Source organism: Lichenostomus cassidix, chromosome 9, assembly GCF_008360975.1.
Source record: "Lichenostomus cassidix isolate B80296 chromosome 9, HeHo_3.0, whole genome shotgun sequence".
Classification (NCBI taxonomy): Eukaryota; Metazoa; Chordata; class Aves; order Passeriformes; family Meliphagidae; genus Lichenostomus; species Lichenostomus cassidix.
Window position 1 is genome coordinate 10,762,600 of NC_139490.1, and position 117,184 is coordinate 10,879,783.

A 117,184-nucleotide genomic window follows, 5' to 3' on the forward strand; every position below is an offset into this window, starting at 1 on the left:
GGTTGTAAAATCCAGCAGGAAGAAACAAGTTTGTCCAACCTGCCTGGCTGACGAGTGGGTTTTGCCTGGCTTCTGAGGGGTGTGGAGAAGCAAATACAATTCAGAACACTTCTGTGGACAGTTCAGAGGAAGAAAGTGCAGTTTTCGGAATAACACAGTCTGCAACGACAAGCTCCTGCAAATGTCTCAATATATTGGGGATGTTTTCTGTCAAGCCCTAGGCTTCCAGATCTCAGGATGTAAATGTAGCAGTGGTAAAAGATTTACTGTCATAAAGGATTTACTCTCATAATGTTGTAAAAGCAACTTTCACAGGTGTGTGAAAAGCAGATATTTGTCTCCCTATAGTCACTTCCCGTTCATATCATATTTACGTAGCAATCAAAATCCGTGGATAAGCTTGAGTTTTTCCCAGAGGGGAAAAAAATCAACCCAAAACTCTTCACAGAGGGTCTGTCCTGGAACAGCATAGGGGCTGGTGGGAATAAAGCCAATAGCAGAGCAGTGGTTCTGCCAGGATCCTGCCCTGTGCCATGGCAAGGGCTATTGCAGGCTATCCTGCCCTGTGTGCAGCCCGTGAGGATGGCGCTGGGCTGAGGGCAGGCCGGGCTGGCACATGGAATGGTCTCTTACTTCTCCCCTGGAGGATGCTCAGTGCTGTGCCCTCTTTAGCAAGGCTCAGGGACAACACAAACCATTTGCCTTCCATGCTTTTATCACTGGCTATTTTCCTAGGTTGCTGCCCAAGGTAAACTGGCATCTATACCAAATTAAACCACTGCCATTTCTTCCCTTTATTTTTTTTTTCCAACAGAGGAGTTCTAAAAAGGCCCTGCGCTCCGAGCGTAGAGTGCCTTGGGTCACCCTTTAGCTTTCTTAACCTGTAGCACAGCACATTTGACAACTGCTGCGATAACCCGCTCGCTCCCGCGCGGCTGTGTCATCTGTTGGCCACCAAGGCGCAGGAGCTGTGTGCCACACGCCCAACACACGCCAAGGCCCAGCGCAGCTCCCCGGCCGGCTCCGGTGCCTTAGCCCGCTGCCGAGCTGCCCAGGGCGCTGTGGCACCGGCGGCTCCCTCACGCCGGGGACAGCCCAGGCAAGAGCCGCTGCTCTGGGGCCGCGCGGGCGACAGCGCGCTGGAAAAGGCGGGTGAAGCCGGCGGAGGAGAGGTGCTGGTGCCGGCAGGCTGGAGGAGCCCGCAGCGCCCGCAGCAGCGCCGTGCGAGGCGCGAACGCCCCGCGGTGCCACCCCGCACCGGCAGCGCCTCCCGGCCCCGCGCCGCCGCCATGCTGGGGCTGCCCAAGATGGCGTCATCAGCCCGCGCCGCCCCTCCGTGTGGGGATGGCGGGGGAGCCGCGGGCCTCATGAGGGTCAGGGTGCTTCGCTCCCGGTGCCCGGGCTGCCGGCAGGGCGGGAGCTGCCCGCCTGGCCCCGGAGGGACTGAGGCAGCTGCGGAAGAGGCTGCGGTGGGTGGAGAGCTGGGATTCCCTGCGCAGGGGGTGCTGCCATGTCGCCCCGAGGCGCCTCGCGGTTCCTGTGTCGGGACAGCAGCAGAGAGAGGAGAGCTGGGTGTCTGAACAGCACAGCCAGGGGATAATTAGGGCATAGCAGCTCTTTTCTGAACTTTTGGGAACACACCTAAATGTATTGCACTGTATTAATTCCCATATTTTCTTTGTACCCATATTTTCTTTTGTAATTTCTGTGATGTTTTCTTGCTTAAATGACAGCGGTGAAGCTAATCCTTTAGATGAAAATAAAATAAAGAAAACCCGACAACACTTTTTTTCTGGCTTATTATGGTCATCTGGTTTATTATAAGGCCATTTTAATGTAAAAATTGCCTTAAAATTGTATTTGCATCATAGTGAACCGGCTGTCAGAAGGGATGGTACACAGCAGAAAAATAATACAACAAATAGCTTAATTCACGTTTTATATCAGATTTACTACAGTCACAGTATATGTTGCTTTGCATGCTGACACCTGCACGGGTGTCCAAACCCACCCCAAATCCTCTTGTCTTGCCATATTACTGTCACAGTGCTTCTTGTCCTTATTAAGAGTGGTTCAGTGGATCAGTGGCAAACGAGAGGCTCACTTAAAAACTCAGAATATTAACCTGTAGGCAGGTACACACAGGTATCTGGCACCTGCGTGAATCTCTGGTCATGTTTGTGAACCAAAGGTGTGAGCAATTAAACCTGATGAGACTGATTTGCAAAAATGGTTTTGAAAGGGAATTTATGCAGATACAGGTTCTGCCTGTTTCTCTGACCAGTCTTCCTCCTTGAACGCAGGAGTAAAAGGCACTTCCCAAATCCAGTCCCCTGCTGTTGAGACATTCTTAAACTTTTCAATCTCCCTCTTAAAACTAATTAGGTTATTTTCCTTATGTTATTCCCACTGTGAGGCTACACCATACTCTGAGCTCTGATGGCTGGACACGTTCTGGTTTCCAGGCTGAATGTATTCATAGCAGGTATAATCCCTTTTGTCCTTGTGCCAAACTCCTGCTCTAGTTTAGACACTTCATCTCCCTCTCTAGTGTTTAGCCTTGATGTCTTTGCAAAGTGCTGTCACACGTTGTCTTTCCTTTTGCTTTTCAGGTCGAAGAAGCCAGGTTCTTTTACAATCTTTCCTAACCTTAGGAACCCATTAGAAGAAATATTCCAACTGATATTGTCCTGGTTTTTAGATGGATGACCAAAGTTACTCAGGTTGTTGTGTAACACACCGTTGTTTTAGAGAAAAGCATGGGCACATCTTTTATATTCTGGTATATTTAAGGGTAGTCTTCACCTTTTCATCGTTCTCTCACACCACTTACTAATCTTGAAATCACTGTCAGCTGGCAGTGAATACACCTGTGGGCTTTTTTTCCTGTAAAATGAAGTTAAGTGGAACTGAGTTTTCGGTGCTGTCGGGCTCCAGCTCTCCTGTGTCGATGCTTTTTGGGGCTGTGAAGTTTCACAGGTATTTAAAATAAAGAAAAAAAGATGACTACAAGATGGAAACGCTGCAAAACACTTTTCTGGGTTTACCTGCAGTTTCTCACAGCAGGAGTGGTGATTCAGTGAATGGAGGATGTCCTTCCTGTGTGCAGTTCTTGTGGTAGGTTTGATTCTTTCTTTTGGCTTGACATGAAGGCACATGGTGTATGTAAGGTGTATGTGATTTTGTTCCTGTGTTTTCTGATGTGCACTGGATGAGATTTATCCTTGATAGAGCCTTAGAAGGAAATTTGGTAATACTACTTCTTAATTGTGTTCAGAAAAAATTTTTTTTGCCAGGAAAGTAAGTTTTATTTCAGCTGCTGTATGTAAAAGAATATTTTTTTAGTGATCTAGAAGCTTAATTAGAGTAATGGATACTAGCTGATGGAATTTATCTGAAAATTTTGAAGGTTTTCTACACAGATAGTGGCACTTTTATGTATAGAATATCCTTACAGATGAAGCATGTAAGGAACATGTTTGAATAACATCTGTGCCATGTGTTGTGTCCACAAGGGCTCACCCATCTGTTATCACCCCTGTTAACAGCAAATTTTGGGTCTCTCCTGTGGTTGTAGCTGTTGTTTCACAAGGGACAGAAGATCCCTGCTTTGAAGAGAAATCTGTTAGGTAAAGCACAGATGACTGCTCGTGAAGGTCTAGGAGTAGAAGGGACTTGCTCTTGGGATGCTGGTACTGCTTTTTACTCTTCAAAATTTTACTGTAATTCCCAATCTGAATTTTTTCATCGACATTTTCCATTTTGCCTTGTGTGCCATTTTATGTGTCATAAAAACCAGTCTACATTGTGTTTGTCTGGCTTTGTGTAATTGTTTTTATATTTTGCCAACCATCTGAGAAGCAGTCCTCTAGATTGCAGTTGATACACCCCGAGGTACAGGAATGAGGTTTCCTTGAAATGGAAAGGCAAATGGGAAAAGTGCAAGTTTTATGAGCACAGATTGTGTACAGAATTTACTACTAACAGAATGTCAAAGAGCGTGAGAGCATTGTGATAGATAAATAAATATTTTTTCTAATCCTGGAGTTTTCTCTTGAATACTTTCATCAATTCTACTGGGTGTATTGACCTTCTGTCAGAGGAGGACACTAATTGCACTGGTTTAGTATCCTGTGGACATGTTCTCTCAGAACTCATCCCAAGCTCTATTTATTGCCTGTTTCTTGCCCTTTTCCTTTGGCTGGAATCGTATAATAAAAAAATCCTGAGGTCCTGATCTCTGGGCTGGTATTTGGCAAGCTGATGGGTTCCCCTGAAAACTGCAGGTGGAAATTTGTTACTGTTGCTATCTGATTGGTGTACAGAAAGGAAATATGTTCTACTCCTGGGTCTGACTTTATACAGTTTTATAGCAGCACTTAAATGCCTGAAACTTCAGAACATCACCCATTTACGGTATAGACCCAAGTCAGTCTCTGGATTTGTTTCAGTTCCTCATCTATCAATCAGGAGGAGTGTGTCTGCTTAGATTTCACATTTCTCTAATAAAAAATGTCCTCATATAGCCCCTGGCCAAATGAGTCCCTTTGTTCTCAGCTGAGACCAATTGGCTCCAGAAGAGCAAATTAATAGTGAACTGATAATTTTTCATGATGTTTGGGGGTTAATTGGATGGGAGTTTTAATATAAACCATGATGTAGTTTTGAAACTGAAGCCTGTCCTCAGTCTGGCATCAGCAGCATGCTGCTGCTGTCGATGTTCTTCCATCCAGAGGTTCCCACTGTACTGAGATGCCATGCTGCAGCTAAGTAACCTTTACATCGTAGAAAGTGGTTCAGCAGTGCAAACAAATGCACTGAGGTAGTCCCAGGGTTAAATAGCAGATGGCAGAAACAGTTTTTCTTGTGTGTGCTCTGAGTGTGACCATCGTGGTTTGGGGGAAATTGTTGCGCCTTCAAGAGAAAGACCCGCATGCTGAAAAGCCATGTTTTTCTCCATGGTGTTTTCTATTGAAGTCAAACTATTTTGCAGGGAAACCTGCCAGAAAAGCTTAGCTCACAGGTTCAGTCCAAATTAGGATGAATTTTCACGGGACCAGATGCAGAGCTGAATGGGGCCTCGTGTCTGATCATCCACTGATGTGTGCATCTGCCTGCTTCTAACCTGGCCTGTGAGCTCCTCCTGTGAGAGTTGTGTTGCCAGTACCAATGTACTGGGCTTTACCTATTTAACAGTGCTTTTCCTCTTGGCTGTGGCTCAGGAGTTGGCAGTCTGGCTCCTCTCCATCTTGCTTTGGGTGTAGAACTGGGCACTTTCCATTCTTGGCTGGCAGTTGGGATGTTTGGCAGAGATCTCTGATCTGAGTAAATATGTGTGAGGGCATCTCTTCATTGCAGAGCTGTATGGCATTGCCTTCCCTAATCAATAATGAAAGAAAGATTCTAGGCCGTGTGTAAATGTGTTGGGGGTCAGAAGGTGAAGGATGGTGTTGTCATGAGCTGAGAAAGATGTCAGGGTTTTTGTGCATACTTCTCAAAGGCTGAGTTAAAGCAAGAAGTCACTGGGGAGATATCCTAGTAAAACAGCTCTGTCTGTATATACAGTTTCCAGCTCCTAGTCCATGCAGGTAGTGTTCGATGAACTGGTGATGAAAAGGAATGAGTTGGCTGGTAATTCATCTAAAAGATTGGCAGAGGATTTTACAGGCTTACACCAGAGCTGGCTGGAGACAATAATCTCTTTTCTTGAAGAATGCTGAGGTCCTGACGCCCAGCTCGTTGGAATGAAACCTGAATGCTTTTTAATTCTCTGTGAGAGATTTTTCTTTCCCCTCTTTGGTTTTTGTTTTTAGGAAGGAACAAAATGTTTCATTGTGATTTTGTCAATTATTTTGATATAATGGATTAAAAGAGTAAATGTCTTCCAAATCCCAAAGCCTTTTAAAAGAATTCCATTCAAAACACATCAGAGCTGTTTACTTCCCTGAATTTTTGCTGAAATTTAATTTTAACCAAAAGTTTACACACTTGTAGCAGTGATGTGCAGTGGATAATAACTGCAGACAGGAATTTTTTTGGTCTGGTTATATTTTATGCTATCCTGGAGGAGGAAGGGGTGGGGGGAAGTTTGTATCCATTTGGCAGCCTCATACTGTGCCAAAGCAATGTAAAAAGGCCTGAGAGTGAATAAAAAAGAAAAAGAGAAGTATTTGTTTTTTAACTGCTCCTGGATGAGGGAGCAGGATTCATCCATGCCTTACTGTAATTTTACAGTTCCACTGCAAACTGTAATAGTACAGCAGGGGAAGAAAGAAGAGTGCAACAGAGCAGGCTTCAGAGGGGAGACTTTCTCTTGGCTCAAGGTTCTAGTGTCCAAGTCTCCTGAAGTGACTGGAAGGATCAGAGACTTAAATAGCATCTACTGAGCTGCCCAGAAGCTCGTGAGAATTGTGTATCACCTTTCCTTTCTCTCTTTCTTGTCAGACAGAAGTGAGACCTCTTGCCACCCAAAGAAGCTGCAATGACTGGTCTGTCATCTGTGGTCAGCATTAAAGCTCCTGACATACACTGGGACATAATCAGCTCTGGTCAATGTTTGCTGACCTCCCCCTTAGAGCTAGAAAGGTGTATTGTTGTTTGAGAAATTGCAGCTTCATTTGAACTGAACTAATTTGATCTGGGATGTTGCTACTAGCTGTTGGATGTTGTTTTGCAATTCCAAAAATTTTTAAGAGAGATTTTTTTTGTTCAGGAACAGGGCTTAGATGTCTCTGTAATCTCCTGCACCCAGGAGATACAAATCTACAGGAAGAGTCTGGGCAAGCACCCTTGGTGCCTTGGGCACAAAGGAGTGTGGCCCCCTGGAACAAAATACTTCACTGGGAAACTGAAAGACCCTACAGTGCTCAATTCTGGGTTTGCTTCTGGCCTGCAAAGTGCCCTCCAATAACTTGTTTTTATCACTTTGTTTACCCTAAATGTATGATGAGGAAAATACTATGTTAGACGTTCTTACTGAGGAATAGCCCTATGTAATTGCTGGCAGTTTTATTTTCGGGAGTAACACCACAGACTTTATTCTTTCAAATATGTGGTTTGGTACCATAAAATTGGAGCTTTTTCAGCTTATTGCTGAAAATGTTTTGGTTTTCCTGCACTCCTGGACGCTGGGATGTTTTATACAAGGATGTCATAGGTGGACACTAGAGGGCTTGCTATCATCCCTCCCTCTGCTCCCACCCGGGCACAGCAAGAAGGTTCATCTGAGTAAATCAGGAAGCTTTCACTCAGGGCTAGATTTAAGTTTCGAGGATGCGTGAAACTGAGCAACGTGGGGGAAAGGAATTATTTTGTGCTGCATCTTCAAAGCTCTATCAGCTCCAGGAGGACTTAGTCCACAGCATCTGATAACCAGATAAAAGTTGCCAGTGGGAGCACTGCAAGCACAGGCTGTGTTTCAGTTCAGCCTCCAGGCAGGCAGAATGATCCCAGGAGCAGTTAACTACAAGAATTTCAGCATTTAGTTGTGGGTGATGTTCAGGTTGCCTGTGCAGCTTTGCAGTACACAGAGGTGTGAGGACCATAGGAGAAGCAGGTTCTGGATTTGTGTGTTGTGAATTGCTGTCTAGAAGCCCCTGGCACTTTCCACTGCCCATAGGGAATCAGGCTTAACACGGGGCAGTGTGCCAGTTGCCATGTGCTTTCCCAAATCTGGGACTATCTGATGTCTCACAGCACTTTGCCCGAGTTGAACACAGCTCTGTGTGAGTGTGCTCCCCTTGAGAGCTCGCAGTGTGTCCAGCCAGATTCATCCTGGCATCGCTGTTTCCTCTAGTGCTTTACCTACTATCTAGGCTGCAACTTAGCAGTGTTTGGTTAAAAAATAATTATATCACTGGGTTCCCCCTTCAGCATGTACTAAGAAACCTTCTACTGCAGCGCAGGAGAATAGGAGGCAGAATGGCTCTTATTCATTACTGTGCTGCCTGCAACCAGCCTTGCAGCAATGAGTTAAGCAACACCATCCCTGTAGACGGTCACTCACCAAACTTTTTTTTTTAGTTGACCTGCTAGGATTTCTCCCTATCCTCCCTCCCCTTCCTCTTCTCTCTCTCTCTTTCTTTCTCTTTATTCTTTTCCTCAGGTCTCTTGATTTCATGCTGGCTTTCTAAATTGAGGATAAAGTTAATTCAGCGCACAATGCCACAGCTGGAATGAAATATGGCCAGTCGCCCGTGTGGAAGGGGAGGGCTCCGTGCTGGCTGGGGGTGGCTTGTTGCATCTCCTAAGGCCACTACGGGCTGTCACTGATTTATTGATAGTGCTTCTAGCAATAAAGCAAGAAGTTAACTAATTATGAACATATGGTTCAGCTCACGCTTGACTCAGCAGCCACCTTGTTAGCCTGGAGCTGCCTAGGTGTTCAGAAGCAGGAGAAGAGGGAAGTTTTGGGTGGAAGGTGTGGTCCAAAGTCCCACTGACAAGCTGGAGGGAGACTTGATTGATCTTAGTCTAATCTTTTTGTTAGGAGGCAGCATGCTGCTGTCAGGAACAGCTTGGTAATAACAGATTTGTGGCCTCTAAGTCCTTGTGGTTTATAGCCAGCATGCGACACTCGGTCAGCTCCTTGCCTGCTCTGTACTTAATTGGTCTCGATGGTGGGGTCTGAAATGAAACGGTAGTTCAAGGTGCAACACATGCTGTACCTGAAAGTGCAGCCCGGGAGCTGCTGCACAGATGTCAGCTTTTTACCAGTGGGCTTAGCACTGGGGACCCGGAGGGTCTGCACAGAAAGGGACAAGGGGCGTCTGAGAGGACCCTGCCGATTTTCAGTGCTTAATGTGGAATTAATTAGAGGAAAACTTTAGAGAGAAAGAGTGTGACTGGTAGAGGAACAAGAAGGGAGGTGCAAAGAACTTGTTAGGAAGTTAATCAAGGTGGATTGCAATTTTGCCTGCATTGAGTGGTCAGCATGCACAGTCCGGACACAGGAGAGCCTTTAATGGGAATTGATACCAGCTAGAGGGGGGAGGAGGGTTTCTCTTTCTGTCCATCTGTTAGTCTTTCACAAGTGAATTGGTCTGTGCCACAGGATTCAGAACAGTGTAGTTAGAGACTGTTTTTTGTGGGCGTACATGGTTTGCAGGAAGAGTGAGCTTATTTATGTCCAAACTTTTAAAACAGTTTTAGGATTCTTAGACTTTACTTAACTGGAAATTAAGCTAAGTGTAGAAAGATGACAATTTTAATAATAGGCATCAAAAAGAATTCCAGGGATTAGTGATTTGACACAGCCAACAAACAGATTATTTTATGACTACCTAGACAAAGCAAAAGTGGGCAGAGAGGGCTATCTGTGTGCTGGGGTGCATTAGCAAGGCCACAATCAGCAGGCTGAGTGAGATGGTTGGTGACCTCTACTAGGCACTGCTGAAGCTGCATCTGAAGTACTGCATCTGGTTTTGGTCTCCGCAGTGCAAGAAAGTTGCTGTCAAACTAAGGAATCAAACAGGAGGGCCACTAAGCTGGTCAGGAGGCTGGAGCATGAGAGGGTAAGGGAGCTGGGCTTGCTTAGCTTGGAGAAGAGGGCTAAAGGAATCTGGTGACAGTCTGTCTTCTCTATGTATCACCACTGGCAGAAGAGACCACCTCAGACGTGCACAGTGAAAGGGCTCAAAGTATTCAAAAGCTGGAAGAAGTTATGTTTCGATTAGATATGAGAGGAAGGAAATAAAAAGACAACCCAGACATGATATGCTAGAGAGGTCATGAAATCACCATTTCTGGGGTTCTTCATAATTTGCCTGGGCCAAGTCCTGAGCAGTGTGATCTAAATTTGGAAAGGACTCTTAATTTTCCTATGGCCAGGCTGCAGCTGGAGCACAGCCCAGGGCCTGGGTCAGAGGCACATGGCTCACATTCTGCCATGTGCTGCTGTGCTGGCTGGTTCGTGGCTCTGGTGTCACACCACAATGTATATGGCAATTACTATCGTTGCTTCTATAATGAAGTGTATGTAATGAATTAGGGCAGTTAATTAGTGGGTAAAGTTGACCTGTACACAATGATTTGGATCATAATTCACCCAGATAGAGCAATAGCGTATTTTAGCAGAGCCAGTGCTTCGAGCTGTGATTAGCTAGTTTGGGCTGAAATGATTTTTGAGGCTGAATAAGTTCCTGTCCCTCATCTATTTCTTATCTCCTGTGAGAGGATGCTGCAGGTGAGTTGAGGACCAGAATGTGACCGGTCCCTAACAGACCTCATATTGCTGCTGAAGATGGTTTGAGTTCACCTGGTGTAACTGCACTGCTGCAGGTTGGAAGCACTGATGTCACTTGTACTACAGGTTCACGGTATTGAGATGTTCATCTCTCGTTAACAGTCATCTAGAAGAGGTCGAGGGATAAATTCTCAGGCAATTAAAACTGCTCTTACAGTATATTTCTGGCCAAAGCTCTTGCTGTGAGAACCTTCTCTGGCTGAAATAGTTTTCTGCTGGGTCCAAAACTAAATAGAACACTTGGTTACATTAAAGAAAAAGCACAAAAACTAAATGTTCAGCCTTAATTGTCAGTAGTTATTTGCATCACTCTAATAGTGTGAGAGGGAGAAGTCTGAAGGAATGGACACTTAATCCCAGCATAACACTTCATAAGCATGTCTGCATGGTGCAAAGCAGCTCTGGAGGAGAGGAGAACCAGGAATTGGTTCTTCCTGGTCTCTCTTGGGATCATCTCTGCTGTGTTTCTTACCCAGAGAAGCAGTGTAGTACAGTGGAGACCTTTTCAAGGTACTGTTGTCATTCCTCACTGCAAAAAACAGCCCCTGCTTTTGTTTGTTGCAAGTGCAGTTTATTTAAAAAAATGAGACTGTGGTTATGAAAAATTCAACTGAATTTGGCTCAGATTTGAAAGTGACTGGATCAGTTTGTGATTTTGTACCTAACTCAAAAATGGAGCTGAAGACAAAGTTTAGGATGTAGATAATAATCCCAAAAATACAGTAAATACACAGAAACATGTGAATTTGAAGTCTGATTTCAGACTTGCTACAAGGAAGATCTCCTAGCTGCCAAGTTAGGAGGAACTTCTCTGACTTAAGTTTGAAGTTGTTGTGCCGAGGCAGACCTGTAATTGAGTTGGGGCAGTTATTTTGTTTAGCTGGTGCCAAATGGAAATTGGGTAGCAGTGATCATATTTTCTGGGCACCTTTTATCTCTGGAGTTGGCCAAAGGAGAGGAAAAAAAAGTAAGCAGAACTCACAGTGCTAATGAATGAAACCAACACATACAGATCAAAGGCAGAGGCACTCTGCAGTGAGTCCCTGAAAATTGAAAACCTCTGTTCTCTGCAAGTAACATCGTGTTCCTGCTTGAGTGTGTGTGGGACTCTGAGCTTCTTTGCTACGTGTTGGTAAAATTACTTGTTCCCTGGTGCAGAAGTTGCAACACCTGTGGTTTTGTACTCAAAAGCTTATTTCTTTGTCAGACAGAGCTTTACATCACTCTGGATGAAGTCTTTAGGTGCATTCCCATTTAGAATTCAATGATATGTCTGCATCTGCTGATTTCCTTTGGCTTTCCCAGCTGAAGCTGGGATCCAAGTCACGATGCTCCCATTTCAGTACCAGTTGCTGCTCCCTTTCCCGCCCAATGCAGCTGTAGCCATTAGGATGACTTGCATCCTGCTGCACACAATATGCCCGATCTTTACCCTACAAAGGTATTGTTTAAAGGGCTCTGAAGATTTTGAACAAACTGGCCTGGCAGGGGGACTTTCAACTTCCCCTCCTTTATGGGCACAACAGGCTGTGTTTGTAAACAGAGCCTTAGAGGAGTAGTGGGAGCCACTGGAGGACTGTCAGCTGCTTAATTGGATGTCAGCTCCCTGCCGGGGAAGGGGCTAATGAGTCATCCTGCAGAAGGAGAATGGCCTGAGAGAAAGGCAAGGAATTGGACAGCAATAATCACATCGACAGAGGAGCCCAGAGCCCGCCTGTTGGGAGAAAGGCAGAGCAGCATTTGGGGACACAGGGCTTCCCTATTTTGGATTTTGTAAAATAGAGAATAAGAAAGTTCTGAATTTGTAAAGTTGAGATATTATTGCTGGTGCATGTGTTTAAACAAGTGCTCATATGCATAGGCAGTGGTCTAATATACAGTATAAGTACTTTCACTTTATAGGTTTTGGTGGCCTTTGTTTTTTGAAAAATACCTAAGGAAAGAAAGAAAAATTGTATGTTAATGAGGATTTTAATGCAGGAAATGTCAAGAAAGAATCATACAAGGAACACTTCAATCACTTCTTCAAATTAGGAAGTTGATTTTTTTGTTTTGAAAACATAAGATTACATCCTTTTTGCTGAAAACTGTCTTCTAAAACAATGATTTTTTTTCCATAAGACCCTATTATTCAAAAAAACTTCAGGTATTTTTTTTTAAATTACCATTTTGTACATAAGTGCACTTTATTTCAAAGAATATTTTGATTTGAAAATATTTATCAGTGTAGTTACATGAATAAATAGAGGGATTTTATTTATATCTCTTTCAAGAGAGGAAACATAAAAGAGAAAGATTGGATATTAAGTCCTAAAATAAGAGTGCATGTTCCCATATAAAAGTATTTTTGCCAAGGAGAAAGCTAATGAGAGAGAAATAGTTAGACACACAAATTAAGATAATATAAAGGTTAAAATAATTTTTAAAAAGATGGCTGTAAGAAATCCGGGTAAGTCATTAGGTCTCTCTGTATGCCCTAAAATGAACTGCACTTTCCATAAGCTGTGCCTGATGGATGTTTACCCAGTGAGCTCTTAAAAACAGAGAAGAATGGAAGATCCCCTGCCAACCAATTCCAGCATGCCACTGTTCTTACTGCAGAGATTTTCCTTGATACTGATTTTGTGGTAATTTATGTTCATTGCTTCATGTCCTGCACTCCTTAAGCATAAAATTAATTCACTTGACTCTTTCAACAGCATTTCCTATATTTAATACCTTTTAAAAATCTTCTTCAGAGGAAACACCACATTTTCTTCTTTCATGGTGTCCAGATCACTAATTGTTCTAGTGTCTATTTACTATTTATTATTTACTGAACAACCAGGAGAAGATGTGGGAGGAGGGAACGTTAAACTGGACCCTGCTGCAAAGTGAGTTTGTTACCCAGGAGAACTTTTTTAGGTTGGAGCTCCCTGCTCGTTGGAGTGTCAGGGGAATGGAGTCAGTGCTGGGTATAGCCAAGCCACAATTATCATCCTGAAGTTTGAACACATCTCAGTTGTGAGTGGCCCATCCTCATCCTGTCCTCTGTAGCACATAAGCAGTATGCTCCCTGTCCTAGTGCAGCTCATGGCAGTAGCACCAGGAAGACTTGTATGCCTCAGTGCCCCTCAGTCATTCAAAAATGGACATTCATGTGGCTGACAGCCAAAGCAGTAAAGGAGGAATTGGCTTCTCTCCCAATTTGTGCAATGTGCTGGTTTTTATCAGGGCTTCTCTGAGGTTCTCTTTATGGGTAAAAAAGCAAATGGACAAAGTGGTGTTTCCCTTGGTCTGCATTCACCTGTAGAGTCCAGACCTGGTCTGAAACAGTGGAGAAAATACTTCATTTAGTTTCTAAAGTTGCACAGTGGCCTGGAACTAGGGGACTTCATGGGTGAGGAAACTTGTTTTGAAGGCTGTTGGTCCCTTAGTAGCTGTGACATTCACAGGAACTCCTGTTTGCCCTGGACTCCCACTTGTGCCTTCTAACAGGGTGGTGGGAGGTAAAGGTTTCCAATGAGCCAGGATGTGCAAGAGAAAAAGAACTTGCAGAGAGCTGTAGGGACAGTGTGGCTCTGGTTACCCAAGGGAGGATGGTGTGCTGTGTCACCTCTTTCCACATGGACAGCATGGCATATTTACCTGGCTGCTGCTTGTGCTAGATCTGATCTGTGGAGCCAAATCAAAAGGCTGTCAGTCCTGCACCAAATTAAAACAGAATCATGAGAATTAACATGCTTTATAAATACAGGTTAAGCACACTGTAAGCACACTGTAATTACAGTCAGCTGCCTGGCTACTGCAATCCAGTAGCACTAGGCTTAGGAATTAAGTTGACTACACAATTAATAGGAGCTTATATTAAAGGCATTAGTAGAGTTACAAAAGCTTTGTAACGAGAGTGTGACCCAGCCTTGGACAGAGACAATGAGGGTTTGTGTGCTATAATTAGCACACACAAAACCTCCCTATTAACTTGGCAGTTTTTCATTTGCCTTCTAAAGAACTGAGCAGTGCAAAGAACCCTCAGCCCATCAGAGATGAGAGCTGTGCAGTCAGTATGGATGTGTTGGGGATCTCAGTGTTGTCTTTCTTTGGGCAGTATCAGCTGGTCAGCTCAAAAACCTGATGGAATAACTAATATACAAGATCAAACTCTGCCCCCACACTGCCTGAGTGCTAGGACCAGCTGCTACCAGCTCTCTGAAGAGATGAATATCCTTTTCTCTTCCTTGCTCACCTGAAACAAGTGGTTTTCAGTGCAGAGAAATACTTTGACTTCTTGCAGGGCCTGATGGTTAAGGGAGAGAAGCAAATGCAGGAGGGAAGGAAACTTTTCATACAGAAACTAAAGTATTAGAAGAAATCTCACTCTGAATTCGAGAACAATATGTCAGTGTTTGTGATCTGTGACAGCTGGAATTTTTGAGGTCACTCTGCAGGTCTAGGATAGAACTGGAAAAGGATTGTGGGAATTAAAGGTAAGAAGCTAGAGATGTGTCTGGAGGAACAGATTTATGTAGGATATCTGAACCTGAAGAAAGGGGGAGAGAAACAGAACTTGAGGACTAATGGAAAACCCTTTTGAGGCAAAGAATGTTCATTAGCAGTTTATTTGCTTTGAGTCCCACATGCATCTTAAAATTCAGATGACACTTAACACAGAGTTTTTTTGACAATTATTTGTGTGACCAAGCTGGAGTCTGATGGTTAAGGATGAGGAAAAAGATTAGTGTTCCCCCTCAGCCCATGTGTAGATGTGCTAATTAGCTGCAGAGGTACTCTGCTCATGAGACTTGCATCGCTAGTGCTGCTGATCTTTGGGCCAGGGCTGGCAATGTGTGCAGACCTGTGGCAGTGAAGGACAACCTTCTTTTCTACTCACTTTTCAATATTTTGCTACTTTCAGAAAAATGTTGTATTTCCAAATGGCTGCAAAGAATACCAGAGTCCTTGCATTAAAATAATTCCATATTGCTTGCTTTCTCTTCTTTTAACTATGCAGTCTGTGCTGGGGCTTTTTATAAAGCACACATTGCTGGTGGGCTTTGGCTTTCCTGTAGTGCACTAATATGTAATACAAATGACATCTGTCATGTTTGATTTGTTCTGGTGCTTAAGTTTGAGGAAGAATAGCTCTCACTTGTGAGGGGAAGTTTTGAGTTTCTCCCTCTGTGTTGAAGTGCCTTGCAATTTGTTATGGTCAGTAAAGAGGGCTGCTCTTTGCTGAGGCTAAAATAAAGTCATGCTTGTGCACTGATCACTAGTAGTAAATATAAAGGCAATGCTTCTAGAAGTTCCTGAGCTTGAAATTCATCACAACTAGAAAAGTATATGGCTGAAGCAATGCCCTTCTCTTGCATTCTGTCCTGGGCAACCTCTACTAGCCGCTGCAGAAGATACAGCAGCAACCTGTACAGGTTTTATAGCTAGATGGTCCATTGCTGCTGTTGAATCTACATATTCACAAAGATTATTTGATTATCTTTCACCCCTTCTCAAAATGAGGGTAGGTTATCCAGCTGTGTGGTGTCACATTGCTTAAATTGTCCAATGTATACCTCTTTTTATCCTAAAGTCACAACAGCTGGAGGGTTAAAATTATCTGGGGTTATGCCAGTGATGAGTTAAAAAAGATGGTTGAAAATAAAGCATTCCGGCCTAGACAATTGTTTGCTGTCTTATTGTCATCTTGAATGGTGAAAAAGCTTCAAGCATCAAAATTCTTACTGAGTGACATTTTTTAAATTAAGTTAAAAATTTAATTAGATTTCCAGCTTCTTTTGGTCTACCCTACAGACCTCCTTCATGTTGCCCTCGGCTGTGTCCTTCTGTGCCATCTGGTTCTTGGCTTTCTGTCGTGTTGTTCCCTGTCTGGTGTCACGGTTTGTACTGGGGGTGCAAAGGCTTTGTCCTGTGCTGTTCTTATGATCTGGGGCTTGCCTCATGATTTGTTTTCTCCCTTAAAAAATTTTTTTCATTGCCTGAACCTTGCAGTTTCTGCTAATTCTGTCTTTCGTTCTTTGGTGTTGACATAATTAATAATTTTATACAGCTCTGTGGCAGATGGTTTGCATGAAGCATAAGCAAATAAGTTATTCTTGTTTTGCTTAGAATTGTAGGGAAAGCAGTGTTTGTGTAGATATACTCTGATGTGCCTGCACTTTTTCTTTGAGCAGAGTTGAGGTTTTTAACATGCAGATATGGACACAGGAGTATACACCCAATCTGCTCTATCACACACTTGTGTGCACTCCTGTTGTGTGCCCTGAGTCCAGATAGATTTCATACACATGGCCTGACCGTCTGATTGTTGCTATTATGCTTCAGAGTATGTTTTCAAAAATAATTTCCTGCCACATTCCTGACTGTATTTGTAGGCTGAGTTTATCCTCTTCCCTGCTGCTCCATGATCTGCCCCTAGGTTACTAACAACCCCAACAGACAGCCTGGCTCATGCGACCTGCTGCTTAGGCACAGATTAACTCCCCACCAGCCATATGGGCTACCAACTTCACAAATTCCTCTCCTTTTGCTTTCTGCTCTCAGTAAAGTTAATGGACAGTTTGCTGATAAAGAAAACATAAAACAAAACCCCAAACCTGTGACATAATCACCTGGGTTTAACAACTGGCCCCTCCATCTGCCTCTATGCTGGGATTTGTGCATATAAAGCAGAATATGGTGCTGTGCACAATGCAGGTTCATACTGGTGGCTTTCCCTTATGGCAAAGGTACTTGCTTACAGTACAATGGAATTAGACATAGGCATTGTGCATATATTGCACACACATAACCATATACAACTGTTTATTCTTGAAAAGATCCCCATTGTTATGTTGGGCTTTAGTTTTTAGACTGGCAGACTGTGTGTCAAGGTGATTTCCACACTGACTTTACAAGATAAATATTTGTGGAGGAGAGCATGAAAGGCCAGAAACACAGAGATTTTATCAGAAAACCAAACTCTTCAGTGCCAAGTGCTGACTTTAGCGTGTCCTTTCTGGATATTACTTCCTGTCTGTGTCTTAGGTGTCAGGTGTCAGAATGCTTGGGAATTGCTGGGCTGAGTCTCAGAAGTGCTCAAGGCCAGCATTAGCAATTGTCAGTGGTGTGCTCTGCCCCAGCCCTGTGCCTGGACCTGTTGTGCCTATGGATCCTGTCCAGGCTGAATACTGACTGCTTCTGCTTGGGCTTCTTGCCACCTGGGACAGACAAGGACATCCAAAAGATGTGGTAGAATTAGTCTGCACTCTGGAAGACATGCTGCCTGTCTGATATGCAAGTGGAACTGCCTTAAGCCACCTCAGGCAATCACTAGTCATGAAATACCCTTCTGTCACGGAGGCATTTTTTAATTTAAGACTTGGGTTACAGGTGTGCTGCACCAGTCACTTGTGAATTACATTTTATATGAGTAGGTTGTACTATACCTTTATCTACAGTGTGTGTGTGTTTGTGTACAGGTTACCTGATCCCTATAAATATGTCAGATTATCATCTTTATTACTGTTGCTTGGCTATTTAGATTTTGCTAAAAGTTGGGTCCTCAATTTAACCCTGCAGTTAAGACTTACTTTGCATTTTAGATTTCAAGCATTAGGTTATACAGTCTTTATATTTCTTTGGTAAAGGACTAAGTGGTTGTGGAAAGAGGAGGACTCCAGGTAGCCCAATGAACAATATAATTGGTGAAACTGCTATAATTTACCACAGTTCCAACAGTGCTGGGTTTACAAATGTGTAGTTTCCTAAATGCTTCTGGAGTGGTTAACATCCTTTGAATGTTTTGGAAAATAAAAAAGTAACACTTCAAGAAGAATCAAATGAAAAATACAATATCATATAAACTTTAAAAACGAAATAGATTTTCTTCAATATTCTGTGACTTTTAAAGAGGAAATATGAATATTTTTAGTCTCTTTGACTTCTCCATGTGTATTGACCATAGAAATTCACAGATATCTTATTGGAGCTGATCCAGCACTTTACAGGCTTCCACTTTTCTTCATCCTGCCCCAAAATTAAAGGGTTTTGTAATGATTTTTGGGTTCTCCATATTTTTCAGTCTTTGGAAAGAAGGAAAAAAAATAGCCTCCTCAATTTAAAAAGGAAGGAAGCATGGCCTCTCCAGTGACAGAATGCAAATTGGGATAGAATGAGAGAAAAGAAAGACACTGAAGTATAGGTAGTTTTATTTTCCAAATTATTGAGCGGGTTTCATAAAAAGACTTCTAGTATTTGTTTTTAGAAAAAAATATGTTCTTTCCAAATATCCCAACTTATGATTGACTTTCTGCTTTCATACTGAACATCTGGAGAGGCAGGTACCATGTGTGAGAAATATTGAAAAAAATGTGGGAGTTCCGCATTAGATGGTATATTTGACTTGTCTGATGCTTTGGTTCCTGCCTCAAGCCGTAGTTGCTGCTACAGAAAGAAGTAACATAAAATTGAAGCCAGAATCCATGCTTTCAAACCAATGGCATTTATAAGTGATTTTTGACAAGTGCTGATTGTTCTGAAGGAGTATATGCAATTTTATATGCTGTGCTTTGTAAATGGAATTGCCTTTAAGTTATCTGTACAGTCAGAGGCAAGTCTTTCTCCTGGTTTTGTTTAAGTTGGTAACAGAGAAATGAGATCAAAAGGATGAGCTGGTTTCCATGTAGATTCACTGTATGATTCTACTGGAAGTATTACTTGAATAGAGTAGAGTTATCCCTTGTTACTGGGATGCAGGGGAGCTAAATATCTGGGAACATCCATCCTCACTTGTGTGACCACAATATGTCACTCTTTGCAGCTGGATGGATTTAACTGTGTGACTGACCAAATGATGCTTTGAGGCTTTTCTCCCTCTGAGCTTAATAGTGAAAATCCCTGACTTTCATCTCAAAACTAGACTAAAAATTTGTGGTATTATTTGAAATGGCTGGGACTGTCCTTTGACTTGCCTGTTTTGAGCCGAATGGATCTCACCCCCTTGGATCTGCATGGCTGTTCTGGCTGTCTGAGAACACAGGGCAGAGGCAGATCAGGAAACAGAAGCTACAAGGGTCTATCTTTAGTCTTTGAGATGTTTGGATTCTTATTGAATTCTAAGGTTTGAAACATCCCTTCAGCAATGAGGGAACTCCAAGGTGCCAACTTGTGGTATGGCTCTGGAGCTGGCCGAGGGCAGTAACTCCTCTGGTTATTCCCCAGCACAAGCAGTACATGAGGAGGTTGTTGCTGCTTGCAGGGCTGTGCATGGTTTATGTGCACCCTTAGCTGACAGGGTCAGAGGAGTAGACACCACGTACAGTTGTAAGGTCTTTGCCTCTCTGATAATACACATTCAGTTTGAATCCTCTGTCCCATCCTCGTGTAATGAAAATTTCTCAGCAGGATGGTGATTTGTGCTGTGGCCCCAGGTTCTTGGGAGGAGGGGCAAAGGGGGAGGAAGAGATTTCTATATCAGCAAATACCTTGGAGGTGGATGCAGGATATTTAGGGAGCACGTGCAAGCCGCCATGTGAGCAACAGGGAACCAAAGTCTTAATGAAAGCCTTTGACAGGAGGGTAGGGCTGGCTGCCGTGGTCTCTGGAGCTGAGCTCTGGTGCAGACACCAGCCAGGCCCTGCTGACATAATCCTCTTAGGGAAAGAAAGAGTGGAAACCGTTTCCACTTGCTCCATGTTCTGTTTGGATGCAATATCTGCTGGGTCCAAGTCTTCTACATCTCTCCCTATCCTCTGTCTCCGAGGCACAGCAGGACATCTCAGGAAGGGAGAAGCACTACAAGTTGTACCCTTCCTCAAATGGACCTGGATGGATTTGGGATGGAGATCAATAGGAATGACTCTGCTTCCCGTGAATCACTTGGAGCATGAGCTGGCATTCCCTACAGCCTGCCTTGCTGCCTCTGTACATCTATACTTTATTCCTCCTGTCTTTCTTCTCCAATGCTGGACTACACTGCTTTTCTCTTGATGTGGTTGCCTCCTTAAAGATCTTATGTTGAGCCACTCTGCTTTCCACAAGCTGTCCTCTCAAATTCTGATCATGGTTTCATCCCTCTTGAAACTAAACAGATGCTGAGATCAACATTCTAGGATACTTCATTTCTGGTAACAAAATTCCAAGTCCAACCACCCGTTTTTTAATGTAGGGAAGAAAGGTCTAATCTAGGTCTAAATTTTGCTAATAACAATCTGAAACAAGTCTTCTTCACTTTTTATTTAAGAAGGAATTACAAAATCAGATTTCCCACCAGATTTGGAGAGCCTGAGCAGTGCTTCTCTCTGGCCACTATCAAACAGGTCTGGAGTGATATTTGGTGCCTCAAAACTCTCTCAATGGAATGAGTAATACCCCAAACCCATGGGTAAGGGTTTGCCATCTTCAGTCTAAAAGGATAGGTCTCTGCATGTTCAGAGAAAGAATCAAACCTTCACACCCTCTTTTTGTTTCCATTCTTGATTTTTGCTTTTAATTTTTTAAAATGTTTTTGACACTTTATAACATTAAATTGAAGGCTTTATAGACTGATGAAAACCACAACATCTTTGTTGCACTGTCTTCTTGCCATTCTGGGAGAATGTGGTTTTTGGTCTTTGTACTGGCCAGGTCAGGTAGAGGAGCAGCATGTTAATTTCAATATTAAGCTGTCAGCAGTTTATACCAATATATTGTAAGGGAAAAGAGGTTTCTGAACATTATTAAGTCTTTAGTTTGGGATTAGGAGGTTTTAAGACAGATTTAATTAAACAGAGCCAGGACACCTTTATGAACCTGAAGTTGGGGTTAATTCTCTCCCCTAATGTGCTCCATTTCTTGATTACACAAAGATGAAACAAATTCCATGTCCTAACTGGGGAGCCTTGGATAGGAATATGAAGTTTCATCTCCAGACAGTTCAGTGGCCTGTCAGTGAGGCCATGATTAATAATCTCGTCAGGCAATTCAGTGCTGGAAAGAAATGAGCTGGAGCCATGTCTGACAGTGAGCCAGTGCCACAGAGATCTTTCTTTCATGGAGATCGTGGTCCTGGCTGAATGGATGTGATAAAAGAGGCCCTTCAGGGTTGCAGTGACATGGGGGAAGAGGAGAGTGGGATACAAAAGTTGTCAGGAGGTCATGATTAATGGAACCAGAGATAGCCAAATTTAAATAAGCACCTTTGTGCTTGGCATCTCTTGGACTGTGATGAGCCCCTTTTCAGTGAAGTGGTGCAATGGGTCAGATGTAATTGGAGCTTATCCCAACTGCCACCACCCCGGTAACCAAGTACAAACAAATTCATTGCAGAGCTGTCTTGAATTTCTGATGGGGTTTCACTAGATGCTTCCCACTTCTGCTGATTTCTGGCCCCCATGTCTCAGTGTTCAAGTGGCACAAGTTTTGCAGATGAGAACACTGTGACAGTCTGTGCTACACCTGCAGAGCTTTTAATCTTTAAACCTGTAGTTATACAGACATGGACCTTACATCTGTGAGTTTCTTGCTAGATGCATAATAAAAAAATTAGGCATGAGTGTATTTTGTTAGGAGAAATGAATGAATGAGATATGTGGGGATATTGCAATGAATTTTGTTCTGGAGAATCAAGTGTTTACAGAGCTTTAAACCCAAAGGGACCACTTTGCCTCTGACACCATGTAACTCTGTCAGTACTCTTAGTTCTCTCCACACTGAGGTTTTGTATGTGATTAAAACATCCTCTCCCAAAAGGCACCTGCCCTGATTTTGAAGTACTAGAGGATAGTGCCATTGTCTGGGAGACAGTTCCAGTGTTTAACTGTTGGTGTTATTTGAAGTCTTCCCTTTCTTTCCATTGTGAGTAGTAGCTTCCAACTGTTGAATGAAAGATCCTGTATGTACCTGGAACTGGAAACATGCTCACATGTTGGTCTCATTCTACTCTTTTGTTACACTCAACAGGCAAAAAAGATGGTTCTCAATCCAAAGACACCACAAGTGTTGGACAACACCAGGGAAAAGCTGGTTCCTCGTTTTGCAGTTTCATGACTCTATCTGAAATGCGGAGATATGAGCTGTTTTTAATTAAAAAAAAAGCTTTAAATCCTTAATTTTTTTTTTTGTGTGAACAGAAAATAGATGAACATGCAAACCAGGTTTCTGTATCCTTTGCAGTTGCTTTCTCATTTCTTATTCCAAGCGTCTCTATAAATTTGATGGGAGTTCCTGCTGTGGGCAATCACAGCTGAGCACTGAGTCAAGGATACAAATGAAGTCCAGATTTTTAAAATGTTATTTCAGAAGTCCTGTGCAGTTAATGCACTAAAAGCCTGAGTGATTTTTTTTTTTTTTTTTTTTTTTTTTCAGTCAGGCCACTTTATACACAAAGTATTCAGGGAAAATTTTAAGTCAGGGAGAGCAATCAGGATTTGGCTGTGGATAGTGTTCTGAATGCTTCTTGGTGCAGACTTGATTTTCACATTGGGTCTTTTTTTTGTTGTTTTGTACTGTTTCTGGAATACCAAACAACGAGCTTGTAGTACTGTTGGCATGCAAATCTGGACTCTGGCCCTCCAGACAGTTAAGGAAGGGCAATAATGCCACCTTATGTCCTGATTTGTCACTGCCGAGCCAAGTACTTGGTTCAAGTCAAACATGCTCTGAGCAAGGAGTGCTGTGGGCTGAGCTCCCCCTGCTCTCTGCAGTTATTTCCACTTGGCCAGAAAGAATCCAAGATGAATGTGAAATGCTTGGTGTTTTGGTAGAGAATTGACTCCAACTTCAGATGAGTTTGGGAGCATGAAAGTGTAAAAAGAAAAAACAAATAAAAAACCAAAAAACCACGACAATTTAGCCCCAAGTGCTAACATCAAAACCTGTGAATATAATGCTACAAGCTTTCAAACCTGTAAATATTTATATGAAACTCTTCCTGGGTTATTAATTTGCACTACTAATTTAAAAGATTTTTAAAATAAATGACACTAAATGTGGAACTTCATTAGAAATACACATTTACAAGCAGAAGGCTTCCTTTTGCTTTTGACTGTTGCATTGTTTTCTACAAAAATTTGAATTTTTTAGAAAATGTAATTATGTGAAACTTAGTAGGAATGTATTTTATAAAAAAAGTTCAGATAGTAGGAGCTAATTGAGCATCGATATGGCCAGATTCAAAATGAACATTTAATAATGTTCTCTGATTATTGGTTTGTAGTCCCAGTTATCTGGAGGGGGAAAAGTGTGATTTAAGAATTAAAGAACACACTGTTTTCACTCAGTTTCTAATTGAGAATGATGTGGAGGGCAATCTGCTGGAAGACCATTACCATTTTTCGCACAGAAAGGGGACATGGTCCTGCCAGGTGGGTGTTGCTGAAGTTATCGGAATGTACTGAAATGAGCAGAAGTTGAATATGATGTGCTCAGAAAACAGGTTGACAGATAAAACTCCTTTGGGCATAAGGCAAGACTATTCTTCCCAATAAAGACTTCCTCCCCTTTGGTAATTTGTTCTCCATGTCATTAATTTTCTGTTGCAAAGTTGTTATGCTGCTCCCAACACAGGCACACTCAGGGAGTAAACAGGTTTAAAAAATAATGCAATAAGGCAATAGAAGTACAAAGAACCTAATACTTAAGGGTGCCAGAAGGTCACAGCTACAATTTTGCATGTATGGAACTTGCAAAAAGTATGAATTTGATACAATTCTGTGAAACTTTTAGGAGCAGGCATGTGACCACACATGGTCATGGCAGAGGAAGGGTTGGTGACCTTCAGAAAGGAAAGGTGTTTCCTGTGAGGCAATGAGTTCAGTCTCACGAGGGGACAGGCGTGTGCTTGGTTACCTGCTGCACGTGTTGACACAAGGAAAATGCACCATATTGGTGTCTGTCAACTCTTTAATATTGCCACGGTATTTATTAAAAATAAATTGGCAAACTCATAGCTTTAGTGGTCAAGTGAGTGGTCTTGCATGGCTCAGCTGAATGCCTTGAACGATTCTCTGGAACTGAGAATTTATACAGGACTCTTGATTCAGCAGAACCTCAGAGCAGACAAAGCTGTGCTTTCAGTTATAGGTGCCTGCTCTGCTTTTTCCCCTTTCTCCATTTTCTGAGGGCTGCATGCCTGATATCCCACAGCCCATGGGGGAAATATGGTCCTTTTCTGCAGAAATGGGCACTCAGCGGGTATTTCATTTCTCTCAGCTGAAGGAAAAACAAACAAACAAAACAACCATAACCCAAGTTTTGATCTTCCTATTACTACAGCATGGATTTTTTTTTTCTTCAAACACAGGTCACATGGTAGGGGGTTGCTGTTGTCTAAGCAACTTCTTTGGGATGGAATCCTTTAGAAAGAAAGGAAAAAAGAATCCACTTACTCTCCTGCTTTTGTAATCTCATTCCAGGGTTTTGGCATCATCTCCCTGTGTATCTGTTGTGCAGTTTAGAGAACATTTTACTCTGACTTTGCTATCTTTATGCCTTTATGGGTTCCTTTGTAGGCAACGCCTCCTCCTTGGATCAAGTTCATTTCTTTTGCTTTCCTCCTGAACCCTTATCTTCTTGGTTAAATAGAGTGCTGAAATAGTTGGCAAACTTCGAGCATCTTTAATTATCATTAGCAAATTGTTGAGAACACAGCAGACAATTGACAGTCTGGTCTTCAGAGTGCCATTAAAAGAGATTAGAAAAGACTGTTTGTGTGCGTTGTACAAATTTGTTTGTTTTCCAGCCCTGAGAGTATAATGAAAATGTCCCAGCCAGACTTAGCTGTTGCCGTAGCACCAAAGCCTGGGACACAGGAGCAAGGCATCGTTGTTCTGGGTTACCCAGGACCTCTGGGTTACTGAACCTGGTCCTTCTGTGCAGAAGGCTTGCAGGGCAAAATGAAATCCCAGTGCAGACTGACTGCCCTGCATCTCCTCAACTTGCCAAGGAATGTCTCTCTGTGTGACACTTGCAAGTGGAATATGAAGCCACTTGTGTATAATGACATCACTTAATTATATAAATCAGTAATATACAGGGTGAATAGCTCAGGTGGACAAATGTATTATGTCTAGCAAGGATCAATAAAAAATGCTTTAATGAAGAAAAAACAGAAAACAGGAAAAATGATATGGTTTCAAACGTTCTCAAGGGAAGTTTGAGTTGGAGGTAATGAGTGATCAGCCTGTTCTCCTATGTCCAGGAGGTTGGGTCTGTTCAAGTGTTTATTCTGTCTAACATAAAAATGCATTCTCATTTTACATGTGCATGAACTCATCTAAACATTTGGTGTCAGTAATGCTTTATGCCTAAGGAGTTTCCCAGGATAAACTTCACCAGCACCAGAGTGCATAGAGAGAATGTGGTGAAACAAGGATCAGAAGGATGAGTCCCTGCTGCTGGCCATAGATCTCCTGGCCCAGTTTAAATTACTATAGAAAGCTTTCTTGGTTATGTGTGTCCAACAGGAGAGGTGCTAGAAGCAGCCTTCACACTTTGAAGAGATTCATCTGGCTTTTCCCTCTGTGTTACCAATGTGTTTCTCACAATGAATTTGTCACTTCATTTTTGCAATCACACATGAGTTTGAAATATTGAAGTGGAGCTTAACAAAATGTCTTAGATTTCTCACTTTGATCAAAATTCTGGGCGGTTGTATTTCAAATCAGTGATACTTTCTCTCAGGTTTCCTTGGAAATATGCAGACCTCTAGGAAACACTCACAAATGTGCCAACTTCAAGATTCTCAAGAAATCTGGTGGGTTTGATATGATTTCTCACACTGTTTTGCTGACAGATTCACAGTTGTCATGGTTGTGTGGATATCACTGTCCAAGCTCTGCATAGGTGCATACTGTAGTGTAAGGTGGAATTAGTGGGTGTCTGGAGAGGGTTTCCAGCTGTTGTGGCAGAATATGCTCTAGGATCTCTGATGCTGGGTTTTGCTCAGCTGAGCTGTTCAATATGCATTACCACAGCTCATCCTATGAGACAGCTTGGATATGCAGGAGAGATGGTTCTGATTTCCCCACCTGTGAAGAGTTGAAGACTGTTTTAAACAGGGAAGAGCTAAGAATTTTGCAGGCCCTGCAAACCACCGAGTGATCATGTACATCACTGCCTGGTTTTTCAAATAGTTCCTGAAAGATCTTCCATGTTAGAGACTGGTGTCTCCTTGCCAGAAATTGTTGTAGGGGCTATAGTTAAACTTGTGTTCAAGGGAAGACTGGAAAAGTTCAAAAAGGAGAAATCCAGCCTGGGTTACCAACCACTGAAAATGCCCTTCTGACCTTGGAAGTTCCTGGGCTGAAAATAGTTGGAGATTGGAGGAATTTAAGGGAGAAGTATCACACATCTGTGTGCTCTGTCTACTGTGACCATTGTTGAGGCTGGGCTGCTTATTTAGGGACTTGTTCATTCTGATCCAATGCAGAAAACATTGTTTTTGTATAGAACTTCTTTCTATCAACCTGATTTTCTCCTAACTTTATATTCCAATCTTACTGAGTACTGAACACTCAGATAATTTGGGTATGACTTGAGGTATTTCCATCCAGAGCTGAATGAACCCTTTGAAGCTGCAGACCATTGGGCATACAAGGGAATCTAGATTTGATGCAAGGTTTTTGCTTCCCTAAAAAGTACTGTATTACTGGAAAAAATTTAGTTTATGCTTATTGTCCCATGAATTGTGGCCCCTTTCCTGTGTGGCTGCTCTGCTTTGGGCTCCAAGAGAAGTCCATGTGTGAATCCTACGGAAAAAGTTGATAAAGCTGCTGTCTGCAGCTCTGTGTGGTAGAAGGGGGCAGCAGGCAACAAATTTTGAGCATCCCTTTTATCCACTTTGCCAGCCGAATATTAGTTAATCCACTGATTTGATACTAAGATTTGAGTAGGATGTAGGAGTAGCCATTGCAGTGACAGAGATGAAGGCACATTTCCCCTTTGCTGACCTGCTGTGCAGCCAGGGACTCCAGCTGCAGATCTGAGCAGCTGCTGGTCAGTGTGTGCTAGCTGTGCCTTGGGAAACCACACTGAGAAAGATGGTAGAGTGCCTTGATGACACAACAACAACACATGAAAATATTTTAAGTTTTCAGTCATGGCATTGTTGACTTAGGCAGAGAAACTGTATCTGTCAAAGTAAGCTTCAGAGGTGGGAAGGAGGCTCAGTCAAAACAGGTTGATAAGTGAGTTTTTGTCCATTCTTGCAGGTCTTTAGCCCCATTGCTGCAGCATGTTTTGCCCACACCCTGGTGGAGCAGAGAGGCTGTTCTCACGTGGCACTGCATGTGATACAGTTCTTCGGTTCTTCCTCCTTTTGACCCCCTAATCAATTTTTTCCACTTTCATTTGGGAAGAAACAAAAGGTTTGGTGGGGAGAGAGAAGCAATTTCCTTTTAATTGCTTGTTTGTCCTTGTCTGTTCTCCCATCTTTTCAGATTTCTCGGAGCAGGGTTGGGAGTGTTTTGTCTCTCTTATTTTCACTGGTACCAATGGAGAAGAATGACATTTTCTGCTTGGATAGAAACCAATCACTTCCCCAGACCCCCTTGAAAAAGCTTAATTTGCTCAACTAGTCAGTATTCCATCTTCGTTAAAAAGTCCCAGACTGGAATTTGGATTTAATGCTTTGACTCACGTTTTTCCTTCTCTCCCTTGCCTTCCACATTCCCACTTACACTTTACAAAACACTTTCATCACCACCTTTTTTGATTGCTGTGCACTCAAGTTACCCTTAGCTCAGGAGGGAAAAGGACAGAAAAATACCCCCAAAACAAAAGCAAATAAAAAAGCCCCTCACCAAAGTAAATAAATAAGTAGACAGAGAAAACAGGCTGCTAGTTCATTTTCTTCTGCCTTTCCCTTAAGGCATGAGGTAATGCCAAACTATTCAGTGTGTGATGCAACTGCCTGATGGACATTCAGAGAATCCCAGCAGTGGCAAAAACAGTTTACCCAAGTGTGAGTTGGCAGTGAGACCAATTTCTCCAACAAGAGACTATTTAACACCACAATGTGATGCATTTTTAGCATTTTTATTCAGCACGGGATTTAACTGCTCCCTGACAAACCACCTAGACATTTGTGCCTGGGTGATTGTGACTGGAATTGTTTGCTATCTGTGGATTGTTTCGGAGCTGTTCAGTTGTCAACTGCGAGACTGGTGCAGGAATGAGAAGTTGTTCCCTTAGTACTTGCTGCCTGAGATGGATCAGGAAGGGTTTTACCCTTTGGTCAAGTCTTACCCCTTCAGTTTTTCTCTTGTTATTTCTTCCCAGCAACCTTTTCCCTTCTGCCAGCTTGCTTACAAAGGGTGGTGGTGGATGGCATAGGAAGGGTCCTTGGCTGTATTAGCTTCACCTAGAAATGAGAACCTGTAGCATGGAGAGGTTCAGTGTGTTGCTATCTATGGCACAGAATGAGGAACAGCCCCAGTTCCTGACTCAGAGCCACCAGGATGTCTTGGCTGGGCAGATGAGCTTTACCCTCGCTGGCTTTGCAGCACAGCTTTGCAGCCACAGCACAGCTGACCTGGCAGAGCTCGAGAGTTCTCCCTCATCCTCTGCCCCTGTGGATTATGCTGTTAACACAGCCACTGTAAGTATTTGACCACAGCTCCTCTATATCCATACACCTTGGTATTCCAAGCCTTGAAGGAGTGTCACTGCATACCAGAAATGTGTTACATACACTCCCCATCAATGGCAAATCCTCAATCATCTGTGCATTTCTGTCTTTCATGCTCACCTGACTCTTGAGGGTGACTTAATCTTACCAATTAAAACCCCCTAGCACTTTAAAAATGTGTTGCATCAAAGTCAACTCGTTGTCATATAGGATTCACAGGATTCACAAACTCTGCTGAGTTGTGGCTTTGTTTGCTGAATGTTTTGACATCCTTGGACAGAAGTAGCTTTGTGTAAATCAGTGAAGGATGGTGGAGCTGCACACACAGCCCAGCAGCTTTATTCCATTAGAGCTTTCCAAGCAGTTGAACCTCAGCAGTATCTTTTCAGAGATGTCAGCAGTGAGCTGGTATTTTCAGAATCTAAAGCTTGAGTAACCCATTTGTTTACTTGTGTGGGTTGTGGGAATCACCGTGGTTTTTTGAGTCTCCGTTTCCCCACCTGCTGGGTGGCAGCAGCAGTGGCTGTCCTCCTTTGTGAAGCACTCAAAGGCCACTGATCCTGGGCTCCCTGCAGGTAGCTACTGCTGGCTTCTAGGAGGTTGCAGCAGGTACTGATCATCTGAATATATGGAAGACAGGATGAGAGTCCAAATAATTCCTGGAAGTCTCACTCCCAGTAGCCTCCCTCCCATCACAGCACAACTTTGTGTACTCTTTGCTCAAGTATTAATAAATAAATGAACCAATGCAGAAGCACTTAAATGATCAGTTTGGGTGGATTGTCCATTCCCTTGAAGCTTCTAGACTTTTTTTTTCTTTTTTCCTTTTTTCCTTTTAAATCAAGGCAATGTGTTAAACGTGGTGGCTGGGTTGACACTGCACAACACAGAGCCACCAGCTCCTGAGCTTGGTCCTTTTGCTGCCTTTGCATAGAAAGTCACTGCAGAAACACATTGCTGGGACATTGCACTTGATGCCATCTTGTTGCATGGCAGGAGTCCAGGCCAGCACCCGGGAGTGAGTCAATGTATGAGATTAGTTTAATCCTCTCTCAGAATCCTGTGATGAGGTGGGGAAGGACAATGACCCAGTGCCAGCATTTATTTTGTCCACAAGTTCAGTTTGAATAGGGAGGAGAAGGTGGTGGTGATGAGGAAAGGAGAGGAAAAAACCTCCCTGGAGTTCATTGGGTCTGGATTGGTGCCAAGCCTGTGGGGGTGACTCACGAATGGGGAGTGAAGAAAAGGAGGGAAAGAAGAGTGGAATGATGATTAGAAATCACAAATGAAAGAATCTTGAAGAGGGGGGAGAAGAAAAAAGCAACAAAAAAAAAAATCTCTGCTTCTCTGAATATGTGTAGGGAGGAAAAAATTCCTTGCCTTTGCTAAGGGTCCTATTCATTAGTAAATGCACTTGCCCTGCTGCCAAGGGAAAAGGAGCACCCTGAACAACCTCCTTGAGAGGCACCTACTGGCTCAGCCTTGGTGTGAGAAAAATACTGTGTCTGCTGAAGTTTCTCTTGTGTTGCTGTTTCTTACAGGGCTCTTAGGCCTGTTTCCTACTCCAACCTCACATCACCATGCATACATCTCCAGGCACCCCAGAGATCACTAAGGACAGCCCCTGCAGTTTGCTTAGCGGTGTGGAATCACAGGGGGATGCTTTCTGATGCCTCACCTCTGTGTATTGCTGTCAGCGTGGAGCTATTCCACACAGACCCTTATATGAAATCACCAAAGTGTACAACCCAAATGTAGGTGGGACTTCACAATCTGTGAGCAACCCTGGATGTTTGGGTGGTTTGAATAACCCACAAGCTGTGGTGTGCACCTGGACACACTCAGCTGACTTGCTTCTGCAGGACAAGGGACAGGCTGGGCTATGGTGCCCCACAGCTCTGTCTGATAGCAGATTATCTGAGCTCAGCCCTTCCTTCTTCTGCAGACACCCTGAATGTCAGCAAACATCAAGGAAAATGGCAGAGGTGCCCCTGGGAGGAAGCAGTATGGTGTGGGGGGTATCCACAGCAGATTTTGGAGAGTATTTAAGTGGCTGCTTTACTAGGAGGCTGCTTGTGGCTCTGCCTCTGCCACAGGAGTGTGCTAAAGGCCAGGAGGCATCTCCGGTTTTGCCTCTCTTATGGAGTTATTGGTGTGCATTTTACTCCCATTTTTCATCTACAGGACAGCTAAGAAGTGTTCTGAACACAAGCCCCCTTGTACACCATGTGTCATGTTTTGGGCTCAACAGCACTTTCTTTTTCCTCTTTTATGTATCCTTCCAGATGTTACGAGACCTTTTAAAATAAAGAGCATTACGTATATCCTGCTCCTTCCTTTATGCAAAAAGCAGCTTTTAGATGGAACTGCTTTCCCTGGCAGACGTTGGTGCAGAGCCCCAGCTGGGCAAGGCCTGCAGTTCCTCTTTGAGTCTTGAGTCCCATCTGTCCCTGCTGTGGCTGCTCCAGCCAGGGGTTCTGTCTCCAGTGTTCTCTCCTGGTGACCCTACTCTTCTGTTTCTAATATGAGATGCTCTCTTTTGTTCTAAAACACTGCCAGGCCAGGTCCATCCTCTGCTTTATGCTCTGCTTCACGAACTCCTCAGACACCTCTGCCTGCCATCTCCTCCCAGGAACTCAGCAGGAAGGTCTCAGCAGCTCTCTTCCCCGCTGAATCTTGCCTTCCTGGTTAGGATTTCAGCAGGAAAATCAGCACTTGCCAGTCTCCCAGCGGCAGCTCTGACCCTGGGCTCTTATTTCTCGGGCAGCGAAACCCCACAGCCTTCGTGCAATAACCGCGGCTGCTCTTTGCTTCCTGCGGCAGTTTGAAAGGGGCTCCGGGTGGAATGTGAGCCTCAGTGCTGTGACATCCCGTCGCCAGTGTCCCGTGGGAATGCGGGGCTGTCCGTGCGCACAGAGCCCCATCTCGCGGCACGGCCGGGCTGGACACGCTCAGCTCCACTGCAGCCTCCCGAGGGCATTCCCGGGAGCCAGGGAGATCAGGGGAGCAGCGTTTTATCTTACCTGGCCTTAGGAGGGAATGGTCCAGCCTGCTAGTCCTAGGGAAAGAATTCCCTCCTCCGGGGTGCAGCTCTGGGAGGATGGAGCCTTTTTTATAGTGTATGAACTCTCCCCTGGCTTTATCCTGTTCACCCCAGTAACACACCATTTTCTTTGAAAACCTTGTGAGTAAAGGTAGAAATTAATAGAAAATATATTACCTGAGAAGACTACTGCATAAAGGTAAAATATATTCAAGCCCCTGGTGTGGAGCCCCGGGGGAGGGCAGATCTTTGTATGTGTAATGTGTGTGTGATGATTTTATTTTCTTTAAACCAGACATGATATTTGGACTTGAATTCAAATCCGGATCTGAATTTCCTCACAGATCAGGTTTCTTTTGTTCTGGGACCCCATTTTAATTTGTGGACAGCTAGAGAGGCAGAAACACATGTTTCCTGGAAGCAGCCTGTGTGATGCTGGATCATTAGGTACCAACAGAAATGACTGAAATGCCACATGTGAATGCTGAGCGGATACAGTAACAGTTATAGAAAACTTATACTTTGAGTGCTACAAAGAGTAATTGTTTCATCTAGTAGGGCAGAATAAATGCATTTGAAAACTGGAAGTGTAATTGACGTAGTCCCTGTTTCCCGCTGTTCTCACCTCAGTGTGCCATCAGTCACGCATGCAGAAACCATTAATTTTTGCCTGTTCTGTTAAATTACTTTTGACTACTTTTTAACACATCACCCGGGCTGAGGGTGTCAGAGCTGCAGTGGGGTAAGGTATCTGCTTAGGGGGAGAGCTCTCTGATGGAAGAGAAAAGACTCCCCCATTCTTCCCAGCCCCTGCCAATCACCCTTGCTGTGTTCCTTCTGATGTCTTCTGTTCACTGGCAGCACAATAGTATGTATTTCCAACTGGAGGGAATAAGGACTGCAGGAGCCGTGTAATCTCAAAGAGGTTGTAGAGACTTTGCTGCCAGCAAACAAGTTCAGGTGCACTTGCCCATCAGAGGTCAAATTGAGAGCCCCTGGATCACCATCCCCCAGCTGCTGGGACCATGTGCAGTAACACTTAACTGCAGCACATCCGAGTGTGACAACATGGGATTTGGTTATCCTGGGTTTTCAATTACTTCACAGGAAGCTATCGGGAAAGAAATATTCCTGGAGCAGCCCATCAAGTCTAGAGTTTAATTCCTCTGTATATTTTCCTAAAGCGATCTCAGATTATAATGCTTAAAAGTGGAAATCCAGGGGGTGAAATTTGCTGTGCAGTATAGAGTATGTGTACGTGAAAGGGGTGGAGAGAGAATTCCATTTGCCTTATACTGCTTTGCTGCCTGCTGAGAGCTGCCTGGGGTAAACACAAGTTTGAATTGTGCAAGATGTTATTGGTACTCAAACCTGAATCACTGTTCTTGTAACTTTCTTGTGTAGGTAAACATACTTCAGGGATCCTTTTGCTTTGCATCTAAATAACTGCGAGACTGACTAATATTAAAATGTGGATCAGATTTTATCAGAGTTTTACAACCCTTCCCAAATTCTGTGCTTGACTTGTCCTCATTTTGCATCCATGTAATTGCTAAAGCAAAATTTCCAGTCAGTGAGGAATTGCAGGCAGTGTAAACACACAGTTTTGTTTTGGGGACTGTTTTCAGAAGCAGCCTTTATACACAGTCAGTGTTAAATTCTGCACAAAAATCAAGCCATAATTTAGTACAAACACTATTAGTATTTTGTTTATAAAAAGATATACAATCAATTACAATTAACCAGCTCACTCAAGGGAAACTGAGGCAGGAGCATATATCCATTGTGTGTTAAGGCAGAGCAACAGACCTGTGGGAAGGACACTGTGGCTATAATACTGCAAGCAACATTTTGGATGATTTAACTTATAAATACATCTAATTGGGGGCTGGTTAAATATCCAGCCCTGTTTCCCTGCTGCCTTGTTAGGCAGTCTGCTCCAGAGTGGCATAGTAGTTACAGCTGTGAGTAACTTGGCCTTTTCTCTGCATGGCAATAGTCTATTGTAATGTGTGTCACTTCTCTCAGATTCAGTGACACAAAGCATGATGCTTCCTTGGCATGTTAGGCACCTGCAGACCTTCTAGTCTAACATGGTAGTAAAGACTTTGCCTCCATCCAGCTCCAGTGAATGATGGGGTATGAGTGCTGGGACTGGCTGCAGATGCTTTACTGCATGTTTAGTGACAAATGTGTAACACAATAGTGTTTCAATTAGTGTCTTCTATTGCTGTAATTATAGTCAGGTTGTTACAGTGACTTGCTCTAAATCTCGTCAAGTATTGCAAATGAATGAGTAGCTCGTTTATTGAGGAAGTCTTTGACTGGAAGTTCTTTGGAGTGCATAAAACACTGAGAATTCTGGTTTCTGGGTTTTGGTGTTATTTTGGTGGTTGTTGTATGTTGGTTATTTTTTGTTCAGTTGAGTTTTTTTGAAACAGAATCTTTCCTATGTGCTTAGCAAAATTCTGATGCTCATTCAATATTTATTTATCAAGCTGCATTTGGTGTGATTTCTCTTACAGCTGGCACTGGACTTCATGCAGGTTTCTGCCCTAATCAGCTCTAAACAATGCCATTCCCACATTAGCAGCAGCAGTGCATTTTTGTGTGTCTGTATGTGTTTCACCAGATTCTGTCACCTCCAATGCAACATTGTGTAGTTCAGCCTCTCACACATAGAGCACTTAGCAAAATGTTGTGTCACACTGGGTAGGACAGTGAACTGTCTCCTGCAGGTCACAGGGGAGACCCACCTGTGTGGTTATGAAGATTTTTTCATGTGTCAGAAGCTCTTGTGGGGGAATCCTGGCGCAGGCAAACAATAGCGGGAGTTTTGCCATTGACGTCAGCAGGGCAGTGATTTCACCCAAGGCTCCTAACGAGATGCAATGGACACAAAGCAGGGCTCTCGAGTGAGCTGTTCTGTATCCCATTACTCACCTCCCACGCCAGCCCTTCTCCCTGCACAGCCCATGGCACAGCCTGGGGATGTTGTGCAGCCTGTGCATACACAGAACATCCTCGCTGGAAATGAGATAATGGCAACAGCCTTGGCTCAGTGACATCCCTTCATGGGCTCACGTGTTGGCTCTGTCCTTGCTCAGGCTTCTGTATCCTACAGAACCCTCTGTACCACTCTCCATGGTTCTCCTGGAGCTCCTTTTGGGAAGCTCAGCCCAGGTCAGGGCAATCTTTAAAGTCCTTCCTCTCTCAGTGCAATAACCAGTTAGATAACCAACACAGCTCTGCATCTTCCAAGCCAAAAACCACAAGCCTTTACTTGAAAAGCAGGTCACTGAGAAACATTTATACTGGCCAAGATTGATTCTGAGAGGTTATAAAGCCCTTCCTAAAGCTCATTAAAACCCTGCTGCACAAAGGGAGTTGCAGCTCTTTGAGGAATCATCTCAGAACTGTCACAGAAAGGCAGCTGAATGTGCACTGTCACGTATTATTTAGGCTCATGAGTGATGAAGGAAGATCTGGAAATGGGAAAGGGTTTTCAGCTGAGGGAAACCATGTTCTGGGCTTTTGGCTGTTAAGGGCATTAAGTATAGGTCATTTGAATTGTGAGCTATTAGCCTGGGGTAAACCTATAGGCGACTGAAGAATAGCAGCATCTGGGTAATTTAAGAGAGTTTCAGTATCAATACATGGGAAGTGATCAGAAATAGGCTGATGTAATTGCAGGAGCCTTCCACTGTGTGGCTGGACTGGCTGCAGGAGAGCAGCATTCTTAAAAACTGGAAACCACCTAGAATTAATTAATTGTGGGAAGACTTCCAACCTGTGTCGAATCTGCACACATAAGCACACACATATATTTTAGCAAACATTTATTTTTCTGTTGTCTTTTCAGGTTTATGTGATGATTTCAAATTTATTAGGGGTTGAAAAGCTGTCACTGGACAAAAAAATATTATTTTTTTGGTGCAGACAAATGACTGCCAGTTTGATTTAAAGTCTGTTGTTGTGAGTGATAATGTTGCTCCCTACGGCTCCTATACACACAGGCAAACATAGAATTATGTGGTAGACACACTAAATGTTTATTAGTTTTTCAAGGCTAACCACAAAGTGGAAATTAAAACCAGAAGTGGAATAAACTCTCGTTCTTCAGGCTTTCCTCTGACTAATGGAAGGAAATGTCTCTGGGCTGGTTGGTGATTCACTGTCCGCAGCAGAGGCTCCTGTCCCAGCCTGCAAGTCAAGGTTGGAATTATCTGTTGGACTGATCAGATCTGGCACTTCCTGCTTTCCTTACCACAGGATGCCAACACTAAGGCATTATTTGCCCTTGTGCTCTGAGCTCTGGTTGCAACTCCTTCCCCACCACATCGAGATAGCAGGAATGTGCTTCAGATCCCCCAGATCACCATCCTGTCTCACCCTGCAGAGAGCTGGACAGTCCTTCCTGAGCTTCCTTGCAGCCTTCAGGCTGCAAAAGGTGCCTTTCCTTCTGCACATCTGTGCAGGCAGCTGCAACTCCTAAATCTTCAAAGGACAGTGAGAGTCAAATGCAGGTTCTTCAGCTGCAGAAAATGTCTAGATGGCTTGGATGCTTCTGTTTGCTGCTTTGGGGTCTCTGATGTGCAGCTTCTTGCTGGGAACTCTGGCTGCCCTCTGGCAGAGGGATGTGGTGATTGAGCAGACAGGTTCACACAGGTACAGGCACTGCCACTTTGCAACAGTAAGGCTTTGTCTTGCATGCAAAAGCCTTTTCTTCCTTAAGAGGAAGAAGCTTCAGATTTCATTTCATAAAGTCAGAACAATGCATGCCAAAAGGATAAAGAACCTAATGGAAAAATTAGCCTTGGAAAACTGTTTACATGGAAAGGGTCACTATCACTCCAGAGGGTTGGCACTGCTTTGCTTAGATCTGGTAGTGCTTGAGAGTGATGGTGGACTTCACCAGAGCATCCAGATTAATGCACTGATTTCTCCCTTTGCTCACAGGTGAAAGGCAGAGAAAAGAAACTCTTTAAGGGGCAAGCAGCAAGCTGAGAATTTGCTGCTTGCCAACATCAGCTCTGAGAGGGATTTGACCTGCCTCAGAGTTTCAGAGTTACTCCCCTGATGAGTGACTGTTACCACAGTTTTCATCTATCAAAAAAAAAAAAAAAAACAAAAAAAATTCTTAGGTATTTTGCTTTAAGAATTGCTACATTTAAATCGAAAGGGATTTTCATATCTTAGAAGAATTGCTTTTTTAGTCTATTTTCTTACTGAACTGCCAAGCCTAATGCAAAAACTATCAGGTAAAAGATATTTTTTTAAAGAAACAAACAAACAAAAAAGCAAGGCAGAGCTTTGACATATTTAAAACAATCACAAGCAACAGTTTCTTTGGCATCAATTCAGGAAATTGTTGTGACATGTTCGTGACTTACAGTGAAAAAATCCAGGTCTGAGAGTGAGGGTGATGAGATAAATGTATGCTTATGATGGGAACAGACCTTGTTAACAGTGTGTGGCATTTCTGTTCCCCTTGGATCCCTGGTTTAGGATCAGAAGCTCTCCAGTGGGAAATACAACTGCAGTTTTTCAATGAACACCTGACAACACTTAGTTTCAATGACCCTTTTTCTGGCTCTGCTGCAGGCTGTGTGTTTTCTTTTGGGCATTTCACTTGGTCTCTCAGTGGTCCATTTCCCCTAAAGCAGGTATCTCTGTCCTCTTTTATGAGCCTCTGAAAGGATCTGGTGAGACTGGAGTGGATTCACCAGCGTGAAACAGCAACGTCTCTGTGCAAATCGCTGTCCTGTGTCTAACTGCAATTCCCAGCAAAGATTCCTTATGGAAAGGCAAGAAAGCTCAAGACTGGCTGAGATGGGTCTGGGATCTGCAGCACTGGAAGTATTTGTCTGGATCAGGCTGACCTCCTAGGATTCCTCCTAGCCCTTGTTTAATCTTGGATTGTGTGAAACTGAGACCAGCAGTGATAATCACAATGATGCCCTCAGGTTTTCCTACCATTACCATGGAACAGTTCATAAATGGATTGCCTTGAAATCCTGGGCTTTCTTCTTGTAAACTGAACCCATAACAGGTTATTTATCATCATTAGTTTTTTTATGTGTATTCGAGACTCCTTTCAGTTGTAGGATAAACCCACACATTAAAGAACTCTGTACAGCTACAAACTTCTTCATAAATTGATATGATTCATAACTTTGAGGTAACACCTACCTTTAATAACAATACCTTAAATCAAGGAAATGCAAACAGAGATTTTAGCCATTAGGGAAGAAATATTGATTAATAGTTCATGAATCCTAAAGCTTTAATTCAAGTTTTGGATAAAGTTTCATCTGCATCCTCTTTTTGATTGGATTTACTCCCACCCCAACTGTGACAAGAAAATCAGACAGCCTCAGTGAAGACTTTTAGGTAGACTAGATTAATTATTTCTGTAGTATCCGATTGATCGAGAAAATAATTTATTTTGGCCTCATCACTAGATGGACAAAATATGAGAAGGTTTCAACTCAGCAAGACCCATGAGGGTCTTCCACTAACATTCATCTCTTTGGTTCTGACCATGGACACTCTTGTTATTACTGTATTTTTTATTATGATCACATTTTTTATCACCAAGAATTAATTTATAGTTTCTGCTCTGCAGCCATTATGAGGAACTTGATGGAATGCCTAATAATTTCATATTTTCTGCATCAGAGCCCCTATCTCAAGACATTCAATTACCCTTCTGTCTTGGCTTTACATTACAAAGCCATGCCTATCTTGATGCAAGCTCTGGTAATGTGGATGAGGTCTCTACCACGCAATCCATGGAAGTAAATAAATATGCCTATTAACAAAAAGCATTAAAGCTTGAGTAAGAACATGTTCTGAAATACAATCAGATTTGCCCTATGTTTAGTTGTGTAAGTGTCAGGGCTGTTCTTGTTCCTTTCAGCTTTGGTACAATCAGTTCTTGTATGTTATCCAACAAATTTTAGGAGATTATAGGAAGTTTCAGTATCAATAGACAACATCTGGCTTTCTGACATTCACGTCTGCATGAACTAGGATTTGTTCTGTAATTCAGGACCATCAGTATAATATTTATTTCACTATTTCACAAACGTATGTCTGTTCATCCTCAGTAATTCTGCAGGGATATGCACTGTTTTCATTGTGTTTTTCAAATTGCTGTGGTTACAAGTAGATACTCCACTTATTATTTTCCATGTGCCAGATCTGTGCCCTGGCTATTAGCCCAATTCTATGAGGTATTTAATACCTCCTGAAAGTGTCAGAGTGCTGTCAACTCATACACGAACCAAAAGTTACTGAGGGCATTTACTCAGCCTCACTGTTTGTGTGTCTGCTGCCAGACATGGAAGATTGCCAGTCTGATGCTCCTCTTTGGCTGCAAGTGATGCAAATATCAGCCTGACCAGGAACAATGTGTGTGAGAAATCAGGTGGATTGACCACTATAACAAGAGAAATGGAGGGAAATCAGCTTCCACCTTTAATATCTAGAGGTTCTTTGTTTCTCCTGGCTTTGTCCCATAATATGTACCTGAATTTCTTTGGCAGAATACATGAAGGGTAAACTGTGTAGGAGCTCTGCAGTTAGAGCATACCAGAAACCCAGAGGTAAGCTTCTCTGAGCATTGTCTTTTTTTCTTTGGTCACAGAATCACCTGCAGCAACTGCTCTGGGCACTCAGCGCAAAGTGGAAGAGGTACTTGGCCAAGTCACCCCATTTCCCTTTGTTGCAGTTGAACTGAAGTTGCTTATCCCCTTTTGGCAAAACTTCTGTTCCTGCTCTTCCCCTGCCATGGGTCCTTTCTCAGCAATGTAGGGTTTACTGACAGAAACCATGGCCGAGCTTCTTGGGGGTTGAATTTTGCCATACCCAGGCACACAGAAGTCTGTATCAACAGAGGTATTTTCCATGGAAACTCTCAATTCCACTCCATCCTGTCAGCCACTCACTGCCCACTGCTCAGGGTAACAGTTGGCTGCAAGACCCTCCAGCTTTGCCTGTGGTCAAAGGAAGAACAATTCTTTAACCAAAGCAAGTTCTGCTGCCTGCAGGACGTTCTTCTGTCAGTATTACTTTTTCCTAGTGAAGGCTGAGTCTCAAACCACTCTGCACCATACAGGCATTTGCTGGGCCAGAGCAAACTGGAGAGCAAAGCTGGTGGAGGCTGGAACTGGCAACTGCTGGGAATCCTACCCTCACTCATTTTACTTTCTGCAAGATCTGTGGAAACTTTTAGGTTCAGATTTCTGGAAAATTCAGTAGTGATGCCTATTCTTTTTTCTCTGTGCTGTGGGGCTGGATTTCACTGGGAGCTCTTAAACACTAAGTTCTTGCAACCCTTAAGGAATATGCATGAATTATGAGGTGTAGCATACCATTTAGAGTGGCACCAGCCAGTTAATGGCCTCACATAACTTCGGGGTGTGATGAAAGCATCTGACTTCTGACTAATATAATTCACAGTTCTCTTAGTGCCTGAGAGAGCTTGAGCTGAGGGTCTTCCACTTAGAAGTGTGAATACAAAATAGACATTGTGAACCCAAAAGTCAACAGAAATCTCACAATTGCTTTCTTCCCATTTATCACTTACCTGTGCAGAACAGCTTTGTGCTGCAAAATGGAATAATGATTCTCAGTTGTGTAAAACTCTACTATATTGCCCTTTCAAGAGATTGCATAAGTGCTTTGATAACACAGAAAATCCTATAATGGGGAAGTCTTGGCTTGCACAGAAATTGCCAGACTGAAGTCCCATCTAGTCCTATGCATCACAGCCTGCAATACATTTATTTCTGAAGTCCAAGAAACCCTGCCGTGAACAACCATGGAATTAGTTATGCACAGCTGAAAATATATTTTTGGTGAGATGTTAATTTCGAAAAGTACCCTTTCCAAGCTTTGTTATTGCAAATCTGCTATTAGTCTTCATTAGTACAGATTCAGTGCTTTCAAAAACTGTTTAAATGAATTATAATTTTAAAACTGTCATGGTGGAGCAATTAGAGAAGGTCTGGTTTTCTGAGAAAACGATACACCTGAATGTTATTCCTCATTATCAAGTCCAGGAGGAGAACCTGGGTTTGGTATTTGAGATTCTGGGAAACTGTTAAGTTTTTCGCTCTGTTGTGCTTTGGGCTTCTTTTGTAACTATTGGGAAATCACTTGGATTTGGATAAATGCTCACATTGCCGTGACTTGACAAATTACTGCATGTCACTGAGTCATGATCACTGTCTCGATGCAGGTGCTCAGCTCTCCCTTCACCTCTGGCCATGCTGCCTTAGTGGAGCTTCCTTTATTGCACACTGAGCTGCTCTGACTGCTTTGCACTTGCAGAGAGGTGAGAGCTTTCACAGGGGTGGCTCCTCCAGATTGAGTGGTGCATGGTGGCTCACTGGTGCCACTGGTCTTTCTCTGTGTAAAAAGTGACATAAATTCACATTTGCCACACCCTGTGGCTGGAGCCAGCTGCAGGAGGGCCAGGCTGAACATAAGCCAAGGGTCTGCCCTGCATGGCTTGTGTTTCTCTATGTGAATCAGTTGAACTTTGCATCCAGAGTGTGATTTGGAGCTGTGTGGGTGATCCCAGAGCTTGGCCTTGAGTGTGCATCCACCTCTGAGCTAGGAAAGGTCACATATTCCCAGCAAACAGGTTAATTGTAATGATAAGTGTGGAAAATACCAAGCTCAGAAAACTGCTAATTGTACTCTAATATTACCATGAAAAATTCATCCCATACCCACTGTTGGCTCATAGGCTAAGAAGAAGGCCAGAATCATTTCTGGAGGAATTTAAATCAAAAGCAAAGAATTCTGGTTTGGTTGGTTTGGTGTTTTGTTGGGTTTTTTTTCTCCCCCACAGATTTTACAAAACTAAAACTCTGCTTTTCCAAAGACAGTAACCAGCACCAAGGACTGGCACATAGTGATAATTTTGTTCAGAAATAAAGGTGAATGCTTTAAAAAGAGAGTGCCAGCTGCCAGGGAAGGGTAGAGCAGAGACTGGATTTAAGACAGAATTGGCTGTATTTTTATCTAGCCCAGTGTGTTTTATTGTCAGGCTCACTTGGAGAAAGCATTGGGTAGGGACAGAGAAGTCCTGAACTGTATCCCTGGTGGCTGTTCCAGACCAGGCAGATGATCTTACAGGAGTCACATCCCATCCCTTTGTCTCCATTTCTGGCAGGTAATTACATCCCACTGCTGTAAAGTGCAATGAGACCTTCCAGCAAGAGGTGTTGTTTTTATCTGTATAACAAAAATACCATGCACTCTGCTTAGCATCACAGGTACTGCAGCTCCAAAGGCCTGGAGCTCTTCATGGGCTGGACATAAAAATTATCCAGTCACAGCTATCATCGCTTACCTTCCAGTTCAACCTGATTTCCTGGGTATTTGTATGGGAAAGAATGGGCTGGGCTTCAGTGATACACACGTTAGCTGAGATCATGTCTGGGGAAGGCACGTGTTGAATAAAGATCACCAGTGTCACGTTTGGTTTCCTTAGTGATACTACAAATAGCAAAAGCAAGCCAAAGAAGATTGCACGAGAGCATTAAAACTGCTTCTCTCCGGTTGTGAGGATGTCAATTTGTCCAGTTTGGCATGCAGGTGTAGCTTCAGGAAAGCATGAAACATGGCCATGGGAGGAGAGCAGCACAGATGGTCCAGCTGCTGCTGAGTCCCCTGAGCCTGGGGCCTCTTGCTCTGGGTGTACTCTGTCTCCTCAGGATTCTGAGATGAACAGAGGAGTTTGTGGTGATACGTGTTCTCTACAATCCCATCATGTAAGAGAAATGGAAAAATAACACTCAAAAGTCCACAGTCTGGTAGGACGTAGATAAAGTAGAGTGAAATTAGAAATACGCAGGAATGAAAGCATGGTAAGTGGGGGATGGTCGAGATCTTCAAGAGGTTACAATACAGTGACATCAGCAATTGTTATTACAGCACAATTTTTATCAATTTTTAAATTTTCGTTGTTGTAAACTCTATTCAAAGTTGCCTCTCTTTGCTTGAGAAAATAAGACATAGTTTCTATGAGCATGTGATTTGATTGGCTTGCATTCTAAGCAAACTAATCTGGAGACTTTATCAAGAGACATGACTTCTGGTATAGCCACTTCCAGGTGGTGGTAGAGTGAGTTCTGGCCAGCAGAGATGAGTGTGAGCAGTGCCACTAACTGAGCTTGTTTGGGTGAACAACAGCATGTGGTGAGCTGAACTGTGTGGAGCTAAGGGGTAGAACTGTGAGGTCTTCAAGAATAAACTCTGTACCCAGAGCCCAGAGCTGGGCAGGGTCCATGGTCAGACCAGGAATGGTCAGAAAGGTCAGATGGGAGTGAGCCTGATTGCACCCCAATTTCTAACAGCACAGAGGGGAGAACAACACTGGGCAGCACCACCTGTGACCCAAGCTGATCCGTCATTCACATCACACCATCTTTGTGTTCTCATGTTCTTTGTAGCTCCTCATGCTCTCTTCTTGGTGGATGTATTAATCATCTCTTTGTTGTGAGGCTAGTGAACCTATTACCAGAAATTCTGACAATGATTTGGGAAAATCAATGAAATAAAGAAAGGCTGTTAGCACACTATCTTGGAAGGTCACTGCTAACAGACGGAATTACTTTCCTCTTGTCAATGGTATGGCTGGAAGCTGTTAGTGTCATGCAGCACTGTGCTGCATGAAATGAGTGATGTGGAACCTGCCAAGTTTTATTCAGAGGGCTGGTGTCCATATTGGAAACCTTGCCACTTCAGTGAACTTGTGGGAATTAGTAGAAAAGGATGGGAAAGGAATTTTTATACAATATTTATGTGTGGTTGGGGTTTTAGCAAATACTCTCTTTTTTTATATGAACTGAAACATCAGGGGTGCAGCCTTGGGTGTTCAAACATTGGTGGCTGTTCTCTGCAATGTAAGTACAATGCAGGTACATTAGGCAGGTGAGCTGTGGAGATAGGGATGTTTTCATGGTGCTGTACAAGGAACTGGTGAAATATCTGGAAATGGAACTGCAATGCACAGTAGTGAGGCTCTGGAAATTATTTGTATGCAGGCTGGCAGTGTTTGGGCAGGTCTGTAGGTCTGAGCAGGCAACAGCCTCCCATGTTCTTTGTCACAAAGTGCCTGGGAAACTCTCCCCAGAACACCCTCTGCCGTGTCAGTGAGTGCTGCCCTGCATCCCCTCTTCACCCTCGGTGCCTTTGAAGGTGCCACAGACCACTTGGCAGGAGAAGTGAGAGATAGTGCAGGAATGCCCCAGGGGCTCTCCTGCCAGCCTAGGGAAATAAGGGCCAAGAGAGCTACTGAGACCAGAGGTGGACTGAGCTGCTAGGTTCTCTAAGGCTACAGTTACAATTTCCCTGGAACCTGGCAACTCAGCATCGTATTTGGATAGTCTGCTGGGCTTCCTGTACACCTGTGTGTTCTCACTGAGCATCATGAAAGCATTTTGGCAAGCACCACAGGTAAAAGTTCCCTTCTGTTACTAATATTCTTTTTCCTGCATTTTAATTTAATTTCCCCTATCATTCCTCCTTTTTCCACTGAACATTTCCCCTTGAAAGCTAAGATTGCACGAACGGATGGATATTCTTTCTCCCCAAGTGCATGTAGCCTTTTCTGCTGTTTTGAAGAAATTAGCATTTGGGCTGAAGTGCACCTGCAATTCCCATTAATGTAGCAGAGTGAAACCAACCCACTGGTGGAAGGAAAGAAGCTCTGAACTCCCTTCCTCTGACAACAGGTTTCAGGGGGAAAAGAAAAAGGCCCAGAAGATGGCAAGTAAATCTGCTTTCTATGCCTGGGCAAGTACATTGGGTGTATGGCTGCTGATGGAGCCTGCATGTCCAAATCCTCATGTGCTTGAGCCTAGGCTTGCTGTGAGGAGCTTTGCTCTGGAGAGGAATGTAGTGCAAACCCCCATGAATCTTTCTGGGGTATTTAACTTGTACTGGTATCACCCATGGGTATGTGACCCAGAGGGATGAGCTAAAAACTTCTACAAATAAAACTGTGTACGTGGAACCTGTATAGGTTGGATAAAATGGAAAAAATGAGAGGGTGGAAGTGCCTTCTTGAATTTAGTTCTGATGCTGTGTGGTAGGAAGTTAGCAAGAAAATTCTGCTATGGTTGTTTAAGTCCTGATTAGCTATGTAGGGCATCTTGTATCTTGCTCTAGAGTTGCATTTTAGGATTTCTGTATGGACAGAATTATGTTGCATACCAGTGAAGAAGTCTAAAACAGAAAGGAGGCACACAAAGAGGAAAAATGGTAATTTTGCTGCTTAATAGTGCAATGCTGGGGTGTAATTCTGGTCCTCCAATCCAGTAAAATGAGTTAAATTGTCACAGAATCTGCGCATGAAGAGCAAGTGAAAAATAAAAGTTTTAAACAGTGTAAGTCAAATGTTCCAGTCAAATTATTCTTAGCAAAATGAGTCAAGTTATTTATTAAGAATACAGTTTGTGAGGAAATAACTTCTCTGTTTTGTCCTCATCTGTCTGTTCTTTCCCAGTATACTTGTTATTTGCCAAATAATTTGGACAAGCACAGATATAGCATGTTTCTGCTTTTGTTCATGAAAGCTGATCCTTGTTTAATGTTTGTGGCATATCCAGATGATGGAATATTTTCCTCCTTACTGAAAGGAGTGACTGAAGCGCTGTCAAACTGGGGCACTGCTGGTAAGGTTCACAGAAGAGCATTTTGGGGGACGAATATGAAAAGTCTCCAAATAAGACCACGGGTTCCAAGTGTTGTGCATATTGTGTCCTGTTAGGGAATCAAGTCCTGCAGAGTTGCTGGGGACAGCAGGGGGTGAAGGAAGGGTATCCATACTGTGCCATGCAATGCATATCTAGGCTTTGCCTTCCAGTAAGTCTTTCTCTTCCTGCCCTCTTAGCAAGATTGTGAAAATCCACCTGGTTTTTAGGTATCTTGCTGGCTCAGGTTACTAAAGATAAAACCAAGTGTATAGGACAAGTTTTCTCTTATCCAAAAGGTGGATCTGTTTTGCTTCAGATACTGCAGGAGCTGACTCATGAGGAAAGGATTAAAGAGTTCAGAAAGGAGATGGCACCAAACTGATTACAAAGTGGCCACAGAGAGTCTTTTGCAAGAGTCTTTGTGGGAAATGGGGATTTTCAGACTCTCCACCTATGCTATCTCATATCTTGTTCTGAGAGCGTGAAGGCTGCAGGAGTCCCTTCAGTCCCTGGTGAGGTAGGTCATGTTAATGAGATTCCATGGAGGAGCTCATTTCCAGCCCCAGCTTCTCCCAAACAATTGTGTGATTGCTACTTTTTAGGATCTGTAGTTTCCTGCTCCTGCTTTAGCCGTTCTCCACAGACCTCTGCTGCTGACAGTGCCTCAAGGTTATTAAATAAAAGGGCTTTGTTCTCCACCCTTCTCCATGGTTTGGGCCCTGTGGGATCCAAAATACTCTTCCAGCTTCCTTTCTGCGAGCAGCTGGTAGAGAGTGCTGCCTCTTTGCTGATCTGTTGATCAGCTGGAGCAAATCAACGGCTTTCACATCACGCCCTGTATAATTTCCAAAGGATAGGTCTTGGTGCTTTGTGCTGACACATCAGCTGGGGATTGAGTTCAAGATAGTCTTGCACATCTCCACGGTGGGCAGCAGCCTCAAGAATCAGCTCCTGCAGCACTTACCCTCTTCTGTGCAGAACTGCAGTCATGCTGGTGAGATAGTCCTCGCTGTGTCAGGCAACCAGAGGATTTTGCTTTGATGTAGGAAGGGTGGGTAGGAAGGTATTGCACTAACACAGTCTTTGTGAGTGATAGATATGATGCACATTCATGTAATTTGAATTTCAGCATCTCAGCAGTTCATCTGAACATTTGAAGTAGGCAGAAGGAGCAGAGGAGGCTGCAGCATGGGAAGGAAAGAATGGAGAACAGACTTTCAGCCTGCAAGATAGCTGGATCCAAACTGTGTTTTTTCTTTTCTTTTTCTCTAGAACAGGAAATGAATCCTAGATTCCCAACTGTATTCCTCACAAAAATCAGTAGCTGTTAAAGCTGAAAGGGTGCAAACAGGAGCAAACCTTAGCCTTCCAAGTTCAATGGGAACTGTGGCTAGTAAGTGCAGCCTGCTAAAGGCAGGATTCCTGGTATCTCAGATTGCTATTCACTGTTGCATTGACTCTCAGTTGCAGGGACTGATGCAGCAGTGCAGTCTGGGTGTGCAATTCCTAGATCTGGGCATTTGCACACCTCAGCAAGCCAGAAAGGAGGATCTGAAAGGAGAATAGGGGAAAAAAATTGAGAAGGAAAAAGAAATCATATTGTCCAGCTGGCAAATATTCCCAGGCCACAATTGTCTTTGGCACCCCTCCACCCCCCAGGGTCTCCGATGGTTCTCAGGCCTCTACCACAAGAAAATCAAGGGTTTAAAAATACAGTAATTAAAGAAAATCTTGATGTCATTTGGGTTTGGGAGCATTTGGATGTTAGTGTGGTGTGAGCATGTTTGCACATGTTCATCCTGCTTTGTTGCAGCCTGAGCTGTTCAATGACTGAAACCTTCTATCCTGGGGAAGAAGGAGGATATTCCCACCTCTTCTCACTCTGAGAATCCCGGAATTGGGGGCATGATAAGGCACTTTTTGTGGAAGAACATTGAAGGTGACATGTCCCTCCCCTTGCTTTGTGCCAGCTCCATCCTGCTGACCTTGGTTCCTTTGCAGGGCACTGGAGAAAGGGGTGAGTTGGATGAAATGCAAGGTTCCTCATTCTTTCCTCCATTGCAGGTGATGTGTAGATGGGACCAGATCTCCACTTCTTTCATCTTGTGCTTGTATGAGCTTTAAAGCTTTCTTGCTGCTTTATTATTTTTTTTCTCCTGAGAATATCAGCAAGAGGAGGCACCTGCTGATAGTTTAAAACAGTCTTAAAGCAGGCAATTGCTGTCAAAAGCCAAAGTAAAGCCAGAAGGTAACAGAGGGGATAACTGGGTGCAAAACTGTCTCTCCCAGGGTACAGATGGTCATGAGCCACTGTCTCCTGTGGCTGTGAGGAGCTGCCAGGCTGCTGAGCAGACCTCTGGGAGAACCAGATCAGCCTCTGCTGCTGGTAGTGGTTACAAGCAACTGATCTCTCTGTGGAAGTTCCATAAATATAGAAGAGTAATTTTACCATTAAAAATACTAAAATCTTCCATATGGAAGAAAGGGTTGCATTTTTTTGTTTTGTTTTTTAATTGCTATTTATTTTCCTCATTGTGCCCTAAATATACATAGCACCATCCATCTGGCTGAACCACAGAGGAGAATGAAATATCTGCCCCATCTATAAAGGCAAAAACCTATAAAGTGCAGATGACAGACTGGAATTTCAAATCTTTGTTCAAATATATGGAAGTTTTACCATTGGTTTCAATGAGATCAGAGGCAGGATTTGGCTTACAATAAAGGAGAGTTAGCCAAATGAGCACAAGCACATGAGTCAGAAGTTTTGGGTTGATTCCTGATGTTCCCACTGTTTGGCTGATTTCTCCACTGCTTTCAGCCTCAGTTTCCCCTATTTATAGGTGCATAATAGGCTAAGGGTATCTCACCTAATTACTAATTTAATTAGTATAACAATTTGCATCTACTACTGGTTTGTAAAAAGCTTTTGAAACTCCACAGGAGATGCCATTTGGTTGGCATAAAACTTGTTTGCATCGTGAGGGTTATCATCTCTGCCATGAATCTGTCTCTCTCTGCTTATTTTCTGCAGAAAGACCATGGCATCGTTTATCCTGTAGATGTTCAGGTACAAAGCAGCTGCAGTCACTACTTGCAGTAAATGTCTGATTTTCTAGAAAAGAGGTGAGAGCAAGGAGCTTTCCATTTCCTGCACAGATTGTTGGTTGGTTTTGAGAGGTGTTCAGCTAGAGAGGCTCTGCAGCCACAGCTCCAAGTGAGACGAGGTCAGGGCTGTTGCTGTGGTTAGCAGAGGCACCACTGTGGCCATCTGAGGATTTCAATCCATATGCATGACTTCCTAGATAAAGCAAAGTGGGAGAAGCCACTTGGTGGATGGAACTTGGTGGTTTTGTTGGCTGAATTCAGCTTCTCTCTGAAATGCCGATTTTGTGTTTAGTGGATGATTCCTCTGACTGTATTGCTGTGGTTAGAGTGCAATGCACAGGACAGCAGAGTTTGTGTTAATAGGGCAGTACCTTAGTAATTGTTGTCCCTTGATTCAAGCACAGAACCTCTTCTACTGAGATAGAAGCTTTTTTTTTTTTTTTCCTGGACTCCAGAGGCTGTGTGTCACACTTCTAAGGCTTTGTTTTCCTATTTTTTTAAGCTTTAATATTCAAGATCCTCAGATCTCCTGCCAGGCTTAGATTATATTTTTTTATATTTATTTGGCTTCCCATTTAAACCATCCATTCATCCAGTTCCCATAAAACCCCTAATAACTATTTTAAAGTTTTTGTTCTTGGCTCTTTACAAACCTATAAATGCTGGTTTGAAAACCCAAGCTGAGTTCTGTGCAAATAATCCTCTCCACCATGTCTTTTTCTCTGGTTACAAGGGGATCCTTCAGTGTTTTGCTTCCCAGCACTTGTTAGCTATCAGTGGTCCACATGCCTCTTGTTTTGGGGGAAAAAAAGGTAGATGTGGCATAATAATTAGCCCTTTCCATGAAGAAATTCCACCTGCTTGTGCAGCTATGGACAGCAGATTCATTGCAGCTGAGCAGAGGCAGCTCTTCACTTACCAAGTGCCTGAAGTGAGGTGGATCCACACATCCATTTCAGGTCCTTCTCAGCTGCTCAGACTAACTGGTGTCACAATCAGGCCAGACCTGGAGCTATGGAGCTCAGTGGAAAGGAATCCATGTGTCTTCAGAAGCTTTGGATCAGCACCAGAGATAAAAGAAATCTTCCAATATACTTTTTCTGTGTGGAGACCAAGTGGGGCCTCTGGCCAACATCTGAAAAACCAGGGCCTAAAATTAGACCCCTAAAATACCAAGAGCAGGGAGTGGTTCCAACTGATACCAAGTTAGGAAAAAGGGCCTGAAATAAACAGATTCCTCAGTAACCAAGATCCTGTTTTTGACAAGTGTTCATTCTCACAAGTCAAAACAAGAAGAAACCAAAAAGAAAGAAAGAATGAAAACATCAAGTCAAATCCCAGCAAACCAATGGTATTATCAGCCAAAGCATGTCTTGCTAGAATGTTTTCCAAAATTCCTCAGGGAGTACCAGTGAGCCATGAAGAGGATATTGCTCTTTTCTAAAGTATTCAATTGGGGGTCTTTTGAAACACACTGCATTTATGTGACAATTCTTTTCTTCTGTTAGGTCCTCTATCTGTTGTATGATTCCTTTGTCCCTTGTGAAATTTCTTCCTTTTCCAGGCCTATGCTATTACAGATGTTTAAACCTCTTTTTCTTCTTGTCTCCATGACTTTGTGATGGTCAGTATGATGATTTGTCTCTTTTGGCAGGTGAAGTGAGGAAGCACTTAGCTTCAACAAATACTTTGTCAAGAGAATAAGGTTCGTGTCCAGGGACTATCTTGCTTTGAGAGGTGTGTGTAGACATTGTTCAGTGCAATCCTGTTCCCTGGCTAAAACTGCTGGGAATACTGAAATATGAACATCAGAAAATACTAATAGTTATGACAGCAATCCTGAAAATATCTTCAATTTCTTAAGAAAGCACTTGGATCTGGTTTTCAGCCCTCTTCTAAGTTTGTGGTTTTGTTCCTTTCTGCATATGATGAAAGTATATGCCATGGTATTGCATTTTATGTTATTTTTATGTCTCATTTAGGAATATCTATTTATCACTTCGGGATAAATGACTAAGCAATAAGGTAGGAAGCCTTACAAGATGATTATCTCTCTCTTTTTCTTTTAATTATTTTTTAAAATTCATACATAATTGTTATAGTGGCTTCAGCACCTAACATATTTATTGTTGTACTTCAATTGTTGTGTTGTCCCAGAACCCTCAAGACCTCATTGTATATTTGCACAACCAGAAGACAACTTCTGATCCAGAAAATGAGACTTGACTCTACACAAAGGGAGGGAGGACTCACACCAGCCTGATTGTGCAGTTCCCCAGAGTGACTGTATGGAACTGTTCAGGCTGCTTTGTGCATCAGTCTCTTTTGTGGTGTGTATCTGGAGAGAGCTTAAGACAGTGAGTGTAATTCCTGGCTTAGTGCTTAGGTTTTTTAAAAAATGTAGATTTATAAATAAGTGACATCTCTAAGAATATGCCCCATGAAATCCACATGTGAGGATGAATGTTAAGGGCACCCTGAAAAAAGCAGCTGAGAAAAAAAGATGTGTCTGTGGCTGTTCAGTACCAGAAATACAAAGTGTCCTCAGTTCTGCACAATCTTTTCCTGTTGTTTCTTTCCATTCTGACCATGTTGAGCTCCAGTTGGGTACCACATCACCAAACTGCCCTGGAAGCTGTTGGTGGGGCAGATGAGACAGAGCAAAGAAAACAGAATTGAAGCACTCTCAGGGCAGCAGAACTGCTGTACAAAGCCAAGAGAGAGTCTGATCTTCATGAAATGCAGCAGGAGCTCCTTTTTTTGACAAGGCATCTGAACAGGGCTGGGTTTCTCCCAACACTGCAGTCCCTGGTGTTGTGTATCCTCTCTCTGTAACTGGAGAATTCCCTAGTTCCTCTGACTGGAAAGAGGCTGAAGCTTCCAGAAGCCCTACTGGCAGCTTTCTTTGTAGTCTAGTGAAGAGGGAGGTGGTCAGAAACTAGAGAGACTGGCACTGCTGCAAAACCCTAGCTAGACCCTGACTTAGAAAAAGGGCCTTTTGCAAAGCTCCACTCAGTAGAGCCTTTTCCACTTGAAGTTCTAGTGCAGTCACAGTGGTAATAGTGACTTATTCTGTCCAGAGTTAATGATGGAACATAAATGTAGTTTTAAAAATACATGTTAGGTTTAAATGCAGCTCAAAATGTCAGTGTATTACTTGCGGTCTTGAAACAGCAGGGTTCTAATAAAATCACAGCCCTTCAGCTTCTGGAACACAACACAGAGAATGATGATACTTCTCTGATACTGTAAGTTATATTTTTGCTGTTCAGTTCTGGCAGGGTTCTTGAAAAGTTCAGTGATATCCAGACACCATCTCAATCAAACCTGAACTCTGCCCAGAAAGGGATCCTGATATTACCTGTGTTTGGAGCTTTCTAACTCTAACAGAATGTTTTAATGATTGAAAGTATGTTTTATGTGTGTGTGAATGATAGGAGGTGTTACATTCCTCTGCTCTGTCTCCATTCAAGAGGAATGCTGTGGCTGTTTGAATAAGGAGATATTCCTGCTTCAAAGATCTGAATTAACCAATACCTCTGCCCAGCCTTGAGGCTCAAAAATCTCTTCTTTCTCTGCTTCCTAATATCTCTGCAATTACTACCATCTATATCTTCTCTCTCAGCTGGCAGCAGCTCTCTTTCTCCAAACAAACAACAGCCCCCTGTTGTTGCTGGTCAAGTCTAGGGCAGTTTACAATCCCCTTTGACGATATTAATTCTTCTGTAAGTGTTATGTACTGTCTCCTGCACTTTTTTCTTACATCTGCTTCACAAAAGGGTAAGATTTTTTCACAGTGTGGATTTGTTACCTGTCTTTCTCCCATTCCCTCTCTCTTTCCCCATGCTGAAAGTTTTTCCTTCCATCCATGGGCCATCTGAAGTCAAAGATTCCATGACAAACCTTCTCTTTGGTCAGACTCCTCATGGAGAAGGAAGGAAAACTGAAGACTAGAAACGAAAACTTTGGTCTTCTGTTGCAGGTTGCTGGAAAATGAGCTCTTTCTTGCCATCTGATTGTAAAAAGGCAAATGTGTGAGTAGTGTAAGTCACACACTCACTGATGTGAGAATGGTATTGCAGCTGCACAAAGTAGATTTCTTACAATTTCCTTGATTTTCTAGCAAGAAAAGTGCTGGATTATCTCTATTTATGTTGACATATTCAAAGTGGATGTCTCTGCTTTAGCCTAACACAAATTAACTGATGATGGTTTAGCAAAATGTAAACATCTGTGGAGATCAGCTTGGGATCTGATGGTCTGATGCTCTAGGAGTCTATGAAGTCTTCAGAAGTTTCTTTCCATCTTCTGTAATGTACAAGCAATTTATTATTGACATTCAAACAGATGCCATTGCAAGGTTTCCACAGGCACAACTTGTTTGGTTTAGTTGGGTTGTTTCTTTGTCTGGTGTAAGAAAATTACATACAGTAAGATCTGGGTTAAATTATTCAAATCTAAAAGCTGGTAAATGTGAAAATAAGTTTGTTTTCACTGTGGAAGGGAAGGAATATTTTAAATCATTGCAGAAAAATTTTGAGAAAGCTATCAAAATTATCAGACTACAAAAAACGCTGTGAGCCTTTTTAATGATAGGGATATTTGCCTGCGACATCAGATGGCAAATTTAACCTCCAATTTATGTTATGCCTTGAATTGCTTTAAGCATTCCTTCATTCTTGAGCTCATTCTTTCAGGCTTTACTTTTATATCAACCCCCTTGTATACCAAGATTGCAGCCTTTCTTTCTATAACATCAGCTAAACACCTTGGAGTTCATCACTGGGGGAGAGCCAGTGCCTTGAAGGATTTGTGCCAACTAAGACATGTAGAAAGAGTGCACAACAAAAAATACTATAGTCAGCTGAATATACAGTTAAGGTAACTTGGCTGTGCCAAAATCCTTTGACTGCAATGCTGTGGGACAGGGCAGGGTCTTTCTGTTCTGTTTATAGTTTCTTGGCATAGTAAGGCTGTGACCTGTTTTGGGACCACAGTGGGTCAGCTTGGCTTCTCACTGGCATCTTGCTCTTCTGCTTCTCTCATGCACACCTTCAGCTTTCTGCATTAAAAATAAAATGTATTCTGTCCATTCAAATCCTTGTCCTTTAGTAGAGGCAGAGGGACCTGTTCTGCCCTGCAAGGAACATTCTGTGAAGTACAGAAGCATGGGTGTGACATAATGAGGCACAAACAAGCCCAGAACTGGATGTTGACCCCACATGGTGACCATGGGTTAAGGTTTGCCATATGAATACATGGCAAAGAGGGGACACAGAACAATTAATTTTGCACCTAAGGGGGGAATAGCAAACTTCCCCCACTTGCACATCTGCTGAGCCAGCCTCTTTTCCAAAAGGCAGTGTGCTCAGGTTACACAGTGTTTAAAATCCTCGCTGTTCCCAGAATATTTCCTTAGCTTGTTAGTCCAGCAAGGGGCACAAGGGAAAGCAATTACTTCTGCAAAGGTGGAAAATGGAGGTAATGGTTCTGTGTAATCACCACCCCACCGTGGAGAAAGCTGCATCTCTCCTAACCACAGAGGAGGTGTTTAGTGCTCAGGCTCAAGGCAAATATTTCCTCTTCACTCAGCGGCAGTTAGACAGGATGTGCCAAAGCCAGCCAGGTCACGTGATGGGAGGAAAAAGAGCTGCATGGAACTGTCATCAGCAGCAAGAGCCCCAGAGCTTCGACTCAGCTCTTGTCGTGGTGCTAAAACATGACAGCCACTTCACACAGATGCAAGGATTAAACTTGCAGACCAAGTGGCTGGTCTTGAATTTGAAGATAGCAAATGACACTTGCATCTTTCTTGCTAGAGTCTAGAAGACACCAAGCAGGAATCCCTTTTTAGGGGCAAGTGGGCTGGTGCAGAGGATTCCTGTGCAGCCCTGATGGATAAGGTTCCTCTACAGCTACAGCTGCACTCAGTCAGTGCAAAAAGGGGCAGCCTTTTGATTCCCACTTCCACTTGGGATGAGCCCCTGCTCCTGTGGAATCAGGGACCAGGATTGATTTTACGCCTACCCAAGTCTTAGTGTCCAGCTGATAGAAGGGAGATAAACCAGGCCAGCCTGATCCCATTCAGATCGGATTTGCCTCAGTCAAAATTGGTGTATTGATTCCCAGTGTTGTCCCCTGTTTGCACCAAGGTCAGGACACTGAATGCTGGATTTCTGTCATGAGCAGGCACAACAATGGTTTTCCTCCAAATGCTTGCCTTTGTAAAGCATTACCAGGTGGCAAGAGGGGAGACATGCTGTAGCCTGGAAGTGTTTTAACAAGATGAATGTGTGGATGGCTCCAACATGCTACAGTTGAACTGTGATCAAACCCAGATCTGGTGGTGGGGATCCTGTGTATCGTTGGAATTACATTGCTTCAACTGAAGTAATTGAGCTGCTTTTGGCTAAAGTATTGTTAATTTTCTTCACAGTAGCTGGTGTGGGACTGTGTTTTGGATCTGTGCTGGAAAGTGTTGAGAATTCCAGGGATGTTTGAGTTATTGCTGAGCAGAACTTACACAGACCCAAGGCCTTTTCTGCATCTCACCTCACCCCAGCAGTGAGGGGACTGGGGGTGCACAAAAAGCTGGAAGGGGACACAGCTGGGACAGGTGACCCCAACTGACCCAAGGGATATCCCAGACCATCTGACATCAAGCTCAGCAACAAACTAGAGAGGTCAGGGTCAGGGGAGGCTGCTCAGGGACTGGCTGGGCATCCATCAGTTGATGGTAAACAAATGTTTTCATTTGTGTCACTTGTTTTCCTGGGCATTATTTCTCTAATTTTGTTGCTTTCCTTTTCATTAATATTTACTGTTGTTATTATTAATTTATTATACTTATCTTAGCTCACCATTTTTTTAAACTTTTCTCCTGTCAATTCTCTTTACCCCCACTGGGGTCAGGGAGTAGGAGAGTGACTGTGTGGTGCTTTGTTCCTGGCTGGGTTAAACCACAACAGTAATGAGTGAAGTGAAGTGAACACACAATAACAGCCTGGGTTCAGACCTCAGAACAAAGATACAGACTTCTGTGTGCTTTTAAGATAGTATGGATTTTTCCTTCAGCAATGTGAGTCTAAAGGTTGTGAAATCTTCCTTCCTCTGTTGTAGACTATTGCATCACTTCAGACTGGTGTCCTGCATGCTGAACTCTTTCTGCTGGCCAGTAGTAGTTAGGTTCTTTATTTTCTCTCTGGAATAAGTCCCAGAGGTGGTATTTTATTAATGCATAAATTGCAGCTCAAGTCCAATTTATGACAGAATACTTGATGTAGAGGGTGCTGAAAGAAAACCATCCAAGTGAGCCTTCAAGAAACTTCAGTATAAATTATTGCTTCTCTGCAGATTGGTCTACAGATTTATGTACAGGATGCCAGACTGCACTCACATACACTGAGCTTTCATCAGGGATGGATGCTGTACACCAGCTGTTGGTACCCCACATGCAATTTTTAAAATTTTTAAGTTCCTAACAAGTTATTAAAAAGATGCCACTAATTACAAAGGAATTGTATGAAGAGCAATTAAAAATGTCACTTAGATATTTGCCATATCAAATGCCAAGCCACATACTTCTGTTTAATGAAATCAGTTTCCAGTAGAGTTCATAACATCATCAATGACCTAAGCAGTGCACCTGACAGCTTGCCTCCCATCTCAAGCTGTAAATCTGGGTAACTAATGGTATATCAAAGAAGAAAAGGTCAATAAATGCAAAAATGTGTGGAGAATCTAATCTTTCCCTGGCACTTGTTATTCCTCCCTTCTCACTCTCCTTTCATTCTATAATCTGTCACATTAAACTAGTCATGCTTGGCCAGAGCCTGATCAGGACAAGTTTCTGATAAAGCTGCATCTGTTCTTGCCACACAGCATCAGATGGACAAAGGCAATATATGACTGCAGCCCTGGAAACCTCTCATCTGGAAATGCAGTTTAAGAAAGGTCCATAAATGCATGTAAATAAATTAAATTTGAGAAAGGGAGAGGCTACAGAAGTCACTCATCTCCACGCACAATTAAAAAGGTTTTTATGAGTTTATTTTTGTTCTGAATAAAACTGCTACTGTTGGGAACAAAAATGTTTTAGGTTTCTGAGCAGTAGAGCTGGTAGTCTTTCTGTCTGCCAGGACATTTTTTCCCTGTAGTGTGCTTAATGCTTCGCCCAGTCCAGAAAGAAATGACTCAGTCAAAAGGACTTCCTTCCTCTCCCTTGGGTGATTATTCCACAGCCTATTAGGTCTCCCCATTAGGAAATATTTCCAACATCATTTTCCCTGCACTTAATTTTAAAGCATCCTTCTATGACTAGACATTATCCTAAACAGTGCTCTTCCATCATTAGTGTTTCCATTTCTCCTGTGCTTGTCTGTGGTTATCATATGTCCTGTAACATTTCCCTGGTGTTTAGCTGGGCTGCAGATGTTTAATGTATTTAACCTTCCCCTGTATGCCAAGCACAGACTGGCACCAAGACATTCATACACCATTAAACAAGGGTGGTGCCTGCGAAATGTAATGACTTTCTTCTGATGCCTTCATGGCGGAGGTTCTGCTAGAGAACGAGGGCAGCTTCTATTCTAAACCACATGGAAAAGGTGCAATGCCTGAAGAAGAATGACCTATAAACAGACTATATATAGAAATACATTAATTTAACATCCAGCCTTGATTTGAGTCCACAGGGGAGGCAGTTAAATTTAATTGATGTTGGTCTCTCAAACAAAGACATTTCATGTATATGTGAACACGAGTAATTCCAGCCAAACTGAGGAATATTATTAGTTTTACTAGGATTCTGTATTTTAACTGTAAAGGATATCTCTAAAACCACTAGAGCCTTTTAGACTGTGGAAACATTGCAAATATTACCACACTATGAATGGATGCATAATTTGTATGTATTTTCATGTGTCAGTATATTTGAGTTTCTTTATATTTTAATATTATCTCTGAGTTTCTTCAGTTCCCTTCATGAGTATTTATATAATTGTTGTGTTGTATATTATCCTAAATTGCTGACATGTACTATCCACTTGAACTCCAAATATTTTTTTAATTAAAGGTAGAGCTGAGAGCTCTCTTATTTAACTTGTAAACTTACTTGTAAACTTTTAGCATTTCCCTATCTTTGGTTGCTTGTGAATTTAGTAAACTCTAAGTCTTTGTGATGAAATTTTCCATGCCAGTTCTGTCTATTGAACAAAATGTGAGGTGTGTGTGAATGTAAATGATCATTTCAGTGATTTATTTTTTAGGTTTTTCTGAGAATAAGGCAACAGGAAAATGTGATATAAAATGCAAGAACAGTCATACCAGGTCAGACCAGACGTCTGTCTCGCTCAGGACACTCACTCTGACAGTGGCCAATCCTGCAAGCATATTTGACACTTCCTTCAAATATTCTCCCAGCCTCCAACAATTTGTGGCTGAGGGATTTTAGAACCAGACACAATATTTTGTGCTTAATAGTCCTTGAGGGATTTTCTTTTGGTGACTTTGTTTTTGAATCCGTGTAAGGTTTTGGCATCTGGAATACAATTTGGTGAGGAGTTCCACTGTTAAAATACACTCTGGTTGAAAAGAGGTCTTTTCTGGTTTTTAAGCATATTTCCTGTCATTTTCAATTAAAGGTCCCAAGCTGTTACATTGGAACCAACCATTTTGAGGGTCAACCTCTGCCAAACCCCTTTTTGGTCCTCAGTTTGGAACAGGAACAGTCAGCTCAAAGCTCTTTGCTATGCAGGCAAAGTAGAAGCACTTAAAATTGTTTCTTTCTGTGTGCATCACTTCACATTTATTGACATTCAATGCCATCTGCCCATTTTCTGGCCGAACATTCTATCTTGTCACCTTAATCTGAAATTTTCCATAATAGTTCAATAATTCTTTGGAATACCTAAGTATTGGTAGTAAAATTTCTTCTAACTATTATCTGTCTTTTCTAGATCATTGCATGACGCTTGTTTCTCCTCAAGTTAAAAATGCCAAGAGTTTTCTTTGAGCAGCTTTAGCCACTTCATATGATAAAAAAGAGGAAGGTGGGAGTCAGGACTGTCAGGAACATGCATATTGCTGTACCCATGAGCATCCCAAAATTTCATGAGTCATGTGAAAGGGAATGCTGCAGATTCTTGACAGCAATGATTAAAGAAAATTGCAGATGTTCTGTTTCACTGAAAGATAAGTACCTTTTATTTATGTTACTAGAAAGGGCTGACTTGAGATACCAAAGGCCAACAGATTTCAGTTGAAGAATTAAATAGCAGACCCAGAGCTGACTGAAACTGAGAGTGAAACTTGCTTAGAAATCAGTAGGGTGTTGTATCAAATGTAAAAATAATGTTCTTGGGTTAAGAATGAATAGAAACTAGTCCAGGAAAGCAATTAAATGGACCTTCAATTATACATGCTTGAGTAAATATTTTCAGTGGGGAAACATATTCTGGAATTGAAAACCATACCTAAATCCTCTGCTGGACTCTTTGAGGAGTTGTATAGCTATCTGCAGGTATTGAATTTATGTGAATTCTTTGAAATGTATGACCAATTTGAAAATAACTTCTTTATCAGGGGGCCTCTAACTGATCATTAGTTGTTTGCTTATTTTTTATGCATCTCTCTCAGATTCCCTGTGAGCTGCAGGCTTGCAGGGTTTTCTCTGAGGTCTGGTTTGGTCCCCATGGAAGTTAAAAAATGGCAAAGTTCACCAAAGCTGAATCAACAAGTGTCCTAGGTTGCAATATTGATGTAGTTAAGTATTCTATTACCACCAGCTGTGGGCCATTAGCTGCTATCACCCACTCCTGATGACAGACAATGGGCCATCCGTTAGCTATTATCACTTGCTAATGACCCACCCCGCATGACAGGCAATGGGCCATCAGGGACCCACCGTGTGACTCATGGACTTATCCCATTGTGAGATGCTCTGCCGAGGAGGGAGGAGCCAGGTGTTCCCACGTGGATATAACCTGGCCTTGGAACTGCCTGAGCGAGCCCTGTCTACTGGGTTCCCAGAGGACCAGAGCTACTACTGGATCTTCAGCTGGAGACTAGACCTTCACAGGATCACCGCTTCAACTGGACTACTTCAGTTGGACTGCTACTACCACCCTAACAGGGTGTTAGGTTGTATCTGACTTTGTCAGTGCTTTTCCTTGTATTATTTCACTTATTTTTAATTTCAATCTTGACTTGTGATCTCCCACTGGTTTGTTTTCAAACCAAGACATATTTTGGCGCCCAACGTGGGGCACGACCTGGGGAAACTCAGAAATCCTATCACCATGATGGTCAGCTTATCTATATGGGTGCTGTATCTCGCTCTCTATATTTTTCCTCAAATGGGAAACTATCTGCCTGTCGTATTGGTCCTGTTGCGACCAGGGAATGGCATGAAAATTGCTCTTTTGGTTTATTATGCCTATTGCGTGGTAACCTGTGAGGCGATGAATACCATTCGGAACGTATACTCAATTTTATCTGCCTGGCCTAATCTGAGCTGCTACGTCTGGGACCTCCTCAGCAATCACACCCAGCCTCTGGCATTAGGAGGAGAGAGTGGTTTCTTCCAGCATTTCAGGTCAGGCACGGCCGTTTTTGACAATATTGAGTTCCCTCTAGATGCTAAGGATGGCATAATCTTTTTGTCAGTTCTGTTTTCTTTGATCAGCATCGTGTACATCTTGCTGAAGATCAGAACAATATTTTGTCTCCTTGAGGAGGAGAAACAAAGCAAATCAGCAGGCAAGAGGAAAAGAGCCAAAAGAGCAGTCGACGTCTCAACACAGACCACCACCAAATCAGAACAGCCGAAGCCCGTAGCAGTTGCCCCCGTCCAGAAAAAGAAATCCAAGAGCAAATCAGTCCGCATAGCGACTGATGATGATGTGGCAGGACCATCTCACCAAGCAGAAGAGACAGAGCCAGAGATCATCACTCGCTCTCTATCCCTGGGGGAGCTGCGTGACCTACGGAGGGAATTCACCCGGCAGGCGAACGAGTCCATCTTGACCTGGCTGCTCCGTATCTGGGACGCTGCAGCTAATGACACTATTCTGGACGGAAGTGAGGCCAGGCAACTGGGATCCCTGTCCCAGGATGTGGTTATTGACCAGGGGATTGGGAAAACCCAGGAAACTCTCAGCCTCTGGCGGAGATTGCTGGCGAGTGTACGGGACAGATACCTCTGCAAAGAGGACCTGCAGATGCACCAAAGAAAATGGAACACAATAGAACAAGGTATCCGATGCCTGAGGGAATTGGCCGTGCTAGAGATCATTTTCTCGGACAACGAGAGATTCCCCAAGAACCCAGATAACGTCCAGTGCACTTCACAAATGTGGCTAAGATTCGCGCGGCTCGGACCTGAGATATACTCTCGTTACCTGGCAACACTGCAGTGGAGGGAAGGCGAAGACAAGGTAGGCGTGTTAACAAACAAACTGAGAATTTATGAGGACACTGTCACCGCTCCACTACGCACCCATGTCTCATCGGTGGAAACAAACCTGGCCGAGCAAGTCCGGAGATTGATTGAAGAGAATCAGAAACTAAGGAAAGAGCTCAAAGAAGGATTTTTCCATGCCACACCGAAACCAACGCGAGTCTCTGCCATCAGGAGCAGACGTCCCCCAGCCAAGGAAAGAAGACAAACTCCACGACGTGACCTCTGGTTTTTCCTGCAGGAGCATGGGGAAGACATGAAAAAGTGGGATAGGAAACCCACCTCCTCCTTAGCAGCCCGGGTACGTGAACTGAAAAAAGAAACATCCACTTCAGGAGGCTCATCTAGGTACAACACTGCCCCAGTCTCTTGTGGACAGAACCCCCGACAGAATGGAAAGGATAATATGACTGATCCTCTTGAAGGAACCTCAGGAACACATTTACGGGAGAAGAACATCGTGCACCAAAAACAGGATTAGAGGAGCCCTGCCTCTAGCCAGGTAGAGGAAAGGGACAATCGGATCTATTGGACTGTGTGGATCCGATGGCCTGGCACGTCTGACCCACAAAGATACACGGCTTGGGTTGATACCGGCGCTCAGTGCACCCTGATGCCATCCAGGTATGTGGGGACCGAATCCATTTCTATTTCTGGGGTGACAGGAGGATCCCAGCAGCTGACTGTACTGGAAGCTGAAGTGAGTTTAACTGGGAATGAGTGGCAGAAACACCCCATTGTGACTGGTCCAGACGCCCCATGCATCCTCGGCATCGATTATCTCAGGAGTGGATATTTCAAGGACCCGAAGGGACATCGCTGGGCTTTTGGGATAGCAGCCGTAGAGACAGAAGACATAAGACAACTGAATACCCTGCCTGGTCTCTCAGATAACCCGTCTGCTGTAGGACTACTGAGAATTGAAGAACAGCGGGTACCAATTGCTACAGCAACAGTGCATCGCCGGCAATACCGCACTGACAGAGACTCTGTGGCCCCATCCATAAGATGATTCGGGATCTGGAGAGCCAAGGGGTGGTCAGCAAGGCTCACTCACCCTTTAACAGCCCTATATGGCCGGTGCGTAAGTCCAGTGAAGAATGGAGACTGACGGTGGATTACCGTGGCCTGAATGAAGTCACACCACCACTGAGTGCTGCTGTACCGGACATGTTGGAACTTCAGTACGAGCTGGAATCCAAGGCAGCAAAGTGGTATGCAACCATCGACACTGCCAATGCCTTTTTCTCCATTCCTCTGGCAGCAGAGTGCAGGCCTCAGTTTGCTTTCACCTGGAGAGGTGTGCAGTACACGTGGAACCGACTGCCCCAGGGGTGGAAGCACAGTCCCACCATCTGCCATGGACTGATCCAGGCTGCACTGGAAAAGGGTGAGGCTCCAGAACATCTGCAGTATATTGATGACATCATTGTGTGTGGGGACACAGCAACGGAAGTATTTGGGAAAGGAGAGAAAATCATCAGAATTCTCCTGGAAGCCGGTTTCGCCATCAAGAAGAGCAAAGTCAAGGGACCTGCCCGAGAGATCCAGTTCCTGGGAGTAAAGTGGCAAGACGGACGGCGTCAGATTCCTTCTGAGGTCATCAATAAGATCATCGCGATGTCTCCACCAACCAACAAGAAGGAGACGCAAGCTTTCCTAGGCGCCATAGGCTTTTGGAGAATGCACATCCCTGAGTACAGTCAGATCGTGAGTCCCCTCTACCTCATAACCCGCAAGAAGAACGATTTCCACTGGGGCCCTGAACAGCAGCAAGCCTTCACCCAGATCAAACAGGAGATCGCTCATGCGGTAGCCCTTGGACCAGTCAGGACAGGACCAGAGGTAAAGAATGTGCTTTACTCTGCAGCTGGGAGCCATGGTCTGTCCTGGAGCCTTTGGCAGAAGGTGCCTGGTGAGACCTGAGGTCGACCACTGGGATTCTGGAGTCGAAGTTACAGAGGGTCTGAAGTCAACTACACTCCCACCGAGAAAGAAATCTTGGCAGCTTACGAAGGAGTCCAAGCCGCCTCAGAGGTGATCGGCACAGAAACACAACTTCTCCTTGCACCCCGACTGCCAGTGCTGGGGTGGATGTTCAAGGGAAGGGTTCCCTCTACCCACCATGCCACTGATGCTACGTGGAGCAAATGGATTGCCCTCATCACACAGCGCGCCCGTATTGGAAACCCGACTCGCCCTGGGATTCTGGAAATCATAACAAACTGGCCTGAAGGTGAGACTTTTAAATTATCTTCAGAAGATGCAGAGGAGCAAGTAGCACGTGCCGAGGAAGCACCCCCGTATAATGAACTGCCAGAGAGTGAAAGACGCTATGCCCTCTTCACCGATGGGTCCTGCCGAATTGTAGGCGCAGATCGGAAATGGAAAGCTGCAGTATGGAGCCCCACATGACAAGCTGTACAGGCTACTGAGGGACAAGGTGGATCGAGCCAGGTCGCAGAGCTTAAAGCCATCCAACTGGCTTTGGATATTGCCGAACGAGAGAAATGGCCAAGGCTTTATCTCTACACCGACTCTTGGATGGTAGCCAATGCACTGTGGGGATGGTTAGATCGCTGGAGAAAGGCTAACTGGCAGCGCAGAGGAAAACCCATCTGGGCCGCTGAGATTTGGCAGGACATCGCCGCCCGGGCAGAAAAGCTGACTGTGAAAGTTCGACATGTGGATGCACATATACCTAAGAGTCGGGCTAATGAAGAGCATCGTAACAACGAGCAGGTAGACCGAGCTGCCAAGGTAGAAGTGTCACAGGTAGATCTAGACTGGCAGCACAAAGGAGAATTATTTCTAGCTCGTTGGGCCCATGATGCCTCTGGTCATCAAGGGAGAGATGCGACATACAGGTGGGCTCGTGACCGAGGGGTGGACTTGACCATGGAAAACATCTCACAGGTCATCCACAGCTGTGAGACTTGCGCTGCAATCAAACAGGCCAAGCGGGTGAAGCCTCTGTAGTATGGTGGACGATGGTCAAAGTACAGGTATGGGGAAGTATGGCAAGTTGACTACATCACACTTCCCCAAACCCGCCAAGGAAAGCGCTACGTGTTGACCATGGTGGAAGCAACCACGGGATGGTTAGAGACCTACCCTGTGCCTCATGCTACTGCCTGGAACACCATCTTGGGTCTGGAAAAGCAAGTCCTGTGGAGACATGGTACCCCTGAGAGAATCGAGTCTGACAATGGAACCCATTTCAAGAATGGCCTCATAAGCACCTGGGCTAGAGAACACGGAATTGAATGGATATACCACATCCCCTATCATGCACCAGCTGCCGGGAAAGTTGAACGGTGCAACGGACTACTTAAGACCACTTTGAAGGCACTTGGCGGGGGAACCTTCAAAAATTGGGAATTGAACTTAGCAAAGGCCACCTGGATGGTTAACACAAGAGGTTCTATCAATCGAGCCGGTCCTGCCGAGTCCGAACCTTTGCACACAGTGGATGGAGATAAAGTCCCTGTGGTACACGTAAGAGGTTTTTTAGGAAAGACTGTTTGGATTAGTCCCACCTCAGGGAAAGGCAAACCCATCCGTGGAGTGGTTTTTGCCCAAGGACCTGGTTATACTTGGTGGGTGATGCAGACAGATGGAGAAACCCGTTGTGTCCCACAAGGAGACCTTATCTTAAGTGAGAACTGTGTAGATGGTAATAGAATAAGGGGTGGATAATGTCCTAGGTTGCAATATTGATGTAGTTAAGTATTCTATTACCACCAGCTGTGGGCCATTAGCTGCTATCACCCACTCCGGATGACAGACAATGGGCCATCCGTTAGCTATTATCACCTGCTAATGACCCACCCCGCATGACAGGCAATGGGCCATCAGGGACCCACCGTGTGACTCATGGACTTATCTCATCCCATTGTGAGATGCTCTGCCGAGGAGGGAGGAACCAGGTGTTCCCACCTGGATGTAACCTGGCCTTGGAACTGCCTGAGGGAGCCCTGTCTACTGGGTTCCCAGAGGACAAGAGCTACACTGGATCTTCAGCTGGAGACTAGACCTTCACAGGATCACCGCTTCAACTGGACTACTTCAGTTGGACTGCTACTACCACCCTAACAGGGTGTTAGGTTGTATCTGACTTTGTCAGTGCTTTTCCTTGTATTATTTCACTTATTTTTAATTTCAATCTTGACTTGTGATCTCCCACTGGTTTGTTTTCAAACCAAGACAACAAGATATTTTTTTTTCCTTCAAAACAAAGTTTCTTAATCTTCTCCATTCCTTCCCCCTCTTCCTCTCCAGGAGATCCATTCCACACAGACCGTGGAATTTTGGCCTCTTACATGTGGAAGAAAAGCAGATTTCAGAATGCTGGAACTTGCCACAGATCAGAAATCCCTTTTTCCAGATAGTTCTCCATGAAATCACCCTAGTGGCTCCTGTGGCACTTGGCTTGCCTGTGTAGGATTGTCAGGCAGATGCAAGAATACCTGAATGGAGGAGAAGGGACTGTAAGGCAAAAAACTCACCACCTTGCATGAGGTGAAGCAACCTCTGCCCCAGCAGTGAAACTGGCAACTCCCAAGCCTCCTATTCCCTGATCCTTTCTGAAATCTGCTCCCAAATAATGGTTCCTTTGCTGAGTCAGTTTAACCTCTCCAGCTGTAAAGGTAGTAAATATCTTTTTTAGAGAAGGGATGCTCAGAAGTTCTGAGCAGGGCAGCTGCCAGGTCTTAGCAGCTTTCACAGGGAATTTTTGAGTCCTAGCCTGCCAGTAAGAGGGAATTTTGAAGTGTGCCAGGGGGCATTGTTGCCTCCCATTATAGTATTTCTTCAGCATAAAATAAAGGAAATAATAACTGAAGCAGGAGATTTCAGTTAGTTGAAAAGCAATCAAAATAATTCTAGTGTCTCCCTTTACATGGTCCCTGCTGGTTTTATTTTGCCTTCTAATGTATTATTTTTGCTGTCCACTCTCCAGACTCCTCTGTTAAATTTCTTGGGGGAGTATAAGAAAGTAAAACTTCACTGAAATGCAGTAGAAACAGAGATAAGGGGAGACAGGAGTCTCATTTTTTGTGGGCTAAAGAAGGTAGAATTTAAATCAACCAAGAAGTGTCTGGTGGCAGGGAGTGTGAGGGAGATCCTGAAGGAGTTCTGCTCTTCTGCTGCCACATCCTTTCCACACCAGATGTGACTCTGTGCATGTAGTATTTGAGTGTAGGTATATATAATTGCTCCTCATTCTCCAAAGTACATCTCCTGTAGTCATTTCCATGAGCACGAGAATATGTAACTAGATACAGTTTCACTGTTTCTGATTTTTTTTTGCTTGTTTTCCATAGCTGAGGGCAGCTCAGGTTTACACTGCCACAGATAAGAAAGGCACCAGAGCAAATTTTAAAGCACTTTCTTTCGTAAATTATGTGATGGAAAATAATAATTACAGTAAGCCCCAGGACTGATTTGTTTACAGAACCCTTAGTCCTATGACAAAGTCTGTCACAATATGTTCTTACAGAAGTTGAGTTGTTAGGAAGAAATGATGAAATACTGAGTAAGGGAGAAAAAAAGAAATAAAATTATTTCCAATGTGTCTTAAGGAACAACAACAGATACCTCAGGGTTCCCTGGATTTTCTACTTTGTACTTAGGGAACATAAATGTTTTGACCTTCATGAGCATCTTTGTCAAAGACTTACCAGCAGTGGGTGAAGGATGTTGCACAGTTCTAGCAGGGAAAAGGAAATCAATCCCCCACACTAGCAACTTCCATGAGCATTAAATCCAACTTAAAAAATGTTCAAGGAAGAGAGATAAAGACAAAACCCAGGGAAGTGAGTCAGATTCCCAGAGAGAGGATGTGAGGGATGGAGGGATGAAGGTATATGCTTTTCAGAGCCTTGAAGTGAGGATCAGAAGAGATTCTTTGGACATGCCTTTCAGATCACTGCCTGGCACTGTAAACACTGATAGTGATACCTCACAACCTGCCTGCCTGCACTGCTAATGGAACTGCCTCAAAGCTGTCCCTGAGGATGTGGTGTTGGAAAGAGAAATAGAAAATGGTTATTTCCATCTATTCTAGTGCTGATTATCTGTGGAAAACGCCACTGCTGTAAGGCAGAAGCTGCTTTATATGGCTTAATTCAGGCTTCAGTCTGCTTTTATCTAGGACTAACTCCTTGAATTTCAGATATTTTTGTTTTTCTAATTGACACCAGTACAAAGAGAAGAAAATCAAGTGATAAAAATCTCTTCCAGTAAGTGATCCTGGAGCTGTCTTTGCCATTAAAGTCTCTGTTCACAGCAGGATTTAAGAAAGTTCAAGGCATGAATGTCTGTCAGTGCAGAAACGGACACCAGAAGTGCCTTCCTGAACCACTGCCTTAAAATAACTCCAGCAGTGGCCACTTGTGCAGTGACATTTTGGAAATGTGCACCACCTTATTAGAAAATTCATCTGTGAATACCAGGCAAGCTACTGCAGTTCCTGGGATGTCAGCCCAGAATCTCAGCAGCTATCTCAGCATAGCTTCGAGAAGCAGTTTTTAAACTAAAATCTTCATGTAAAATAATAGACATTGTGAGATGGGAAGCCTCATAAATTGAAAAATGTCAGTTGGTTTTGCAGAGGTTGCTTACTAATTTTCACCTCATAAAGATTTCAGAAGGGATTCTAGCACTTTGTAAAACTGCTGCAGTGATGTCTTCCATGTTTATTTATACACACCTAGTAAACTCCCTCTAGTAGCCAAAGGGCCTGGTTTCCTCAGCACACAGCTGGTGACTTTTCTTTTTTTCATTGTGCTGGATTAATGTTCTCGAATGTGAGCAAAGTGTCTCCATTTAATGCAGATATTTGTTCCCAGAGGAGATGTGAGAGCCCAGCTCACCTCTCTAGTCCAGGTGCTCTTGTCCAAAGAGGGCTGATGGTTAAATGCCCTGTTTTGTGTATCCTTTCTTCTGCAGCTGCAGCCAAATCTGCTTTCTATTTGGAGCTATTGGCCTGATTTCAGCCTCTGTCCCTTCGGCATCTTCCCTGTCACACTCAGCACAGGTGGCTCTAGCCCTCTGTTCAGGAACTTGTAGGGCAGGATCCCAGCCCAACATGGATTGGCTCAGCTCCAGCCAGGTTCATTGCCCAAAACCTCAGCTGTTGGAAAGTTTAGTTGATTTAAAGTCATTGTGAAAGTCTGTGCAGCTCTGTACAGTGATTTGTTCCCACTTTCAGGATATGTGCCCCATGAAAAGCTGCTTAAACTGTTGGAGTGTAAGGTTTTCTCTGTTTTCAGCCAGACTCTGAGTCCTCCAATCTTCCTGAGACACGTTTTCATTTCAGTTACACCAAAGTAAATGCTACTGAGGACAGAGAAGCTATAACACCAAAATAATACTGTGAGAGACAAAAAACATTTTACTTATTTTGCTGGTTTACTCTTCATCCTGTCCAGCAGGATCACCCTAGTGTTCCTGCCCTGAGCCTCCCCTGGCAGTGATGCCTCTGAGCCAGACAGGGCTTTGCCCTGAGTCACTTGCAGGGCACTCAGGGTGCCCCTCCTGAACATCTCCCAGGTGTGTTTTTTAGGTAATATTGGTGGTTAAGCTTCCCCCAGTGCAAGTCAGCAGCAGCCAGCACAGTGAGCAGTTTGGGGCCAGTGACAGGGACAGAAGTGCCATGAGCTAAGCAGTGCAGGAGGTTTTTCCAGGGGTGTTCAGGGCTGTGCTCCTGGCAGGCTAAGCCAGGGTAGCTTAACTGTCTGGACAACATCTCCTGCATCTGTGGGTGTTTCCTGCTTCGTTAGTTTCGCTGAGCCGTATACCTCCCTCATCTGGAATATCTCCACGGATTTTCGTGAATTTCTCAGGATTTTCATCCTCACTAAAGAACATTTAGTTCATTGCTCATAGTACTGACACTACCTCCACCCTGCAGTGACTGTGGCAGACAGGCCAAATGCAAAGTTGAAGTAGGCAAGAACATCCTCCATTGGAAATTTTGGGGGTAGATTTTTTGTCTCTTTGTCTGTACATATCAGACCAAAGCAGTGTGTAAGCTGGCCAGAAAAAGTATTAAACAAAGCTGGTATGAAGTGGGTGTGCAAAATGAAGGGGAATTCCATTTCACTGGGGCCAAGGAGAAGTATTGAACAGCATGAAAGGAGGAGTATAATGCAGAGAGGTGTGTGGGCACTTAGCTGCATGAAGAGCAAGGGAAAATAAACCCTGTACAGAATTATGCTTTTGGTGGATCCAACTGCTGGTATTTTGGTGAATTATTGCTGCTATTACAGCCACCTGGAGCATGTAAAAAGGATGAAACTTGTCACTTTTTTAAAAAAACACTTAGGACCATTTCCTTAATTCCCAGCCCTTTGGAGGGCAGTGCCCAAAGCAGTTCTTGCTCACTGAGGGAGGGGAAGGAGCAAGTGGCCTGCACTGAGTGTGCTGGGGACTCCTGGAGCTGCAGTGCTTGTTCTCCTCCATGCTCTCCAGCAAGCTGCAGTGCCTGCCTGGCTGCCAAAGCTCAGTGTGTTCCAGGGGATTTTCCCAGCAATGCTCATCACTCCTGCCAATCCTGAAATCCATTTCTGCCACTCAGATCTGCTGCTCATCCTTCTGCTGTGCTGAGCACTGACTGTTGCAGGTAATGGGCATTCCCTCTCTCCCCTCCCTCCAGAGGTGTGACCTCTGCTGCCCGGGTGGAAGGGGAAGGGAATGTGTTAATGGCTCTGGAAGGAGAAGGATGATTTTTCCTGGCAGCACTTTTAGGTTTGCTTCCAGAATATGTACAGTTATCATTTATGCTCCTTTAAATTCTTTCCTTTACTCAGAAGAGGTCAGTGCATAGAAAGAGAATTTGGATTATTAGGCTGCTGGCACTGACCTGCATTTTCCACTGTGTGTCCTTGGAATACATTTGGTGCCTCTCTTCATTTGTTTATTTTTTTCCTTCCCCTCTTTCTGCCCCCCCTTCAATAAGATGTTGGATTCCTCTTTTAATGAGAAATATTTTAAAGTTTTCAAGTGATCCATTAAATCACTTTTCAATTTCTCTGGGAACCTTAGAATTGCAAATTTGATCTCCTGAGGTGTGAAGAGTCCAATGAAATCCCTGAGGCATATTAGTTTTGGGTCTTCAGTGCGCTCAGAAGACACCAAATTTGTGTCCTTGCTACTAGAACAAGAGCTTTGAAAATGTGGGATCTAATCCTTGATCCAGAGGTGTCATAGCTGTCAGTCTAGGCTGTCAGTTTGCAGATGGGGAAGGTGCTGATGAGTCTCTGGGAAAGGAGAACTCCTGGCTTTGTAGTGTTGAATCATTGTTAATGTCATGATAAAGGCTACCTTGGTCTATGTGATATCTCTTATACTTGAAATCAATGTTTTTCAGAAAGTAATTTTACTTTAGGAAGGAAAATGATTTTTTATTGTGAATATGATTGTAACTAGTGACTCTCTGTGGTGCAATCCATCAGCATGTTCAGCTGATAACTGAAAAGCTGAGATCTGAGCCCACCTGCAGAAGGATTTTCCCTTTCCTCTGCCCATGTCAGGAAGGTTGGAAGTTGATAATTTTTAAGGCCCAGTTTAACCCAAACCATTCTGTGATACTGGCTGCAGGGTTTTGGCCACACAAGGCTGTCTGTTGTAAAGTGGATCTGTGTTTCTGGTGGCAGCTCCCATCAGAAGTTGCAGGAATTGCTCCTGCACCCCACAGTGATCTCAGGGGCTGGGACTGGGGAGACAGTGAAAATACTGCCATATGAAATGACCAGGGATGCCTATGATGGGATGATAGTAAGTTGTGGTTCTTAGGAACCAGTCCTACTTCAGAGTACAACAGAAATAATACAGCTTCTCCTGCTGTTTTGCTCTAAAAGAGATATTAATGTAAAAATAGAGTAATTCAGAAATAACTGTCTTCTCCCAGCTGGCTGTCATGGCAGCAAAAGCCCCATAACAAGCCATTGCCTGAGCCAAGGTTATTTCTAAACCACTTCTAGTTCGTGGAAAACAATTTGCAAAATTTTGAGTGGTTTGGGAATAAGAAATGTCATTTTACAAATCGTTGCCTGCTGCAGGAAAAGCAATTGTCATGGATCTAGAACATAAAGACACAATATGGGCTTTTTTAGTTTATCAAGTCACCTGACAAATCAGAGGGCTACCAAAGAACATAATTTCAACAGTCAAACAGCTTCTGCTCTGCCTGCATGGTGATTATACTCTCAGTTTACATAGATCTTTGCACTCCTGTGGTGCTTTCATAACATCACTGTAAGCCCCTGACATTTGGGTAATGTGAGGAGCAGAGAACATTCACAGCACCTACAGTCATCAGTCACTGTCAGCCCTGGCTGAGGTTTCTCCTCCTTACCCCTGGGGCTGCACAGCTCAGATGGCTCTTTCTGACACCGTGCTTTCCATGTTTCCCCCAGAAAACAACCTGGAGAGCCTGGATGGTGTGCCCAGCTGCCCAAAGGCTTCAGAGCCTGGGCAGGCTGCAGGAAAAGGGAGAGGCTTCTGCTCATTAGCCCTGGCTGCTCCCCAGGGTGATGCTGCTTGTATTGAGTTATTCATGTGGCAGGAGAGTGAGGGACCTGCCTGAGATGGGGAGGGGGGAAATCACTGAATAACAAAAGACAGTCTTTGGTCCAAGGAACTTAGAGGATCAGGTGGAAAAAAGAGGTGGAAGAAGGGCAGGATTGAGGTGCTTCAGGTAGTGGCTGTGTTGGATAAATGCCTTGAAGATAAGGGTCTGACTTTTTCTCCATTCAGTCTCTGCAGCCAGAGTTTGCTCTTTGTCAATCACAGGTGCCACTGCTGACCTCAGAGCAATGACAGCACTCTCTGCTATCAAGGTACTGACTGGAGAGCAGTTATTCCACTTCTAGCCTGGCTGAATAGAAGCCAGTGCCTTGTCTGGGATGGGAAGAACCAGGAATGGCCAGTAGCTGGCTGTTTTTTTCTGGCTGTTGATTGTTTATTTGATCTACTGAGAACTAAATTCATCTCTCCATGAAACAGGCACTCCCTGCTTCTGACAGCATTGGAGCTCTCCGAGCATTTTGTAGGAGCAGAACTTACACCAGTGGCCTTGCTGTGTGCCCAGTGATGTCTGTGTGCAGCCAGACATGGCGTGGCACCACCCAGGGCAAGATTTCTGCCCCATGGGATGAGCAGAGATATCTAGCAGGGTGCTGAGTCTGTTACTCTTTCAGTAGCAGCCTTAGTAGCCTGCTTCTTTTTTTGTGTGTTTAAAGTGCTCCCTGTGTTATTTATCAGGGACTTTTATTATCTGTTATTTTATTGCAGTTTTTGCAAAAAGATCAGCCACTTCTGTGTTTATCTTAAGCATATCTGATGTACAAATCTTCCATACTCACCCAATGCCATTTTTTCCTCAAAGACAACCAGGTTTTGCTGTGGCAAGGCTGGGCTGTGGGGAGTGTAGATGCTTCGGATCCCAGAAGGATCCCTTGTGATGCAACATCCCAGCTTGTGTTCCATGATTCAGTTCAGTGTCTAGCTCCAGGTCCTCTCTGACTGGTCACTGCAGTTGTGTGCTTGGTGACAATGTACTCCGTTTGGGGCTGCAAGACAGGGCTTGGAGTGCTTAGTCATTATTATCTGTTCTGTCTCAGTCCTCTGGTTGGTTAGTTCCAAATGTATTTTGGATGCCTAATAATTCAAAAAAGAAATTTCTAGAAGAACATCAGAAAAGCCATCCCCAGTATATAAATTACTGTGTTAATGTGACTGAGCTCCTGCGGCTGAGATTGAAAATCATTTTCAGATGCCGTCAGCATCTTTTTTTTGTGCTTTGTCTCTGTCCTCCCATGACCATTGCTTGGAGAGCCATGTGCACACTCGAAGGATTTGCTTTGAGAGGAGGGCTCAAATATCAAAGTGGAAAGAAAGCATTCAAACCTAAAAGCTGACCATAAACCCCAGCACATCATTTTCAGGAGCAGAACATTATTGTTACTCTGCTGACAAACTTCTTTTGAGGGCAGCAGCACGGTCCAGCACCATTTTAGATTTGTCTTGAAGCCACACATAACTAAAATAAATATATGGTTACATAAGAAACTATATTGCATTCCTGCTCCGTGGTTCCAAGTGTAATTGTAAAGTAAGCACAAATGCAGTGTTTCTGCCCTTAGGGAGGTCGAGGGCCAACCTCCTTCCCCACACAATCCCTTGGGTTCACACCTGGGATAAATGGGCCAAGCCAGTGTGAGGAAGGTGGGTTTGTCCCCTCTTCCAAGGTCCTTGTGTGAGATGTGGGGCTTCTGTGGAGATGAAGACAAGGCACAGGTAGGCAGAGGCACCAAACAGGCTCCAGAGAGCAGCCACGTTGCAGGGAGGGCAGTGTGAGGCTTTTGGCCATTGCCCAGCTTGCTGTGAGTAACTGAAGCCCAGAGGATTACACAGCTCTCATGGATCTCTGGTGATTTATGCAGCTCATTAGCAAGCCAGCAATGCCTGTAGTTCCAGGGAGTCACTGCTGCATGGCACAGGCTGCTTCCCACTGCCTGTGACCACGGGAAGGAAGGGTTGTGCTGAGGAGCTGTGGCAAACCTGCACTGCTAGAGCTGGGCTTTGAAATTTGGCAGGGCATCATTGTGCTTCTTTGCCCCTGAAGGTGTTGTGAAAACATATGAATCATTGTTTGTTTCCAAAGGGCTTGGACACTGTAACTTTGAACGGGATAGAAAAACCCATGAAGGAACCCAGAGATCCTCGTGAAAGACAAAGCTTGGCCTGCAGAGAGGAAAGCTCTGACTGTGTGGCTGGCACAATGCAGAGGTGGACAAGGAAACATAGCAAGAATAAACAGGCAGTGTTGGGCCATTGAGTTTTCTGAAGTTGTCAGTCTCTCAGTTTTAATCAAGCACAAATTGTTCAGTTCCATGCAGAAGCAACTGGATAATGTTCATTGCCCTGTGCTCCCTATGGGATTAAAATTGGGACTTCTCCCTCACTTTTTGTCTAGAATACAGCAGCCACAGGAGGGAATAAAGCTGGTGAGATTAAAGGGCATTTTTCATGTCATAATGCTCTGAACAGGACTTTATAGCCCTTGGCCATAGGATATTATACAGTGCTCAGTCTTCTGTCTCTGTTTCTAGACTTGCAGCATAGTATAATAATGTGTGCATAAGTTCCTAAAGAAAGCACTAACTAGATAAAATCTGAGACACTTGAGCAGCAGGACAATGACTGCTGTAAAAGCCCACATGCAAGCAAATGTTGCCAATATGAGAAGCCACACATTAAAGGAGGATGCTAAGGTGTGAAGGACAAATGAACTGACACCTGTCTCAGATAACAAAAGTTTGAGATTGATTTAGAAAAGTGATCAGTGGCATTGACATTGTGGACAGCAAGGCCCTGAGAGCTGAATCCAAGGACAGCTAGTACAAGCAGAATGAAGCTGAAACTATCCCCATGCACCTACACAAGCTGAGGGCTGAATGTCTGAAAAACAACTTTGAGAAAAGAGCTGGGGGTCTTGGTGCATTGAGCATAAGCCACTAGTGACCTTGCAGCAAAGAAGGCTAACAGTATCATGGGCTGAGTGTGCACAGCTGGGCTGCTGGGCTTCCCAGTACAAGACAGGTGTGGGTATACTGGGAGGGACACATCTTGGAGAATTTGCCATATGTGAGCAGAGTGAGAGAGCTGGGGTTGTATAGCAGAGGTGATCTTACCAATGCATATAAATACCTGATGGGGAAGTAAAAGAGTCTTTCCAGTGGTGTGCAGTAGAAGAAGGAAAGGGTACAAACTGAATACACAAAGTTCCATTTAAACATCAGATTTTTCTCTCTTTTTCCTGTTGCAGTGACTGAAGAATGATCAGGCTGTCTAGAGAGGCTGTGGAGAGCACTGGCAAAATGTTGCTTTTGTTGACCCTGCTTTGAGAAGGGGTGTAGGGCCAGTCAATCTCCAGAGGTCCCTTCCAAGCTCCACCATGCTGTGTTTCTGTAACAGAACACAGCTCTCCTGAATCCCAGGGGAATGTTTGAAATGAAATGGTTACCAGGATCCTGTCCATCTGCTCTATTTTGATTAAATGCTGCCAGCAGAAGTATATGTTCAGGTATGGAGCTGCACATGCACAGGTGGTTCGTGCATATGCAGAATCCCTCCATATGCAGGCAAACCAGCACATCCAGCCAGCCTCAGCCTGTCAGAAGAAAATGTAAAAGATTACTAAATTCCACCTAGACAGAATTTCCAGCTGGAAAAAAAGAGGAAGGATGTGTCTGGGGAAACCTGGCCGTGTGCTATTCCTACCTCTGGGATCTTGTGCTAAGTCTCTGTACAGAAAGAAAATTTCTCCTTAAATACTCACCTATTCAGAAGGGTCTTTGTACACCAGGAAGGATATACTCATCACTTGATGATGTGGTAGGTTACTTACTATTCATCATTCTTTGTATTCTTCCCTTTAAACCTTCCCAGCTATTCCAGACAAGGGAAAGTAATGAGAGTGTGTAGCTGTATCTAAAGGCTTGCTGCTTTTCTCCTGCCAGCACATCCAGCTCATCTGGGCACAATCAATTCCTGCAGCTGTGCCACTGTTTTATTTTATGCCCATTGCTTGAGAAAAAATAAGTTGTAACGAGAGAGTTTAGTCTGGCAGTTACTTTTACTGCTTTTTATTACAGTTGTGTCACACAGTTCTCTGTCATTCTACATGTTTCACTCCTCTCTGCAGTAACACGACTGCAAAAAAGCAAAATGCTGCCAGCTGGGTGAGCTCGCAGCTGGAGAGGGAAGGAATAAGGAGGAGCTGGGAATTGGCACTCAGCCCTTGGTACCCGTAAGCATACCTGGACCTATTCAAAGCAGCCAACACCTTCCTCCCAGTTTTTGCGGGAATGCTCGGGCTGTGGGATTGTTCATTTGCAGCAAACGCAGCTCAGCCCCACAACAGTGTGGCCACCTCTAGAGGGCGGCGAGTGACTGAGGAACGGTGGTGCTGTGACGGGATGATTCCTGGTTTATCCCGGAGTAATCCAGCTGGGACATGCAGCTGTTTAGCGAATTGCAGCTTCCCTGCAGAAAGGTGCAGAGCCTAGCAGAGACGGGTCTTTGTCCGACTGAAGTGACAGAGGAGTTGAAGTGGACAAGTAATGTACCAGACTTTGGCTCAAGCATTAGGATGAATTTACAGACTGTTGTGAATCATTAATTCTTCGAAATACCAGAGAATTCCATTTCTAAACAGCATTGGTTTGTTCTGTGCCTTGAAAGAACCAATCCATAAGTGCATTTAAACCGGAGAAAAGAAGGGAAAAGATCAAATCAGCCAGCACGAATTGCTCTGAACTCCTGGGTTTAGATTAACAGTGAGCTCTGTTTGGCTTCCAGCACAGCCCAGCCCTGCTGTGCAAGGCTCCATCCCAGGGATGGCCTTGCCAGGAATGAGGGGACAGAACCTCCCTTATTAACATCGTTTGTTTCAGGAATTGTTTCCATGGAGAAACAGCTTCCCAGCCCCACCTTTCCCATGACTTCGTTTCCTTTACCTGAGTGTCAGGTAAGAAACTGGCAGTGAGATTTCCTGCAGCATCCTGTGATGCTGTGAGGAGTCCACATGTGGCCCTGCCCAGCTTCCACACCTCTGGCTCTGACTGAAGAATATCATTAGCCTTCCTCTTTTTCCCCAGACTGTGGTCATCATTTTGCTGATTAGCTGCTTTCTTCACTTCTTCTATATCTCCTCCTTTTGATGCCAATAAACGAAACTCCTTCATACTTCTAAATTCTGCAAGGAAATGATGAAAAGTTGTTTGATTATTTCAAGTGTGAGGTGAGAACAGAGTTTCAGGGCAGTACACACTTTTTTTCTTTGAGCATATCTAAATTTGAGCTGATGCTATACCTACACATCAGTGCTGTGCTGCATGGCCACACTTGTAGGTGGCTCTGGAGCTGAGCTGTGTGCTCTGCAGCCAAGGTGCACACCTGGCTGTTCTGTGCTTTGTGTGCTGTGGCACCAGAGTTCATGGGCCTTGAAGAGTTTGTTTCAGTGACAGAGGCCATCAGCACACATTTTTGACAAGGCAGGCAGTGTAAAAACATCAAACCTCTTCTCTCCTAGCACAGGGCTGGTTCCCATTTTATATTTAGCATTGACTCCAAGGAGCATAGTCAGATGGGATGGAAACACAATCTACTCATTTGCATTTCTGTGTTGCAAGTTGAGTCAGGACCAGGCTGACACTGGCCCAGAACTGTTACCATTTGCTTGGTGCATGGAGACATCTGGGTGTTTTTGTTACCCTTGTCCATTAACTCATGGATAACTGTGTCAGTCTCACAAAAGGTCCTGGTGCTTTTCCTGGCCATCTTTGCTCCTCACGTCCACCTTGGGCTGGGAGCCAACGGCATGGGCACCAGAGATAAAACATCTTTTATTTCCAAACACAACCTTCTGCATCAGAGCATGCCTGCTAAGGAAAATCTTGCCTTTCAAGAAGCTGTCCTTTTTGGGGCTTTTGCTTTGTTTTGTGAGAGCTTTTTATGGATTCATACACGTCATGACCCAGCACCTATCACAAACACATAATTCTGGCACAAAGGACTTCTAAAAAGTACATATATAGAAACTGCTAGTAGGAAGCCTAACATTCCTGAAGAATGTTACTGTCTTCAGTGTTATTTTCTACCTTCACTCTGTGGGTTTTGTTTCTCCAACTCTATCTAGCTGCAAGGAGTCATCTTAAATGGAAATGACATAGCAAAACCTACTTTGATAGCTTGCAGATTTAAAAATAGCTGTCTTCACATAGTTTTTCCTTCCAAGGTAGAATGTACCTTCTATTGGAAAATATTCATGCAAATTGTTAATATAGGGTCTCTTTTCCGTAGTCTGTTTCACAGTGAGTCATCTGCTCTCTGGCTCTGTATATCTACATGCAAATAGGTGGGAATTGGTTTCTGAAATTCTCTCCTTTGTATTGACTGAAAACGTGGGGTGGTTATTTTAAAATGTTTTCCATTCTCTGGACGAGATATGAATGTAAATGCAATGAAAATAATATTGGATGTTCTCCCTGTACCAGTAATGTCACTGTAAAATGCTAGGTGTTGATTAATCTGGTGGAATGCTATTCCCCTTTCAGACTGGTGTCAGAATTGGGCCAATTTTATCTGAAGAGTTTATTGTCTCAAGAAGTAAAAATAAATTGAAGTTACCGTAATTTGGAATAGCTCAGCTTTTTGTCTCAGAGCCATATGAATCAGTATCAGCTGAGCACCTGGCTTGTGGAAACTAGCTCTTTATTTTAAAAAATATAGTTTTAAATTTGAAAAGGAAAAAAGCACTTAGGGTATTTTTTAGAATTTTGGGGTAAACCTCGCAAAACTGGAAAAATATCCACTTTTGCTAACTTCCCATGCTAAACCCAGAACTGGACTGTTTCTGATGACACACTCAGTGTTCAGTGAAAATATGAATAATGCCAGTAATCAGAATGCCTCAAATCACAAGCCTTTACTCCTTGTCAGATCAATCAAAAACTCCTGAGGACAGTCTACTGCTTTGGCCATAACACCTGCTGGACTCTGCACTGTTCATGTTGATTTATGAGGGATAGATGTGGATGTTGTGTGAGGAATCAGTGGTCAGGGGAAAGGGTTACACACCTTGAAGGGGCTGGAAGGTAGAGTTCCCATGGGACAATTTAGTGACAGAACAAGGAGGCTCCTGTGACTTAGATCACAGGGATGAAACAGCCCTGCTGCGTGTTTCAGTGGGAGAAGGGAAGGATTGAATGCACAAAACTCTCAACTGTGTATTCACGTGCCTTCCTAAGACTTTAAAGACAAGGCCTGATAACCCCAAATATAGTTTCCTCAGGCAGGAGTGCTGAAGAGCAAGATTGCTCAATACTTACACAAGTGAGCCCTTGCTAACTCCTGCTCTCTGAATCAGAACTTGTCTGAATCAGGGGAAGCACTCAGCCAGCTTGACTGATTTGCAAACTAGTGTTGAAAGATTTACAGAAGTTCTTGTGAGGGCATGAGGGCAGTAGGGAGGCAGATTTGTCTTTCTCTTGGATGGTAACAAAAAGAGCTTCATGTCTTGTGTCCTTACATCCTCCAATTTTCTTTTTTTTGTCTTCATAGTTGAGAAAAATTACATTATATTTATTTATTCGTGGTTAAGATGATAAAGTCTCATTCCAAACTCTTGGTTACCCTAACTTAATTATACTGTAAGTATAATTAAACCACAGCAATGTTGAGGATATCTGTTCCATAGCTGCTCTGCCAGCAGAGTAACCACCACATGCCTTTTTCATTGTCTGGGAAGCTTCCTTGGCAGCCTTCACTAGAAGGTGTCAAACAGGTGTTACTAAACTGAAGTCAATTTAAAACAGAAAATTAAATGTTAACACTCTGACACACTATTCATTTTTATAAGTAGAATTCCTTCTTTTGTTTTGCTTGTTTGCTTATTTTCTGGCTTTGTTGGTTGGTTTGGGGTTTTTTCCCCAGAGAGAAAACCCACATGTGTGCTGGTTATGTATGTCCTATGCTGAGGTCAGCAGCAGCCCATGAAGATGAAAAATTACCCAGATCTGACTCTTTCACACCTCCCAGACAGAGTTGATGATACTTGTGTGTATTGGCTACCATTTATGAAATCTTTTAGATCTTGTAGGAAGGATACAGGGATACATTTTGAAATAGAAGAAGTGGCTATTGCTTGCCTTAAGGGAAGAGCCTCAACCCCACAGTAGGTCCAAAAGGTGGAACAGAAGTGGCTGAAGTTTTGCTGTAGCATCACTGATCAGTGGAGATCAAATTGATTTAAACTCAAGATCTTAAAAAAGGGGCAAAAAAGAAGATAGGCTTATTCTAGGGAAGCAATCAGGGAAAGAAATGAGCCCTCTGGCACTGCCTAGGAAAGACAGGCATCTTTAAAGCTCATGCTTTACAATTCAATAACTTAATATTTCAATAACAGAAACTAAGCATCTGGAAGACTTAAGTTCTTGTCACTTGATTCAAAAAGCACACTCCTTTCCTAATTCTTAACTTACAGTGGTGTTGGTCTACTAAAAACACACTAAATTCATTTTGTAGTTAATACAGTCTTTCTGATGTCCCCAAGAAATAAATTTTAAAAAACCCCTCAGTAATAACTCAGGACATCAGATTTCTGTACTGCAGTTCTTCAGTTTACAAAAGTGGGAGTTCAGAGGAATGGTGATGCTGCTGAAAATCTTTCTACTCCCATGACTGTCTGAATCTTGAAATGAAAGGAAAAAAAAGGAAGATAAACAGCAAAAACCCCTATACCTTTAATTACCACCTAATCATTTTGATCACAGCAATAAATATAGCAAATGTGAGGCAAGTATGTGTGTGAGAGTGCAGGACAGAGAAAGGTTTAGGGCAAGGATCAGTGGAAAATCTTTAGAAATGATGTAAGAGAAAGGAAAGGCAGGGATTGGAGTTTGTAGCCTACACCAGAGACTATAAAAACTCTGAAAGAAAGCTGAACATTAAGGACAAGTTAGGAGGAAGAACATAGCAGGACCATTAAGGTTGGAATTGCTTGCATCCAATGCAAGGTAAGAGGATTGAGGACAGAATGTGCTGGGGATGTTTTGTGTCTTCTGCTCTGTTTACAGAAGCTTTCTTCCCTCCTGAACTTTCTTCCTTTTACTTTTTTCTTTTTTTTTTTTTTTTCTCTATTAACAGACATGAACAAGGTATAAAGATGCCTAGGTCTGATGGGAAAAGCACAATTACTTTTTCCAGTTTGGGATTAAGATAATAAGGTGCCTATCACCTAGGATTTTTGGTAGTAAAACTGAACCACAAATATTCAGTGGGAACTTATTTCCCTCACTTAATCAGCCAGTATTTAAACAGAATGTGTCAGTGCATTTTGCAACACTGACAAATTACTTTCCTGCTCTTGCAGGGCTTTGCAGTAAACTGCTGTCTATTTATATTTTTATGGATTTTCCTTTTGTGTAAGTTATTGTCAAATGCATATTACTTCATAAAATAAGCTGAAGAACTATGACAGAATAATTCTTTTCCATTACTAAATATCATATGTGGTAGACAAGTTTGATGCATCTAACATATTGAAAAACATGAGATAAATGATTTAGGAAAAGTCTTTAATTTATGGATGTGCAAGAGGGTTTTATTACGTCCCATGTTAGACAAATGTTGATCCAGATTCTGCTACATTCCTGCAATAATAGAATAACTGCAGAAACATTCCTACACTAACAGAGTAATTATCATTATCCAGTGATCTGACTATAGATTTGCACCACTCCAAGTGAAGGCAGACTCTGATTCTGTGATAGTCACTGTAAGTTCTCCAGTCTGAGTTCAAAACTATTTCACTGGGTTTTTTCTCCTCCCACACTGAAGTTGTACAAGTAAATACATGCAAATAACGTTTGGTTTAGATGTCCAGAGGCTACAGTAAAGTTCAGAATCTACACGTTTTTGAAGCACTAGCATGCAGTGCCTTCAGTTTTCCTTGCTTGGTTTTTCAATTTGAAATTACTGTCCTCTCATGGGAAGTGCAGAGCTGAAAGCTGAGAGGACATTTTGTGCCTCTGCCCACTGCTTCCCTCAGGAAACTGATTATTGCATTTATCTCACCTGTATTCAAAATGCAGTTCAATCTACTTTTCCTATAGAATACTTTGAACATTATGAGGAATAACAGGCAAAAACCCCCAACTCAAACCAAGCAAATCTATGGTGTAAATGATGAGAAAACTGCAAAATATATCTGACAAGACCAGGCATTCTTCATTTTTTATAAATAGCTGCCACACTGATTCCAGCAGATTAGGACTTTGTTTTCACTCTGAATGAATGACAAGTGCCTCTCTGGGCTTCTTAAATAGCAAATTAAAACATCCAACAGTTGTTAGAGCTCTCTTGTTAGACCTTGACAAAGATTGCAAGTGCTGCAGTTTTCCTTAACTCAGAGAGACAGGTTCCTCTCTCATTTACATTTGCAATGCATCTTCCCCAAGACTTTTCTTCTCCAAATAATATCCTTGATTAGAATGTTTAAGTGTTTGTCCAGTAAATAAGTATCAGTGTTGGAATCTTGTTAAGAAATTCCAATGCCATTCTTGTCTCTCACAAGCTTATCTTGAGGGATATTTTTATTATACTTCAAGTGGTCTGATTTTATATTGATAACCTATTTTGCTAATATACTCCTTATACCTGGTGTGAAGATCTTCTACTTATCACTGGAATGCTGTCAGGAAAGAAAATTATTTTTCTAATATAGAAAACCACAATCTATTTCTTGATTTTTTTTTGATGGAAAGCTTTCTTATTTTTGCTTCAAATGCTGAAGATGGCACTTTAACAATGGAAAGCTTTTGGTTTTGTTCTAAAAATGAAGGAAGGCTGAATGTCAAGTTGTTAGAAATTTTTAAGAAAAGTTGGCATGTTTAGTCAGTACAAAAAGTGTAGTATTGAGAGTTTGTTGGCAATGAAGAATAGTCTAATAATGTTTTGTTTCCCATTGCACATACCAGGAATACTGCAGCTCACTCAATTATCTTCTGAGGAAAGGTGCAAATAGGTTTTTCCCACTAGGGGGTATTTTCTTACACTTCATAGCATCCTTCTTTTTTAATAGACCCTCAGCTTCTAGACGGGCTTCATCACTGCTGTTTGTCTCCTGCTTCATGCTTCATTTTATGGTATATGTGTGAGTTTGAGGCTTTTAATTTCTAAAATTAAAGATTTTCATATTTCTAATTTCTAAAATCTGTTGCTAAAAATGGATTTATTACACAGTATAATAGTGTCAAAGCGTAGCCAGCTTTGCAAGATGTCCAACTTGTGTCCTTCCTGCCCATTCTAAAGAAAAGTGTCCTCATTTTTCCTGTATGGCCATTTGATTTCATGCCCTGTTTTCAAAGGAAGAGATGAGAACCATGACTGATTGGCCTTTCACAAGTGTTTGCCCACCTTTGTCAGTTAATTTGGTCCTGAATCATGCTGATGTCTGTTCAGAAAAGGTGCCCTGCATGGCTGTGTTTATTTATGCACTTCTGGAACTCCACCTGGCAATTAGAGGGTCATTTTTCCATCCTTTCTTCACATGATGAGTGCTACTCCCAGAGATGTTGTGTCCCATGTGGGCAGGGCTCAGTCAAGCCCTGCAGTGACTAAACCATGACTGGATCTGTTTTACCTGAGCACAAGTGGTAGGAACAGCTGTGAGCTTGAGCATCTCTGAGCCAAAGCACAGCTGTCAAACAGGCAGAGGTGACTAACATGGTGATGTGAGAACATATCAGGACCAAACGCTGGAAATCATGTTGTGGGGAATGCAATAATTGAAATAAAGGCTGAAAATCAATGACGAATCCTGACTGCCTTGAGAAACCTTCAAGGAACTTCATTTTCAGGAAGTGGAACATGCTTGGCCTTGAAATATTGTCTGACAAAAAGTTTCATTTGGGACACAAAAATAGCTAGGCCTTATCTCAAAACTACTAATCATTGCCTCTTGAATAAGTTTATGAATTTTAAGTTCTTTCTGGTTCCACCAGATGAAACCTGTTTACCTACATGGGAAACTGAAAATAGAAAGAAATTTACATTGTAGAAGTTGTCAGTGTCTGTACCACATATAACAAAATATATAGCATTGTTTAAAAAACTACACCTACTCCAGGAAACACATTATTAATAACATTAAGGGCCTGACACTGGCAGCTTACATTTCGTTTTGCCACGGAAGTCCCATGCTTCAATGTCTGGCTTCAGTATCTTTTAGGAAGAAATATGTGAGAAGTGCTTCATATCTCATCAGTGGGATGAGAACAAAAACACCACTCTAACCCATTTTTGAGCTCTGCTTTTTCTTTCACACAGGGTCCTTCATCAGTTCTGAGATAACTAGGTAGGGGCAGGATTTTTGGCTTCGTGGTGATACACATGATCAGAGGATCCATTTTACAACCCCTAAAAGTAATGCAAATTTATTTCAACCGCAGCAGACTTCTTAGAACTTCACACAAGCCATTTATAAGTTGGTTTCTTTTCAGTAAGATAATCATCCATCATAATTCTTTTTGGCCAAGGTATATTCCCATGAGATGTGTAATGTGAGGCTAGTGAGGCCAATGTTAGTACTCAATTTGATTAATCAATCTGATTAGCATATGTAGCAGCAGTTAATATTCTATTTTGTTCCACTGGAGCAGCAACAAAACAGCTCAGCAAGTGGCTTGCAGACCCAGCTGTGATTTCCCCAGGCCCTCCTGGCTAACAGGAGATGAGGGCTCCCCAGTGCCATTCCGGTGCTCATGTAAGAGAAGCACTGGAGAACAAAGAGGCACTGCCAGGAGCTTCCCAGTGCCTGTGGGACAGTCAGGGCTTGGCTCTGCATCAGATCAGTTTGGGAAGATCCAGGAGAAAGCCTCGAGGGGTCCTGGGCTCAGCCATGAGTTCTCATGGCAAGAGCAAGGTCCTTGTTTGTAGGTGACTTGGGCACATCCCGTGTTGGTGTGACAACCCCGAGCAGAGCACAGCCATCCATCCAGGCTGGCAGCTGCAGTGAAGGATTGCAGTGCTGGATGTGATGTCTTGCCTGGGCTCTCTTGCTAACAGGCCAGTAAGAAAAATAAGGCCCTTGTGATTTATGCTTGCAGAGTAATCTCTGCAGTAATGTGAAATATCATAGTTCAAATGGGTAAGAACAATGATGGCTGTTACCATTTTTGACAGGCAATGGGTTTGGAGCTTGGTGATGAATTGCATTATGTCTGGGGCTTGTTCAGCCCACTTATCTTCAGGATGTCATTTTGGGTTTTGTTTTTTTCTTTAAAAGAAAAACATCTTTTAAATCCTTTGGTTTGATGTTGGAGACTTAACAGTTTCTGTTTGGTAAAATGTTTTGCTTTCTTGTGATCTTTTCTTGGAAAATGGCTCTGCACAGATTCCTAAGTAAAAGTTTTGTATGTTTATCCTGCTTTGATAAGGTAGAATACTGTTCTTTCTTTTATCTTTGATTTTATTTTAATTGGACCTGCAACAAAGATACCTAATTATATGAGGAATTTTAGTTTTGACACATTTCAAACTGAAGTATCACTAAGACACATAAATACATCTGAATTTCAGACTTGCAATTACATTTAGAGAAGGGTAAACCATATTTTATGTCAGATAACACCAGACCCTGAGATTCTAAAGACATGGAATTATACACCAATCCCTTGACCTAGCTCTGTGAAGCTGGTGGTGAAGAATTTTCTGGAAGGAGGGAATTTTAATACATATATTAGGAGTGCATCTTGAAAAGCTTGCCTGAGCTTTGCTTATTCTCCTTCAGTAACAAATACTGTGCAGCCTCTCTTAAAGTCTCTCTTGGAAGGTGAGATATGGATGGGGTGAAGCAACAGCCAGTGCGTGGCTGGGAAAGCCTCTGCTTGGCCAATTGCAACAAATGAGCTCAAGGAGAAAACCCAATAACTGCTTTTAACAGCGAGGGTCCTAGGACATGGCTGAAGCTGGAAAACTAAGTCCCAGAAGGAAAGCAGAAGAAAGTGTGAAGTTGGTTGTATTTACATAGTCCTCATCGCACCATTAGTTTCGTAAATGCTTTTGTAAGGCTGAACTGTTCCACTACAATAACCCTGCCTCTTTCTCCTGCTTTGGTCCCATCACTGCATGAAAAACAGTACAGCAGGATCTTGCTGGACTCAGGCTTTGCTCTCTTCTCACTCAGTGACACCACCTCTTTAGCTGCTTTCTTTGGGAAGTAGAGCCAAGCTTTAAGTCCTTACAATTTCCTCTGCTTCTAATTTCACTGGCATTGACTTCTGACTAGTTAATCAAATGTCTTTAGTGTTGCAGGTGCCTTAGTGTTTATTTTCATTAGTGTACCAGTTGCTATTTTTAGCTCTTTAGTCTTTGGGTTGAATGAATACCAGCACAGATATTAAACCATAATAAACATATGTTTTTAACCTTGCCATTTATTTTTACATCTCTGTATCCAAATAATCAGGATGTGGTTACCTGTGAAGGTAGCAGAGTGCTACTTCAAATTTCAATGCACACCCACAAAGAAAAATATACATTGCAGAGGGTTACAGCTTTAAAAACACAGACAGACCCCTGTGTTTATGTCAAGCAATGGCTGTTGCTGTCAGAGTAAGAGACAGTGGTACCACCTGGATTAGTGCTTTGACTTTGTCCTTTTATTCCAGTGAACTGTCTGCCTCACCCCTGCAGAGTAACCAGCAGCTTCCTTCCTAACTGCCCATCCCTTATGGACAATAATAATAAATAAACAAATAAATATACACTGCTGCTGCTGCAAGGGTTGCACCACTGTGCAGAAAGGAATCCAAAGATTGGCAGGGCTGTATAGGAGCAGAGGAGGGAGCTGGTTCTGCATGCAAAGGTGAAGAGCATTCAGCTGGCATTATCTTGTTGCTGGGTTTTATGCCGTGACTCTGTCAGATAAAACTTATTAACAGCCATGGGGAGAGTCTCCCTTTGTTTTTACTTCTTCAAGACCTTTGGAGCAAAATTCCTTGGGGAATGCTCATTAATTGGTGAAGCCATTAACAGATTGCTGTCGTTTGCAGATGCTGCAGTTGCAGCTCGTGGTGGTGCATTTGGCCCTTGTGATTGCCCTGCTGTGGTGGAACTCCAGCTCTGTGCTCCTTGCAGAGGCAGCTCCAGAGGTAGGTGAAGGTTTCTGGTGGTTGTCATGTTTTCCTCGGGTGTTTTTAGCCACAGAGTGTGGAAGACACCACGGTATCCAAATGCTGTTGGGAGGTCAAGGATCAGTATTGACCCTGTCAGGGCTGAGGAGCCTCAAGAAGAGATACAAATTGCATGGCTCAGTGGGGGACAGACAAAATGAAGTCTCACCCAAATTCTCACAGCCTCTCCTGAAACATCAGGGGATTTCCTGTGTGTTAAAACATTGTCCACTGAATAGAGAAAACTTCCTGAACAGGGGAAGTAGGTGATGGCAGAGGGGAAAGAAAAGTCCTGAACTGAAGGGAAAGTTTAATTCTTCTTCTTAAATACAAATAATAGCATGAAAAGGCTGCAGCTTTCAGAAGCAATAAGGAGGTTCCTGAGAGATCACCTGCACAGAAGTTACAAATCAGAGGAGACAGACTAGACCAGGAGGGGGAAGGGGCAAAGCCACTTGACTAAGTTTTCAAAGGAAAGCAGCACATGAAATGGGAGAGTTTTCTCATGTTTCACCCAAGATGATATGCAGGGGTTGCACCTGAAAATACTTCTACTGCATTCCCTATTTTTATGTTATCTTGACATAAGGCAGATTTGGCAGAAAAGGTATTTATGTAATGGTTTCATGCCATAAAAAAAAAAAAAAAAATCTGGTATCTAAAAGTTTACTCAAAATAGCACTGTTTGGCTCTAGGGTTTTTACATAGGTTTTAAGATCAACTTGAACATTAGATAGCAACTGAAGAATACTGATGGATCCTTCTACCTTGCTCTCTGTCTTCACATAAGCATGACCTGATTCTCCAAAAGGGCTGCAGGAGCTGTTTTTGTGCTGCAGACACCTGGTATCCTGCCTCCATCAGCAATAGATTTTTGTGAAAAGAATATAAGAACAAAACATCTTGGGAGAATTCTAGATCTAGATACTTGCATTGGACCACGGCATGTTTTAGCTGCTGATGACCAGGATTTGTCTTTGAACCAGTTTAAAATCTCAGTATCCATGACACCCTTTGGCAATGCATTCCCCTTCATCTGGGTGCTGTATTTAAAAAGTAACTCCTTATATTTATTTTAAATCCACCATCTGGTGACTTCACTGGGTGGACTTAGAAGCTCTTTCTCTTGAGGAAAAAATTACTAGTTTTTATTCATTTCATTGCTGTTCCTAAGTTTGCAAACCCTCCACTGCACCTCCTGCACCCACTCATCTCTGCTTATCTGTGAAGTTGAACTTTGTTCCGTGGTTCACCATAGGAAAACTCTTATCTACGTCTGATTATCATTTTAGCTGTCACTTCTTAAAATTTCATTTTATCTTTTGAAGACAGAGTTAGTGGGATTACAAGATATTCAAGAGCAGAGGCTATTTTTGCCCTTCTAGTTTCAAGTGTTATTGTAGATATTTATCGCCACTAACCACAAGGAAGAGTTCAGTCTTTTTTAAAGGCTTCATTCTGCTGCAAACCTCTGTGAAAGTTTTATAACCCTGAAGGAGAACAGAAAGGACTTCTCTGTGTACTTGAGGCTCATAAAAAGTAGAATCAGGGGACAAAGTGAGATCCTTTACAAAAGCACCAACAGTACTACATAATTTGTGTGATCATTGTGGTCCTGTGCTTCTCCTCATAGAAAGGTCCTTTCCTTTTCTCCTCCCCATGCAATGTTACTTAAATTCATTGAATGTCAGGGCTGAGCAAGTTTATTTTGGGACATGTTTTGCATAACAATTAATAATTTTGTCAGATATGGATAGAAACTTGTAGAAGTTTTCATTGCTATTTATTAGCATTCATTTAAAAAACAAAAATCAGTTTGCTAAAAACTATCAGGAGGGATATTGGAGTTGGGCAATGGTGATTGCATTTTTCAGAAGGATTAAGTGACTCAGCTCATGCTATAAGTGATACTGATCACAGTGCTGAGATAGAGATAGTGGGATGGCCTGCAGAAATAGGCTTTGTGAAGTAACACATTTTAATACTTCTTGCAATAAAAATGAAAGAAAGTTCAGCTCTATTTAAAAAAATTGAACAAACCAGACTTTGACAGCAAAATCCTGTGGGTGGAGAAAGGTGACATTTCAGAGAAGGAACTTTATTTTAAAACATTGTCTGAATTTCAGTGTCCTGGTAGTTCTGTATTTACAGGACTGCTGCTATGACACTGGTTGAAGTGGTTTTTTTTCTGGGACTCGAGCAGCCAGCAAACTGAAATTTTACTGCTTTCTTTTGCAGCCTTTGGAGCCTTCTGCTGCTCTGGGAGCAGAAGGACCCATTCCACCCATTGCCAGTGAAGAGAAGTCAGCCACCAACTTGGCAGCCAAACTGTTCCTTCTGGATGACTTGGTGTCTCTGGAGAATGAGGTGACTGAGACCAAGAAGAAAAGAAGCTTCCCAGGATTTGGCTCCCCAATTGACAGAATTTCTTCAACCTCTGTGGATACTAAAAGCAAGCAGAGGTAAACTCAAATGCTCTTGCTAGATAAAGTTGGAGGAAGGCTGTTGGGAGGTGTTCTGAATACTGCTGGGTTAGCTTTAGCCCCCAGCAGGTTTGCAGGTCTGTTGTGAGGTACCTCTGATGAAAAACCTTTCAAGCAGTGTGTTTCAGCTGGGATGTATAACACATGCACTGGTTCATTTATCCCTACAGTGCTATGCAGCTTCCAGACAACATTCAAGTTGGTGTGATTTTCCTTCTTTTCCACTTCTTTCCACTAGTGTGAACTAGCACTCAGTTTAAAACTACATTTCTGGTCATGAGCTTGTTTAAAGCAAAAGATGTGCCTGAGGTTCAAAAGCAGAGGGGCAGGGCTGGGTGCTCCTGAGACTGGGGTGGAAAGAAGGTGTGGTGGTGTGCATGTTCTGAACAGAAAGGTGAAGGACTCGTCATGAAAATGGGCAGAGAGACAGTAGAATGAGCTTCAAGACCTCCATCCACTTTGGATAAGTTAGAGTTTATTCAACACAGCAATACCTTCACAGCATGTGTTTGAAGATAAACTTGTTTATAACAGGGCTAAGCAATGAGTGATGCTCGCCATGGCTGGGGAGAGACAGTGAGTTTGAGGCAAAGCTTTAGGGGCTGTTCCCTCTATCTGAGAGAGATTCTCTGTCTTGTTCTGCTCTTCTGGTAACTGTCTTCTTTTGGAAGGAATCCCTAATGCCACGAGGTATTTAATAACATGCTTAAAGCTTAATCTGGAAACGGAAAGTATTCACGAGAGCCAGTCAATATTACAAGTACTTTTTTTCAAACAAAGTTTTGCAATATTTTCTTGTTGTTTTTCCATTTATCCACCCAGTCTGCCATTAGGACTGTTTGGCTGCTGCCAAAAGTGATAAAACACAAAATTCTTAAAATCTTAAGTAGAATTATTCTGTTCTGTCTTCCTCTTCAAGATATCAAAATCAGCTCACTCTTCATTTGCTTTTTACCATGTTTGCCCTTTCCAAGCGAAGAAATAAAAGGTCATTTTTGAAGCTATGCTTTTTTGCAAGGTACATGGCATTCCCAAATTTTCTCATGTTTTCTGGATGGAAATCTTCTTTCATTTTATGTGCAGTACATGGGAAAAACTAAACAAAGAAACAAACAAAAATCCCAACAACAACAACAACAAAAGCAAACAAAAAAAAGGGAAATTGTTATGAAAAACAGCTGGTCTCTGAATAATGAGCTGGTGAAAATGAGTGAAATGCTGCACAAAATCCCCACTTTCCCAGCATCATCAGCACAGTTTGCAGTGTTGCACTGGGATTATCACTTTGGGGAAGCTGTTTAGCTTTTAAGTTTGAGGTTGAGCCATTTATTATAACCACATAAGCTGCCTTGATCACTGCCGTGATAGTCTGGTACCCACCATCAGCAAGGATTGCAGTTGCTATGAAAGAGTAATAAGGCTTTTGATAGAAAAGTATCTTTAGATAGAAACAGACAGAGGCTGCCACACTTGGAGGAGTAAAACAGAGGACTGAGCACCCTGTCACAGTCGTTCAGCCAGCAGATAAGAGCTCATTCCTGTGTGAGCTGAGCCCATCACCTTTAGAGACCGGGAAAGTAATTTGTGAAAGCTGATTAATTGACTGAGCCTCCCTAGTCAATGCGATGTGTGCAGTGCCTGGCACAAAGCAGAAACTTTTAGAAAAGTGCAGATCAAATGGAAGACCAGTTAACAACTCGTTCTGGCACCCAGCGATGACAGGAGAGCCCAGACCCTGATCTGGCATCAACATGATCTGGCTTTGAAAAGCACGGGGAAAGCGTGCAGGAGGGCGAAATTCGGCGGGAGAGACAGAAAGATCCACAGGCAGACAGAGAGAAAGAGCCTCCGCGGATCTTCGATAAGGCTGTTTTAAGTAGAAGAAGCCCGTTTGTCCCTGGCGAGTGCCGCACGGGGACCCTGCGGGGCTGTGGTGGCGCGGGGTGGCCGCAAGAGGGGACGCTGGGCTGCGCTGCCGCTCCGCTGGCACTGCTCCGTGTCCATCCCTTCTCTGGCTGCAGAACAGGACAGCGTTACAGTCCTGGGGCAGGAACACCGCCCCGAGCCACCCTCGCCCGCCAGTTCTAGTCTAGGAGGTCATTCCCCTTTGCTGCAGGCAGACAGGCAGCTCGGGATGGTTCTAGCAGCCCCGGTGTCCCGTTTGTGCCTCCCCGCCTGGGGGAAGCAGTGCTGCCTCTGAGGCACCGGGCTGAGCATCCTGGCTTTCCTTCCCTTGCTTTGCCGGTGTCTGAGTGCAGCGGTGCTGGCTCTGCTGGTGCCCGAGGAAGGAACAGACCCCACAAGCGGCTCCCCTTCCTTCGCCGCGTTCTGTAAGCGCTCCGGAGTGAGTGATGTGCTCCCCACATCCCGCATGCACCAGCAATTCCCATGCCGTGACCTCATCCGAAAAGCAGCTAGGAAAGCGTCGCTGGGGCTGTGGATGCTGCAGGGTCTGGAGTGCAGCCCACGCCCGAGAGGTGAGGGGGAAGCAGCCTGCTGGGATGGACAGCACAGCTCTGAGGGGTGTGCAGAGCCACAGCCCCAGGCTGAGGGAGCTGAACAGAGCTGGCACAGAGTTAGACTTGAGTGCACCACAGCATTCCCCTCTGCTTGTTGCTTTGTGGTTGCCAGCTTGCAGAACAAAATTTCGTTTTATTTATGTTCCTCGATGAGGACCGATAAAGAATTAATCTTCCAGGGCTTCTCTTGGACTTGCATTTTGCTGGCATGAATTTCTGAGGGCAAAAGTTGAGGTTATTCTCAGCTGCAGGAAACCTTGCCATTTCCACAATTAATGCAAATACGATTTCTGCTGGTAGAAAAAATGCTCCTAAAATGCTGAATTAAGATGGGAAAACTTCTTATTTTATACAAAAAGAACTGGGAAAAAATATTCTGCTTAGAAATTATTTCACACGTTCCTCATATCCTCATTCATCAAATTGTCAGGAAATATACCATACAGAGGAAAAAAAAAACAACCCCAAAACCTTCCCATTCTCAATCTTATTAAAGGATTGCTACTATACAATTTTGATGAACAGGACATTGCCAGAGAATCTACAGGAAAATCCAGCTAGGGCTTCTCTGGCTTGTCCCCTCTATTACTGTGCGATAGTTTTTACTTCTTGGCTTATCTTACCCCAGCTGGCCCTGGAGCTTTCAAAGACCCAAGCAGTGGGTCACCTGCAGTATGTGATATTCTGCAAGAAATAATTCCCCTTTATAAATGCAGTGTATCACCTTTCTTTTATGAATAGCAGTTAACCTCTGAAGTTAGTGTGCTGCCAAATAAAAATAGAGATAGTGGATCAAGCTTAGCCAGTCTGTAAAACTGCTGCAACTGCAGCCTTTTGTAAGACAAGTGCAGAATCTTATTTTTAAATGCACATCTTTGGCTGTTCCTGCACCACCATTCCATCTGAACAGTAAGGTGTTAGAGGGATGAGTGGAGGAATCTAACATGTGGCAACATTTTGATTATTCATATAATGTCTTTTCCCAATTGTTTCCCTCCCTCTGTGCTCTTTGTCCTCATGCAGGAAAGTGCTTGAGCTGCCTAAGAGAAGGTTTGGAGTTCCTCTTGACCGGATTGGAGTGAACCACCTTGGAAACACCAGGGGCTAGAAGCTCCTGCAGGTAAGCCAAAGTATTCCAGGTGTGGGCAGGCCTGGAAATCCACCTGTTCTCCTTTGCATGGTGGTTCTCAGTCATGCCATCAGGCTCAGGGAGAGTGGCTTAGGGAATGATGGCTTCTTATAACATGGAATGCCCTAATTTACCACTCTCTACAAGCAAACAATTGCTCTCTACAAGCAAACAATTACTCCTAACATTTTCATCTCCTCCAGGCAGCCTTACAGTGTGTTTGTCCATTTGTCCAAGCCTTGCATTTCTGACACTGGGAATTGTAATGTTTATTGCTTTTTTTTTTTTGCCTACAGGTGCTCCTATTCTGAGTGAGTGATGCTGTATTGGAAACATTACAGAGATATGGAAGCTGCCTCATAGCATGTCTTGTCATTGCCTAATGATATGGCACTCAAGGAATTGACCTGCAAAATTTGTTTCACGTTGCATTTTACAAATGTTGCATTTACAAATAATAACAGATTCAGTTCATCAGGTCAGAATGCTCTCACAGCTGTGCACAGTGTTACTGATAGGAGGGAACAGAGAATATGTATATATTTTTATTGCATGGCATTTATCTGTTAAACTTGCAGAAGTTTATTATCCTAGCCAGGACTGAGATTTTTTGATTGAAAATAAAACTTCAGAGATGTCAACAGCAGTTCATGAAAAGCAGAGAGTTTGCTTTACACATTTCTTTCTGGAGCGGAGCTATTTGGTAGATGAAGGGAGGATTTAACAGTTATGGGACAAAGCTAGAGTGCATTTGGGCTGCCTGTTTGGGAGGAGATGTTTCTGCCTTCACTAGGAGTTAGTCTGAATAAGAACTGTGACAAGACCTTAGTATTTGTTCTGATGTTTTGAGTAATCTCCCTCTTATCTCTGCACCATATTTAGGCATGTTTTCATCATATGGCAGATCCTGAAATGTGGTGAGACTTTTAGCTGATGAATACCTTTTACTCCTCCCTATGCATACCATAGGATAGCATCCAAATATGAAGTCATCTGCTTCCAAGGCCATCTGCATCATATTCCTTATTTTAGCCTGTTGTTGTGTGCACAGGGCATGGTCAGAATCCAGCTCTAAAAGTTCAAGTATTTCTCACTCTGGCAAAATGTAAACATGTCCTCTCCAGAGCATAACAGGTTATCTTAAATCCTCTTTCATACTTTTCACTTCTTTCCAGATTATAAAATATGGCTGAGAAGAGCTGTTTGCTGACATCTCAATGCTCAGATTCCTAGCTGATGTTTTCTAAACCTTACATTCTCTCTCCTTCTTGGACTTTGGTCCATGTCAGCTAAATTCCTGGGATAGCTATTCTTGGGTATAAATCATCCTTAGCATTGCAAAGAAGATCCATTGAGAAAGGGATTATGCAGGATTAAGGGAAAAAAAAGTTATTATTGCCAAACACCCTGTGTTAGGCAGGGAGTAATGCTAGAGATGGGAATTAAGTGTTAATTTCCTGATATTGTATAAGGTACAAAGCACCTGGCCATCAGCTAGAAAAATGGGAGAAAATAGTGTCAGCTCCAAAAAAAAAAAAAAGGAGTTAGGAAGTCAATGAGACTTAAAAGCTATTGTGAGGGAGGGTTGGGACTTTGGGACAATTGCCCTGGTTCAGCCATGGTGGGAGATGAGGCTCCCACTCAGAAGGGCAGGTAACATCTAATTCATGTGCTCAGACAAAACATGAGCCTTTCCCATTTTCCTCCTTGCCTACAACCCTGCACTGAGACCAAGACTGGCCCAGACACAGAAAATTTGCAAGAAACTTCATTTTTCTTGATATCTCCAATATAGGCTGATGCTGCAGAGAGCAGCTGCACAAACCAGTGACTCACATCAAGAGGTGTCCCTATCTCTGCCATCTGCCAGAGCACTCCAGCTGAGTTAGGAGATCATTCCCCCTTCAGTGGGTGAGTTGTCAGTACTTGTGTGTGAGGTGAAGCACTGCAGATGCTTTCCAGACCAAGCTCTTGCAAGGCAGAGGAAAAAAGAAGGGCTGTAAGTCCATATGTGATGATCTTGGGTTTTTGCTTCCTGTTTTTCTCCTGGTCCCACTGCTAATTATCTGCCTTTAAGCTTCCAGGTGATGGGTCTGACAACTGAATTGAGTGGGTGCATGTGGACTGAGTGACTCAAGATAAGATTTTCAGTCCATGCTAGAAGCAAGCCTGCAAATGTAGTCCCAGGCAGTCCTCTGCAGTGCTCTGCCACCATCCATCCTGAGCCTGCCCTGCGGTTTAGGGAACATTTATCTTCTTGCCCTGAGCCCATCCAGACAGGCTGCAGATAATCTGCTTGCAGGGCAGCCATACGTATGGGGCATGGGCAGATTATGGAAGTGGTGACCTGACCACTCAAACAGCTGCCAGTCAAAAGAACCATGGACAGAGTCAGTGCATGACATATTTTGGGGGATGGAGATCAGAGGAATCCAGTGCTAACACAGCAGCTTTGCAAAGACATTCTGGATCATAGAACTATTTAACATTTGGCAGGTATTAACCTGGGCTTTCAAAAAAAAAAAAGCAGGGTTTTAAAGGCTGAAAACTGTGTGCAGAAATGCCCTTCATCTGAAGGGAAATGTGAAAGCAAAGCAGGACAGAGGGATCTGTGGTGGTGTTGGTAGAACTGGGAGCTGGAAGCTTCAGTCCTGCTCCCACCTCACTGTGTGGATGACTTGGGAGAAAGCAAGGAATTGGGAACAATCTTTCTGTTCCTCTGCCTCATCCATCACTGAGCACACTGAGACTTTCTGGGGCTCAAGAAGCACTCTTTAAAATCTGTAAATTGGCAAGTGCTGTTTCAAATATGATGATGTCTGAAAGGCTGAACACCACAATTTGTTTTTGTAGACATATTGGATGGCTCCAGCTATTGTGCATAGTATGGAGATCAGCAAACGTGAAATAAGGATATACTGCAGCATCCATTGCACACTAGATATGCCCTGTGCTGCCTGGATTTGCAAATCCATTCAGATGCCTGCGAGGATTTTCTTCTAATAAATATACATGGTCTACTAGAATGTCTCAGGGAAATCCCTTTAATTATTGCCTGTGGGTCATTAACTTTAGCAAGAGTGGCTGCCCAAGCATGGGTAAGGTGCAGGCAGCTGCTGTGTGGAGGTGACACCTGAGGAGGAGAAGCATTTCTGTTCTGTGTGTTTAGGAGAAAGGACAGGATCCCCATAGTGACAGGTAGAGGGTAAGCCTGTGGGGGGAGCAACACCACCTCTGCTTCTAATTAGTTAATAAATTGCATTCAACACATGCTGGTCCCTGCAGCAGGAGCAGCTAATACAGCAGCACAGAGGGCCTGTCAGGAAATAGTGGGGTAGTTTGGGTACTACAAGCACTTCAATGACTGCACCAATATAGGATGGAGCACAAATCACTGCTAAGCAGCATGATGCATTGCACTCCAGGGAATTCCTGTCTAGGGGCAGAACAAGCTGTTAAATATCCGCAGATGCTGTATTCCTTTTCCTGCCCCGCTGATGAGTTGTCACCTGGGTCAGCAAGGCATGGCTACAGCAAACAGGTGACAGATGGAGCCTGCTGCTCTGGCCTTTGCTTGCACTGGTATTTCCTGCAGGCTGAAATCATCTGAGCTCAACACCAGCTTGGGGCACTCATTGCAACTCTTGGAACACACCTCCCTTTCAGCTGGAGTGCCAAACCCCGAAAGAAAGTGAGAGACTATTCTTGTCCATAGGGTATATTTTTTTCCTGGGTTTGGTGCCAATGTGAGGGTATGTGAAAGCATGCTCCCACATACCTTTTCACTCACACAAAAGCAACAGAAAATGGGAAATGTGTTCTGAATCACCACCAAGGAAATAACAAACAACTAATGGTAGCAGGAAACCATATTTTGCATGTCATTAAACTTCACTGATATAATCAAGCTGGCTTTATTCCCGAGATGCTGGCTTTGGCCTGCAACAGGGTGAATAGATCTGTTAATGAAGTGGATGCAAGGTACTGCTGTGGTAAGCATGTGCTTCTTGCCAGAGCCCAAGGCAATGAGTGTAGGATGGCAATTACAGCTTTGGGAGAGGTAACGTGTGGAAGAATATGTAATATGCAAGCTACAGTTAAATCACATAGCTCAACAGAGCTGGAGAAAAGGTTCAATGCCAGTCAAAATCATTCCACACATTCACAGTGGCTACCAGATCCTGCTCTCATTTACAATGTTTGGAACCTCGAAGTTAACATCAGGGTTTATTTTGGATTTAAATTTTTGGGAATGAGGTCCTCTGTTTTTGCAAATAAACATGGATAATGTGACTTAAGATGAATATACGTAGGAATCATTGATGGATTGTGATCTCTTCCTTTTGGACAGGGCCAGATATAATTCTGCAGTAGAAAAGGCCACTTAGCACCTGCATTGACCAGCCAGATGAACCAAAAATCTCTGCTCAAAACATCTCCTTGGGGTGAGTAGGTAGAGACCAGTGTGTCTGGCCTGGTCCTGTGAGGACAGTATCCCACACATATCTATGAAACAGACCCAGCTCTCCTTCCTGATCCTGGCCAAAAGGAACAGTCTGTTTCTCAGGCACATTAAAACCCTAGGTGTTTAATGGGAGCCTTCTTTCCACTGTGAACTCCACATGAACCATTAAGGTAACAAGAGCTGACATCAAGGGAAATGTGCTGCACTTTGTGCCCCTGCAGGGGCTGAGAAAGCAAACAACACATGCTTCTGTGCAACAGAAAATCTTTATTGGAATGATATCCAAAGGATCCAGAGCTCTCTGCCTGCCCTCCCTGGGCACTCTGTGGGACAGGGCGAGGAGCAGCTCTGCTCAGCAAGCCGAGACAGGCAGCCCTGAGCCCTTCACATCACACCCAGCCTGCCTTCCTGTCCCAACTGCGGCCACCAGGGCAGCACAGACCTGCTCAGGAGGCGACAGGAAACCCAGACACTGCTGAGAGCAGCGTCTGCAGGTGTGGGCAGAGCCCCAAGCCCAGGGAAGCTGAGTTAGTGGTTGGTGCCTCAGGGGACCTGGTGAGAAGGGGGGAGTGCACAGTGGCAGCAGCCTGAACGGCACACACAGCACAGCACAGAAAGTTGGGAAGCATCTTCTGAGTAGAAGATCATGGCAGGTTAAACCTGGAAGGAAGGAAGGAACAGCAGAGAGTGGCAGTGGGCTGCCTGCTCCTGTCGTGGTCCCTGTCAGACTTGGCTGTGGTGCAGTTGAGGAGGATGGCATCCAAATGAGCAGCATGATGAGAGAATGAACAAACTCTTAACACGTTAATACCCAGCAAGGCAGTTTGGGGAAGGGCTCATCTTCATCCTCCAGTCCCGACAAGCCTTCAGATGCAGTATTTCCAAAAGCAGGCTGTGAAGGGATACAAAGAAAGATGTTAGCACAGAAGGGGCTTTTTCCAGCTTCCCACTCTAGCCCTGGAGAAGGTTTCAAAAGACTCCTGTCTTGAGAGAGTTGGGGCATGAAGCCAGCATTGTGCTTTCAGGGCACATCTCAATAACCAGCTTTGACTTCATATAACACTTTTAGAAGGTGTTTCTTTTAGCTGCTCATAGTGTAAATGTGGGGTCTAAAAGTTGTCTTCAGGTTGTTTGATTTAAAGGGGTTCTTTTTGCTGTACTTCAGCGGTGTCAGGAATCAGTTTTTTCTTTCCTGTCTACTGGTCAGCAGTTTTGCTGCTTCAGAGGTGTGTGCAGGGGTTTTCAGCTGTGGCTGACTGGAGGAGCAGGATACTGCTGTGGGGAGATTAGATCTGGTTGTTACATTTTTTTTTAAACCCAGTCGTTACCACTCTGCTACCAACCATCCTGCAAACAACACTGACCTCTGTAGAATCTTCTAGGAAGACTCAGTTAGGGAAGGATGTATATTTTGGTGTTGGAAAAGGTAGCTGTATCACAACCAGCATGAATCCCATGTGGGTCTCCTATTATCAGGTATGAGAGGAGATTTCTACCTGGTTTTTGGAAACAGGATCTTGGAAGAAAACTTCTACTGAATCAGCACTGTTCATGCTGAGACATGAGCTCCTCCCAGACTGGAAGGACTTTAGATGAAGACAAAGATTCCCTGCTTTCATTTCTGTCAGAATCTGTTTTAAATCTGGCAAAGAGAAGTAGTTTTATCTACATTCAACCTTCCAGACTGGTGGGGGCATGAATTACATTAGCCAAATTAATGACAGCCTCCAGGGGCGCTTATAAATTGCATATTGCCTAAGGATCACCTAAGCACTTAAGCAAGCCTTGCACAAAGGGATTTTCTCTCTGCTGTCTGTCAGTTTTCAGCTTCCACGTGTGCAGAGCATGTGGGCTAAGGGCAGCACCAGCTCTTTTGTTTCTAGGCCAGATCTGTCATCAGTGACTTCTGGTTCACAGCTGCCACTGCTTTGTGGAGGAATCCATTGAAAGCCAGCATGAACAGCATTGTCCATGTGCTTGTCAGGCACAGCTTCACACGAGCACTGCTGCAATATGCTCCTGAGCCACTGGACACAGGCTGGGCAAAGCTTGGAGACCAACTGGGGGACATACCAGATCTTAGTTCCATGCATTCTTGGTTGATTTCCACATCTTTTTTAGCTGTTTTTCAACAGCAGACAAGTGCTCCTTTTTTCTCTGCAGGGAGGCACTGACCTTGGCAGAGGGGAGTGCGTGCAGTCCACATGCCTCATTATGCCTCCAGCAGTTGCTTTGTGGGCAGAGCAAAGCGAGGGGTGCACTGTGGGGACATGTTCATACAGAACTCCCCCTCTTCAGGGAGCACTCATGGCTCGTATAACACCACGTTCCTCTGTGAAAAGCAGGATGTGACACTGCCTGCCTGCACGAGGTCCTGGGTGTGCAGACCTGGTGTGTCTGCCTCGACAGCAGACAGGGCTGGGGACACAATCCTTCTCACCAGCTGCCAAACCAGCCAGCCATAAAAGAGGGCCAGGGCTGCTCAAAAAGCTGCCAACCAGCTGTTTTTCAGCATATTTGGGGCATGTTTACTGTGACTGTCCTTGTTGCACAAAGAAAGCCCTGGAAATGAGAGTAGACAGGGTGGCTGCAACACTCAAACCCAAAACCTACCGCGTTTTTTGGGCTGGGATGCTGAGAGACTTTCCAAGGCATAGGCCACCTCTGACCCATCCTCAGCCGAGAGCTGCTCCTTCAACTTCTCCAGCTGTTTAAACAGAAACACAGCAGTAAACAAAGGCCACAACGTGAGGAGCTCCACCAAGTGCTGGCAAGTGCAGGGCAAAGGAGCTAGAGGCAGACTGGCTGACAGCATCACTGGGAAGGATAGGGCCTTCCCTGGAACAGGACCATTCCCAGAAGATCTGCCTTTGGAGCACTCACACCTCCTCATGCCCTCCTTCATTAAGCTGCTTGTTTGGTGGCAGTGGTATAGGCACTCCCTGCTCTTTCCCTCCACCCCAGGCTGTAAGTCCCTGTAGAGAGGAGGCTGTGGAGAAGGATATTGCAGCACTAAGAGTCAAGACAGTGCTGGGACAAGAGGTCTCCAGGCATCCAGACACTGCAGCAGGAACATCACTTCTCCCTTTTGCTAGGTTGTCCCTCCTCTCTCTCCCTCACAGTTCTTGCTACCTTCCTTTGGTTACAATGGGGACAGTGCACTGTATTTCTTCATCTGTAGCTTCTCTTTTCTTGTAGACTGGGAACATCTACAGCCCCCATCCTGACTTCTCCCTAGTAGAGCTGTTCCCAGAAAGTCAGAGCTTAATGTCCCTCAGCATTGCACTGAGGTGCTGGCGTAGGACCTGGCAGCATCCTGTCTGGCACTGTGATTTTTCAGTCTGAAGTGAAAAGTGTCATGTGGAACCCAGCAGAAACTCCAGCATCCATGCAAACAGCTGGAACAGCTGGACCTGGTCTGAGAAGGGAAAAAAAGCATTTCCACTGCTCACGGGGTTTGGGGCACAATGGTAGCCATGGCAAGGTTGCTGCAGACCTTTCCCTGCTCCTGGGCAGTGGCTGTAGGATGGGGAAACTCTGCATGTGTGTGTTCTGATCAGCCCATCAGGGCTCTGACCTTGAGGATGGCCACTTTTACTAGTAGAGTCCAGAAAAAATTCTGGTTTAGGTGGGCAGTAGCTTTCCCTCCAACTTCAACCTAATGCATCCAGATCATCCAATGTCTGGGAAGGCAGCATGACCTCCTCTTCCCACTCCCTCTTCTCCTATGGAGATTTCCTTTGGTGCTTAATTCTTTCCTGCCTTGGCCTTCCCTGGCCTTTCACTGGTGACAGAGGCAGGAGCTGCTCAGCTTTTATTGCACCAGTCTTCAGCCCTGTTCTCTTTTTACCTTTTCCAGCCTGTGCAGCTGTTTAGCCCAGCTTCTGCTTTGCTCTTTTCTCAATTCATGCTTACACTATAGCAGCAGGGGGAAGGGTAGCAGGATGCAAAGATGGAAGGATAGAGCATAAAGACAGCTTACACAATAGTTTAACTACTCATGCAAGATCATGCATCTATGTGTGCATTTGCTCCTCTCACCTCTTCAAGCTCTTCAAATTTCTTTGCCAGCTCCCAGTCTGCAAGAGGGGAAAATAATATCAGTATCTTCATTGCTTCCTGAATCTCAAATTAAAAACACTTTCTCCATTTGCCCTCTCCAGGGGTTGACAAGCAAAGACCTAGTTACCATTTAACTCCTGTTAGTGATCTTCAAATGAGTGACAGCACAAACGGACAGAAAAGCAGGTTTTCTCTGCAGAATCCTATGGGACCTTACCCTAATTCTCTATGATGAGGGAGGCTTCCTTACTGCTCACCAGCCCATAGGGGAATTGGCCCAATGAGGTCACTTACTGTGTGATACCAATTCAGGTGAAAGCCTTTGCTGCTTGTTAATTTTTATCCTGCTAACTGCAAATCTCTGATGCTGGCTTTTCTGCCACTGGCTTTTATATGAAATCCCATTGCTTCCGTTAAGACTTGTTTATCCTCACATCACCCATGCAGGCAGAAGTCAGAAGACACAAATTTAGCCTAGCACAATTTACTCATTTTTAAGTCAGCAAAGATCCAGGCTGGCAGAGTGGAGCAACAGGAAAAGTCACATCTTAGTAAGTGCACAGATTCCACACTTCTAAATGTTAGGGGAGCACAAGGACCTGGGGCTCAACCTCACAGATCAGATTTAGAGATCTCAAGGCTAGTCAGTACTGTACTACTGTCAAAAAACTATGCAGGTGGGTGAATGAACTGCCCTGAGATATCCCATGCAGGAGGAGGGGAGAGTTAGGAGCCTAGGAATAGCATCTAAAACCTTCAGCTGAACTGGGAAGGGCCTGGGCTAGCAATAGGGAAAGCTGCAGGAGTGGGGAATTTCAGTCTCACTGCTCTTGAGGGCTGAGGTACCTTATTCAAGATTCAATATGATGTCAAAACCAGTTAATTTTTCAATAAGACAGATGATCACAGTCAAAGCTGAGCGACTGGCTACAGTAGTTCTCCTGGGAGGGGAGTGCAAAGTGATCAGATGGTTTTAAGTGCTAGTTTGGGAAAAAATGCACTAAAATAAGCAGAGGAGCCAGGAAAGAGCTAAAGAATGTTTTTGCTGGGCCCCACAAGCAAGCCAAAGAACAGCCCTGAAGCTGCCTCTCTTCTCTGTTCCTAACATGGCAGCAGGAATTTGTCTGGATCATCAGGGGGATTTAAGGCATAATTCCCCTTGATTTTAGATTTCAGATAAGACCTCAGCACACAGACAAATTGCCAGACTTGGCCTTTTTTTTTAACATTTGAAACTGAGCAGGAGGGTGCCAAGAAAAGGCTGACTGCCCTCTTGGTTTCTCCTTCAAGAAAGAAACAGTTCTGTTGAAAAATCCTGAATATTTTCTGATATTCATCCAGCAGTAAAAGGAGCAGTTCCTAAGCAAATCCATTACATCAGGATTCAGTCTGAGAGATGAGATGGGGATGGGGATGGAGTCAGGAGGTGTGGGCTCTGTTCCTGGCACTATCAGCAATGACCTCAGACAGATTCTTCCTATGTCAAAAGTATCACCTAAGAAATATTATTATTATTATTATTATTATTATTATTATTATTATTATTATTATTGTTATTATTATATGCACTTTTAAACCTCTTTCAGAGTTTCAAGTGCCTATTTTGGCTCAACTTTTTTCAGACTGTAAGTTTGGGCAATGACTTCTATGAATAGAAAATGAACAGTGGTTGAAATTTGGAATAGATTATCTTGGACAGGGAGAAGGAAGTTAATTTATGGATGAAGCCTTGAGAAACTGCCTGCTGTAAATCCTCTGTCTGTGCTCTGCTCAGAGATTCATTATATTCAATTGTCTGGCATAAAATGCAGCCTTTCCTCTAGGAGTAATAAGTGCAATAATCCATAAACCTATCATAAAAATGTTATTTCTTGAATGCATCCCCTTTGCAAGAAGAATGCCTTTGTTAGTATAAGGGCTTGATTTATTTATGTTTATTTATTTGTCCCAGGCTTGTTTAACCACTGCCTTGCTGCATTAACAAGGGTCTGGGGAAGAGCACTGAGTGAGTTTGATAAATGGATTTTCATAACAACATTTTTGCTGGGCCACATTCTCAGATGTTTTCACAGGGAAGGGCAGTTTCCTGCTCTGAGACCACCACATCCAGCCCAAACCCTCCCCTGGCTGCAGTGGCCGTGGGAATAGCTGACCTCTGTAATCCATTTGGTGCTTGTGATCGCTGTGCCTCATGTCAGGGACAGCCCGAGTTTCTCTTCAGCAGGTCTGAGTTTAGCCACATGCGAGTGGTTTTTAAATTTGGTGTCTGAGCACAGAGCACAGACAGGAAGAGCCTCCCCGTGGCCCGTCTTTGGTGGCTGTGTGGGAAAAACCCATTTTCTCAACCTCTTCCAGCAGCAGCAGGGGCTTAGGCCCAGGCAGGAGCTCCCACTGCCCTTTTCCCAAACTACACCTGACCCCAAGGGATCTCACCCACATGCTCTCTGGAAAATCTTGGTGCAATCCCCTGCCCCAAATGCTCACAAGATCCTGCTGGTTCCAGCACATCTCAAAGACACTGAGCTGTCTCTCAAAAGCACACTGGGCTGTCTGTGGGTGGAGAGGTGACCCCCAGAGCTGATCCATGCCCTGGGCATTGCACACAACATCTCAGGGATAACAGGGGCACATGGACTTAGCAGAAATATTTCTTGTTTTCACTTGTGTACACACACATGTTCCCAGCAAAATGTTGAGTGTCTAAGGATCTAGGGTACAGGGGTTTGGGCAGCTTTACTTTGCATTGCAAAAGCAGGTCCAGGAGCCCCAGGATGGAGAGCACCTGACATTAATCACAGGCAGGCACCATACCAAGTGCTGCTTCCACTTTCTGAGCAGTTGGTATTTCTGAGGAACCTGAGAAGCAAGTTCCTTGCATTCATGCAAACACAGATTCAAGAAGCAGAGATCACCCCTCCCCTTCACTTACCAATATTTTCTGGCCTCCGCCATGCGTATTTCTTATTAAGAAGCAGAGTCAGCAATGTGTCCTCGTGATTTGTGTCTTCTCTCTCTGGAAGCACTCGGTTCTCTGCAGCACATAAAATGCATCTTTCTCAATCTCATCAAATTAAGAATCAATTAATCAATTGATGCAATTAATCTCTTAATCAAATTAAAAAGGCTAAGAAGTGGAAGGAAAACATCTCCTGCCAGCACTCATCAGGGCAGAAGGATAAGGAAAATGGAAAAGGTGGATAAAGGAAGGTGTGTGAGCACAGTATAAAATGTACAGGCGGCGAGGGCTGCGCAGTGGAAGGGTGTGGGATGGGGAGACCTCCCTGCCAGCCCCGGGCTGCTGGCCAGTTCCACTGCAGCCTCATCAGCACGGCTGGCTGCAGAGAGCTGGAGACATCACCTTGATTTACACAGTCCTGAGCTCTTCTGCAAGGTGGGTGGAGTGGGTGCATCGCAAAGCCAGACAGGAGCCCACAGCATCCTCTCTGCTCAAAACTGCAGCTGTTCCCCTGCTCACTCCATGCACCTTCCCAGGGCTGACAGAGGTGGAAAGCCCCTCCTCATGAGGGCTGAGGTGTGGTTACCTCATCTGGAAAGCCCTGCAGCCCCACAGCTCTTTCCTGTGCTCACTCAGCCTTGCGGCTGCTCTGTCTGGTTGCCAGCAGAACTGAAGGATTCCTCCTGAGCAGAGCTCAAGCGTGGAGGAGCTTAAAGCAAGACCATGCAGAATTCTTCCAGGAAAAAACCTCCCCAAGCTGCTGTCCTAAAGCAATTTGGACATCTCTAAGAGGCCCCTTTAGGGCACTTTCTCAGTGGTTTTACTTTAGTGGTTGTGGCTGTGCCCTCAAATGAATGGTTGTGAAGGTCAAGGGTTCAGCAGAAACCAACAGACAGAGGGAATGGGACTAATCAGTGCCCTTAAAGCTCTGAGATGCTCCCAGCTCTGCTCAACAGATTTCCAGAGTCATCTGAGACTAGAATGTTGAGCCAGACTTTATAGGGAGAGTGGCCATTCAAAAAAATCTTAGGTCTGAACAGCCCTGCCCCACACCCAGACCCCACAAAGCCCTAGAAGGTGCCTACAGAATTCCATAAGAATTCTATAAGAAATTATAGAATAATTCTAAGAATTATATAATTCTTAGAATTATATATATATAACTCTAAGAATTATATATAAGAATTCTATAAGAAATTATAGAGAAAGGCTTATTTTCTCTTCTTCCAGGATCTTTAGGACTTCTGCTCAATGCAGTCTCATACAGCCGTCAGCCCCACAGAGTTCTGAGGGAATGAATGCAATTATTCTTGATACACATTAAACAAAACATTGTACCAGACGAGCCTGAAGGATGCTCAAGAGTATGTGGGAATCAGCTCCATTAGCAAACGTCACAGAAATCTGCAGAAGCTGAGGGATGCTGGCCAAAGGGATGCTCCAAGTATTTGGCCAGACTCAACCCTGCCTCACGCTGCGGCTGAAGCCGCTGGTCCCGATTGTGATCTCTGGAAATAAACCCGAGGGAGTGAGCAGAGAAACCTGCAGTTAGTGTGGAGTGCCATAAACCTCATGCCTAAATCTGAAGGACAGTTATAATTTTAAAATAGCTACTTTTAGTTGTTCGGGGGATTTGCTACAGGATAAAAAACACAACGCTAAAAACACTCCAGTAAAAGCTAAACAGAAGTAGGATTTAGATAGAGTGGCCAGGGGAATGCTTTGGTTGTAATTACAAAAATAAATAGGTGATATAAGAGGAAAAATCATTTGAAAAGCGATGTTATTTTCAAGCCTATATTTAGCTGCTCTTTTTTTTTTCCCCACTGCCAAGTCTCTTTAAGAAAGAGCACTAATGACTGACATTTCTCTGCAGTATAAAATCAAGTTAAGATTAATTTAAATTATGGGAGAAGTACATATAAAAAGAAGTTCTGTGAAGAAAAGAAAGTTCAGCATCACCATACTACTGACATTTATGAGCTGTCAAATCTCATATGGTACATACTGGAATTGCTCCTCTCTGATATTTCAATAGTAGGTTTTTTAAAAATTTTCTTATGTGAGAGAAAGAGCTACCCTTACCAGATTTCACCAGATCTGATATTTTCACTGATTAGCAGAACGTGTCATACCGGCAGCTGCAGATCAGGACAGCTTTATCTCACGCTAACATGAACAAGTCTTACATCCATGTTAACAGATTGTTCAGTATAGCTGGAGGTTCATTCTGTTTTCTCTCCCAGAGAAGTGAGTGTTGCATTGGCCATGGCAAGCAGCAAAGCAGAAAGATAACCACCTACCTGTGTCATGTAGCCTCTATTCCAGCTTACCTTGGAGTAAAAACGGGTCTGCATGCGTAGATGGGATACACAGAGTCATGGTCAAGATGGTTAGCACTCCCAGACACAGCTGGGCAGACCACATCTTCTCCACGTTCCCAGCGCCCAAAAGCATCCTTCCTTCAGGCACGGTGGAGGACTTCAATGCAACCAGCGCCAGATGAGCTCACTTTTAAGAGGCAGTGGATGTGCCGTGATTGCAAATGGCCTTTGGAGGAGGGGAGAAAAATATCTCTTGAGATATAATTCAACCTGTCAATATGATTCACTCTGTTGGGAGTGGACAGAACAACCCAGTAACATATGTCAGATGGAACCTGTTCAATATATCTCATATCAGACTGGTCTAATGAATTCTGATGTTCCCACAGGCGTGCACTGTTCACGCACGTTGATATACATTCCATACATACATACATTAAAAATACTTTTTCAGGGCTGCTGCTTTAACAGAGTTCAGGCATGAGGACTCCCACGTTAGCAAGGAAGATTTGTCTAATGTACAAGCTGCCATATTTTAGTAGTTTGGACAGAATCAGGTTAATGGGGTTTTGTAATTTATCATCTCACTTCCTAGTGCCTATATTAATTAATGTGAGATATAATGAGTGCTGAAGTGGTGGGAAATAGAGGGGGAGAGCTCTTTTCATTTAACTGATTGGAGAATGTTGAGTGTGTCTTGCTCACTGTGACTTATGGCTTTGTCAACGGGAAAGGCATCACACCCTATTTTGGGATTATGTCTGAGTGGGGGAGTGCAGATTTGGCAGTAGATATGGAATACGTCAAGGATGGGCAAGAGTCTTCAGTTTTTTTCTTGGGGGAAAAAAAAGAAGTGGAAGGTCAGATGCTGGTTCTGGCTACACAGCCTTGTTTTATAATTGTAGAGCAAAGTACTGAGACACACTGTCCATATTCCATGTCTTCTCAGGCCATGACTACCTTTCAGTTTGACTTCCATTTGTTGCCTGTGCATCACTATTGATCAGGGACCTGCTACTACTTTTCCACAACAACCTTACAAAAAAAAAATTGTAATAGTAACAGTGCTAGGCTTTGTTCTTCACTTCTCCCCTTCCTGCAGAACTGAATAATCTGTACTTCTTGTGGTTTAAGCCCAGCCAGGAACTAAGCACCAGAGAGCTGCCAGCTCACTCCCCCCGTGGTGGGATGGGGGAGAAGATCAGGGCAAGCTCTGATTTGTACATACACTCCCAGTGACTCACTGTGTGTGCTTTTTTGACACCACGTCATGCCAGATTACCCAAGATAGCTTCATCTGATGGTACCTGCACTTCATCTCAACTAAACAGCATCATTTCCATGTTTGGGCTTTTGGCTTCTGGTCCTCAGCTCTCCCTACTACTTGCTGTGCCTTGGATAAGTATTGAATGACAAGCCTTTTTAAAACCCTTGTAATAGTTTATTATTTGGTATATTACTAATGAAAATGGACAGGGAGAGGCTCAGATTTTTTGCAGGACACACCTATAAAAATGAATGTGATGCTTCCATTAATGAAAAGTTCTCTACTGAGAAAATATTCCAAAATTTTGCCTGGAGATATAATATAGACAAATTAAGCAAACTTGTATTTCCCCTCACACTTATGAAATAGTGAACAGCTATCTGAAGTGCTCCCCTTCCTCACAAAGTTCTGTTTGGACTGAGGAACATCTGTGCCCTACTGGAAAACTTTTCCAGCCACCTCTGTCTCCCTAAGGTGCCAATTTCAAACTGGTCAGAGGCGAGCAGCCCCCTGAGGCAGAGGCCATAACTTGATGAACACCACTTTGCACTGAAGTCCAGTGTGGACAATAGCAGCTCTGACTCATGACTATATTTTTAAGGGAAGGTCAGGCCCCTTTTAATTTGGTGCTAAATGGCTAAATCTCAGTCTGTCTTGAGATCTGCTGTGAAATCCACTTTGCCTGGATACAGAAGGTGGCTTTCTCCATCTCATCTAAGTTTATCCAAAATCCGCAGATCTCTGACTGGTTTTCTCTACCTTTGGCTGCAAGATCTCATGGGCTATTGGCAGGCTCTTTCAGGAAGTTGAGCTATTCCTGGGATTTCCTCTTTCACTGCAGAGAAACTTCAGTTCTGGATCATTGCAACTGTTCAGCCCCCAAGGCAACTCATGTATGGAGTGTGCCAGACCTTTCAAGTGATGGCTCTGGTGAAGGTGGGGAACTGCCTTGCTACGTTTACATGTGAGAAGGAAGATGACTGGATGCTCTGAGGAGTGGATGCTCTCAGGGGATGGGTTGGTGGAGAGCTGCCTGGCAGCAATTGCCAGGCACTAGTGGAATTTTTGTTTTTTCAAGTTAGGAGATAATTGGTTTGCGCTGTTGGGCTTCTCTAAGACTCCCACCTGGAAAATTCCTTTGCTTTTAGTCCATTAGTCCAGCTGCTAGAAATAATATTACACTTCATTGTTCTTATGTGTTTCATTCTCCATAGGTAAACAACACAGTCTCCATATTCTTTCTATTACTTCAGTCATTGATAATGTCTGCCAACTGATAATGTCATTGATAATCACCCACTGAGCACTTGTGTCTGGAGTTCAAGGATTGTGAGAACATGAAGATGTGAGCTCCATCTCTACCTCCCATGGTCCTGGTCTGTTTAAGACCCTTCAGGCAGAAATGTCTCTTTTCACAAAGCTATGCAGACTTCAGCTAACACAGCACAACCAAACTGGAAAATTGACAAAGGTCAACAATCCCAGCCAGCCCAGAGGACAGGAAGAGAGAAGACTTGGTCCAAGCAGGTGCCACCAAATCCAGCTGCACCAGCTCTGAGTGTGAGAGAGAGGAATAATAGTGTCAGTAGGACTGCAGTCCCCAAATAACTTAACCTGAGTTCAATCCCAAAGCAGTAACCCCTGCTGTTTCACAGCAAGCCTCAAACAGGTGGAATTCAGTGGGGGGTTTGAGTGACTTGATGCAGGAGGCAGTGTTGAGCTGCTGAAAACAGGAGAACATAAAAGGACAATTTTCCAGAGCCAGCTTGGAGTGGCAGGTTTCCAGACCACTTTGTATGCTGTTCATTTGGCATTTGGAGGAAAACAAAAAAGATTATTCTCTCTCTTTCAGAGCTTCCTGAGAACATATAAAACATCACATGCATCACGTATTTCAGCTGAACCTCATCAGCATCCACAGGCTTTGTCATGGTCTTATGGTCTCCACTTATGGTTATAGCTTGTTTCATCCCAAAGCAAACAACCTGCTGAGGGATGAACTGTCAGGGAAGTGCCTTTACCTAAGGTGCTTAAGAAAGCACATATGAACTGCCACACAACCTCTGCTCCAAGTGTGAGACTTGGCTGCAAGTAGGTAGTCTCAGTTGGTAGGGAGAGGACTTCACGCTGCATGGTACATATGGATAGATGTATCACTGTTTTCTTGCCTAGAATGATCCTAAGAATAAGATGAGGATGAGGAATAACAAAGAAATTTGGTAATGGGTAGTGGACATGCCTTGCAGAGGGAAAGAAAGAATGAGGGCTTCACAGTGCCAACAAATCAGGGAGAAGCTGGTGAGCATTTAGCAGGCAAGAAGAGAGAGCTGCCCTCACAGCAGGGGTAAAAGGAGCTTTGTACACAATGTCAGAAAGACAGGAGTCATCCTGCTCCCCATCCTGGGCAGTGTCTTAGTGTTCTCCCCTGTCCTATCACATTCCCCTATCCTCTCTGTCTATTCACATGCACAACAAACTATTTTCATTTTCTATAGCCAAGTCCTTTCTCCCATAGTGTCTGCCTTTCTTACCTGTATCACCTGTGTAGACTTACTGCCATTTGCCTCTTCTGTCTACATTCCTGTTGTGTTTGTCTGCTCCTCTGGGTGTCCAGCTGTGCTTTATCTGGTAGGAACCAGAGGAGAGGGTACTGAAATGCACCCTGTGCTCTTCAGCCTTCATCCCTTACACATTTAATGTCAGATTTCTCTTCTGACCAAGTCATTTCTATGCTGGGGCAAACCTGAGAGAACATAGCCTACTCCAGCATGTTATTTAAAGCACCACTGGAAGGTGCTCAGATATTCTGCTGATGTGTGGTACAAAGTCACAGCCAGAGCAACTTGACTGCAGAGAAGAATTAAAATATTGTGCTCATAAGCCAGGAGACTAACTCCCCTTGCAGCTTCCTGAGAGGAGGGAGCACATAATGGGGAGGGAGATGTAGTTATAAAATGAGATTCTCTGTTCCTTAGGGGACTGTTAAAACCAGTCAATATTTATGAAGCTTTTAGTCTGACTCATGCAATTTGTTCCCCCTTCTATGTGCTTGTCTTTGGGGCTCAGCTGTTGCTTGTCCTGTTGCTGATATAAAATTAGGTGCTGTGGTTCAACCCTATCCTTGCTTACAGAAAGAAGGGAAAGGTCCAAGGCAGTGTGTAGAGCAGCTCGCTGCAAGCAACCAAGGATCACACTGAGGGAAGCATCCCCAGCTCATATCCAAAGGGCATCATACTGAAGAGAATTAATTCCTTGAGGTTAAGGCTGTGGAGGGTAAGAAGTGAAGCTGGGCTGCCTGCCTAGCTTTCACTTCCATTCCAGGGTTTGCCAGGAAATCATTCAGCTTCTCAGAGAGCAAGCCAGCTCCAAAGGGTCACCCTGGAGTGAGGGGCTGAAAGAGTAAATCAGGAATGTAAAGGTGCTCGATGTGGGAGGAGGCAGCCTGTGGAGAAAACAGGGAGCAGAGGCAGTCATGGTACAGTTCTCACTTCTGCCTCTCAATCCTGAACTGAAGCACTTCCTCCAGACTCAGCCTCCCTGCTGGCTGGAGTGACTTGGCTGAGGTTCCTGGTGAGGAGAGGAAGGCAATAGAAACCTCTTCTGCTTTGAAATATGCCGTGACCTGCTGGTCTCAAAGACTTTTGCAGTGATGCTCCTGAAGGGTAAATATTGGTGTGCCTGTGCAGGACTAATCTGACCCCCATGCCAGGACAGTGTCCTGAGGAGGCATGATCTGGAATGACCTGGTTATACCACCAGATTTACCCTGAGCTCGACCCCTCTCTGTTCTGACTTGCCTTCTGCAAGCCCCGAGTTCATCCTGGATGATGAATGTAGCTTATGCATGTACTACTTTGAGTAACACAGCCATAAAGACAAGGCTGGGTAATTTCCTGCTAAAAATACTGGTAAGGACACTTTTAAGGTTGTGGAGGTGAACTCTATCTGCTAACAGTGCCAACATTCACTGTCATTCCCCTTTCTCTCTCATCCTGCTTTCAGTTACCATCTGGTGATTTGGTTTATTGAGAAATGTTGCCCATTTTTTTGGAAAACTGTCACTACAAGTCACCCAAGGGAGGGCTTGGAGCATACACAGATCTGTAGCATTTTGGTGAAACTTGTGCAGATAGCCATAAACCTCACCTTTTGGAGAGCCTGTCTCCTTATTTAGCTTTTCATTTGCTCCCTGAGCTGCTGATACTCTGGACACATGCAAAAGGGTGTTTTGTTGAGTGAACATCAGTGCTTAATGGCTGTAGATTTACACATACAAAATTATTACTTGAAATGAGGGGTCCAGCTGAGGTTACAGGACATATCCACGCCTTTCCACCCTGTGGCTTGGGAAACAAACCTAACACAAGTGGTAACACAGGAGCTTTTTATTTTTATTTTTTTATATCTTTTTAATCCAGAACAGGAGGGGTAGCTGCAATCATATTAATTTTTTTTTTTTTTTTTTTTTTTTAGGTAGACCTAGAAATTTTTCTGAGAGGGATACAGCAAAGTCCCTGCTAGGCAAGAACTGCACTGACTTCAGCCCCCACCAAACTCCCTCTTTACAACATCAGTGTATTGAGCTTTCATCCAGGTGGTAGTGGCTGTTAATATCTGAGAGTGAGCAAGGTGCTTCATCACTAGTTGCCACGTTTGTTATATTTCTTCTGTCTCAATGGTGTGGGCTTGCAGGCAGCTCCCTTCAGTGCACTAAGTGACTAATTTACTATTCTGGTGAGTTCTGTTCTTCTGATGGAAAAGTAAGGAAAGATACATTTAGCTACTTTCTTCTTCCCTCATCTACTGTGTAAGGCTTTTAATAATACCTTTCTCTAAGCGAGATTTTTGGAAGACATGCTTGATTTCAGTTTGCACATGTTTACTCTCCAGCTTGACAGTCAACAAAACCCCTTGTTCTGCTGTGGCATGGCTCATGATTTTCTTAGAGTTGCTCGTTATGTTACATGTAAGCACAAGTTAAGTTTCCTCTTTGCTCATTCTTTGCAATCACCCCATTTATTACCCCTGGTGAGCTTTGTAATACCTTAATCCTTTCAGGCTTCTGCTCTCCTTGTTCTTCAGGGAGCCTGAATTCCCACAGGCACCATTCAGCTACCTACGGAAATTACACACCTGCTTCTTGGTGCTTTTTGCCAATGCTGTAATGTTTGCTTCCTCTTATCCTCCCCTTCTGGCATAGGACTTCAAACCTGTCTTGAAGTGTCTTAGCTTAGAAATGCAGAGAGGCTGATGTCTGGAGTGTTCTTTTTTTCCTCTGTCTGCTTTTCCCCCTGCATCACTACATCACCTGCCTCCCTCCCTGGGAGGCCTTGCAGCATCACTGCCTCAGCCTGGGGACAGATCCTGCTTGAGCCCCCAGACCTTGATTTTTATTTATCACAGGGGGAAAACAATGCACTCACATCCTTTAAGCTTCCTGCAGATTGAATGGAGTCCTGTGCTGGGCTTTATAAAGGAATTTGAGTTTGGAGAGAAAAACAAGAGCCTGTGTCCCCAGGAAGGTCAGCTCCTTGGCATCAGTCACCACTGACTGATGCTCATTTTGGACATGGATACTGACATGCTCATTTTGGACATGGGCTTGTGCAGCACCTGATAGCATGAGAGCCCTGGAACCATTTTCCCCCACCCCTTTGCACTGATCATTCATGGCTGCACAAGCTCCAGCCTGTAGGATCATTATCCTCTCTTGTCTATTCGGACAGCAGCCTCATCAGTTGGAAGTGAGCTTCGCCATCATTAAGGAAACTTTAACAAAGACTGTTCTGTCGAAAGTGAACATCTTGATGAGACTTAATTTATTTCACAGTTGTTGTTATCCTGTTGACCTAAAATGACAGCAGGAGACTTGGAGATGTGCCCAGCTTATTTAAGAAGCAAGCACAAAACAGTCTCTCCCTGCCTAGAGAAAGAGCTTAGCAGCATAAAGCAATCCTAGCTCCTGGTCCCAATGCTCTGCCTGGCAGCTCCTGCCCATCAAAGCTCACTGTGGCTTTCTGAGGGCCAGTCCAGATTGTGTTGCTTTTTTTTTCCTGTTTATAACAGTTCCAGCCTCTCCTTTGTGCATTCTCTCAGGAGTGTTTTCAGTGCTGTGAAAATTGGGAGACTGTTGCGTGGTGCCCCAGGGTGACAATCTGGGTTTACTCCACTTTGGGAGCAGATCAGATACCTGGACACAGGTAGGGAAAGTGCCCAGCCCTGGAGCTCCCTGGTGTTTAATACTTGTGTGGTAGCACAGTCCAGCTGCAGTGCCATGTCTGAGCACACTCCTCACAGATGTGCCTGGTGTATGTGGTCTGCCATGGAGAGGAGCTGCTGGAAAGCACAGAGTCAAACTGGGCATTCAGTGCAAGGCCAAGGGTCCAGGGTTGCAGGTTGCAGGCTGCAGCCAGAAGTCCACCAAGATACAAGGAGAAAAATCACAGTGGGAGGTGGTGTGATCTCTAGCCTTGGAGATTTTCAAAACTCAACTGGGGAAGGCATTGAGCAACCTCATCAGATTTGAGGTCAGTCCTGCTTTGAGCAGGGGGTTGGACTAGTGCCCTGCAGAATCTCTTCTGAATGAAATTACTCCATGAGAGGGTCAGATCAAATTCTGCTTTTGTTGTGGGAAACAATATGGACTTTACTCCCAACAGAAGGTCCTGCAAGAATAAGAGCCTGCTTTTATAAAAGAAGATTGAAGTGTCATTGTCTTGTTGTCTTCAATAAAAGGAAGCTGTTAGTCTTCCCAGCTTTACTGGGATTCACCTACCCACTGCAACATATACTGCTTGTCAAACTAGGTGCTGTCCAATTTGCACAGGAAAAGCTGATGACAGTCTCGCAGAACAAACACCTTTCATGCTTTTTGCCTGGAAGCTTCAGCTTGCAGACACAAGTGAGGGTTGGGAGGGTGATTTGAGATCAACCACACTAAGGAGCCCTTTGGGGGAGATGTGATGGTGCTACAGTGCTAGCATTACATCAGTAACTCATTCCGCGGTTGCTGTTTAACTCCTTCTCATCCTCAGTCCTGCTGTGGTGATTTTTGGATCTCCTATAATCAAGTGATTTATGCCTATGCCATTGTCCATTTCAGAGACTTCATCTGAACACATCTCTCAAAAATCAATCTGAGAGAGAAATCTGATGTCAAGAAGGCAAAAAAACCCAAACAACTTTGGTGTGTAATGCACTGCCTTAGGGAACAGGTTGACAGTGCTGACAGGGTGTTGCTTGTGTTGCTCTTCCCAGGAGCCTGCTCCAGCCTTTCTGTGCTCTGACAACTGGAAATATTCCCCTCATTTCCTACACCAAGAACAAAGTGTCATTTATGTTGTGTTCCTGCAGTTTCCTTAGGTCCTAGTGGAGCTCACCATCCACTGGCTATCACTGAGCTCCAGCAGATCTTGCAAGATAAATAAATATAGCTACAGGAAGGCATGTGGAGCCCATAATTTGTGTATTAGAAACCTGAAATCAGGAGATTTGCTCTGGTGTGACTTTGAGCACTGGGTACCAGATCTTGCTTTAGTGAATTTAAATACAGCCAGGAGACAGTGCACTCTTAACAGCAGCCAAAGTCAATTCAGCCCAACATGGTTTCTCTTGAATGCAGTGCAGATTTATGACTAATTTATGTTGCTGGTTCTGGCCCTAGACAGACAACTTAATATGATACAAATTCATTACTGAAGAGTAGAGCAAAGAGCTGTGTGTGTGGAGTAAAGTGCATGACCATTGGGATGGACAGCTTTAAAGCTTTGTTCATAAATGTAGGGTCATAAAGAAGCTCTGTTGCATTAAAGCTGCTGTGTAAATGTGAATGCTTCAGGATTTCAGCTTGTGCTACTCTGACTTGAATACTTTCTAATGAGAGAAGGCAGAAGAAAGCCATACCCTGGGCTTGGAAAGCTGTGACCTGTGTCAGACCAGCACATTCAGTGCCACTTCTCCTTTATAGTCCTGGTTGCCTGGCCTCTTCTTTTGTTCTTGCTTTCTTTCAATAACAAATCTTATTAAGTAATCAAAAAGCTTCATTAGTAAAAGGTGAAGGATGTCCAAAGGAATATACCGAGTGCAGAAAAACTCTAATTTAGATGAAACTAGAGATGGATTTTAGACCCCTCATTAGCTCAGAGCTGGCTGAGACCACGGGGATTATTTACAAGAAGTCCAGTTGTGCTGCCTGTGTGGATGGCAGAGGGATTAGAGGGAGGAGCTGGGCAGAGCTGGGGCTGTGACAGGAGATAATCTGTGTGAGCTGCCCCTTGGAGGGGCAAGCCCCTGTGACTAATCACCATCTGTGAGATCATATGGAGTACCTGTGGAGTGGGGTTCAGCTGTGCACTGCTCACCTCCCTGTAAATGGGTACTATGGCCCTCCAGGCAGGAGGCCCATCAGCTCTCAGCATGTGCCAGCACACAGGAGATGTGTACTAGGTGTGTGTGTGTGTGAGAAGGGATCACAAACACAATTCTGTGACTTTTTCTCTGCAGAAGGCTGAGAACCTGAAGGGAAGGCAGACAGATTAAAGAGAGTCTATGCATACTCACATTGGGGTTGGTGAAGCATCATTCGAAAGGGGTGTAATTAAGGACAGGCAGTTCCTGAGTTTCAGAAAACAGGACTAGAAAATTCTGGAGGAGCGCAAACCTAATTCTCCGGAAATCAAATTTTTTGTCATTTTCTTTAATGTTTTTGCTTTTTAATAAAATGGAAATATTATTCCCTTTGATGGTTTTTTTAGACATCTGACATCCCACTCTGTCTCTCTGTCAGTTCCCATCCCAGTCGCATAAGATTCAGAGCTTCCCAGAGCCTGTTGGAGAGGGGAAGCAGGAAATGAGCTCCATCTCTATCCTCCTACTCACCAGTGGCACGGGAGCCACGGAATAGAAGCTGGAGGCCACTCGTTTTGAAAGTACCAATATTAACCTCATTTTCTTGCACTATCCTCAGCTACACACATTTATGATCAAACATAACAGTTACCACGAGCGACTGGTTCTGCTGAGCACAGCCCAGAGAAGCTCAGACATCCCTAAATCCCAAATCCTCTTCCTCTTATCTTCTCCCCTTTGC

At 43.7% G+C, this 117,184-nt stretch overlaps 3 protein-coding genes across 4 annotated transcripts in view; 1 reads left to right on the plus strand and 2 right to left on the minus strand.

The window, feature by feature from the left end:
• GMNC (geminin coiled-coil domain containing) overlaps positions 1-1,314 on the minus strand; it is a 9,437-nt gene extending 8,123 nt beyond the window's left edge. Inside the window, exon 1 of the mRNA XM_085069399.1 lies at positions 1-1,314. This exon is cut by the window's left edge and continues 453 nt beyond it. The gene's annotated coding sequence lies outside the window, so the exon portion shown is untranslated.
• A 42,898-nt stretch (positions 1,315-44,212) lies between these two features.
• On the plus strand, positions 44,213-95,709 carry OSTN (osteocrin). Of its 2 annotated transcripts, none has more exons than XM_085069400.1 (5): positions 44,213-44,340; positions 86,772-86,870; positions 89,130-89,353; positions 92,917-93,013; positions 93,319-95,709. In XM_085069400.1, the coding sequence occupies exons 1-4, from the start codon at positions 44,314-44,316 to the stop codon at positions 92,999-93,001; spliced, it is 435 nt and encodes a 144-aa protein (XP_084925526.1). In that variant the 5' UTR covers positions 44,213-44,313; the 3' UTR covers positions 93,002-93,013; positions 93,319-95,709. The 2 variants fall into 2 exon arrangements, with proteins under 2 accessions (XP_084925526.1, XP_084925527.1); XM_085069401.1 differs by lacking the exon at positions 44,213-44,340 and adding an exon at positions 80,629-80,732.
• Positions 95,710-98,245: 2,536 nt separating this feature from the next.
• Positions 98,246-107,114, minus strand: UTS2B (urotensin 2B). The gene is made up of 5 exons (XM_085068771.1): positions 106,839-107,114; positions 104,479-104,580; positions 101,529-101,566; positions 100,101-100,194; positions 98,246-98,379 (listed from the first exon to the last, which is right to left on the minus strand). The coding sequence occupies exons 1-5, from the start codon at positions 106,960-106,962 to the stop codon at positions 98,354-98,356; spliced, it is 384 nt and encodes a 127-aa protein (XP_084924897.1). The 5' UTR covers positions 106,963-107,114; the 3' UTR covers positions 98,246-98,353.
• Positions 107,115-117,184: the final 10,070 nt, after the last annotated feature.

Bases quoted from the DNA above. Each gene is read 5' to 3' on its own strand.
- OSTN (XM_085069400.1), top strand. From the start codon at position 44,314: ATGAAAGCATTTTGGCAAGCACCACAG. The intron at 44,341-86,771 runs GTAAAAGTTCCC...TGTCGTTTGCAG, and splicing joins CATTTTGGCAAGCACCACAG to ATGCTGCAGTTGCAGCTCGT. The intron at 86,871-89,129 runs GTAGGTGAAGGT...TTTCTTTTGCAG, and splicing joins TTGCAGAGGCAGCTCCAGAG to CCTTTGGAGCCTTCTGCTGC.
- UTS2B (XM_085068771.1), bottom strand. From the start codon at position 106,962: ATGCTTTTGGGCGCTGGGAACGTGGAGAAGATGTGGTCTGCCCAGCTG. The intron at 101,567-104,478 runs GTAAGTGAAGGG...CCCCTCTTGCAG, and splicing joins GCGGAGGCCAGAAAATATTG to ACTGGGAGCTGGCAAAGAAA. The intron at 100,195-101,528 runs GTGAGAGGAGCA...CTGTTTAAACAG, and splicing joins AATTTGAAGAGCTTGAAGAG to CTGGAGAAGTTGAAGGAGCA.